The sequence below is a fragment of the Desmodus rotundus genome, chromosome 12 (assembly GCF_022682495.2).
Source record: "Desmodus rotundus isolate HL8 chromosome 12, HLdesRot8A.1, whole genome shotgun sequence".
NCBI lineage: Eukaryota > Metazoa > Chordata > Mammalia > Chiroptera > Phyllostomidae > Desmodus > Desmodus rotundus.
The window spans coordinates 98715899-98858389 of NC_071398.1; the positions used below are offsets into that span (position 1 = coordinate 98715899).

General features: G+C 53.1%; 2 protein-coding genes and 2 long non-coding RNA genes across 4 annotated transcripts; 2 read left to right on the forward strand and 2 right to left on the reverse strand.

The window, feature by feature from the left end:
* Positions 1-28620: 28620 nt before the first annotated feature.
* On the forward strand, positions 28621-44549 carry DPT (dermatopontin). The gene is made up of 4 exons (XM_024551940.3): positions 28621-28949; positions 35934-36059; positions 41575-41682; positions 43691-44549. Exons 1-4 carry the CDS (start codon positions 28645-28647, stop codon positions 43755-43757), a joined length of 606 nt encoding a protein of 201 aa, XP_024407708.1. The 5' UTR covers positions 28621-28644; the 3' UTR covers positions 43758-44549.
* Positions 44550-71975: 27426 nt separating this feature from the next.
* LOC123478404 (uncharacterized) lies at positions 71976-78967 on the forward strand. Its single transcript, XR_006653605.2, has 3 exons — positions 71976-72136; positions 74602-74759; positions 77206-78967. It is a non-coding gene; the product is annotated as an uncharacterized lncRNA (long non-coding RNA).
* Positions 78968-89381: 10414 nt separating this feature from the next.
* LOC112297367 (lymphotactin-like) lies at positions 89382-92795 on the reverse strand. Its single transcript, XM_024552178.3, has 3 exons — positions 92587-92795; positions 90552-90666; positions 89382-89694 (listed from the first exon to the last, which is right to left on the reverse strand). The coding sequence occupies exons 1-3, from the start codon at positions 92645-92647 to the stop codon at positions 89538-89540; spliced, it is 333 nt and encodes a 110-aa protein (XP_024407946.2). The 5' UTR covers positions 92648-92795; the 3' UTR covers positions 89382-89537.
* A 44463-nt stretch (positions 92796-137258) lies between these two features.
* Positions 137259-139910, reverse strand: LOC123478430 (uncharacterized). Its single transcript, XR_006653631.2, has 3 exons — positions 139826-139910; positions 139506-139613; positions 137259-137416 (listed from the first exon to the last, which is right to left on the reverse strand). It is a non-coding gene; the product is annotated as an uncharacterized lncRNA (long non-coding RNA).
* Positions 139911-142491: the final 2581 nt, after the last annotated feature.

Sequence of the window (142491 nt, forward strand, 5' to 3'; positions counted from 1 at the left end):
GGAATCGAACCCCCAATGTTTTGGTGTACAGGACAGTGTGCCAACTAAATGGGCCACCCGGCCAGGGCTCTATTTTCTTTTGTTACATATGTCATCTCGTGCTATAGATTCAGTGCATTCCTGAACTTCACAGCCCCTTAAGCCTCACTGAATTATTTATGAAAACTACAGTTAATATTTCCAGTCTTTCATAGTTGACGTAGTTGATAAAAAGATGCCAGTTCTCTTCGAGTTGATGTACAGATTCCATAGGATACCGGTGACCCCAGGGGCACTTCTACAGAACTTGTCCACTGACTCGGAAACGTACATGAACTCTCAAAGGACCTAGAATGGCCAGTACAACTTCGGAAAAGATGTCTTATACAACTTGATTTGCAGACTTATTTCAAAGCCACAATCATCGAGACAAAGTGGCAAAGACATAAAGACAAAGGGGTCAGTGAAATGAGCCCAGAAATAAACCCAATGCACATGGTTGGGTGGTTTGTGATAAAACTGGACAGGAATTCAATGGAAAAGGGATAGTCTTTTCTATTGTGCCAGAACAATAGCTTATCCAATGTTTAAAAAAGAATTTAGATCTACATATCATAGCATATACAAAAATTAACTCAATGTACTTTATAGGCCTAACTGTAAAATTAATCTGTAACTCTTCCATAAGGAAATAAGAGAAAATCTTTGTGAACTTGAGTTAGGCAAAGATTTCTTAGATAAGGCTACCAAACACACAATTCATAAAAGTTATTATTATAACTTGGACTTCGTAAAAAAGGAAAGACTTTTACTCTGTAAAAGACATCACTAAGACAATAAAAAGACAAACCACAATCTGAGAGAAAATATTTGCAAATAAAATATCGGATAACGGTCTTGCATTCAGAACACATGAAGACATCTCAAAACCCAATAATAAGGAGAATAAAAAGCACAGGGAAAACACTCAAACAAAACTTCACCACAAAAGATATGTGGATGGCAAATAACCCCATGGAAGATGTTCAGTATTGTTAGTCATGTGGGAATTATGAGTTGAAACCGCAGCCAGCTCCCACTGCACATCTGTTAGAATGGTTACAATGTGCAAAACTGCCCACATCATGCATTCACAGGGAGAGGAAGAATGGGAACACAGCTGATGGAAATACAAAACGCTACAGCCACTTGGGAAAAAAATGGCAGCTTCATAAAAAGTTCAGCATATGCCTCCGAACTAGATGTATTGTTTCATATCCCAAGACTTCAATGTGAATATATCCAGAGCAGCTGTGTTTGTAACGGCCTCAGTCTGGAAATAAGCCAGATGCCTTTCCACAGGTGAACAGATAAACAAGCTGTGGTACGTCCATTCAATGGAATACTACGCAGCAACACAAAGCAATGAACTATTGGTATACGAATAAAATGGAGGAATCTCACAATAATTATGCTGAGTTAATGAAGCCAGACCAAAAAGCAGCACGTGTCGTATGATTGTATTTCTATGAAACCCTGGAAAATACAGGGTTTACAGTGACAGGAAGCAGATCCTTGTTTGCATGGGGAGGGTGGGGGGCGGGAGGGACAAAGGGGCACAAGGAAACTCAGGCGATTGACGGTTACATTCACCAACATAACCACCTTGCTTGTGCTGCTGGTTTCAGGGGTGTGTGTGAATCCAAATGTATCCAATTGCACATTTTTAATATGTACAGTTTATTGTAAATCATGTACGCCTCGATAAGGCTCTACGAACAAAACTGAAGAAAGTTTGCGTGGAGGCAGACGTGGGAAGAGCCACAAAGAGGCGCCTGGGTCCCCTGTGTCCCCCTGCTCCCTGCTCTGTGACAGAGCAGTGTCTCCCCTTCTCCCCAACCCCCCGCCCCCACTCTGGGTCCCGTTGGACCTTCGGCAGAACTCGGCTCCCTCTGCCTCCCACCCCCAGCCTTTTGCTGCCCTTCCGTCTTTTCTGCCAGAACACAAATGTGCTCTTGTCTTCCATTTTGGAAACAAAGAAAGAGCCTTTTAAAACTAAATACACCCCTCCAGACACGGTCCCATCACACACACTCATGTGTGTACCACACACCAAACACACACACATGCACGCACACACAGTCTCCCACATCTAACCACAACGCTCTGTCATTCCCGGAGCGTTGTGAATTCGGACGGGCTCTCTCTGCCACACTATTTCTTAGACCCCCGAGCTGCGACGGAGTCGATATGAAAGGGCGTCTCTGTCGACCCACAGTTGCCTTGGACTTGGACATCGAAGACCTGGGCAGGATGCTTACTGTGCTTCGGCCACGTCAGAGGTCACTGCACTCTCCTGAGAGGGGCCACTCCCTGCACAGAGCATCCCTGATACCTGCCCATCCACGGCGGAGCGTGGTGTAGGATTTTGTGAAATTGTGTTTCCACGTGGGCCAGCGTCCTGCTGGGAATAGTTACCCTCAGTGACACCCACTGCTACAGTGCCCCCCACCCTCTGGCTCCAGAGACCTCATTGTCCCCCCGCTTCTCTCCGCTCCTCTGCTTCCAGGTGGGATGAGTGGGCACAGCTCAGCACCTCACGGAGAGTGCACCTCCTTTCTGTAAACCCCTCAGTCCTCACCCAGCCCAGCCAGACTGCCAGTCAGCACAGCCCACCCCCAGGGGGGCCCTGAGACCCCTCATTGGGCACCGGCACCCTGCCGACTCAGAGCTCGTCCGTCCGTGTGCTCCCCTCCAGGCCCCACGCCACGTCTAACGTCTCCCCGCAGCACTGATTTCTACAGAGCAACTGAATCTCCAGGCTCTGTGTTTTAAAGGCTCCCTCTGGCAGCCCATCTGTGGGTCTGTAAAATAAAGTAAAAATAAAAATCAGAGCTCAACTGCGCTAGTACTTGCGTGCACCTCACCGCAGGGCACCTGCGTGGATGTTCTCTTGCATCACCTCCTTTGTTTTGCACTGTTTCCCCTCAAGCGCCATAATCCTGGAGGGCAGGAAGAACTTTCTTTTGAATTCCCCAAAGAAAGGCACTTAATCCCACGCTTGATTTCCACTTAGTCCATCAATTTCGATCGCATCAACCGGAAGGTGACAGACCCCAGACACTTCCTGTCCTCCCACCTCCACGGATCCCCTCACCCAGAGATCTCCTCTCTGTCTGGGAGTCCTTTGCTCTTCACCCCTATTCTGGAAGATGGAGGCTCATCTGAGATCTCCTCCCCCTCCTCCTCCACAAGACCGGCTCTCCCTGCATCTCTGAAAGTCCCCTGCCCCTCCTGTCCTTGGCTGGATGGGACCAGGACCTGAGAGACACATGTATCAGTCACCAGCTGTGGGAACAGGGCGAGACGTGGAACCCCCCCGAGCCCTGGTTATCTGTAGCTCAGTAATAAGAATAACGACGCCAGTCTTCTAAGCCCCTCCGGGGGTTGAATGACGTCACGTGTGTGGAATCCCTCTGGGAGCCGGACCTGTACAAACAGTGGAAGGCACGATGGTCTCCACTGTGGCTTTTATCTCGGTCTGCCCTGCGCGGCAGTTCCCGGGCCCAGGGCCTGTCTCCTGAGCTGGTTGGAGAGGTCCTGGGAGGGCACAGACTGTTCGCGGGTGGTTGTGACCCCCGCTGGGCGGTTGTGACCCCCGCTGGGCGGTGCACACCTTAGAATGTGTGAGACCGAATGGACACTGGAGCCGGCCCTTCCTTCCTCAGAAGCAAATGTCCACCCCAGCCTTTCCAATTCTGCAGACAGCGCCCCACCCAAACAACCCAAATGCATTTGCCTGTTTTTTTAAAAAAAAATTTATTTACTTATATTTTTAGGGAGAGGGGAAGGGACAGAGAAGGAAAGGGAGAGAAACATCAGTGTGTGGTTGTCTCTCGCACGCCCCCAACTGGGGACCTGGCCCACAAACCAGGCCTGTGCCCTGACTGGGAATCAAACTGGCCACCCTTTGGTTCGCAGGCCAGTGCTCAATCCACGGAGCCACACCAGCCAGGGCTGCCTGTTTTTTTAATGCACCAGAAGATGATTTTCCAAGGAGAAAGAGGGAGGCATCTCCCCCCGTGATAAATGACACATGGTCAAAGCCTGCAGAGCCAGTAACTAATATAATTCATCACATGAGATGATAGGAACTCAGGAAACAGCAAGTTCTAATTAAACCAAAACAACAATCCACACCAGCTGCACACTCGCTTTCCAGCGACGATCTTGTACTTCATTATCTCTCGGGGTTCTGGAGGCGGGACTCGCAGCGGAGGGGCTGAGCTGGGAGCCCAGACGGGATGGCAGGCCCGCTCCCAGGGAGGAGTGAGGCTGGAGTGGCCACGGCGGGGACACCTGCCACCCAAGGAGGGGAAGGAGCTCTTAATTAACCACACGACTTCCTGGATGCAGGGTGGAGGACAACGTCGAGAATTCTGTTACAAGCATCCCCCTCTGCTGTGACTTCTTCAGCAAGTGGTGCCTGGCCCTCCTGGAGGAGTTGGGCCCCTTCTCTCGGTGCCCCCATCCGTCCATGCTCCCCTCTGCCTGGCACATAAAACACTGTCTGAGAAGAAGGGTGCTGACCTGGCCCAGGCCGGTCAGACTTTGATTGAGGCTTTGCACACAGCTAGGGAAGCGATTGGATGGCCTTAAGCTTGAAACTCTGGAACCCCCGCTCCCCACCCACAAGAGGAAATGCTGACCAGCCTGCTGCGTGTGACTTCAGAGACCTGAAAAGAGCTGTGGGCTACAAAGGGACATTGTGAGTGGTCACCATAGAGTGGCTGGCCAACTGGATGAAGTCATCTGGGAAAGAGTACAGGGCAGGGAGCGGAGGCTCAAGACACAGGCTCACCGTTTATCTTCTCAGCGACGGGCTTGAGGCAAGGCCTCCGATCTCCTGAGTGACAGTTTCACTTCTTGTAAAAACCCATTCATTTACTCACTTACAGTTGACAAATCAGTTTTCGATGCTTAGTAGAAGCCAGGCACTGGGCAGGTATTAGAGGCTCGGCACTAAGCACCACGCGAACTTTGCCTCAAAATGTGTGTAAAACGCAGAGCGAGACAGAGATACGTGAAGCCTCTGGCAGGACGCGGCCAGGGCGGGGGTCCTGGGGACTCAGGAGCGCTTTCTGGAAGAATGACATCTAAGAGGGGAGCTGAGGGATAAAATGAGCAGGTCTCCAGGCAACGGTCAGGAAGTGGGAGGAAGTGACCTGGACAGAGAGGACAAGGTCAAAGGCCCCCAGACCAGAGGGCCGGGGGGACGGGCGGGACTGTGCGCCTCGCAGTACGATTTGGGGGAAGGGCCTGCCTTGGGGAGCGATGAGAGAGCGGGTAGGGTCCAGATGGTAAAGCATCTTGTGGGCTGGTGGTAGGAAGCTGACTTTCATCTCAAAGACAGCGAAAAGCCATGGAGGAGTTTTAACCATGGGGATGCTTTTAATAGAACTGTGGTTTAGCAATAGAATTCTTGCTTCAATGTGGACACTGGGTTGGGAGCGGGAAGGGCAGTTAGGAGAAGGGTTAAATAATCTAGAGGAGGGCAAGGACGCCTGGAATCACGATGGTGGCTGAAGAGATGACAGAGAGGTCGGGTTCTAGACGCAGTGAGAAGGTAGGGCGCAGACAGACAGACAGCTGCCGGCACTCCGGAGGCGAGCAGAAGCCAGGAGAAACTGGACTTGAGTCGTGGGGTGGCGTTTTGCTGTCAGTGAAGCAATGGGGAGCCAACCCTGCATCACCTTGACCCCTGACCTCTGTGAAGTTGTTAAATATACGGATGAGTGTATATGTGCACGCATTTGCCTTAAGAAACCACCAACCAGAAGATCCTGCATTTTCAACCAGGAAGACTGCCAGCTGACATCAGCCCCCCCGGGCTGGCTCCACTTCCTTCCGCAGAAAGAGGGGCTGTCCATCCGAACGCTGGCGCCTCTCTCGGCACCTCCGACCATCCACGTTATCTTCGACAGTTGCCCCTTCTGTCTCTCGCACACTCAGACTCTCTCTGGGCAGAATAGCGTCCTGTGCCCATTCGTAAGTGGCCCTGGAAAGGTGAATTACCCCATTGCATCACCAGCACATTCACCTGCTGAAGCACGTGATTGCCTGACCCCCGCCGCTGCCCGACCTGCTACAAAGGACTTTCAGCAGGAAGTGCTCTGGGGAGCAAGTGTACCAGGAAGCCTTTCTTTCAAGCCCCCAGTCCCCTCCCCCTCGTGTCTCATGGGGCAGGCGGGGGTGACATGCCTGCTCTGAAATGTGAGACAACCACAATGCCAAAAATAGACGCTGCGATCACCGCTGGATTGAAATCCGTGCTTCTCTCCTTACTGCTGGCCACGGCAATCCGGGTGACTGTCTCACCATCATATGCCTCGGTTTATTCCTCTGCGAAAGAGAAATACCGCGGTAGCATGCAACTTGTCTGGTGCTCTGGAAGGTGGCGGGAAATGAGGCCCAGGACACGCTAGTATCCCATGGAAACGACCTCCTTTCTCATTTCCCCATTCTGCCCGCATTCTCTCACCCCCTGGCCTCCACCCATGGACCTAGAAAAAGAGAGGATCAAACAGCACAAGATATATTCAATCTTCAGGTAGCCAATTTTTAAATTTTTGGACACATTTACTACATGAAATAAATAAGTGTTCATGTGTTCCTTTCGCTCCACGTTTCCATCTTTATAACCCTGGTCTGCCTGGTCCCTGAGCTCACGGACTGGATGCCCCCCTTCGGTCTCCCGAGTCTCTCTCGCTGGGATCACAGGAAAGCGGCTGATGATCTGTTGGTAAACAGATCGAGGTGAGAAGGGTGGGCTAACGGGACCTGTGCAAAGGTCACGGGACTCTCACTTCCGTCCCTTCGCTCTTGCAATTCCCTGTTAGACGGTCCTTTGCAGATGGTTCTTTGGACCAGTGTTCAGGGTGTAACTCTAAGTAGGTATGTTCAGCTAGAGGACAGGGGCTTTGCCAAAGTGTCGTCGGAGTGAAAACTGAGACAGAGGAGGCTTGATGGAAGAGTTGACTTCTGAACCCGATTTTGAGGGATGCCCAGGAGTTTGTTAGGAGGAAAAAGGGCAGGACGACATTTGGGGCAGAGGAAGCTGCAAGAGTAAATCCTCAGAGAGAGAAGAGGACTCTGCAAGTTCATCAAAACACAGCCATTCCAACGCTGGCGAAGCCTGGCAGGAGCTGCGGCTGGAACGGCGGAGCTCAACTCTTAGGAAAAACCTCTCCGGCTCAGACATGTGCCCTTCATCCTGCCGACCGTGGAAAACCACCGGGGCAGGAGGGGGGAGTGTTAATCCGGGCACAGGCCTAATCAGGCTCATGCTTTAGTAAGATGATTCTCATGGCAGGTAAGATGAGGATTTGGGGTGATTATTTTCTATGTTGGCGGACACTTTTCCTAATCTCCTCTAATAACGCCACTTATTTTATTAATGTTTACAATTTAGAACTATCAAAATGGAGCATTTTTTTGATGGAAACTTGCATTAGACTCTGTCTTTTGGTAATTTTTTTTCTTTCAATTTACCATCTAAAAAAAGTTTTGAGTAAGCTCGTTAGCCAAGGTTTTCTTTGGCAGAAGACAGGGTCGCTCTGTCTCGGGAGGTTATGCTTAAGTGTCTAAGTTCCTCATTTATCAGAGATCCTGTATCCTTTTCCCACATGGAAACCAGCCAGCTCTTCGGCCCCTGGGTGGGGAACCTGCTGCAGGGGGGCTGTGGATACGACGTCGGGGGCACGGCCGTCGCTCCCAGTGGTGCCCTCGCTGCCTCCAAATCCCTGGGCGATTTTCATCGACACTCAGTGATTTATTTACATGCCGTTTGACAGTCTGATCTAGGAAATCCTGTTTATTCCCAATCCTTTTAAGTCAAAGAACCAAATGGCACATAGATGATATTTCCTTTTCAGCTTCAGATTAATGAATAGCGCTGGGTGGGTGGAAAGGAGCCGCCGGCATCGTGACTCTGTGCTCTGCGGAGCACGGTGAAGTCGGATACCACCGTGCTCCAACCCCGACTCCACGGCAGTACGTCCCCGGACTCACCGCCGGCAGACACGCAGCTTGGAAACGGAAAGGCCGTCCACCAGCCACCCGGTGCGGGGGCCCAAACAGTCACACTGGGTGACTCGCCTGGTTTTGACCATCGAAACGATGACATTGACCTAATGCTCCAAGGTCGCTTCTCAGTGAAAAGCTTAAAGGATGCCCGAAGCTTGCTAACCTGAAGACTTTTATCACGCTTGATGTGCAGTAGCTAATTTGTGTTAAATTTTAGATTAAGTTAACAAAGGGACATACATGTGATTCATATATGTATGCAAATTTCCTTTCATTCATTTATTCACTCATGGATTCATTTATCTCATTTCCTCAGTCACAAATGTCCGTGTGCACGTCACACATGGAGAATATACACTCAAACATGCCCTGTCTCTGAGAGAACCCTAAATATGTGCCTAGCATTCAGTGCCCCATTGAACCTGATAAAGTTGTGAATGCGAAGAAAGCGCACGGCTAAGGAACAACATCAAAATCAGATTAAGGGATTGGGAAACGTTTCCTAGAGAAAGTAATGATGCATTTATTTTTAAAGTTTGGAGGAGGTCGCGTAATTAAGAGGGTGGTGGAACAGAGAGACGGAGGGGATCACAGCAGAGGAATGTTTTGACAGTGGTCACATTCCTCAAGGACAGAAGAAGAGATGACTCATAGTGACAAATGCAATTGAGGAGATTTACGCCTTGGCTTTGACTTTTCTTAGTAAGGGAAGAGACAAGACAGTTTGCTAGACGTGAGGGGTAATGGGATGTACTTAGGATTTAGGGAGAGGGGAATCATGTTACCAGTGTTGTCAAGGGAGCTGTGGAGGCTGAAGTGTGGATGAGTCACAGGACTCCAGGGCTGCAGGAGGGCTGGCTGTGCAGGTTCTGGGGCTTGTTGGGGAGACAGAGGGGCCCCAGAGCCCTGAATGGACCCCTGAATACACGATGCTAAAGTCAGCTTAGAGTACGCAAGGGGAGGACCAGGAAAGGAAACAGAAATCAGGAAGAGGAAACTAAACCAGATGCTAAAGGAACAGAGCGTGTCCTGGAGGCAGAGAGACAAGTCCAAGAGAAAGGGAAACAGTATTGAAGCGCATTCTGCATTGGTCCAAAAATCAATGCAGGCAAACCACCCAATGCAGGGAATGACAGGGTGGCAGCGTCGGCCCTAGCCCGCCTCCCGGCCCTGGGAGAGGAAGGGACTGAGCAAAGCGCACGCTCGGGGGGAAGAGAGAGGGAAGGTCTGTAGCAGGAGAAAGTCGGACGTGCTTGAAAAGAACCCAGCTGAAGAAAATAATGAAGACGGTCCTCCACGTCCCGCCGTGTGAAGGGAGACAGTGGGGCCAGTGGCCAGGAGAGACGTCAGTGAGTGGAGAGAGACCCAGAAACAGGAGACAGAAGGGAACCGGTGAGTGAGGGCACTGACGCATCTCTATGAATATGTTCTACGCGCTCAGGGACGGAAAGGAAATGCAAGCCCAGCGAGCGGACGAGTAGAAGATGCAAAATAGAGCCACACGGAACTTCTGGGGATGAAAACCGTGGCATCAAAATGGAAACTTTACCAGGTGGGATCAAGAGAGGATTGGACCCTAGTACCCGACAGGACAGACACGGAATCCGCGGAGAGGACGTGGGACGAGAGCTTGTCTGTAGGGTAGGGGGTGGATGTCGTCACGCATTTACTTACTTTTAAAAGGCTCACCAAAGCACGCTGGCGTTCCCTGAGGGCTTTCTACATGCTGCACTTGGTGCTCCTCCCCGGAAATGCAAAGGTGCACACGACCAAGTTCTAGCCTATGCAGTGGGGCAGGCGAGTAGGCAGACAGCGAAGGACGGAATGCTAGAGACCGGGGCTGTGGACACTCAGACAGGCCACTCCTTCTCAGGGTCATGCGAGGGCAGAGCCGGCACTTCCCTGTACCGAGAGTGAGGGCCCCGCGAATTTTGCACCCCAGATGCGTCTCGTGTGTCACCTTCATCTGGGCCCTGGGAAGGACAATTCGTGACAGTGGAAGTGGCCCCGGACTGAGGACTGAGAGAGCTCAGGTGTCACTGCTAGTCCCATGTCACCACCGGCATGGTGGAGCAACCCCAGCCGTTGGCTCCTGGAGAAGGACAGCTCATCTTGGAAGCCTCGCCCCCGGAGGCCTTCCGTCCCCACCCAGCCCCGCGGCCGGGAAACGCCCACCACCGGCACAGAGGAAGAGAAGCGAAATTTCACTCACAGCTTCCCCTTCATACCCACTGTGCTCTCCACAAACCTCTGTCTTCTCAGCTGTGATGCTTCATTGGCCAACAGGAGGAGCAGGACTATCTTATCCTTCTTTTTTTTTTTTTTTAGCATTTTTTTGTAGTAAAATCTATGCCACGTAAACTTGTCCATTTTAACCATTCCCAAGCACCCCCTGCCACTGACCAGCTCAGGGGCATTACTTGCATTCACCAGTATCTACTCCCAAAACGTCTTACTCGGATTGTACCCGCTCACAGAAGTGGGACTGTTAATCACTGATATTGAACGAGTTATTGAACAGTGTACAGATTCATCCAACAGAGCCTGAGTATAAACACGGGGCAATTAAAGACTTCGCAGAAAACGACAGCAGCCGGGGGCTATAACCTTGAGACACGTTGGAGACAGCGGGAGTGGCTACATCAGAGGAGATACCTTCAGAAAGAACCTGTGCTGAGGAGGAATCTGGCTTGCTTTTGACACGGAGGCTGCACGGCAGAACTCAGGACTGCCACAAGCAGGTGACAGACTCCCTTTGTCAGGAAAGAACTTTCAAAGGAGGCGGGCCTGCTGGCCTTTTCCAGGTGGTTTGACCCCTGAAGGAGTTCAGGAAGTACTCAAAAGATTTTTGATGTTTAATAACTGCTTTTTTTCTCTTCTCTCAAGGAGGAGAACATGCTGGTCCTATTACCGTCTCGAGGCCTGAAAAATAAGATAAAAATAATATCTCTTCCCTGTGCTTTATCAACATGTGAGCTCCAGGGCACCTGGCACAGAACATTTCACGGCGATGGGGCAGCCCTGTCTCTAGGTGGAGATGGCGGGGCGGGGGTGGGGGGTAGGGCAGAATGACAAACGGAAATCTTAGGTCATGTGGAAAAATCAACTAAGGTGTGTTCTGTTCTAGTGAAACTTGTCCAAATACATTGACTACACTAAGATGTTAACACCACCCCGCCTTGCACTGTGCTATGAGCAACTACTTATCTGACCATGCTGTCTGCCACCCCCGAGGGCCTGGGGTGGCCCAGCTCAGAGGCCGAAGGGGAACGATGACCCTGGAACATTCCTGCCAAGAGGGACGGTGGGAAGGGTCAGAAGCACAGACATAAGGCTCAGTTCAGCCTCTCATGGCTCCACGGCTCCTTGTCATGTCTGTATATGTGTGTGGCTCTTATGACAATTATTATAACACAAGGGCCAGAAGTTACCGTCTGACTAACTCTCCTCCCCCTTGAAACAGCCGTGCCCCACTCCGAACCACCATACAAATCTAGAAGGAGCTCACGCCCCCTCCTCCGTGGGCGTGAGTGATGCTGTGGGAAAGTCACTGTATGGCCCTAGGAGAGCGGGACACCTCCCGCAGGGTGGCCTTGCAAACAGAGCTCCTGAGGGAGCCTTGCCGGCCCGGGTGGCCCACATGGCCCAGGTGGCCTGGGCTCAGGTCGCCCACTTCCGCCCCACCCCCTGTCACAGCTCTGTTGTGCTTAGAACTGCAAGTCCGTGCTCCAGAACTCCTCAGCCCCGATGACAGGCCTGTCTGCCACTCTCCCGGGCCTGTCACCTGTCCACCCCACTTCTCTGTGAACCTAGACCTAAATAATCAAGTGATGTTGGATCTGTGATGTGAGTGGAAAGAAAGCCCACGAATGAGAATAGATTCTAATTCATATCCTCAAGCGATAGTCCAGGAGTTGGCTTTTTTGTTGTTGTTGCAAAGGGCCACCCAGCAGATGTTTTAGCCGACTGCTCTCTGGTGCAAGAACTCAACTTGGCCCCTGTAGCGGGGACGCGGCCACAGGCTGGGAGCCAGGGAGCCTTCCTCCCAGAAATGGGCGCGGGCTGGGTCAGTTGCTGACCCCTAGTCCACAGGGCTCTTTGGACACCCCCTTTCTTCCATCGGCATGTGTACCTCCACCACTGTCTGAGAGTTGCTCACGCCCCTAAATTTACGTGAATGGCACTCACGTGCTTCCCCGCACTCCACCTGGCCTAACTCTAGGTCTCTCGCCGAACACCTGGACGCACCTGCATGCAGGTGTCATCGGTGCATGTGTTACGTTTTTCTCTTTTGCGATTTACATCCAGCGCTCTTTTCCAGCACCTTGGTTACATATCAGTGTGTTCCGCTCACTTAGTTTTAAAGATTATGCCATAAGCATTTCATTACGTTTACAAAGCTGGCTCACTACAATTTTTCCTATAGTTAAATATTTGGATTTTTTCCCATTTTTTTCCACAAGTTAAATAAGGCTGCTATAAAAATCATCGTGCAAGTGGCATGCAAGAAAGCCCAGGACTGGACAGCTTCATGGGAAATTCTACCAGTCATTCAAAGAACAATTACGCCCATTCTTCTGAAACTATTTCAAGATGTGGAAGAGGAAAGAATGCTCCCAAACTCATTCTATGAAGCAAGCATTACCTTGATATCAAAACCAGACATTACCAATAAAAAAAAATTGATGAATGTAGATGCAGAAATTCTACAAATATTAGCAAACTGGGTTCAACAATACATTTAAAAAATTATATACCGTGACCAACTGGGACTCATCCCAGGGATGCAATAATGGTGCAACACCCACAAATCAATCAACGTGACACACGATATTAACAAAATAAAGGGCAAAAACCACATGATCATCTCAATAGAGGCAGGAAAAGCATTTGACAAAATTCAACGCTCTTTTATAACAAAATCCCTCAACAAAGTGGGTATGGAAGGCATATAAATCAAGATAATAAAGGCTCTATATGACAAAACCACAGCTAACATCATACTCAGTGATGAAAAGCTGAAAGTTCGTGCTCTAAGATCAGGAACAAGACAAGGATGCCCATTATCAGCATGTCTATGCCCTTTAGAATTGGGAGTCCTGGCCACAGCAGTCAGACAAATACATAAATGAAAGAAATGAAAAGCATCGAAATCAGAAAGGAGGAAGTAAAACTCCCATTGTTTGCAGATGACATGATACGGTCACACCTCGGTCCTCGTCGGCTTCAGGGCTCACCAACCCTGCACTCACGGCGTTTGACAAGATAAAAGTGTTTCGGCACTCGGCGCTCTTGCTAGAACTGGACTGAGTCACGATGCCACCCCATGAGAGAAAATGCTTCGTGGTTCGGTACTCCTCGGTTCCGGCACTCGTCAGGAGTTCGGGAATGGATGAATGGTGAGTACGGCAGTGACACTGTACTGCATAAAAAACCCTATGGACTCCACCAAAAACCCATTCAGACTAATCAATGAATTCAGTAAGTTCGCAGGGTACAGAATCAATATAGAGAAATCTATTGCATTTCCATACACCAGACTGAAAGATCAGAAGGAGAAATTTAAAAAACAACCCCATTTACAATTGCATTAACAAAAATAAAATGCCTAGGAAGAAATTTAAGCAAAGAGGTGAAAGACCTGTACTCTTAAAACTATAAAACACTGAAGCGAGAAATTGAAGATACAAATAAATGGAAGGTCATGGATCGGAAGGATTAATACTATTAAAATGACCATACTACCTAAAGCAATATACAGACTCAATGCAATTCCTATTAAAATACCGATGGCGTGCTTCTCAGAACTAGAACAAATAATCCTAAAATTTATATGGAACCACAAAGACTCCAAATAGTCTAAGAAATCTTGAGCAAGAACCACGTGGGAGGAGGTATCACGCTCCCTGATAGCAAATTACGCTACAAAGCTACAATAATCAGAGCAGTATGATGCTGGCACCAAAACAGACATACAAGTCAGCGGAACAGAATACAGAGCCCAGAAATAAATCCTCACGTACACGGTCAGTTAATCTATGACAAAGGAGGCCAAGAGATAAAATGGCATAAAGACGGTCCCTTCAGTAAGCGGTGTTAGGAAAACTAATCAGATACGTGCAGAAAGAGAAACCACTTTCTTGCACCATATTTTAAAAAACCCCTCAAAACTGATTGAAGACTTAAATGTAAGACCTGAAACCATGAAACTCCTAGAAGGAAACATAGGCAGTAAACTCTTTGATGTGGCCCTTAGCGTTATCTTTTTGGAGGTCTCTATGGGTGAGGGGAAAAAAAATAAACAAATAGGACTATATCAAACTAAGAAGGTTTTGCTCAGCAAAGGAAACCACCCACAAAATGAACGGACAACTTACTGAATAGGAGAACACATTTACAAATAATACATCTGATAAGAGGCTAGCATCTAAAATATATACAACTTAATACCCAAAAAACAATCTGATTAAAAAATGGGAGAAGGCCTGAATAAATATTTCTCCCAAGAGGATATACATGTACAAATGGCATATGAAAAGATGACAATCTCACGAATCATCAGTTAAACGCCAATTAAAATCACAATGAGCGATCACCTCACACCTGCCAGAGTGACCGTCATCAATAAATCAGCCAGTGCTGGCCAGGACGTGGAGAAAGGGGAACCCTCGTGCACTGTTGGTGGGATTATAAACTCTTAAAACTAGTATGGAGGTTCTTCAAAAACTTCAAATAGAACTGCCATCCGATCCGGCAGTTCTTCGTCTTGGTATATGCGTACAGCCAAAGAAAACGAAAACACTAGTTCAGAAAGGTACACGCACCCCTGTGTTCACTGCAGCATTAGAGTAACAGCCAAGCCAGGGAGGCGACTGAGGTGCCCGTCGGTAGGTGAGTGGACAAAGAAGATGTTACATATATAATGTGTGTGTGTATGTGCGCGTGTGTGTACACATATACACAATGAACTACTACTCAGCCATAAAAAAGAACGAAATCTCCCCGTTTGCAACACCATGGATGGACCTGGAGGGCATTGCGCCATGCAAAACACGTCAGAGAAAGACAAACACCATATGATTCCACTCACATGTGGAATCTAAATAAAACAAAACAAACGTGGAAACAAAACAGAAACAGATGGTTGCCGAAGGGGAGGCAATGAGGGGATGGGAATTTTCAAAAAATAAGAAAACGGGGGACGGAGGGGGAAACTACGACGCAACAGGAGGGGGACCTCATGGAGTCAAACATAATAGTGGGCCGTAACTCGAGAGAGGTGTTCGATTAAATCAAAGCTCTGCACCTCAGATCCAAAATGTTAAGAGGGATAAGAGCAGCACGCACTAGGCGGCACAGTTACCGAAGGCACGCTAGGGTCGCCATCCCCACGCGCGTGGTAGGTAACTCATGAGCCCCGCGGGATGGAAAATGCAGAAGGAGACTGTTCTGAAATTCATGAACCGTGGCTCTCCCAGGCTGCTCTTCAGTGTCCTGAAGCTCTTTTCCCTGCTGCATCACTTGTGGTGAAGAGCCAGCCGGGGCGGGAAGCCATGGTTTCCCAGCCCCAAGAAGCTGGAGACAGAGCCTCCTCCCAGCCGCGTATCCTGGAAACGGGCGGCTGTGTTCTGGCCTGAGCTGTTTTTTCCCTGTTTCCCATCCACATGCTGGTGTAGCAAATGTCTCTCCCGTGGCTGCCATCCAGGGGATCGGAAGCCAGAGCTTTGCTCTGGGCGATCTTCCAGAAGACTCATTTGGATCCCACGGCTGAGGAGCCCCGCACTTTAAGGAGGCCCGGGAGGCTGCACCGCGGGCCTCTGGAAGCGGGTGTGCACGGAAGGGGGAAAGAGGCTGGGAGCGCTGGCGGCTCTCCGGGCTGCGTGCTGGCCTCACTTCGCCTTTTGTTCTTGTTACAGGATGCCAGATGGGTAGGAGGGTTACAGGAGCGAGCAGTGAAGCCTGGACCAGGACATGTAAATCTTTGTGTGTTAGATCTGGCCCCGCCTCCAAGCCAGATGTGAAGGTCAGTTTGGTGGGATTTTCCTCATGAGCACTGTGTCCAGGAAAAGACTGAAGTGTGTTTACCTTCTCGGAGTGGGAGAGACCCCACTCATGGACAGAGCCGGCGGGTTCCTGCATAAGGAGGGAAGGGACCCTCTAGTCTCACCGAACCGAAGCCCCATCGTTCTTGTTAATGGTTCAAACTACCATGTAAAATATCTACAGTGTTGTAAGGTATTTACGAGTAAAATCTCATCTCATAATTTTTTAACAAAACTGCTAAGTCGCCGTGAGCACTCCTAGTTTACAAGTGAGGAATGGTTTCCCGGAGGCTCCTGCCCCGCCCAAGGTGACAGCGAGGGCCAAGCCGGGTCCACAGGGGCGCACGGTGCAGCCCGCCACCATCGTGGCGTCGGGACTGAAAGCTTCTGTGAAGATGTGGACGTATTTCACGCGAGAGATGGGAAACTAAGTTACCCACCACTTAGGCTGCCTGTCATTAGAATTGGGCACATGCGGCTGCAAACACGGCCCAAGAACGAAGCGCAGAAAAATGTTACGACCCCCACTCTCGGGACCACTCAGTACCCAAGGAGGGCAAAGAGGTGCCCAGCACACAGGAGCGGCCCGATCAGCACAAACTCCCTGCGCTTCCTCCTTGTCTTGCACGGGGTGCACAGTGCAGTGTGGGGAGGGGCGGCCGGGCTCCAGAGACCTGACTCCAGGAGAGGCCGTCGAAGGTGCCCCGCGGGGTGACATGGCAACCTCCAAGGAAACACAGCCGACTTTCCCAAGCACGCCAAAGGGCAGGCCTCTCAAGTCACACAGGGGCTGCTCCGTCCCATTTTCCAGTTGAGGCTGACGGTCCCGAAGCATGACACAGGTTCTGTCATGCTTCCTTGTCATCCCCTCTAAGTCTACCTGAGATTGATTCCACTGAGGGGCTTTTACTTGACCATTGTTATGTGTCAGGCATATTGGTGATGGCAGCGGTGGTGGTGATGAAGGTGATGATGGTGGTGATGAAGGTGATGATGGTGATGGTGGTGGTGATGGTAGTGGTGATGAAGGTGGTGGTGGTGGTGGTGGTGATGGTGGTGATGGTGATGAAGGTGATGATGGTGGTGGTGGTGGTGGTGAAGGTGATGAAGGTGATGATGAAGGTGATGAAGGCGATGATGGTGATGATGGTGGTGATGAAGGTGATGGTGGTGGTGGTGGTGGTGATGAAGGTGATGATGGTGGTGATGAAGGTGATGATGGTGGCGGTGGTGGTGGTAGTGGTAGTGGTGATGGTGGTGGTGGTGATGGTGATGAAGGTGGTGATAGTGATGAAGGTGTGATGATGGTGGTGGTGGTGGTGGTGGTGATGGTGGTACTATTACTTTCTCTTTTGGAGAAGAACCTTCTCTTACACACTCCATGTTCCACAACAGTAAGTATAGTCATTTGTAAACAATAGGTTTCCAAATATAATTTCTTAAATACTGACTGATTAAAAAATTCTATGAGGTAATAAAGAAATAGGAACCACAGTAGAATTTTAAAATTCTATCCATAGATCATGCCTCCCAATTTTTCTGTTCTACAGCAGGGTGAACAGGCCTCGGTTCTTGGGGCTCATCCTGGTTATTTTTCTTCACTTCTGAAGACTGTGGGTGTATCATCTGTAAAACACTTCTTGATTCCACAGCCCATGAAGCTCTTCCGGCTCCATCACCCCACCTGAGCTCCACGGGGATGGAGTCACGTTTCCGACTCTGCGAATCCCCGGGAGTCGGCACAGCGCAGGGTGGGGCAAGGCTCTCGCGGAATGTTTGCTCCTGGCCGCCATTCAGCTACACTACTTTCCAGATGCCTAACCAAGCAACAGAAATCTCTCATGATTCGCTCGTTTAATTCATATATATTGAAACCACCCCACTGTGTGCCCAGGATTTGGGTTTAGAAAAGGAATAACACTATCTGTTCTCTTTGGTGAGTCTTCCCTGAAGGCCCTTGAGTTTTCCTCCGGAGCCAAGATACCTTGCTCCCTAACAACAGTAAGCGTTCTGGAGAAGGCTTCTCAGGAGACAGACTGGCTTGTCACCGCCCTGCAGTGCTCTGAGCTGGAGAGGGGCCCTCCCGGGAGAGGCGGCATGGACACTCGGTCACCTGTGGCAAAGCAGAGAAGGCGGGCGAATGGGGCTTCCTGACTTGTGTGTAAGAGGCAAGTTTTTCAGTTTGATCTGGTTTTCAAACAAATTGATAGAGACCAATGTAGGCTACTGTGAATGGTGGGACTCCCGGGAGCCCCGACACAAGGTGGGTTTCCACCCGCTTAGAGATTCCTCACTGTGGACCCCACCGGGTGCCCCCGGGACAGGAGCATCCCTTGCTGGTCCAGGTCAGCTGCAGGTAGAATGTGAAGCGTCATCCTGACCCTCTGCCCTGAAGGACGAAATCCTGAGGTCACTGGTGGGAGGGCAGCTGACCCTGTCACTCCCAACCCAAAATGAAGGCCCACTGGGCCTGGGGGCAGGTGAAAGGAAAGAAAAGCCAACAAACAAGTGAACAAAACCTCTACCCCTGGGGAAAGGGCCAGGCACACCCCCAGGCCAGGTCTGTAGAAGTGTCCTTCCCGCTGGGGCTGGGGCTGGACGGAAAAGCAAGTCCCATCCCAACCACCTGAGCCCCAGGCCATGCTATGGCCAGAGGAGCAAGTCCCCGGGCACAAGTGAAGGCAGTTTTGGGCCTGGGGCCCATCTGGGCTTTCGTGTCAATCAAGAAGGTTCATGTCAATCAAGATTGGGTTGTCTTTTGTCCGTCTTCCTTCTGCATCTCTGAGTTTTCCTCCGGAGCCAAGATACCTAAGTGAGTCACCTCGTCTCCACTGCCCATACTATTCACGTCTCCCCTCTCGCTGAGTCTCTGGGGCACGTCCTGGCTCGTGCCTGCAAGTCACTCCCGTCACTTCTCCTCTTAGCCATGTTGAATCTGGTGCCAAGCCCACCCAATGTGCTCAGTTTCATCCGTGTGATGGTCACAGGGAAGATGAGGAAGTGAGTCAATGAATGCTTCCCGAGGACCATTCACTCCCGAGAGAAAAAAAACGCAACAACATAATGGCGGCAGGCGGTGGCCTGGGCAGCCAGAGTCTTGCTCCTCGGTCACCGAGGGGACATGACGTTTTACATTTGTCCTCGATGACCAGGTACAATACCTCAGGCAGCTTTTGTAAGAAGGGATGAGTCAGGCAGGGGACCCGGATTCCTCTCATTCTACAGAGAGGGAAACTGAGGCATGGCAAAGGCATAAAATCCCCTCTGAGCCACATACCAGCAGGTGGACATGATCAAAATAGCTACAGGCCATGGCTGGTATGGTTCAGTGGTTGAGTGCCGGCTTGCAAACCAAAGTGTCGCCGGTTCAATTCCTAATTAGGGTACATGCCTGGGTTGCAGGCCAGGTCCCCAGTGGGGGCGTGCAAGAGGCAACCACACACTGATGTTTCTCTCCTGCTCTTCCTCCTTCCCTTCCCCCTCTCTCTAAAAATGAATAAATAAAACCTTTTAAAAAATAGCTACAGGGTATCAAGAATCTACCACTTCCTGTTACTGTCCGGCCTGTTACAAACATCGCTAATTCTGACACTTAGCCTGGGGGGTAAGTCTTAGCAAAATGAGGTTCAGAGGGGTTAAGTGACTTGTCTAAGGTCACACCGTGACAGAATGTGGGACCAGCCTGGCTGACCCCAGAGTCCAAGGCCAGGCATTCTGCTGTGTGCCCGGAGGCCACCCTGGGGGCGGGGAGACAGCACTGGCTTTTGAAAGACCCGTGAGCCAAGTCCCTGGACTTGAGAGCACAGGGCTCAGCACACGGCTGAAGGTGAGCCTGGCCTCAGGGGAGCGCTGCTGCAAAAGCAGAGGGTGCTGACTGAAGGGAGGTGACTGAGGTGCAGCGGGAAGGGGGTGGGTGAGGGAAGGGCTTAGGGGCCAGGGGCCAGCCCTCGGCTGCAGAGAGGGGCTTCTCCAGGGGTGTGGGTGGTGCTGGAGCATTGTGCAGAGGGGACAGGAGGGAGAGGCTCAGAGCCAGTGTGGCCGCAGGGAAAGCCCCAAGGTCACAGTCGGACAGATGGGTTAAAGCCCAGTCAGACATTCTCCAGGGTGTGTGGGGGGTGACATCCTTCCCCTCAGACTGAGTCGCAGCCCCCTGATCAGGACACCAGGGCTACTCTGATCACTTTTACAGCCACGTGATGAAGATGGATCGAGAACATCTGTTTACAGCATCATCGCGGTCCCAGTGTTTGACCTTCTCGCTCTGGAAGTGCTGGGACGCAGAACGCCCAGCTGCTTTCTCGGGGGTTTGAGGTGGGACCCAGGTGGCCCAGGCTGGTTTGAGGCCACCAGCACAAGCCAGACCTTGCCTTGATTGCTTTGCAGGAAGGAACGGGGACACGGTTCTGGCTCACTGGCTGCATGGAGCAAGGCAGTTTCCACCAGGCTGGCTTTCAAGAGTAGCACAGAAACTGCTAGGGGTGAGACCCTCCCGGAGCGCTGCAGCCTGCAGGCTGGGTTCGCAGGGCACACAGATACTGGGAGGGGGTACGAGAGGAAGTGACACTTCTCCAGCTGCCTGCAGGCCTCAGACTCTCTGTAGGTCACCCCACCTTGGAGCAGAGCTTGAAAGCAGCTCCCACCCCTGCCAGACCGCCACCTCGTTCCTGCCCCGTGAGCAGCCGGCTCTCCGGGGCACAGCGTCCAAATAGTGAGAGCCCACAATTCCCGGCTACACAGGGCACACGTGCCAGCAGGGCCTGGGCTTTCCTTATTCCTTGGGAGCCGTGAGCACTCCTGTAATGTGCAGTTGACATCGTCAGCGACCTTGACCCAGTGCCCTCACTGCTGGGCTGGGGAGTCGGACTCTGAGACACACCGCGTGGACCAGGAACCGTGCACCGGCTGACCTCGAGCTCCCTGAGCCCCCACAGCTGCCTGGGGATTGGGAGGAACGTTCCTGTGGCCCCGATGCCTGTGAACCAACGCACACTCTCTCGAGCCTGGCACCTGTCAGATGCCCTGTAACCGCCGGCACATCCGAGGACTGGAATGGTGGCGTTATCAGCGTGGTCACCGTGCAAAGCAGAGGGGATGGGCTGGGATGAAGCCCGCAGACTCCAGGAGCAGACAGAGAAGCATGGGATGCCGCACTTATGCAGAGTGACCTTAAAGGCGTTCCTTCCAGACAGATGGCCGCTCTGTCACAGAGACGAGTCACTCGTTGAGCAGGGGCCTCCGCGTCGGAACCGCATTTCAATGAGAAGGATTTTTAACTTCGCTATCATATGGCTCAGGGGTGTTGGTGATAATTTCATTCATCCCACAAATATTTTTACTGCCTACCATGTGCAAAGTTTTCAAAATAAAGTAACTGCCGCACTGAGACTGGAGTGGCACACAGCAGGTCTCGCTTGCCGACTGGAATTATTCGGGGTGCATCGACAAGAAGGCAGTTTCCCACGGCGCTTTCTGCCTTCCCCTTGTGCCCGCTCCCCCCGACTGTCCTGCGCTGTTGCTTAGGGTCTCCTGTGCTCCTGACGTTGCTCTGAACTTACCTACCCCGGCTCACCCTGCCTTTGGTTTCTTCAACGCCCCAGTGAGCTGTGAGCGACCAAACGGGGAGACCACGGTCCACATTATGTGGATGATTATAATCCCACTAAAGTCTCCCCTGCTCCAGAAGTACCGCAGTAGAAAGAGAGACTGCTTGGGGACTTAATACCCTGGCCCAAGGAGCTAAATCTAGTAAGACTTCAGATGCTGCAACAGGAGAATGAAGTACATCCAGATATTTCTGCTTCCTGTTCTCACATTTTTGCCAAAACACAGAAGGGAAGGAAGAAAGGAATTTGCAGGAAGAACAATGGGCCAGAAGTTGACCTGGGCTTCGGAACTGTGTAAATGAGGGAGGCAGTCTGCACCGGTGCTTCACGCCTCAGCAGGGAAAAGGGCTGCGTGTTGGGAGGTGGAAGATGCCCAATTCTTCTTCCTCCAAACGGAGATTTTAGTCATGTTAGGATGGTGACAGTTTCTGGACACTCAGGGTGATGAGCACATGAGGCGTGCCACGGTTACACACACCGGCGTCCGGGGACACAAACTGCAGGGCCTGGGGGAACCTGACCCACACACGGAAGGACAAAGCGAAGGAATTCCCAGGGTTTCCAGGGTGAGATTTACGTTTGACAACCTGAAGGGAACAGGTCACCGAGGTGGGCCCTTGGACGGGCAATGTGGGAGTTTATGGAGGGAGACAAGTGGGTGGAAGGAGGGCTGGCTTCCTACCGAAGAAGGGACCACATCACTGCTTTTCAACATCACACCTCTGGGGAGAACCTTCTCCCCCAAGCAGCCAGCAACCTGTGCTGGGGGCAGTCACCCTGTTTCAGGATGTTTTATATTGAATCTCGCCCATTATTACTGTGCCCGTGAGGACACAGGTGGATACTCGCGAGGGGTGACTGGAGAGAGTTAACGAAAGGCTACCTGCAAAGGCTCGGACAGGATTAGGGTGAACGGCCTGGGGCCAGTGAGGAAGAGAAACCCCTGAAACTCCACCCCAGGCCTGAAGGGGCAGGTGAGGCGGCCGGCCACGAGGGGCCAGCCAACAGAAGCCACAGCCTCATGGAGAGAAACCCAGCCACTGCCTCCCAGGCCCAGCAGGCAAGGAGCAGGGGAATTACTGTTTAGACCCCTGTCCTCTCCTCCTTAAACATTCCGCTGGTGCCTCCCATGGGGGGAGGGGTGTGGATGCAGCCCAAGCGCAGGAGAGTGAAACAGAGACAATCAGGGCATCGCCTTGGAAACGGGGACTTGGGGGTTTTGCATATTCTTTGTGTTTTGAGCATCAGGCTCCATCAGGCCCTCCCTCCGTGGGGTGTCCTTCACCCTGCGTGACAGACTAAGAGTGAAGCACGTGCGTGTGTGGGCACGCCCACACGGGGCAGAAACGCACAGCCTCCCGCCGGGCTTCTGCGTAGAGGAAGCGGTCCCACCAGCAGTCCCAGCGGACGCACTGGGGAGGTGTCGTTGCCGAGGCACTTTTGACGAGCCAAGCCGGGACAGAAAATAGAAGCGATGCGCATGCAGGCCGCCCTGCAGCCTTTGCTGCCGTCCTCAGCTCTGCTCTGTGACCGCCTGCCTGGGCGGCCTGGGAACAGGAGGCGGGATTATAGTGCAAAGCCCTCCGCCCAGCGCACGTCAGGGGAGCCAGCAGCACCCCAGGGCCCAGCCAGCAGCTGGGGGGGGGCCGAGGAGGCCTGCCTGGTCTACCTTGTTTGTATTCAGGGTAGGAGGCACCGTCAGGAACACTCCTGGGAGGTGATCTTGCACCTCAGCCTACGCTTCTAGACTTTGGGGTGTATAAAACAGGTTCTAGGGCCCCGTCTCCCAGAATTCCGCGTCAGTGGGGCCCCGGGAATCGTCCCTTAACACATTCCTCCACAAGGGTAAGGCGGGTGGTCGCTGGGCCTCACTTTGAGAAACACTGGTTTGCAGAGACAACAGGCCTTCAGGTGACTAAGCCCAGCGTCTGAAGCCCACAGTGGTCAAGTGCCTGAACAAGGCCAAGAGGAAGGGCAGGGGCGTCGCTGTGGGGGAGGGGAGGGGGGAAGGTGAGCTCAGTGAAAGGGCAGACAGGCGTGATTGGGGCGCAGCGACAGAGCCAGCCTGGGGGAGCAGCCGGCAGAAACCCGGCAAACACCGTCTCCTCTGGACTGGCAACTCACGGCCAGGGAGGCCACTTCTCCAGCTAAAACCCAGCCCCTGCCACCTTCAGGACGGTCAAAGGGCAGGGGCCGGTCCCTATGCATGGCCTGGGTCTTCCTGTGTCCTCTCGGATGGGTCACCTTGCTTCCCCACAGGACACATTCGCTGAGTCTCTCAAAGCCGAGCCCTCCGGAGGCTGGGAAACCCCGCCCTTCCCTGGGATGGAGGCCCAGAGCAATGCAGGTGTGCTCTGCATCTGTGGTTCGGACCTGGGAGACGTGGGCTCATCTGTGCAGACCCCGCCCCGAGTATGTCTGTAACTTTGGCCACCGTCTGCCTCCCAAAGGCTCCACCTCTGCGTCAGTGAAGCGGAGCGCTGAAGCCAGCTTCACACCTGCATCAACGCAGAGAGGACCCGAACCACGGAAGGGCCCTGCAAATGGGGGACGACCACTCATGGGGCACCTGCCACCTGCCACCTGCTGGAGCGTGTGGCTTCTCTATGTAGGGGTAACAAGCCTTCATAAAGCCGATTGCAGTTAGGAATCCCCGCCTGGAACGATGTCAGGTAAGTGCTTCCTGACTGAATTGTCCTCTTCCTGCCTCCTTTGTATCCGGATCTTCCCAATGGGACGCTCCGTCAGCGCGTTCCCTAGCTGGTCATCAGCTCCCGACTACAGTATGTGTTCTGATTTCTGTTCTTCACTTACAAGCGCATGAGGGGCACCTAAAGCAATGTTTCCAGCAGCCTGCGCATCCCCGGGCTCCGTTCAGCCTCCCAGATCCCAGAGCACGAGACGGGCGCGCAGACACGACCATCCCCCCGCTGGCCAGGCTTCGCTCCGCAGCACCGCCTTGGAGGCATGGACCAGGAACCCCTCCCCTAAACTTGGGTCCGACTCACAACTAGCAACAGCTGAACCTAAAAATCAAAAACGAAGCAAACACTTAGAACAGGAACAGAATCCCAGAAATGGAGACCACATGGAGGGTTATCAGCAGGGAGAGGGAGGGGGAGAAAGGGGGCAAAGGTACAGGGCATAAGGAGCATACATGGTAGGCACAAAATAGACAGGGGGAGGTTAAGAACGGTATAAGAAATGAAGCCAAAGAACTTATATGCGCAACCCATAGACGTGAACTAGGGGGAGGGGGAATGCTGAAGGGAGGAGGTGCAGGGTGGAAGGGGATAAAGGGGAGGGAAAAAATGGGACAACTATAATAGCATAATCAATAAAATATACTTAAAATAAAATAAAATGGTTGTCCTAGAACTATCGGAAGATTAAGTGGTCTATCACACGGAAAGCACACAGTAGGGTATCCAGCACGCAGTAGGTGCACTTACTTGACCCCTCCCAATCTTCTCTCCTTAACCTGGGCTCTAACTCCTCCCCCTGCTGCCTCTGTAGGGGCGTGTTTAGCCTCACGGTAACCTCTCCGGCACTAACCCCAACAGCATGAAGGTGGGTTCCACTAAAGAGCTCAGGAGCAAAAAGTGGCGAGCCTGAGGAAGAGGAGGGTGGCCCAGGAATGCAGAACTATTCAAGACCTTCCTCAGCTGAACAGCTGGGAAATATGCTTTTTGGAGGGAGAATGTGGATGGTTCAGCAGACCCTTCCATGAAGTGCCGGACAGCTAGTACAGACAGAGCTGCAGCCAGATCCCACTGTACCCAGGAGTGAGATGTCCATCAGCCTGTGAAGGGACAGTGGCATGCGGGAGGTCCACACAGTGTGACACCGTCTGTCAGTAAAAAGGAGGAAGCACCACCCCACGCTACAACCTGGACGAGCCTTGGAAACACCGTGCTGAGCGCGAGACCGGTCTCAAAGAGTACACGCTGAGTGATTCCATCGATATAACATGTCCAAACTAGACAAATCCACAGAGACAGAAAATGGACTAGCAGTCCCCGGGCTGGGAGGGCTGGGGGGGCTGGGGGGAAATGGAGGGGGATGGCTCGTGGGCACAGGGTTTGTTACTGAGCGATAGAAACATCCTAAACTGGATCGCGGTGAGGGTGGTACCACTCTGGGGGTACTAAAAGCCACTGAGTTATGTACCTGAAACGGTGAATTGTGTCATGTGTCAATTACATTTTAATAACGCTGTTAGAAGGAGGAAGAGGAGAATGAAAAAAGCAAAAGGAAGACTCATCCAGGCTTTGGAAAGCCCAGTGGCAGAGTCTCCCCCTGAACATCTCCCATGCTCCCCCACGAGGATGTGAGAGAGCCCCCACCCCCCATGATTCCTGCGTGGGCTCCGGAGTAACAGGGAGGGACTTGGGGTCAGATGCACTGTGGTAGCGTGGCGTTACTCCTTACCAGGGGACTCCAGATGTCGAAGGGCTTCCCGAGAAACCTTCTATGTTGTGGGTCTCACTTCAGCGGGCATCAGATCACCTGGGGGGCTTGTGACAACGCAGATGGCTGGGCCCCTCCTCAGAGGGCCCAGAGAACCCGCACGTCCAAAACAAGCCCCCAGGAGAAGCTAATGCCTCAGGTCTTGTCGCCACACTCTGAAAACTGCTGACCTACTACTTGGTCCTCGAAGGACCCCAGGGTCTACCGCAGGGAACTGGGAAAACAGCCGCAGAAACCCACGGTGCAAATCAGTGGCGTGTGCTGATGCCCATCACCTTATAAACAGTTTATTGGGCCATCCTTCCTCAACGTTGGTTTGTAATTAGTGGCTGCGGTTTCAAGGACGTGACTCAAGGAATTGCAGAATAGAAACCAGAACACTCGGGGCTCTTAACCTTCCAGCTCTAAGAACTTGAGCCCCCAAAGTCCCTGACCTCCATTTCCCCATCTGTGAACAGTGCACCCCAAGAAGGCCTCACTGGGATGGAAGATAATGGGGCGACCTAGCTGAAAACACACACTAACTCGTGGCTGCATAAACTTACGCCGTCAGTGTCTGCTCAGGGCGGCCGGGCTCCGTGAGGCCTCAGCTCCCTGCTGAGCAGTTTCCAGAACCCCTGAGACACTGCATGACCGAGCACACTCTCAGCCCTAGTCACAGGAGCCCACCCCCAAACTGGCTTAAACGACGAAGATGCGAACTTCGGCACAGTTCAGGGCGTCTGGCCACCGGAGCGTGAAGCCAAAAGGTAAGAGGTCTGCAGAGAAGAGGGAGCAGGCCGGGCCTGGGACCTTGGGAAACGAAGGCAGGATAAAGACAGTGATTAGGATAATTTGCGTGTTCTCTCGGAGCTCCTTAAGGGTTCAGATTACTCACGAGTCCTAGCCCACCTGCAGCATGTAACTCGTGAGCATCAGGGGGATGAATTTTAAAACCTGCAGAGCGGTGGCTCTGGACCTGGGCTGCTCAGGAGAACCCTGCAGGGCGGCGCCCTGGGTGGCCTTGTCTGGGCCCTGCTTAAAGCTTCCCGTCTGATGGGCCTGGGATGAGGCTCAGACACTGGGGTTTTGCAAGAGCTCCCAAGGCAGTCCTGTGCGCCAGCGGGGTTGAGGAGGATCGCTCCGACATACAACAATTCACAGTGGTTGGTCACCTCAAGCTTGGAGGATGCCTCCAGCGTATACATAATGGATGTCAAACATGTTTCAGTAAAACTGAAAAAAATGTGTATGAAGTTTAAGTATAGAAAAAAGCACATGCGTGGACATTTCTAGAAGCCTCATCTACTGTAGAATTACCAGAAGCTGATAAAAACCCAAATGTCTCTCAGCTGGTGAAGGTACCAACACCTGCAGTACAGCCACACCTCACAATACGCACGATGCCGCCGACGAGGAAGAGAGAACCGACGGCCGCGACGTGGGTGAATCCCGAAAGCACAGGTCTGCGTAGCGGGAGTCGGACACAGAAGACTGTGTGGTGTGTGAGACCATTTCCCCGGCACTCTGGGAGAGGCCAAACTGCAGTGACGGGACGTGGCCGGGGAGTCGGTCACCCGGGGCCGGGTGTGGGGGGCAACGTGACCCCTGAGGGGCATGAGGGGGTTTGATGAGACTGCTCTCCGCCTTCACTCCAGTGCTGGTTAAATGTTTAAATGCTAAACATTTAAAGAGGTGGACTTTATTCTCTGTAAATCCTACCTCGGTAATAAAAAGTAAAAAAGCTCATCGTGAAGGGGAAAACGAAGACAAAGGGTAAAAAGTGGCTTTCATTCAGGTGAAAGTCAGTGCGTGTCAGAAAGCAGGGCGCAGTTCCTATGGCACCCGGTCCGGTTTCGGCAGCTTGGGAGGGGGCTGTGCCGGGAGGTGATGCTCAGCGGACCTCTCCTCGGCCCCCAGTCCTGCCATCTGAGGCCTGGGAGTTAGCAGAGCAGCACCTGCGAACAGGGACACCACACTGGCACCCGGGGTAAAGATGCTGGGCTGAGAACTTCAGAGAGACCCGGCTTCCAGCCACCCCCCCATTTCCACGGCTCTGCCCCTTCCTCCTATTATCATGGTGTTTGAAATCGCTCTGGACATTTGTGTGGTCCTGGAAGGCCAGTGTGAAGAACAAACACAGGGGTTTGCTCGCGGCCGGTGGGGTGGGGCAGAGCCAGGTGAGGTCCCAGGAGCAGGGGGACGAACAGGCTGGTCTTTCCAGTGAGTGTTTCGAAGCCGCTCAGTTTTACCATCTACCTGCAAAGCTGTTCCTTCTCCAAGGAATCTCTTGCATCCGTGTGTCCCTGACGTTTTCCTAGAATTCCACCTTAAAATGAGCTGGATGCACTCACGGCCAGGGTCTCCATGCAGTTTTGCTTAAACGATGACACGCTGCAGCTGGAGCCTGCGCACCCACATCTGGAAGCCACATGTCGGCGGCCGCAGTATAAAACGGCCCGGCCAGCAAGCCTTGGGCGACACTTCTTGCCAGAAGCCCAGGCAGCATGACCCTCGCTCCTCTGTGGGTGTTTCTGCCGCTGGTCGCCGTGGCCTGGGGCCAGTATGGCGACTACGGCTACCCGTACCAACAGTACCACGACTACGGCGATGATGGGTGGGTGAACCTGAACCGGCAGGGCTTCAGCTTCCAGTGCCCGCAGGGGCAGGTGGTGGTGGCCGTGAGGAGCATCTTCAGCAAGAAGGAAGGCTCGGACCGCCAGTGGAACTACGCGTGCATGCCCACGCCCCAGAACCTGGGGCAGCCCACCGAGTGCTGGTGGGAGGAGATCAACAGGGCTGGCCTGCAGTGGTAAGGGACGCAGGGGACACCGCTGCACTTGGGTAAGGGGACGTCGCTGCCCTTGGCCTGGGACAGTCACCGCATACTCCCCCTTGGGGCTGCCTGGCCCTCAGGAACAGCACCCACGAACCCCTGGGCCAGTCCCACCAGGAACCGGACCACTGGGGCTCTGGGTGGGGCGAGCCAGCTACAGTTTCGGGACCAAATCCCAGGATGGGGGGTATCTGAGGCGGGTGGGCTCCTCTGAGGTCCTGCACCTTCCAAAAGCAGCCCAGCCCGCCGTGCGGTCCGGGGACCAGTGTGGGTCTGCGAAATGTTTACCTGCCCACGAAGGGTAAGCACAGAGATTGAAAATGTTCGAGAAACAGAGCAATTTGACACTGTTGGGTCATCCAAATGGCACTGTAGTTCTGGAGCAATTTATTTTTACTGTTTCACAAAGGCATGGGCTGTGGGGGAAAGAGACAGCCGGGCCCTCGGCACAGACAGGTGGGGAAATGCTGATCTGCAGCAGTGAGTTGGGGGAGGAAGATAAGGCAAGGAGAGGTGGAATGAAGTAGCCCCCTGCTGCCCCGTTCCATGTGCTCTCTCATTACCAGCACGGGGCACCGTCCCTCTGTCCTGGAAAACAGTGTACAAGAGGCTCCCAGGGAGGCATGCTGGTCTCACCTGCCGGGGCTCGGCCACAGTCAATGGCGTGGACTTGGCCCCAGCCTGCGCTGCCCTGTGGGGTGTGACTGCCCAGCCCCGGACATGGTCAGGAGCCCATCCCAGTAGCGACTGACTGTCAGGCTGGGTGTTCACGGCAGCCTGGACAGAGGCAGAACCACCTGGACGGAGACCAATGGGTGTGGAGGCAGACCCCACCCAGGGAGGCGGAAGCCCCGCTGACGTGCTCATGTGGTGTCATGGACTTGGGGGTGGTCAAGCACAGAACCATGGGGGTCACATCGCCAGCAGACAGAACAATCATGTGCCATCCAGGGGAAAGACACTGATGGGTGGAGGGGCCAGGTAGGGGAGGGAACCTCTGCGTCATAAAAACAGCGGCCACTTACTGAGCGCTCACCCTGAGCAGGCACACGCTGAGTGCCCTACGTGGGTTATCTCACTTAATGCTCAGCACAGATCTGTGGGCCACTTACGGGCTAGACAAACAGCGGTCCAGAGATCGGGGGGTTCCCCAGCTGGCAAGTGGGGAAGAGCCAGGATCTGGGCCCAGAGAGTCTTAACTCCAAAGCATTGGGGCTTCACCACAGTGGGGGGCTGCTGAGGGCCTGCTGCCTCTACCTTCTGTGGGCTCTGCCAGCATAGCCCAGGCCACAGGACAAGGTCAGTGCCACAGGACTGGACTCAAAGCCCCAGGACTGGACTCAGGGTAGTGTTCATCCTGGGGAGGGCCGGAGTCTGCAGGGTCACACCCAAGCCCCAGTCTGGGGAGCTGAGGACCAGCTTGGCCACCATGACTGAGGAGGGGTTCAGCCAGCCAGTGGAAGGGTCGGGAGAGGGTCCCACAGGCAGCAGAGGGGGGGCTCTTTACTGGGCCGGCCTTGTCCACTCCCACTGGCCCTGGTGAGCAGGCCACATTACCCAACCCCTTGCTGATGGCTGTCTGATCAGACACCAGCCTGGCCGCAGGGACCAGCCACTCCCTGAAGTGGGGCCCGTGGCCTGGCTTGGAGCCCGGGGATGACCTAAACTGCCTCTCCTATATCCCCATCTAGGGGGTCTGCTATGGGTGGGGTCCTTTTCCCACGGCGCTTTCTGGAGCCACAGTCAAGGAGTGTTCAGAGATGGTTCCTCAACCCCAAAGAGCCCTGGGCTCTGAGTCAGGAGGCCTGGACTGGGATCCTGGTTCACGTGACCTTGGACCTGGGGTTCAGCCCCCTCGGCTCCCGGCTCACTTGGAAAATGAACAGCTGGAAAGAGTCTCGGGGGACGTGCCTCCCGTGCTCTGTGCTCTGCTTGGCCCTGAAAGCCCACTTGGATTTCTCCCGCACCCTGCTGCTCTTTTTTGTTCGTCTTTCTGTTTAGAGAAGGCACAGGATGTTTACTTGTAAACCTGACAACTTGTGACTGGTTTGTCATTAGCTCCCAAACAACTTGAAGAAAAGCTGCGGAGACAGGGAGTGTGAATTACATCATTTTGTTTGGCCAAGGGAGACGCTGACACTGACGGGCAAGATCTCTCTTCCCCTCCTCTTCTTCCACACCTTGGAGTTTGCAGAGTGAAAGGGTCCCCCTCCCCCTTCGTCCCTGGACTGCATCCTCCCCCTTCCCTAATTGCAGAGTACAAAATGCACAACCATGAAAAAGAGCTTCTCCACAGTAGCTCTCGGCGGCCCCAGGACCTATATCAGAGGCTTTTTTTTAAAGGTAATTATTGCTTTGAGTTTAGACTCCAGTCCCAGTGAAAAGTCTGGGAGCAAAGAAACTGCTCATTGGCTAGAAAACAATTATCTTTTCCCATCCAGGCCGGTAATCTGTTGCGGGAAGAGTGGATGGTTTTGTGAGATTTGGCAGCCTTGTAAAACCAAATTAGCCTGCAGGTTTCTGTTAAGAAGCGGGGGAGGAGTGTTGAACTCCTGCAAGAAGCCCGTACAGTTCCAGGGCCAAGCAGAGCACAGAGCATGGGAGGCCAGGAGCCTTCTGGGATCACAGAGTCGGCCACTTTCCAAGATTTGACAGCGGTACGTGGGGTCTGCCACAGACATTTGCTTGGTGGAGCTCAGTCTCTTAAAGGCGTTTCATCACAGCCGGGGGCTGAAACATGGTCGTCTGCCGCGGCAGCTCTGCGGAATTCCAGGTTCTGAAGTGTGCACGCTGGCTTTTAGCACCAAAGGCTGCCGGAAGGCATGACCTGGGTGGGTCCCAGGAGCGGCACTGTGCCACCCCAGGGCGTGCTGCGGGTGCTGATGGGGAATCTGCTCTACCTCGGGGGGCACAGGCCAGGGGGAATCTGGGTCCTGCGTGGAACAGGGTGAGGCTGGAATTTTCTAGAGAGGGCAAGCTCTGGTGTGGTGCCAGCAGCTCTGGCCTCAGAATCAGGAAACTTGCTTCACTGTTCCCGTCTCTGTCGTCATGTGGCGCCATGGCCTTGGGTATTTGGGTCCTTGGTCCAGGGAAAAAAAAAAAAAAGAAAAGAAAAGGTGTGACTCCCACTTCACAAGCTGTTGGGGGCGCTACGGTGATGCTCACAGGAGGAAGAGCAGGAGGCTCTGAGACAAACCTAAGTCTAAGTCAGATGCCCATGAGGGGGTCAAGCCAAAAACAAACCAAAACCCCCATCGACAGCAACGTGGTGATGAGCGGAAGGAAAGGGGGTGGGGGAGGTAGAGGAGGGGAAAGGGAGGAAAATGGTGACGGAAGGGGACTTGACTCGGGGTGGTGAACACTCAGTACAGTGTACCAACAGGGTATTATAGAATCGTAGGCCAGAAACCTGTATAATGTATCATCAACATCACCCCCATAAATTCAATAAAAAGAGATAGTTCGATGTCTCCAGAATTCCAAGGCTAAAACCAGTCACTACGAATGCTGTAGAAGCAACTAACAAGTGTCTGCTACAAAGAAATGGTAAATATTGAAGAAATAAATAAACAAATTAATACATAAATCACGTGGGGGAGCTTTGCAGAACCGGGTCCGAGCCGTGCTCGCGAGGATGGCAGGGTCACTCCTCCCACTGGGAGGCTCTCTCCGTCGGGGTGCTGGTCAGACGCAAGCCTCCCCATCAGTGAGAGATGGCGGCAGAGTCAGGGCACCACCACACATGTGTGTGTGTGCGTGTGCTCGCGTGTTTCTTTGCGGTATCCTGGAATAACAGAGAGACCGTGAACTCGGGAGTCAAACACTGCGATTCACAGACGGCAGCCCCACTACAGCCTTCAGGCAAGTCCTGCCAACTCTCTTAAGCCTCAGTTTCTACCGCCACCAAACCAAGTCCCCAGGACTGTGGCCATGAAATGCGGTGCCCGAGCGCCACTCGCTGACTCATTCTTCCATTCCTTGTGGGCCGGACCCCGGCGTCGGGCACCGTGACGAATGCGAGCTGAAGATGAAATCATCTTCCCCTGCGAGGACTTCACCGTCTCCCGGGGCGATGAGTCAGACGGGAGTGTGACTCACAGGGCAGCTGCGTGTCTGCCCCGAGACAGCCAGTGCCGGGGCTTTATTGCGGGGAGCCGCTCTCAGGAAGCGCATGGGGATGCACGGCTTCCATGGACAGCAGGCAGGGAGCCCAGGGTGGCCTTCGCGGAGCAGGCTCACGATTGCCATGGGATGACATGGAAGTCTGGTGGCAATAACAATAAACAACGTATTAAGCATTAAAAGGCATTGTTGCCTTCTCTGGTCTTCACAAGAACTTCAATACGTACGTGCTGTCATACCCATTTCACAGATGAGAAACTGAGGCCATTGGGGCGTGGATCCTGCCCAGGGTGACCCAGCATCGCAGTCCACGCTCTGCTCCCCACCTGAGCGGGAGACAGACCCCCACAAAGATCCCCTTCTAGAAGGAATGGTTTCATCGAGCCGGCTGCATACACTGCCAGGCTGCCGGGCAGGCTCACCACGCCAACCGGGAGGGTGATGGGCCGGGAGCCAGGGAGGACAGTTCTGCTCGGTTATCTAACTTGCCCCATCTGTTCTCAGGCCTGGGCGTGTGGTGTCCAAATAACCTTCACAGGGCGGCGTTATCTGGGGTGCTGTGTGAGAGAGCAACACCTCCTCCCGCACAGGACCGTGGGGTCAGCTACCGGGCTGACAGCGGCGGGAAATTCCTGGAAGTTCCATCGCCGTTGGCCCGGGTGCCCCAGGCATGAAGCCGGCGTATCTCCCTGTGTTTATTTTTACCTGTGGGAACCTACCCCCATGGGAACGCTGTTCCCTAGGGCGGTCTGAGCACCCAGGACAAACCAAGACAATGGGACAGAGCTCTGGGGAACCACGGCAGGAACCTTCTGGAAGGGCCTCCGCAGAGGACGGCAGACTCTCAGGGAGGGGAGGAGGGAGGCCACGGCGAGCATCTCTTCATGTACACACAGGCTTTGTCTGCGACCCTCAGAGCTTTCCACTGGCATCATCTCATGCTCCCCACTAGAAGTGGGGCAGAACACACCATCACCCCAGGGTCCCAGTCCCTAGGAGTCCGTTCCCATCGGGCGGGGGGGCTTCCTACAACGTGCCAGGTGGTGAAGTTCCCAATGGGATATGGGCCGTGGCAGAGCAAAGGAGGCCAGACCAACAGAGGGCAGAGGTCTCAGTTCACACCTGGATCTGCGGTATCGGCCTCCTGGGGCTGTTAGGGCTTCTTCCAAGTCCTGGGCACAGGGCGTTCAGGCACGTGTGTGTGGGTCACCAAGGATGGAGCCCACTCCTCGGTTCCTCTCTCGACACAGAAGCACGGCGATGGAGAGAGAAGAGTAGCCGAGAGCAAGTTTGTAGAGGGAGGGAGGGATAAAAGATTGAATGTATACCTGAACGTACATATACGGGCACAAATGGGTAAGTGGACAATAAACGAGTGAAAAAGACACAGGCTTTCTGGCCAGAGGCATGAAATGTATTTGACGCCAGTTTCGTTGTATCCACGCGATCACTTCCAGTAACAGACAATGAAATCCAGTCACCGACGGGTCCACAGTTCGCACGTCAGCGAGGCCCCTCTCACCTAGCAGCGGGGCAGGGTTCTTCGTACTTTATCTACGACGTTTTCGGGGAACTTATCTTTACTGGGAAACAGGGCTGCGTTCCAGCAGCTGTCAGGCCGCAACACACAGACAGCTGCCTGCTCTGCTCACCCTCAGAGGGCCCGCCATCCATCACCAGGCAGGCAGGAAGTGCGAAGAACCAGGGGTCGATGCTCGAGACCCTTTCCGTGAGGGCTGGGAGAGATTTCACTCTGTGGGGGCCCACTGTGGACGGCCCTCCTCACAGAGAAGGCAGCAAGCCCCGCAAGGCCCCCCGGGCTTGGGACAGCAGCAGGCGACAGTCGTGTTGGAGACTGAACGGCGGGAGAAAGGATTGTGCTGTTTGAAGCCAATGCTTAGTTAGGAAGGTGCTGTTAAGAAGACTAAAACAGGGCCGATGCCTAAGCCAGCAGTGAGTGGCCCAGATTTGAGGGAAAAAGTGACAATTCATGGGGCCGAAGGGCAGGTCTGTGGCCCAGATAGGAGGGCGTGACCTCTGAAGAATCAGACCTGAGCAGCTAGGACAGGAAAGGGACCCTAGAGGGTGACTGAGGAGCTGGGATGACTCTGAAGGAGTGCCTCCACCCGCCACGACCCACGGTGGGCACGGGGGATAGAATTCCAACAACATCCTTCCTGGCCGCGTAGAGCCCAGAGGCCGGCTGGCCGGGGGCGGCAGGAAGACACCTGGGTAAGCTGGGAAGACCTGGGCTGTGTCCCCGGCTCCCCCGTGGGGTCAGGCTGGACGAAGCGCTGCGTGTGCTGGGCTTTGCCTGCCCTGCTGGGTCCAGTGAGTGAGCCCCCTTGTGCTCAGCGCCCAGGGTCTGCTCCGAACAGAGGACAGGTTCATGTGAAGTTCATCCATTCACGGCGTTTCTCTTTGTCTTCTTTTCATTTTAAATTCAAGTAAAATGAAGTATATTATCTTCTCTTGTAAATGCATGGATAGCAATACAATCTGGCATTTGTAAAATTCTAGCTGCCCCTCTATCCATCCGCCCATTTATGCATTCACCCATCTAACAATGTACTCACTGAGGCCCATCAGGAGCCGTGCGCCCCAAATTTCCTTCAGTTGAAAGATTCTGAGTCCTCTGAATGTGAAAGGTGAGCATATGTGGTTTCCACAAATACAACACAGTCTTTATCATTTGCATAACCATGGAATAAATTGTCAGGAATCCGGGTCAGTGAGAGAGTGGCCTGGCTCAGTCTCGGAGGGAGCTGGGGTCCCAGGGAGGGGCCTGTCGGTGTGTCCCTGTCACCAGTTCACTCAGGGCAGTTCTCTTCTCTGCAGGTACCAGACATGCTCCAACAACGGGCTGGTGGCCGGGTTCCAGAGCCGCTACTTCGAGTCGGTGCTGGACCGGGAGTGGCAGTTTTACTGCTGTCGCTACAGCAAGAGGTGCCCCTATTCCTGCTGGTGAGCCTGGGGCCCAACTCGGCCCCTCCCGACTCCTGCAGGGGGCAGGAGGGGAGGTGGGGGGGAGGGGTGGTGCTTGGGTCTAAGCTTCTGTCTTCAGATAAGCCCGGGATTGTCACAAACACTCTGGAAATGCAACAGCTAGCATGCAGAATGAATGAATCAACCAATCAAATCGAAAAACCAACCAACCAACCGACTGACCAATGAAAAAGCTAGAATAACGTTCACACTGGGAGGGACTCCCAGTCCATCCACCCAATGCTCCTACTCTTTGGCAGAAAAACAAACCAACAGAAGAACAGAGCAAGGAAGTGACCCGCCCAAAGCCACCCAGCTATTCCAGTGGCCCACAAGCTCCCTTCCCTCTATCACGCTAACTTCTCATCATGCCTGAGGCTGCTGGACCTGATTGAGAACTGCCGTTTTCCGCAGACCTTCTGGGAAGAAACCAACCCCATCACAGGTCAGAGCGGCTAATGGAGCGTGCAGACACCGCAAACAGGCTCCTGTTTTCTAGAGCACTCCGGAATCCCAGTCTGTGAATTTCTGTCCCTTCCTTGCTCCCTGGGCAGATGCCAAGTGTCCCCCGCCAGCCGTCACACTGATGGGAGAAGGGGTGTGGATTCATTTTCCCTGATAACTGACCCTGGGTGTTGACAATGCAACCCGTCCCCAGGCCTTCAGCCTGCAAACGAGCCGGCCATCTTTGCCCTGGACGAGGGGATTCGAAAGTGCTGACGTTGGAAGGCTGCCACACTTAAGTGATTTATCTCCAGGGGATGATGCTTGGAAGGGCAGCCTCATGGGTTGTGCTTATCCTCTGGGACCAGAGAGCCCTACTCCAGGACGCCTCAGAGGGGCACAGCATCTCTGGGGACAGGTGACACCAAAAGCTTAGTGTTTTTCTGGTAAACTCTGAGCTGAAAAGCAGCTGATGTCAGTGACTCAGTGACCCCCAGCTCTCCACACTGCTTCCTCAAAGCAGTCTTACCCACGGGCTCACGGAGCAGCATGGCCAGGGTGTGGGCTGGGACTGGGAGTCAGAGACCCAGGGACTTCCCATTGGGGGTACAGTGGAAAGGGGGAAGAGCAGGAGGGGGGCACAGTGGGAAGGGTGCAACAAGAAACTTCCGCCCAAGTCTCTGCCTTGACCCTCCTCTCCCTCCCTCCCCTCCCTCCTCCCTCCTCCCCTTCCCACTGTACCTGGGTCACCTCCAGAGAGTCACTTTCCTCTCCAAGGAGTCTCAAGTCCCTCACCTAAAATGATGACCGCCTTTCCCGGTTGTCAGAATCTGACGAAAGCTACAGACCTCGTCTTCGGGAAAAATAAAAAGCAATTGAGTGCATTCCCACCAGAGGTTCCAGAGAGTACCAGGGCACGCTGGGTCACAAGCTGAAGCTCTCAGGACTAGGAGGCTTTTGAGGCTGCACTGAGCACTCAGGACGTCTTGGCTCCAAAGGTGCTTTGGCAAAGGGCAGTCCAGACTCCCGCCCTGCACGGTTTTCAAAGACAGAGTGAAGGTTTGGAAGACAGGGCCCCTGTGGGAGGAGACGGTAGGCAGGAGCCTGTGACCACAGGGCTTCCGGAACCTTCCCTTCCCCAGGCGCTAACAGGCTGATACTCCCACAGTGAAATTTGCCTCCCTTTGTTACCAGACATTAAAAGCCAGTTAGAATGTACATAAACTACCTAAAAGAGTAAGAAACAAACTGGTACTCGGTGAGCGAGTCCATTGCCACGTTAGGGAGACTTTCCCCTTAGTTGGGCTCCAAAGGGGGACGCCAGGGTTGGGATACATTTGGGTGTCTGGTGACAAAACTGACCCCTAGCTCTGGTCTGAGGTGGTGTGCCCACCCTCCCCCTGCCACTCATCCTTCCTCACGCTAACCCTTGACCCAGACCTGTCGTGGATGGTGAAGGATGGGGGCCGTGAAGAGGAGAGAATTACCCAGAAGGCCAAGGCAAAGCCATTGCTCTGAAGTGCACCCCACCGGGCAAGGCTTCACTCGGCTGCCTCCACTTCTGGTTGCGTGGGGTTGGGGCGGAAAGCTACCGTGGTTACCAAAGACAACGGTACTTTTTCAAAGGGAAACTCGGGGTGGCGGCAGCAGGGCCCAACTGGCAGTGCGCCCCCCGGAACGCAGTGCATGATGTGCCACCCCACTGGTCGTGCCAGCGGCCGGCATCTCTAAACGGCCTGAGTCACGATATTCTATGTCTTGCTACTTTGAAGGAAGCCTCTGGGGCATAAACTGGGTCTTATTTCTTCAGCATCTCAGCACATTGCCTGGCACGACATGGCCCATCAGTACATCTCTGGAATGTGGAACCAGCTGTGGCGGCCCCGAGGGACAATCACTGTGGTTGTCATGGCTACAATGATGCTTTGTCCTTGAAAAGGACTTATTTCACAGCCACGGTTTTCTCTGATCCTCCTAGTGGCCCTGCCCTGGGGAGCTGGGCTTGCAGGAGGGATGGTTTTCTTTTCCCACTTGGGAAGCCCATGCGCAGTGGGCGTGGACACTGTCGGGAACTAGTTAAGTGAGCATCTACCTACCGTCTGCGCTGGGAAGCGTTTGGGGATCCAGAATTAGCCCCATGCTGCTCAGGGGAACAACAGCCACCCAACCAGCTCCCGGACGCGGGGGGATTTGTTTGTTCGCTGGGACCCGAGGGGCTGTTCTCACTTCGGTCCACGCCGCCGTTTCTCTGGATGTTACAGCATCACTGAGCTCTGGCGGGAAAGTGACTCCCTAACGGAAGCGGGCACGTTGGTGGGACACGCAGTTCAGACATAGTGTTTATGTGGGAGAATTTGAATTCTTAGTCCAGTCAGCCGTCAGCAAACCACAAACACGTGTTGCTGAGGAAGCCACAGCCCTTCAGAGACCGTCTGTAAGCACTGCCCCGTCTCCGACGGCCCCGCCGCTGCTGCCCAGGTCGTCCTGGCTGAGACCGTGGGTGCCAGGAGCTGACCGTTCCACACCGCACGTCCATCTTCTTTTCTACGTTCTTCTCAGATCCGTGGCCTTTCGTTAGGTTCACTAGATAACACGTTTTGACCCCAAAGTAATCTCCTTCCTCAGAATCAACACAGATGACTTTCCATTTTTCCTTCCACCCTGTGACTCTCTGACTCCCGAACGCTGCATTCTTCACAGCCGAGGTCCTCTCTCCCTACGCTTACAGCATAAGCCTGAGGACGGGTTTTCCGATTTCTCAGTAGCCCCAGCTAACAAAAACAACAGAATCGGTTCATCAGAACATCCTTCTCCTCTCTCCACCCCAAGCCTGCCATCAAAGCTCATCTTTTAACTCCCCCTCCACCGTTCAGATTCTAATACGAGGCAGGGGGTGTTTGCATGGCCCTTCCCTGCGAGACCCCGGCAGGGACCAGAGTGGCCTGACGGGCCCCTCTGTGGCGGGCTGTGACACACAGCTGAGCTTTCTGCAGTACAAATCTCCAAAATGCCACAAGAGGAAGGAGCACAGCTATTCTCTCTCATACCCCCAGGGTGCGGGCTCTCTCCAAAGAGGAGGGTCCTTTGGTGGCTGCAGAGGCTCGGTCCCTCCTGGCAAATTTCCCAGGCTCTTTGAGGGAAAGCCAAGGGGGCCATCCCTCTAAGGTTGCTTTCCTCCACGCAGAACTGCATTCAGGGTTTATTTGTCTCGTCTTTGCAAAAATTATTCAAACAGGTTCTGATGCAGCACCCGGTGGGGACGCCAGGCCTCTGGGAAGGGGGTCTAACCGGACTCATTCTCACTCCCTGGAGCTTACCTGGAGGGGCAGCAGATAAGGGGGCGGATCGCAACTGTTTTGTTAAGAAACTTCTCAATGATTTGCCTGTCGGGAAGGGACATCCTTGCTTTAGCTGGATGAAGAATGTAGGCCATCCATCAATGTTTCTCTCCCCTTCCCGCAAATCAATAAAAAACATCCTCAGGTGAGGATTAAAATCAATCAGTCAACCAATTAAAAGTTCTGGAAAATATTTTGTGTTCCCAGCAAGTGAGGAAAACATCTCTTACTTCAACCCTTTTAATCCTAATTTGCATATTCACATTCTCGACCAAATCCCGTTTCTCTGGGTGAAGGTCAGTCCGCGCAAGGCCCTGTTAGGTCCAGGTTGGAGTCATTGACCGTTTTCATTAGAAAGAGGGGGTCCTGGTCCTGGGTCTGTTCAGGGGCGCAAAGCAGATTTCTGAACGGGCAGAGCCTTGCTTCCCCGAGCGACCACAGCGAGCAGAGCCTCATGTGACCCACCTGCGTGGGCTCAGCATCCTAATAGGGCATAACTGTGCCTCGAGAAGAAAAGCTCAGAGAACAAGGACCACGGCCCCGCGTGGGGAGAGGAGTGGCCGTGAACCGAGAGAGTGGGGTTGGGCTCTCGCCGTGGGGCTTGCTGCATCTAAGCCCCGAGATCCTCCCAGGAGACCTTTCAGCTTATCGATCATCTTTTCACGGTCCCAGGACCGTCCTTGTGTTCTGAAGTCTTCACAGGGGAAGAACATCCTTCATCAGCACAGTGACCCGGTGAACCAAAATCAGATGAGCTACGGACCTCACTACACTAGCTGCTGTTCCCTGAGCAGCCGTGGGAGGGCAGCGAAGGCTTCGGGGGACCCATTTGGGTCCTGAAGACCCCCAGTGGTGACTCCTCCGTGAGACCTAGATTCATCCCCGGGGCGGACGGGCCACAGCCGACCCTACCCATCAGGAGGCCCGGGGTGGACTTAATGCTGGAGGAGAAAGGAGAAGCCACAGCAAATTGCTCGGACCACGTACCACGTGATACTCTGACCACGTACCAGCACGTGGCACATATCTGAACGAGTCCCAACGGTGGCCCTATAAGGGAGCTTTCTTCCTTCTCCAGACCCGGAAGCGGAGACCAAGGGACTCTCCTGAAGTCACGTATTCATTCGGTGCGTACTTGCCATGTTCCAGGAACCGTCCTGTCGCTGGAGACACCGTGGGGGAAAGGCAAACGTTGGGAGTTCACATTTACTTTAGTATTTTTCCAGCACCTTTTTGACCAGGACTCACAGGAAACAATGCAGATCAAAGGACCGACCACACAACACACACACATCTTACAGAGGCTCGGGTTTGAAACAAAGACTTTACTCACACACCCGGGAACTTATCCTGTATGCGGGGCGAATTCACCGGTGCCCTCCGTCCTGCTTCTTCTTTGTTGAAGCTCATTTGTCAATCACCAATCAAACTGGTTTCACGAGCCGCCAGTGAGTCACTCTCCGGTTTGAAACCACGGTTCTGGCGGACTTGCGTGGGATAAACTGGTATCGATATCAATCAGTATTTCCTGGAGGCCTGGGGAGTTCCCCGTGGCAGGAAGTTGTTCCTCTCTTTCACAGCCTGGGACGGGGCGGGGTGTCAGAGGCCGCCTCCCTGGGTCTGGGTCCCGCATCCCTCCTTTAGACGGTGTCCCCAATCATCCCGGCAACCACAGTTGCTTTTTCCTCTCACCCTCTGCTCCTCCCCCGCAGGATGACAACAGAGTACCCGGGCCACTACGGCGAGGACATGGACATGGTTTCCTACAACTACGATTACTACATGCGGGGAGCAGCCACCACTTTCTCTGCAGTGGAGAGGTGAGCTGCCCCCCACCCTCCCGAGCTGGGGTTCCAGGGGCCGGGGATGAGCTCAGCGCAGGGACCACGTCCCGGTGCAGGAATTCCCATCGGGGGTCTCACCACTGGAGTTTCCCATGTGGTCTGGGGTGAACTGAGACACACACTCACTGGGTGGCGGACGGCGATGGGAACTGAGCGTGCTCGCAAATGCGTTGCACGGAGCAGCTCGCCCTTGCACGTGAGGACGAGTCCAGCCTGCTCCAGAGCGGGAAGTCCTCTACGTGGTCCTCGCCCACGAGGGCCTAAGCTCTTCCCTGCACTCCATTTCAAAAAGCACTTTTTCTTGCCAAACTTCAGGAGGAGAGGGCAAAAACGGTGGAAGCAGTCCTCACGCCAAACTGGCCGCAGGCTGGGCGGTAGGAAGGGAGACAGAGGGGAGGGCGCTGGAGAGCGGGAGCACAGCACCCTGCCCACCCCGTCCAGAGGTGGCGGAGGAAAATGCCCATGAGCTAAAAAATAGCCCTGACTCCTCACCCCCTTCTCTCTCGCAGTCAGCTGCCCAACCCCACCTTACATGACATCAAAAGGGCACACTAGAAAGAGAACAAGAATTCTCCTCCTGCTAATATAGAGAGAGGTGTGGGAAATTCAGCTGTTAAAGGTTAAGGTGACCTGCTTTTAGTCGGGTGAGAATCGCTTTACCCAGCAAATGAATTTCGGAAACATTACCTTTGCAAACAGAACGAAGCTTACACATTAACTCATCGAAGTACGGGCAATGATGAGTTTGAGTATGACTTGTCTTTGGTGAAGATTTGTGTTTCTACATAAAACGACATCTCACCTAACCAAAGGAATTTATTTAGTAGAGCCCACAATTTAAAAACAGAAAACAAAAAAATTAAAAAACAAATACAAACCAAACAACAGACATTAATTAGCTCTAAAAAGGCCTCCGGAACAAACACCTTTAGGCTTATTCACAGGACAACTCCTCAGTCTCACTCATTCCTCATTTTATTTTAGATACATGTTTCACTGGTGTGGTTACCTAGTTTCTAGAAGTAGCAAATTAAAAAAGAACAGGGCAGACAGTACTTAGAATGAAACTGGCTTCCCTAGGGAGGAAAAGTAGCGGAATGAGACACACACATACACATGCATTTAAGAAAAAGAAAGAAAGGAGAGGCCTCAGAACTCAGAGACCACGGAAGCCGGGTGACAGGGAACAGCTGTGCGGCCCCGAAGGGCAACGCAGGGTAACAGCAGAGCCGGGCTCAGTATTCCAGTGATGTCTCCAAGTCACCAAGAAATGAGCTCTGCGTTCCCTGTGTAGGAAGGCAGGAAAATTACAGTGAAGGAAGGATACCATCTAAATTGACTGCAAAATAAACGTAGTCCGGCAGGTAAAACGTGCACTCCCCATTGGCGGGACATTTTCAGTGAGGGGGATTAACCCAGAACCTTGGAAAGCTGAGCTACTTTGTCACGCATTTGTTTAACGGCACGTGCAACTTGGCTACTGCAGCGAACAACCAGCAGCTTAACAACCCACCACCTGAGTCCCCTCAGGTGCGGGGCCATCGCCTGGGAGAAACACCATCAGCACTGGACTCCCCAAGGGTACGGGGGTGGGGGGAGCGGGATCTTTCCCTCCACGTGCAAACGTAGAGGGTGCTCAGCCTGGGCACTACGCCTGCCACCTGGGGCCAGGTAAGTCTTTGTTGCAGGAGCCTGTCCTGGGCATTCCAGGGGCGCAGCAGCACCCTACCCACTATGGGGAGATGGCACAAGCAGCCTCCCCTCCCCCACAGTGCTGACCACTGAGAACCGCAGGTAAGGAAACATCCAGGACTGCCGGCCTCACATGGCATCCCTCACAGGCGTGTCCTCCGAGAGCAAAGCGGGATCAGGTGTCCCATGAGCCCCTCCCCTCCCCAAGGGTGGCTCACCGCTGTTCTCCGGGGGTGCCTCTTCCCACGGTGTCTCTCCACCTGACCTTGCTTTCTGGCTCTCTCCCCCACAGGGACCGCCAGTGGAAGTTCATAATGTGCCGGATGACCGACTACGACTGTGAATTCGCAAATGTTTAGACTCGAGGCAGACCAGACCCGGGAGAAGGGACGGGGCTGGGGGGCGCTACTCAGGATGGCCACCTCTGCTAACATCAGCTGGATCCTGAGAGGCCCCTGCCGCTGTCTGCTCTGCTCTCTAAGCCTTTCTGACTAGCATCACCCCTATAATCAAACCCACAATGAAACCGCGTTTCTCACTTTCAGCATGGTCCACGGCAACCGTTACACAGGACTGAGCACAGCTTTCCCGTGTGTTCGTGCGCCCGCTCACAGCCTGGGCCCGGGCGCCTGGTCTGAGCCATCCCTGGGGGTGGGGGGGTGAGGGGGTGCAAAGGGCAGGCTGTGACAGTGGCTTTACAGACCGCCCCCCAGAGGGAACATGCTGTCTGCTCTTGGGGTGCAGATCCTGGGAGGAGAACCGGGAAGGGGGAGGGTTTGGGGGTGGGACTGAAAGGCAGGCTGGAAGAGTTTCCTGGGAGAAGAGGCTGTCAGAGGGAGGCCAGAGAACTGGACTCAGGTGAATGTCCGGAAAGCAGGAGAGCGCGCAGGTTGCGTTGGGAAATGGGAACAGGTTTGAGTCGCTGGCACCTGGAGGCACCGCCAGGACCTGGGAAGGCTTGGTCCCGATTTTCCGGATGGCAAAGGCTGCCCGAAACTACACACTCCCCTTCTGCGTGTAGGTTGGGGGGGTCCTTGGCAGAGGTGGCACTATCTCCCCCCGCCCCCTTCCATGTGTCTGTCCCCGGCCCTGTGTACTCTCTCCGTTATAAAAGGAATAAAAACACTAACGTTCACTACGCTGCAAACGCAGTTGCAGGTGTTTTGCCCTCTACCCTCCCCTTTCCAATCATTCATCCATCTTTTCAGAAAGCGGCGCTCCGTGTTGTGACGCGTGCGGAGCACTGCACCAGGCGCCAGGCATCCAACGGCGACACTGACAGAGGATGGCCAGGAAACCCACCTGCATTGGTGACTGGACACAGGGTGGACCCGCACTTCCCCGCCTTTGCATCTAGCCTGATTGGTCCTCAGCGCCCTTTAGCCCACCTCCCACCAACACATCACACGCGCTGTTTTAACCGCCAGGAGCCCTTCATTCCCTTTATTCCCAGTTTGCCCTGTGCTCGCAGTGCTGTGCTGGCCTGCCCACCTCTCTCCCGGTGGACCCAGGAGAGCAGGTGCCAGGCAAGACCAGAGGGGCCATCACCATGTCACGCACCCCAACTAGGCAGCCAAGAAGGTGGTCCCAGCCCAGCCCGTGGGGCGGCCTTTCCTGGGGAAAGCCCGGCCCTAGGAAGGGGAAGGCGAGTGAAGGCTGTCCTCCTCTGCCTTCCCTCCGAGGCCCGTCCTCAGATTACAGTTTTGCTGTATTTCCCCCACTTTGCTGTTTCCATTTCTCTCACAATTTCACAAGCTCCGCTGTGTCCTTTTTCACAAAGGGAGCCATTAATATTTTAGCCACTGCAGCCCCAGTTCAGCACAGCTGCCAGGAAATGGCTTCAGCCGGGTGTGCGGAGCAAGCACAGCCGGAAGGGGGACAGCGGTGCAAGTGGCTGACTTGGCAGCCCTGATGTGGACAAGAGGTTGGGGGAGAGATGCACCAGGAGGTGCCATTCAGGAGACCACTGGGAGACCAGAAAGCAACGCAGCAGGTGCCTGTGTTAAGTTGAAGAAATGATGAGGTTCTTCCTAAGAGCAAAGCTATTCTCTGCCTATAGACTAAGGTCAAAGACAGTGCTGACATTGTCAACTTGGTGTGAACCTGCGTAAATTGTACCTTCTATCACATGTCAATGAGCACCGAAGGAGGGCTGAGTCCTGGGGCGTCTGTCCCTCTGTGTGTTGTCCCTCTAGTCCTCCCACAAACTTGCCCCACAGCCTCGGAGAAGCCCCCTCCTCGTTCTACAAGGACATTTGTCTAGGTCATCACTGGTTTCTCGCAAGTCTAGAATCCTGTGAACTCTATCATCGGCCCCAAGTTATTTACAAAGGGCTCTGCTAAGGTATTTTCTCCCAGAGAAGCAGCCTGGGGTGAGATCCGACTCTGACAGTGGGGGACTATGATATCCCACTGATCCCCCAGTCACCTGTCTGGGAGGGACAGGAGTCTACCTCCCAAGAGCTCCCGAGGTGGTGGCCACATCCAGTGGGAAGAGGAGACGTGACTCCCGCCTGACAGGGAGACACGACAAGGTCGACCCTGGAGACACAGGTCCTGCGGAGGCCGCATCTCTGCTTGGCGCTGAAGGACAGTGGGACTCCCTGCACCCCAATACCAGGCCCAGACGTCCTCTCTCCAACCTGGCTCTTCAACCACACACCCAGAATTCGTGACCAATGGCTTTGACCCAGACACAAAAGTCAATGTTGGTTCCCTTAGAAGAATGTATTCTCACAAAACCATTAGTGAATTTGCCAACTCAAAAAAAAAAAAACAAAAAACCCTTAAATCCAGGCATTTCCTACCTGCACGGTTCTTTCCGGCTCGCCATACCATCTCTGTCTCTCCCTGCCATCTCTGTCTCTCCCTGCCCTGTCTCTCGCTGATCCCGCCTCACCCTCCCAGATTCCTGGCCCCTGTCCAGGGCAGCCCCGTACACCCCGGTGGGGCCCAGTCTTCAGTGTAAATGCATGAGACTCTGCAGCAGTGAAAAACGCTGAACAGAAATACCCCGAAATGCTCATTGGGATAGCCTCCGGGTTCCAGCACCCCCCCTTCATGACGTGTTCTTCTTCATCCTCTTCTCCCTTTGCCTCCCGCCTTTTAAAAACAATCACCTTTGGTTGTGTTTGTAATCTACACAGAAAAGTAATTTTAATCTCAAGAACAAAGTCTCTGGCAGCTGAGCGAGCAGTTCTGCCCTGGGGCCGTGTTTCAGCAGGAAGGTGAGCATGTGGTGGCTTCGTGGAGAGGAAGAGATGCTGTGACCAGAGCCTTTGATGTCACTGGCTGCCCAGGCGCATTGGGATTTTACAGGCGGCATTGCCTGCCCTCTCCCCGTCTCTCCCAGTCACTCAGTCACAGGGCCGTTGAGACACGAACGTTTCCAACTTCCTCGTCCACTCACCCAGGTCCTACTTGTCCTTCAGGCTGAGCCCGCAGCCAGCTTCCTCGGGAATCTCTCTGTGTCTCTCCACCTGGGCTGGGTCCTTCCCACGCCCCTCAGGACCTCATACCTGTGCGCTCCCTCTCCCGAGGGCAGGGGCCCTGTCTCTCTCATTCTGGTAGATTCCTAGTGCCCAGCAAGGTGTCAGTGGGCACCCAAGACATATGTTTAAAAACTAATCTGGATTTCTCACTGGTTTTCAGTTTATATTGGGAAGACCTATCAAAACTCTAAGCAATGAATAATTGAAAAAACGTGTAACAGCATGTTGCAAAGTATAAAGTGGTACCTAGAGGCAAGTTATCACCATGGGGCTGTGGTTCTGATGAGGGTTAATGCCATCTGCTCTTATTCTTCAGCATCATTAGCCAGGTAATCACTCACTTCGTCCTATTAGGAGCTACGCACTAATGATGGGTGACCTGGAAAACACACCCATCGAGTCACAATTGCCACTTACATGTTCAGAAAGTGTATGTCACCATACTAGGTATTTGAATGCCCATTTTGGTGTTTCTGTGGCCTCTGAGCTGTAATGAAACCGACATCCGACCAGCCAGCCCAGGACTGGGCACTTGGTGGGCATGGGACGGAGCCCTTTGGCTAAGCCCTGAAGAGACCAGGGGACCGAGGGGCTCAGGTTGGTAAAATAAGTGTGGCCCTGTATGCACGTGGACACTGTTTTGAAGTCTTTCAACAGCACATACACCCCGGGGCACAGGGGTAGAGGGACAGGGATTTTTGCTTGCTGTCTTATCCCCTGCACAACAAATATTCCATGAATAAATCAAAGTGGAGCGCCAAGTGAAATCCTAGCAGACTGTGACCTCACGAATCTAGAATTCATGACCGTTGTTTTCCCTTGTTGCTCCCACTAAGCGTTCACTTGTGGGACCAGCTGGTGACATGCTGAGCGAAGCCATGAGGCCGGCTGTGCAGAGCGAGGCGGCTGCCAGGCGGACATCCACGGGCCACAGCAGAGTCCGCTCTCCCCCCACCCCCGCCCCATGCGGTGGACTCGGCAGGCTGGCTCTGGGCCTCTTCTGTTGGCAGGCTCAAAAGTGAGCTCATTAGCCATTACTCCTCCGAAAAATGTTCTTGGAAATCACACACGCTCTGAGTCACCCTTGCCTGTCCCTTGCGGGGACAGTACAATGTCAATGTCATGCAGATTGGTTCCACCCACAGGCTTCCAGGAGGAAGGAACTAAAATCTGTCGGCATAAAAGAGCACAGCTTGAGTGGGAGGACTGCCCTCCACGGAAATGCAGCGTGAAGACAGGCTCCTGCTTCTCCGCAGGTCTCTGCAGAGGGGAAGGGAAAACGGAAGGGGGGTGGCAACTGGGTTGTGGGGCAGGAGGTAGGAGGGGGGGCTCAGCCCTTCCCAAATGCACCCCAGCTTGTTCTAAACCCAAATCTCACACGTCTGTGCTTCTGCGCACCTACTGTCATTTCAACGAGGTGTCATTAACCCCCTAGTCCGCTCCTGGCACAAACGGAAAGAGGCCAAGAAGCATAAAACACAATTTTTTCCTCGGGGAGGTTTTTGTCCCAGATACAGAGATAAGAACTGAAGTCTGGAACATTTACTACCTCAAGCAAGGCTGCTACGACCCAGGACAGTGAGTGATGCGCAGGGGACCTACTGCGAGGTAGGAGGGTCGCGGTGGGCCGACGAAGGGGAAGTGGAAGACGTTAGGACACACAAGAGGAATTCAAGCCGGGGTGGAGACTGCCCCAGCGCATCCCAAAGGAGCGGAGGAAAACCCTGGGTCATGAGTCCAAGTTACATCCTGCCCTGGGAGGCTGGAGGTAAATGCCTTGCTCAAGCACAGCCCACAGGTGAACTGAGCAGCAGAGTCAGATCCAGAGGTCCGGACTTGGGTTCTTAGCCTGGGATGGCCTCTCCCAGGTCGAGGTCCAGTGGTGTGGTGAGCTGAGAAGGGGGGAGACTCGGGCCCTTGCACTCGGCGCTGTGCCGCGCTTTCCTGTGAAATCCTCGCAGCTTCTCCGCACGCTGTTCCCTGCCGGGTGCAGACAGATCAGAGGTTTCTGAGACGCAAGGAGCCTTGCCTCCCAGGTCACACGGCTGGTGGAAGTGGACCCTGAACCCCAGTCTGACTGTTCTCAAAGCCTATTTTCTCTCTGCATCGTCCACCTAGAGTCGAGGTCTCCACCGAGAGCCAGGAGGAAGCCGGTTTTCCCAGTCCAGTGGGCCACTGCTGTACAAGACAAAGAAGTGACTCTCGAGTGTGCTCTGCGAGGGGCTGGTGGCCCCTGGCAGGAGAGACCGCGCTGTAAGGTGGGCCAGAGGACGCTGTTGGAGGTCAGAAAGCCAGGCGAGTGGTCCGAGAGTCATAATGTTGCTACCCAACTTACTCATGTCCCCTTAGACCTTATCCACCCCCTCAACTCAGAACACATTCAACGCCCCCTGCAGCTGCAATAATTTCCACGTCTGCCTTCTCAAGTGATTCCGCATAACCAACCCGCAGTTCCATCCACTCCATCTAGCCCAAGGAAGCAGAGCCACCTGACAATGGAGGCAGTCATCGCCTCCACTTGGGGCCCAGTCTCCGCCCCCTCGGAGGCACAGCCTGGTTCCTCTGTGCCACAGGGGCCCGGGGGTCTTCTGCCTGGAAAATCAGCTCGCTCCACAAGCCCGTCCCTGGCGGATCAAACCCCACGACGCCCGGTCTGTTGTGCAGCTGACGTCAAAGCTCTAGCCCCCTCGCCTCCCAAGGCTCTTTTCCAACGCAAACCAAACTGACTGCTAGAAATTGGTAGTTGCAACCAATTCAACAGACACATAAATTCTTTTTTTATTAGCTTTAACTCCCGAATCTAAGGAAGTGGAACCACGCGTTCCAGCTCGCTCAGGTGTGGCAAAGTTCTCGCTGGCTAAAAGAAAAGCAAATCTACTGTAGCGGCACCTTGAGGTTCTTCTACATGAAGTCAAGGTCTGGGGCCGTTACGGGGCTGCTTCTGACGTCACTCACAGCTTTGGCCCACCGTGAATTCAGAGCAGGTCGCTGTCTCCTGCGGTGGCCAGGTCTTTGATTTACCTGCGCCTCTAGATACACGCACCAGAGTATGACGATGACGTGTGGTGCACACTGTGTGCACGAGTACGGCATGTGCGTGGAAATATGTGTATATACATCTTATTTTTAAGTTATCTTTAACACAAAGCACACTTGGTTCTGCTTATTTTTTAAACTTCACTAAAAGAGGGTGTCATAACAGTACCTACCTCACCAGATACAGCGAGGATTCCATGTAAAGCACCCGGAACAGCATCAGGTACGCAGGAAGTACTCACCGAACGTGAGCTGCCACCATTCCCGCCCATCCCAGGTCAAGCTCCCAGGGAAGCAGGCCCTGCGGTCTGCAGGCCCCAGAGGCTTATGGGGCAGGGGGGCAAGGGGTGTCCTGGGCATGAACCCAGGGAGGGCTGTAGGAAGCCAGATGGCCAGAGCACGGGGATGCGGGGACAGCAGAGGTCCCAGCCAACCTCCCGGGAGTGCTGCCTGGATGGCCTTTCGGAGCTGCAGGTCAAGGCTGTGCTCTCCACACTCGCTAAACGCTGAGCAGCGAAGCTAGACTTCGGGTTGCGGAGGGCGGCCCCAGGCGATGCTGAGACGTACTCTGATCACAGGTGCCAGGCGAAGCTGGCATTCACCGTGTGACACCAACCCCCAGCCTGAAGGGAGCACTAGGCAAAGAGGAAGGCGTCCTTACAAAGGGGACGGCAAGGACACTTGAGGCCCCTTTAGGACTGTGGGGCTCCTTCGGCAAACCCGCTCAGGGATGGCCACACACTGCCGTGGCTGTGCCGGCCACGTCTCCCACGGCAACGTGGTTCCTCTCCACAGTTTCCCCCCAGATTTTTTTCTCAGTCCCCATCTTCTCTTAAATAGAAAAGAAAAATCAGTCCCTTGGCATTCCAACAAAATACGCCACACGCGGAATGAGCTGAGAAGAGTCCTCCACGCAATAACCTAGAAGACCGTCTTACCTACCTCGTGACATTGTAGCTTCTTCTTGGCCCACCGCCCCAACCCCTGGCCGCTTGTGATAACCCTGGCACTTGGGCTTCCTCTCCTCCTTCCTACGTGGTAGCACACTCAGCCAGCCGGGCATTTTTTTTGCTGCATCACAGAGGACACAGCCAAAGAAAATGCAATCAATACTGTCGTTTCCCCAGTAAAACACCTTTAAAGAGGATTGAGGTAGCTGCTGACTTGTGGTCTGCCAGTACTACAACAGCCAGAACCACACTGCAAGAGTCCTACTGAATTATTTTCTATTTCCCGCTTGTTGCCCACGGGGCCCCCGAGATCCGTGTACGTCCCTTCGACCAGGGCAGGATCTGCCTGGACAAGCCCCCCTTTACAAGGACAGACCATTCAAACCACCTTAAAATAAAACCCACCACAGTTTCAAACTATAGTTACCTGCTCAGGCTCCTCCCACTCGGCTCTGTCTCTGCTCCAGAGAACCTGTCTGCGCGACAACTGGCAGCGACCACCACGTGCCCCAGGAACAAAGTGCCGGTCCTGAGCCTTGCCAAGGTCCACCCTTTACGATTTCACAGTATGAGAACTAAACACCCTCCGCTGAAGTCTCGTGTGCCTGCCCTCCAAGCCTGCCCGGTGGCCCCGCTCAGACGGTGGAGAGGAGCCCACTGCCCCGGTGACCAGTCACCGTTCCACACGCCCCACATCTACAGAGAAACGACGGGTCCTTGGACTTTCTCTCTTGGTAACAAGGGGACGCAAGCACCCCTGACCTGTGTCCCCAAAGCGTGATCCATGATGATCCCTGGTCAGCAGGCACCACGAGGGCTGCTGCCACCCCAGGGCCCGGAACACCACCTGGCTCAAAGCACCCACAGATGCGTCACGTGAGCAAACAAGGGAACGACCGTTACAGGCGTGCACACACGCCTGCCAGTGTTTCTTTGGTGAAGTTTGGGAAAAACCGGGTTAACACTTCCTTGCTGTAGGACCATTCAGAGCCTTGAACGTGGATTATGGTACAACAGCGGGCCTTTTGTAAACATGCCTGGACGTGGGACCGTTCCCCCGCCTCCCCAGCTCCCCAACGGGAGGTACTGTCCCCAGATCATTGCTGGTAGCACGGGGCAGGTGCCAACCCTCGTCCATCCCCAGGTCCCCAGGCCTCTCCCTGCACCCAGTGCTCGCCCAGGCCTGCCAGCTGCTGGGATGCCCTGTTCTTCGGAAGCGAATGAAGCACAGCAGCTACACAACAGCTGGAGCAGGTGCACTGGAACAAAGCATGACGGCCCTGTGAGAACAAGAGTGTTTCAGACAACTACCCAGTTCACAGGACCGGACCGCCTTGGCTCCCTCCAAGAACCTCTATGAACTGCGGCCTCAGACAACGGCACACACACACCGTTACAAAAAGGCACGGTGTTTACAGAAGCAGGAGTTCAGGGTGGGGATACTGGAGATCTTGCTACACTGTAACACTGTAACCCTGCAGTGAGAACGAAACTACACCACAGTGAACCCTTGAACTACACAGGTTTAGACCGCATGGGTCCAATTATACTTGGATGCTTCCCCAAAACACCTGTACTGTGTTTGATCTGCAGTTGGGAGTCCCGGATGCGGGGGGCCAACAGTACACATTGATCTATGCTGCCTTATATAGGGGCCTGAGCATCCTACCCCCCAAATTTGGTTCCCACAGAGGGTCCTGGAGCCAACCCCTCATGGATACCAAGGCACAACTGCAGTTTTGGGGAAGTTGAAAGTTATCCGTGGGTTTTCGGCTGCAGGTGGTCAGTGCCCCCAGCCCATCTGCTGCTCGAAGCTCAACTCTACGTATGACCTTGTATGGCGTGAGCGCACAGAGACTAGGCGTTAACGCAGGCAGATCCCCAGAGCGTAGGTGGAGATTACAAACCGCGTGAAAGGAACAAAAAGGTTCTAAAATCACGCAGACTTGCAGAAAGTCACGTATCACTGTTTATCGAGAGTAGATGCCGTTCCAGCCAAGTCAGGCCCAGGTGAAGATCAAAGGGACGTCACGCAACCACCACCTGCTCAGACATCAACGTGATGGGACAGTTCATTTGTCTTTGTTGAAAGTCAGAGATGGGGCCCTTGATTTATCTTAAACGCTGGTTAGAAAGCCCCAGATAAAAATGGCTGTCCATGACAGCTCTCTGTCTGAATATCTCCGTCCTCCAAAAGAGCTGCGGCTTTGACGCTTTCTCAGTCACGGCACGCTAGTCAGAGGGCCGTGGCGTCTGAGGCCCACATGGCGCCTCCTGCAAAGCTCACTGAGGTTGGCTCTGTGACCCTGCTGGTGTTTAATTCATTCAGCAAATCCTTACTTTGAGCATGAACTCCAGACCAGACAATATGCTAGCGGTCCCGGAGATGCACGGATGAATCCGGCGTGGGTTATTAACTCCCTCGAGGGCCTGATAAAACTAGAAGAACAGGAAAGGCTCGCACAGGCGGATGCTACTTCAGAGCAGAAATCGGCGCTGCAACCAACGTGCTCATAAAAAGTCACTGGAGTTCTGCGCAGTGGAGGTTTCATTGCTTTTCAAGTTTTTCTTTATGTTTCTGACTCGCTTTTCGGGAAGGGTGGGTTTTAGTAGACGGTGTGTCGACAAGGATAGATACGTAACAGACACTCAACCAACGGTGACTGAATGAGTGAATGAAACGGAAACGTCTGCCATGTTTATTTTTCCAAGCAAGGCATAAAATCCTCCTTCGTTTGTATTTTTCACAGGAAATACGTGAGCGTTTCATTTCACCACAAAGCAACACATCTCGAGGGCGGGTGACTGCAAGGTCAGGTGACTTGTCAGCTCAACAACTGCACTAATGATGCCAGTTCTCTCCTCTGTGCGGCCATTTCGGGTGGTTTATTCGTCGGCAGGGTATTCTTCTCGTGGTTACCAGATTCGACGGTGACATCATCCAGACATTAAAACACCCAGAGGAAGAAGGAAGCATTTCCTCGCTCTGTCTTTTCAAAAACACGCTGACGTTTTCCAGCAGCCCCCAGCCAACTTTTGCTCCTGCTTCAGAGGCTGGATCTGCCCTGTGGGGGAAATCTGTCCCAACGAAAGACTCCTGAGTGGACAGAACCACAGTGATTGGCTTAGCACATCAGCATCACCTTCCGTGCCCCCCGTCCCGGGGCTGGCCCCGGGACAGCCTCCCCCGGACACGTGGCTCTCCAGGGGAGGCTGTGCGTCCTCACAGAATCAAGCCCATCGGGACGCGGGAGTGGGAGGAAGGACAGGATGCGAATTAGGCAACCATAGCAACGCTGCCCGGCAAAGGGACCTTCTACGCACTGAAAAATTATTTAGGCCGAGACTGGAATCTCAGGTAGCAAGGAGAAGTCTCCAGAGACTTGAACCCAAGTGATTTTTTTTGACATCCCCCTTAACTCCTCCCTCCAGATGTTGTGCCCTTCCGCCAGCTCCCAGTGCCCAGGACCCCCACCCCCGCCCAGGGGCCTCCGTCACTCCTCCGCTCCTGCTCCTGGACCCAGGCTTCGCCTCCCCCTAGGGCCACTGCTGCTCTCAAACGTCACCTGACGCCCACCTGGTTTTCTGGGTCTTGTCCTCAGCAATCTAATGGCTTATTTGGTTTTACTTCCTTTTCCATTGTTTTCAAGAATCCTGGTCCTACTGTGTAACCAGAAACATGTGCGTTTTTGGCACATTCTTGTGGGATACAAATGGCCATCAGTTCAAGAACAAACCTCCTCTCAAAGGACAAGGACGGTGAGTGTGACCTTGGGGCGGGCTGAAGACAGCCACAGCCTGAAGGCCCTCTGGCACGCCCACTTCCTCTCTGCCATCACTGCCTTCCTCTCTCCTGGCTCTGTGGAGTCTGCTCCTCTGGTATCAGTTGTAGGCCAGGTTTCCATGACACCCATGACAGCTGGAAAGCTGTGGGGCAGGGGTGAAGAAGGAGGGGTTGTGGGAAGCAGAAGGTCCCACTGCCTTAACGGCTGCCCATGACCAGGCTGAGCGGCTGGGCTCCCCCTGCAGGACGCCACATGACACAGCAGCACACCCATGGCCAGTACCATTGGATTCCTGACCTAGCCTGTTGGCTCCACCCTGCCCTGCAGGGTCCTGGAAAAACTCACAGTCGTGGGCACTGTCCCCAGGCTTCCTTCTCCAGAAACGCCTCCCTGGCCTTTCTTAACCTTTGCCAATAGACAGAACTAACTGGGAATAAAATGTGTTCACAATGAAAGACACGAACGGTACCCACTCGCAAGTGCTGAGGCCGATGAAAACCCCCCAGCATCTCCTTCCAGCTCAGAGACGCCATTGTCCTTCCTGCCGGATTTCCAGCTGTTCAGTGGGCTCCTGGCTGCCCTGTAAAAACTTCAGCGCCTCTGTCCTTGGACGGAAAAACAGCCACCGAGGCCGGGATACGGGGGAGATGGCGCGTATGTCACCCAGGAAATCACCAGGCAGCCCAGGACTGGGGACTCCCGGTTGTCCATTCTCAGAAAAATTTCACACACAGCCTCTGACACGTGGGTGTCCCAGGGAGAAAGAGAGAGAGGAGAGAAGGCTCTCTGGTTTGGGTTGTCTTCCACTGAACTTAGAGGAAATGCAAGCAACACAGAGCTGCATTTCAGAGTCCGGAAACCTCGTCCACCCGCCAGCTGCTAGTCCCGGGGCAGCTGGCAGAATCACACCACAGCGCCACCTGGCTGCAGGACCAGAGCCGGGCGTCCCATTTCCAGCCTGGTGGAGGGGGGTAGGGTCAGCCACGGACCCTGACGAAACTCCACTGATGGCCCTTTTATTTATGATGACGAAAGCAGGCAACGTCGCCAAAGCAGGTTGATGTTTAAGAATTCTGTTGTCTACATTCCGAACCACGTTCCCACTAACCCTGCCTAGACTTGGAGCTTCCTCGACGACCACAGGTTAACTGTTGCCGCGGGCTGGCTTTACCATCCGAACTCCGCACTCGGCCTCGGCTACCTCCTGTCTTCTCAGGAAAGCCGCCCGCAGGCCGTGCTACAGGCGGGACATCTACGGCCAACAGACCAGTGGTTCTGCACGTGCCCAGGACACAGGCGCAGGCCTGAGGAGGACAGGAGGTAGAGCTGTATTTCCAGTGGCTCACGTGGCATAGCAGAGCGGCTCACGTAACACGTGTGAGGAGACGGCGCGTGAGGGGTCCCATAAAATACAGCAATGAAGGGGGGTCGTGCCCACAGTGGCCTGGAGATCCTGCCTGTCGGCACAGTCCAGAGGGGCAGCCTATGAACCGAATATCACGATGCTTCCAGATAATACATTCTTTACTAAAATTCACTAAAGCAAGCAGTGGTGGGGAGTTTTTCCTGCTTCCTGTCACTAGTGCGGGGTACTGGGGAGGGGGACACTCAATGTCAAAGAAGAACCCCAGAACTGGATTCCTTCCCTCTAATAAAGCCTTTGGCTTTACAGGCTGGGTAAAAATATTTAAACAGGTTTGGGGAAGTTAAGCAACCTGACAGCCTTTCCCTGTTATTGCACGAAGTAGTAGAGATGATGTCTGTAAGATATCTGAAACTGGTGTTTTGGATAAATAACCTTCATTGTTCCGTGTAAATACTCTGAAAACATCAAAGAGACCAGAACCGTGTGCCAGCCTCTTGGCGGGTGCCACGGACGGTACATGCTTGGGTCCCTGGTAATCAGGTTATGATGTGAGTCAGTGATTTATGAGGAGCAAAAGGTTCCCTCTCATGTTACCTCTCCTCTGCGTCACCTGCTTCCGAAAATAGGGACCGTGCGTTTGAGCAGAAACAGATGTCCGAACGGCTGTTGCACTCGCTGCGGAGGGGCAGGGTTGGGAGCTCTCGGGCAGTCCCCGAGCCACAGCAGCAGAGGCAGGAAGGGGGGCTGGGTGGAGGTGGGGCTCGTGTGTGGGCACCCTGCTGGTGCCCAGGGACAGGTGGACAGGGAGAGAAGCGCAGCCCCCCTCGCCAAGACGCCCAGTCCCCACGCGGGTTTGCGCCTATTGGCTGAGCAGACAGAAACCAATCTACTCTCTCAGAGGCCTCACCACCTCACCTGTGAAACAGGAACTACACTGCCACCACCTCCCAGGCACTGCTGCGCACACAAAGGAGCTGCTGTGTCCGGAAGTTCTCCGCAAGTCACAAAGTTACAGGCAAATGCTGTTGCCCCTCTCAGCGATCAGTCCAAACCCGGGTGGGGGCTCAGGCCACCAGCAGCCTCTCTGCCTCTGACGCATCAGCACGTCCATCCTCCACTCCCTGCACATGTCCGGCACTGCCCACTTCCTTCCGTCTCTGCTGGTACCACGTCCACGCGGAGCACCCACACCTCCCATCCCAGCTACAAGAGCTGCCGGTCCTACGGCCCCTTCACACGGCGACCTCTCCAAAACACCTTCGACACACAGCAGTCGAACGACCCTCCTAACAGGTACATCAGGAGGCAGTCGCGCATTGTGTACCTCTCTGTGGACACATGCAATGACGTTATGAAACATTCATGCCCAACCAATCGAGCCTCAGAGTGAGCGGCGCTGCCCGTTTCTCCGCTGGTCCCCAGTCCCTCCCTCCCCCTGGCCTCCTGGGCTCCAGCCTCCTCGGCCTGACCCACGGTCACTGCGACGGTTTTCTACCTTTTCTTCTGGGCTGGGCTCTTCTTACGTTTCAGTCTATGATGATGTATATGAAGTTTACGTCTGTATCTGGTAGGAGGTAAGGTTTGAGGATTTTTTTGCACAGGGATATGAACTGTTTTTCACACCATTTGTTACAAAGATTACCCTTTCCCCCACTGAATTGCTTTGCCACTTTTATCAAAAATCGACTGACCATATGTACGCGGGCCTGCTCCTGGGCTCTGTCCCGTTCTCACCGATGTGTCTTTTTCGCGTACACTGTGGGCTGAAGCCACGCTGTCCTGATTTCTGCAGCTTCGTGGTGAGTTTTGAAAGCCAGTAACGCGAAGTCCTTCGACTTGATTCTTTTTCAAACACGGCTTCGGTGGTAGGTCCTTTGTATTTCCACTGAAATTAATGTGACAATTTCTACAAAGAAAATCTTACTCTCGTGTCATTTTCTATCCCGCTGACTTATGTCAATTCTCAGCGGAGCACTGAACAATTTTGATGGCTTCCCATCTATCTCTTCCCACTAGAATACAATAGCTTTAGCAGGAAAGGGAAATTACCTTTTTTTTTTTTCTCTGCTGTATCTCCAGCTCCTTGAATAAGGCCTTTCACCTAATAAGTTTTCAACAAATATTTGTTGAATAAGTGAATTCATTAGTCTAAGGGGGGGTTTTCCTCATGAAAACCTCTATAGTGATGGAATTCGGGGGCTAACGACCTTCTCAGGGTGTTTTCTTGAATTAGAGGACTTTTCAAAGATGCTACCAGCTCCTCGGCACCTAGATTGAGAAGAGCCAGATGTAACGGAAGCAGCCTTGGCCTAAAACTTAGCGGATCCAAGTGTCTCATCCTGCCCTGCCACTAACCGGGAGCATGAGCTGGAGAAAGTCACTTAACCCCTCCAGACCGCTGCTTTTTAACCTGACATTGAGCATTAACAATTATATCTAGCACTCACGCACGTTATAAGAATTCAATGAGGCAATAATGTCAAGCATTGGGTACATAGCCTGTCACATAAAAAGTGATTGGGAATTTAAATGATTAACACTTTAAGAAAATTCTTTGGGTTTGCTTCAGCACAGATTGAAAGCTGGGAACAAACGAAGAGGAAAAAAATAAAAATGAACAACAGAAACCTTTCTGGAGGTGGGAAGTAGGAACTGAGTAGCACCTGGGGACCTGGCTGCCCAGGGTGTGACTTCGAACCACTTGCTGGTCTGAAATGAACCGCCTTCACTGCCCCGCTGGGCCACAGCTCCATCCCTCACCCACAAGCCTCCCCTCCCACAAGGAGGAGTCAGCACTTCACCCACAAATGGTTTTCACCCGCAAATGTCTTCTCCATGTCACCCTACTCTTCCCACCGTGACCCCAGCTCCTGGCTCCCCGAGGGTCAGAGGGACAGGTCACACCAACCATTCACTCAGGCAGCTGTGAGCCATGGGTCTGGAAAAGCAGGCTATTGAAGTCGGTGGTCCTCCTCATTCGTGTTGCTCTTTGCTAAACAGGAGGGGTGGGGTGCGCTGAGTGAGGAGGGTACAGCCTGTGAGTGTGTGTGTGTGGGGGGGAAGCCCTCGGACTGGCAGTGGCTGTGAATGGAAAGGACACCTGGACCGCTCTTTCCTGATGGCCACACCGGGGACTCACCGTCCTACGTCCACTCAGAATAGGGCTGCGGCCCGAAGCAGGCACCGGAGGTTGGCGGCAGCCCCGGCCCACAGTCAGGGCGGGGCAGACAGGGTGACTGGAGGCCACAAGAGTCCACTCTGTGGCTGAAGCACTTAACCTCCATCGGGCACACACACAGCACAGGGCGGCTGGCCAGCCGCGAGGCATTTAGGTGACGTGGGGACAGGCTGCCTGTCTCTCCCAGGGTTCAATGACCTGCACTAACCTTCCCTATCTGAAGGGCCCGAAGAGCAGCCGGGACCAGGGCTGTGGAGACGAGAGAGGGGGCAGAGGCCTACTCCAGGGAACTTCAGAACTCTCCAAAGCACTGACAGCCTGCGCAGGGCTGCTGAGCGGACGAACCCGAACCCCGGAGAACAGGCTATGCGTGGGAAGAGGTGGCCCCTGGTCCTTGGCACCTGAGTAGCTGCCACGAGGGGTCAGCATGCCAGGAAGAGCATGCACAGGATCATCATCACTGTTGAGGAGCCCCCAGCTGAGACAGGTAAACAGAGTGTGGCGGTACCGGTACCGTGGGACCGTGTGGTGCCGAATGGTGATGAAAGGCACAGCGGTGGTAAGGGTGAGCCCAACCCCGGAGGGAAGACCCTGCGCAATGCCATTAAAGGGGAGATGGGAGAGGAGGACGCCGCCAGAGGAGCTGGGAAGGAGTTGTGAGCAAGGGCAGAAGACAGGCTGGTGCCAGGGGGCCCGAATAAGAACACTCGTCTGTTCCGTCACCCGCCTCTTCTCTCTGGACTGTATTTTGCCAGCCCAGACCTGCCCCTGAACTTGGAGACCCACCTGCCCATCCCACATCTCCCCGTGGGTATCCGACAGGCATCTCGTCACAACCGCCAGCCGGGATGAGGACGAGCGTCTGGACAAGTACGGGGGAATGGATTTTCACGCCCTCATTCGGAAGCACCAGGACAAAGCCGGGGGTCAGGAAGGCTTCTGGGAGAGGTGCCCCACGAGAGGTGCCTTAGGGCAGCTGCAAAAGACGAAAAGGGACAAGAGGCACCCATTTTGCAAAGAAGAGTGCATCCTTGAACAGGTCTGTCCATTAACCAAAGTTCGACCAGCCAATGACAAAAATAATGGGGGCGGGGGGGCGAGACCCTAAGTGGACAGACATTTGCTGAGTACCCCTGAGCGCTCATCACCAGCCTAAAGGGAAAATCTCCCCTTAAATCAGAGAGATTCACACACAATTGACAGAAGATGTCATTGAGCAGGAAGAGGTCGGCTGTCGGGACCTGTGGTTGGGGACCCTAGGAACCACCGATTCCTCTTCTAGCCACTTACTTGTAAGGATAAAATCTAAAGAAGCCTTCAGATTCCCCGCCTCCCCTGCGTTGTCTCAGGATAACCCGAAAACGGAGAAAAACATCCCTGAGCCAGATGGTTCCTCCCACGGTGGGCTGGAGCCTCAATTTCTTAATTGAGAAAATTGAGGTACAGCAGGTGCCGGTGACATTTCAAGCAGAAGGCGCCCTGCTCTCTGCAAATGCCCTTAATAGGTAGGAAATCCAAAGGGAAGCGGATCTCGACAGAACGTCCTCTCGGCAGATGCCCAGCTCACCGTCTCCAACGTGAGGGGCTCCAGTGTTCACCTTTTAAAGCGGTTTAATTGCTTCTCAGCGGCTCATGTGAAAAATTTTATGTGATGCCAAATGATGGAAGAGTGTCATAGATAAAATTGTATTTCAGACCAACAGTTTCCTGATTTAGTCTGTTTTCTTCTGGAAGAAAAGGTCTACACACTCTACCCAGCTCTACCCCTGCCCCAGGCTCTGTGAAGTCAGAGCCCCCTGACGTGGCCTGAGAAACTGAGCTGAAACAGACTGATTTCCTCTGGAACGCCTGAGAACGTGGGGCTGGAGTATTCCATCTCTCTTTCCTGGGGGTCATTCGGGATGCAACGGCCCCTGGTTTGTGTCAGAAAGCTGGTTTTCCCAATGCGTTTAAGTAGGTCTTGGCCATTGACAATGGACTGACATTTCCACCAAAGGTCAGATTTGCCACCTGCCGCCAACTGCACCACCTCCTCGGAGGTCAGAGGCATCCAAGGACACGTTCCCATCCATCACTGTCTCTGTTCAGGACAACCAAGAACAACGTAGCTGAAGCTCTTCCCAGGATGCGACCACACGCAGCCTCCCCCCACGTTGGGTGCTCCAGCCAACACGGCCTGGCATGCACCACGATGAATGCGGAGTCATGAGGGTGCTTGTTAGACCAGACTTCTTGCTAAAAACACTGGCGAATAAGTTGGGAGGAGTGGGGTGTTTAACCAGGTCCCAGTTAGTGAGTACAGGTAGGTCAGAGCATCCCGAACCCTCCCAGCCATCCCCAGGAAGCTGAACGTCACTGGGATTGAGTAACTTGCAAGAGCCACAGAGCCAGTAAGTGACAAACCCAGGATTTCATGCTCCTTTCCTTCCATTCCACAACATTGTTACAGATTTAGTCCCTGTCTTCCTGGACGTTAACACCATGAGCCCCAATGAGACAGAGAAGAGACCAGCCACAGCTCACGAGTCCGAGAAGTCCCCTTCTGGCCCACCTTCCCCTTCACAGGCACGTCCCCACACCCAATCTGAGACTCTCAGTACCTGGAGATCTAACACTTGTCCTGAGTTTTCACTGTGCATTTTTTAAAACACCCTACTTTATCCCGGACCTAGACGTGGGATCCATTTTTTGCCCACCTTGATGGGGCTCTTACCTGTTCTTATTAATTCTACACCCATTTGTTAGGTGTCTGCTATATCCTAGCAATTCCTGCTAAGTAGTAAGGAGACTCAGAGATGTATTAAATAACCTAAATCTACCTCAAGAGAAAGGAAAGGGAAGGGAAGGGAAGGGAAGGGAAGGGAAGGGAAGGGAAGGGAAGGGAAGGGAAGGGAAGGGAAGGGAAGGGAAGGGAAGGGAAGGGAAGGGAAAGGAAAGGAAAGGAAAGGAAAGGAAAGGAAAGGAAAGGAAAGGAAAGGAAAGGAAAGGAAAGGAAAGGAAAGGAAAGGAAAGGAAAGGAAAGGAAAGGAAAGGAAAAAGACTTCCCAGATGAGCTGGGGAAATGGAAAGAATATGCAACAGAAACACCGACCAAGTCCAGGTGAGCCGAGAACCTGAGAGGATTCTCGCAGAGCTGCCAGCAAGCTGGTCCTGAAAAGGTAAAGATTTCTGTACATGGAGAAGAGGAGGGAGAATTTTCCCACTCGGGGGATGCACCAGAATTCCGAATAACCCCAGCCATCCTCATTGGACCCATACTGCATACCCAACACCACTCACGTTACATTGTATACATCGATTTACTCAGTGTATATAATCTCAATGGTGGGAATTGGTTTCGCTATTTCACAGACCAGAAAAGTAAGGTGCTTGGAAGTTACGCAGCTTGGCTACATGCCCAGCCTGGCCCCGGGGTCTCGGCCTCAGGAGCCCGTGTCTTCCCGCCAACTGGTATCACCTTCCTGTCACATGGGTGACGTGTTTTGTAGACATGGACGTCATTCTGTGTAAGAGCCACACCGACCAATCTATTAACTCTCGTCATTTATATAAATAGAAGTTTTTTCCTGGTCTAGAAAAGCTAGGACATAATGATAAAATGACAATAATAGTGTATCGGTATTACTTTATTTCCTAATACATATTGAGCTCTCCCGTCTGCTGGGCACCATTCTCAGTATGTAGTAGAGATTAAGGGTGAATTTACGCACCACTGACTGTTGCTCTCCTGCTGGCAGAGCTGACGGCACTCACAGCCACCTGTCTAGGTGGTAGGCTGACCTCCTATCCTATTTGTTTGGGGGTGGGATTTTTTATGGGGTGGGGAGGAAACATTTTACCTAGAATCTATTTTATTTAAACTACATCCAAACTCTCATCCTTCCTCAGCATCCTCCTTCCCTGGCACCCCTCGAGCTTTCACAAAAGCCCTAAATCTGCCCGCCTCGGAGTCCCGTCTATTAACATCCCCAGGCAAGTGGATGCTGCTGCAGCTCTAACCAGGCTCCATGGAGGAAGGGTCCCAAGGGTCCCAAGCAGCCCCCCAGTGTAAAGGGCACTGGCAGGGAAAGCATGGAGCGGCTGCCAGGCTGGCCCAGAACACACTCAGATGCTTAAAATGCCAGTGCAGGCAGAGGCTGGCCTGCCAGGTGGGTGCCGACCAGCAGGAAGGACAGACATTCCAGAAAGCACCGTCTCCCCAGTTCCCAGGCCCCATCCAGGATTCAGTCCGAATGTGGAGCATGCAGCCGAGAGCTTCCAGAGCTTTGTGTGAGGCAGGAGAAACGGAGACTTGGAGAGAGCCGATGGGACACCGTTTCCTCCCAAACCTGCAGCCCAGCTGGAGAAGACACCCAGCCACGCTGGCTGGGGCCCCTTTCTGTGGTGACGACCAACCTCCCTGAGGGTGCCCACCCCTCCTGTCCCTCGTTCATTCAATCTTCCTCTCTCCAAAACAGCCCAGGGCCTGGACTGAGCGCCAGGGACAAGCCTTCCTCCCCAGGTACAAGGGCCCCTCCCACACTGGGCACGTATCCATCAGTCTGCAGTCACGGTGGGGCGGGAGGGGTGGTAAATGAAGACTGACCCCATCCTCACTTCCCTACACCCCTCCCATTACACCTCACCCAGGAACTCCAAGCTCAGCCCCTGAGGCAATGGTTGGACTTTTGACCAGCGGGTCAGCCTGGTGCCACCTCTGCCCCCTGCCCCCACCCCATATGTCCCCCCTCCCGCCCTTCCTTGCTGCTCAAACACAGTCTTACCCTGGAGCTTGTTGGAAATGCAGTCTCTGAGGCCCCAGGTGTATGGAATGGCCCCCTGCATGTCACCAAGATCCCAGGTGACATACTTGCCCTTCACAGTCTGGAGGGGAAGCTGCTGCAGAGTGTGGCAGAGGAAACGCTGGGTAAGGTGGGGGGAACCCCCAGGCACATTCCCATCAAGAAGCGACATCTAAACAAGGCCCTAAGATCCACACCGGGCTCCTGCAGTGTCTGTGGGGACAGAGGGTCCTTCTGCCCTGTCCCTCCCCTCCCCAGCCTCGAGCTCAGCAGCCAACCCGATCCCTGGCTCGCGCCTGGCACAGGGGCATCCTCCCACCACACGGGACAGGAGAAGCCCCTTGGGCCCAGTGAGCTCCGCTTTCTCAGAGTGGCTTCCCTGCTGAGGGTGTGCGGGTGGGTCTTTCAGGGGGACTTCCCTCTCTCTGACACCTGGACAGAGAGAAGGCAGACGCTCGATGAACTGCACTCCCAGCCCGACTGCGAGGCACTAAATACAGACAGTGCAAATGCTGGAAGGGCTGAACTTAGCAGCACGGGCGTGGGGGTGGGGACCTGGGGGCTCTCCCCAGGCGGATGGCAAGAGCCCTGAGCGCGTGCCCAGCCGCTGCTGCCGCCCGCAGTTAATTTATGATTCCTGTCAGGGAAGGCGGTGCACCGGGGATCTCATCCTGGGGTGATCTGCCCGGCAGAGGGCTTTGCTGACAGTCAGTTTTCTATTTTAACAAATGCAGCTGTGGGGGGGGGGTGTCTGTGCGCCTGCGTGCTACTGGTCCCCCATCGTTGCGGGGAGAGTGCGGCTCGGCGTGTGGTCCTCCTCGGGCAGAGTCCTGACCTCCTGGTGGTCTGCTTCTAATTCTGTCCCCTGCTGCCCCAGATCTGCTTTGCTTTGTGAGAGGACAAGGCTCTAATTACTCAGACTGAAGGTCACGACGCGAGCGGATCTCCAGAGCGGCCAGATCGCAGTGGCTGGCAGTGCCCTTCCCGGCTGGCAATGCCTGTGGCCTGGTGCTCCTTGGGGAAAGCCACTTAGATGCTCCTCAGATGGGGATGGGGCAGGGGAGGAGTAACAGCATCCCGGGCCCCGCCTCTGGGCCAGTGGGCTGAGGAGGGTGCATTAGCACAGCACTTGGCCGCTCCTGGCAGGAAGCCGGCAGTCAATATGGGGTGGCATCAATTCAGGACTCAGAGTGTGTCTCCAGGTCCTCCACCCGCCACACCGCCTTCCATCCGCCAGAGAAGCCACAAGGCACATCCACCCGCCACGCCCCTTCATCGCCACGAATCCACGGCCCTCCGCTAGAGTAAGACAGACACAGCTCGTCTGCACAGGACTGCTCTCTTTGGGCGATGACACCCGGAAACAGGGTCCGAACTCCCCCACCACCACTCTCCCTCACTAGACCAAACCAGGTGGCCCAGGCAAGGACACCATCTCCTCACGGCCCACAAATAAACCATACTTGACCGATGCTACTGTTTTCCTTCACTTCCCCTGGCTCCCCCAAGTCCGAAGGAGTCAAAGAAGCTCTGTGGTGGACGTCTCCCAGTGTCACCCAGGGTCACAAGCCAAAGACCACTCGGTCACCATTTCTCTCCTGCCCGCCTTCCTCCCAGTGGTGCCTCTGAGCAGCGGGCTGGTCTCCCTGCTAAGAAACAGGGACGAGGAAGAGTTTGGCCCACCGGTATTTAAATGTCCTCATGCTCAGCCCTTTGGGGAAAACACGTAAAGTGCCTGTAGGCTGGGGGACCCCCAGACCCAGCTCTGGGAAACGCAGCTGCCTTCCTGCTAGGAACCAAGGGCCAACGTGGCCTTGAGTTCCCGGGAGAACTCTCCAAGAAGCCGTACTCTAGCTGCTTCTCAGCATTTCTGCTGGCCCATGACTGCATGCAAGGGAGCTGGGGGAAAGCCTCCTACTTCATGGAGACTGAATACGGTAACACGGATGTGACCCCTGAACTCAGGCGCCATGAGGGAGTCAGAGGACAGAGCCATCGTGTCTTGCAGCCCAGTGGCTTAGCGTCCACCACACCACAAGGGCCTCTGTCCTCCGTTCTCCCCTTGCCACCCCACCCCGGGGACCTGCAGCATGATTTCTCTCCCACAGCAGCGGCACCTCTTGCGGAGGCATCCTCAGGCCACGGCAGGGGTGGCGTCACTGTCCTGGAATCGGCTCTCACCTCCGACCCGGAGGAGGCGGTCTTGGTCCCAGGAACCGCAGGGGCCAGGTAGGGTAACGTCACCAACGCAGGTCCACCTCATTTTATGCAGTCAGCTGACAAGTGTGAGCACTTCTCACACATAAATCTCTCCCCTTTCCTACTTAACAGGTATTTCATCTCCTGATTTATCTTTCACGATCAGGGACTTTCCTGGGGGCTGTTTCAGGGGAGGTCAGGGCACTGGCCAGCAGGGGCGCTCTGGCCTCTCTGCAGGAACAGGAGGTAAGTTCTAGAAAACCCATAGCACGGCAAGCGATTCTGTTTGCAGAAATGCAAATGAGTTTCCCCTGGCAGGGATTTGATTGATTTCCATCTTATAAAAGCAGGCACTCCAAATATTACACTTTACGGCACCAGAGATTACCAGCCAGGTCTGTGTGTATTAGCAAATTCATCTCGGCCTTCCTGGTTGTGTGTGTGCGCGTGTGTGCGCGCGCGTGCGTGCTTCAAATTCTCCCCTGAGCAGATTCCAGCGTCTTGCTCATCCCTAATTAATGCAGGGGCTAAACACGACGTCTGAACCTGATTCCCTCTGTCTCCGCCTGTGAGTCATGAGTCTCACCTTTCGGAAAATTGAACTTCAGCATAACGATTTATTTAATGTTCAGAGCTATTATGCTGTTACTAATCATTCTCTGTATCAACGTTTGTTTCCATTTTCTGACGAGGGGAGAGGCTGAAGAAGAACAGCTGCCCGCCTCGCCAGACCGGATGAGGCGGCACGGATGGAAGTCAGTACAGAGGGCTGTCCGAGGGTCCCTCGCTCGCCCCTGTGTTCACACCCACTTCGCAGGCACTTGGACATGTGTCATCTGAATCACACCGCACAGCGAATGTGATGGAACTATCACGGTGACTGTGTCACACACACAGTCCTCATTCTGTGCAGGCCGCCACGTTCGGCTCTATGCGCGTATTAACCCGTTTAGTCACCACAGCAGCGCTGTGAGCTCAGCACGATCGTTGTCCCCGCCTCCCAGGTGCAGAAACGGAGGCACAGGAAGGTGCGGCGCTCCCCTGAGATCACACAGGTAATCGTGGTGGGTTCTGTATCCAAACCCGGACTGTGTAACTTCAGGCCCTGTTCCTGTAACCATGTTGCATTGAAGCCCCATTTCACTGAGGAGAGAACTGACCGTGAGTGACGTCATCTGCCCAGTGACTAACACAGAGCATGCAAATGGCTGCACCGGCACCCATCCCTGGGCCTGCCTGGTGCTGAAGGCCAGCGTGCCCTCCCAGAGGGAGAAGAGGGTGGACCTAGTGAGGCTGGTTAGATGAGCCGGTGGCTGCTGCCCTGTTGAAAACCCAATCAGACCTGCAGAGATCAAGCAAGACAACCCGGCCCCAGCTGCTCCACAGCAGAAAGCCGCGGGAAGGAAGGGGGTGGCAGGGATTTGAACCTGCAGAAGAAAGCCCGCAGCACTCTGCACTGGCCTCAGGGTTTCTGTATATGGGCCCTTGGGCTATTTCTCACCATTGCCCCACAAGATCCAGCAGCCGCACTGTACCCTGAAGGGCCTAGCCCACTTCCTCGTGCAGAGTAACCTCAAATAAGTATCGTGGGATTGCAGCCAGCTGACCGGTGCAAGCTGGAGAGCCTGCTCAGCTGGGATGCCTGCCTGCCTGCCTAGCATCCCCCAGCCAGGCAATGGGGTGGGCAGCTGTGGGCCGGGCTGAGAGCCAGAGATGGGGACGAGATGAAAAGGAAGTAGGAATTTGGGGGAGAAGCCGCAGGAGAAATCACGCCTCCACTCGGTTACAGGGGCCTGGCTGCTTTAATTCCTCCCCAGCCAGGCAGATCCAGGGTCCCAGCCTTTGCCTCTCCCTGGGTCTCCTCTGCTCCCTCCCATGCTGCAGACCCCCACCCATTGTCCCAAACAAGTCCCAATAAGGCAGCTTTCCCACTGTCCCCAGCCCCACCCCTGAGCACTGCCAGATCAGGGCTTTGCGCCCCAGTGCACCGCTGAAGCCTTCAGCTCTGTCCTCCACCCCACTGCCAGCTCTGCCTCCCACGTGGCTTCCTCGCTGGGATCTGCACTGCGGCGCAGCTCTCCCTGCCCCCGTGTGTCTTCCCATCCCCTCCCCCTGCCGCGGCTGCCACACGGCTTACATAAGCCCCCCCACACACGCACAGTGAAGTCATCCTCTCGATTATCCAAGCTCCTGGGGAGACCGTACGATTGGAAATGCTACTGAACTGCTCCCCGTCGCCCCCCCCCCCCCCACACACAGGGGCTGTCAAACAGTCACACCCGAGACAGCAAGCCCAGCAGCAGAGCAGCACAGGCAGAGCTCTCCTTCCTCAGGAACCCGGCACTCTCCTGGTCCGGGCCTCGGAGCGTGGGATGCAGCGCCTCCTCCAACCTGCCGGGCCAACCTGTCACCCGCAGGAGGCCCAGGAAAGCCAGCCAGTCATCAGACACACTTGGCCAGGACACACACACCCGTCTGTGCTGAGTCCATGACCTCCCAGACCAACGGACGCCCCATCCAGCTTCACTGCAATGTGCCACCTGGGCACAGGAAGAGTTTTCCCTGGGAAAACTGAGATAGTCCCCATCTCCTGCTGGCAGGACAGTGGGCCCGACCTGTCCTCCTCTCACCTCTGACCAGCCTTGGCCACTCCCTCCCATTCCTGAGCCTCTCACGGCTCCCACAGGAAGCCCAGGCCCTTCCCCTCCATGGGGCCTCCTTGCAGGACGCAGACAGCCACAGCCTGTCTTCCCGGTGAGGACAAAGCACGTGCAGGGTTGGACTCATGCCCCCCAGAGGCAGGAAGAGGGGGCCCCTTTGGACCCCAGGGTCCCTGAGCCACCAAGCCCCTCCCTCTCTCCTCGGCCACATCACGGGACTGCGACTTTCTATTACGAGTGCCCTGGGGCATCGGGGCCAGCTCAGCAAAAATTAGGCCTAAATAGAGGACGGGAGGCAGCACGGGTTCAGGGAGGGGAGCCAATGCAGAAAGTCGGGGCCAGGGCCCAGCACCAACCCCCCAGTTTGCTCTGGATTAAAGGCAAGGCAGGGGACTTTCAGATGGCAGTGCTCCGGGCAGACTGGGACGGTGTGGTCACCCAAGGCAGGGATAAGGGGATGATGACAAAGCAACTTTTTCTTGGAGGCCTGAGCTCTGGACTGGAAGGAATTTTTCTCCTCTAAGGACAGGAGAGAAGGTGCCTGACAGGAGGCAAGGAAGGCGGCATCTCCAGATGAACATTCAGGAAATTTGATAAGTGGACTTTGGTTACTGGGGATTTACACAGGACGGAATTCTGTGGGCAGGTGTCCAGAACTCTAATGGGCTAGTACTGTTCTGAACATTTAATCTTCAGCTATGCTTTTTTTCTATGCCAGTTGGAAGGGCATAAGCCCTAAAAAAAAAGACTGTACCCAGGACAGCCGGGTGGCACCCCCACATCTGCCCGAATGAAACCTCAAATAGTAACAGCCGTCTTCTATGGGGCATTTCCTGGGCATCGGGCGCGGGTCTCCCAGAAGCAGGCAGCAGGGTGGAAAGAGCCCTGGCCTGGAAGTCAGGGCACCTGAGCTTTGTTTTCACCGTGGTCCCCTCTGATTATGTGACCTGGGGCAAGCACTTCACCTGCCCACCTCTCTGAAATGGAGAAGACAGTCCCTGCCCCCCTGTTCTCCCCTGTGTGACAGTTAAAGGAGGTGACAGGGGCAGACCCCGGTCAGCAGCCCCCAGGATGTCCTTGGTCCGAGTTCCCAGACTAACCCACTTCGGCCCCAGCTTTGGGACTCATCAGGTCCAACCAACTTGATTTTTCGTGCGTTTCCTTGTGCGACTGTCTGTTCTCGGACAGAGCTCCCTGAACTCCGCAGGGAGAAGCGAAATCCCTTTCCAGGCACGCTCCAACTGAAGGCACACACCACAGTCCGAGGGCCAGACACCCGGAGTTGGGGTGGGGTGGGGACCAGCCACACCCTGGGGCTCACGGGCTGCGGCAGCAACGCTGGCTGGGTGCCCCGAGGACACGCTGACCGGGGAAGAATTTCCGGAGTTTGAACCCCTGACCACCTCTGAACCTCGAGCAGGCAGTCCAAGGGCCCAGGGACGAGCACTCCCTTGGCAACTTAATACATCAACGCTCTAAACCCCAAATCCATCATCACACACCAGCTGCACACAAATTGCTTCGTTTAGAAAGTGTCTCTTGAGTAGAGTGCCCACGGCACGTCTGTGCGGTCGGGAGAGGGAGGGGGAGGCTGGACATAAAGATGGACACCAAGCAGAGACATTTGAGCCGACCAGCTGGGCCACAGAAAGACTATTGGCTGGGTGGTTTCGGATGACAGGCGAAGACTCCGACTTCCGGGACCCATGGCTCAAGCCAGGGCCTGTTCTTTGCTTGTTCTCCACTTGCCCCGATGCGTAAAACTTGTATCACAGGCTCTGCTTCTCCGGCTGGCAATTCATGGAATTACACTGTCATAATTCCTGGCTGTTGTACACTCAATGAGTTCGTTGTTCTTCCATTAAAGCCCGTGGCCTGTCCAAAGGAGGTTTCCCAGTGTGGATGATGGAGGCTCAGGTAGTCGCTGCAACCTGAGATGCTTATCACGGCTTTCCTCTCTCTCGGCTTCTTTCTTTGTTTCCTGGTGTTTTAATACATCTTCCTCTTTCTTTTGTCAAGGAAAGGATATGGGGTGAATTTCCAGGCTCACAACTCACCTGCTGCATTTGACTATTTATTCTCAATCAGAGAGTGGCCAGAGAGACAGACAGGCTGGGCAGAGGAAGGAAGCAAAGCAGGAGAAGCCACAGCCACCCGAAAGCAACTTGTAATTAAAAGAAGGAAAAACAATGGGCTATTATCCAAAGTATTGTGTTTTCTATGTAAAGAAAGAACACGGACATTCCAGGAGATACATACACTGCAAGTCACTGAAGAACAAATGTCATATCATACACGCCTGTAACAGGGACTTCTATTTGTCCCCCAGTACCTGGCCTTTACTTAACTCCTCCAATTTTTAGCTGGAAATGGTCACGTGGAAGGAAGATGGGATGGCTCACCCTCCCTCGCCGCTGAGTCTGGCTACATGGCCCCCTTCTGTGCAATGAGCGGTCAGAACAGGTGACACCGGCTACCTCTGCAGTGTCTTCTGGACAGAAGCATGCTGTCGCGCCCCCTTGTCCCCTCCCCCGCTGCCCCCCCCCCACCCCCGGCTGGGTGGGATGTGGATGCAGACGGAGGAGGGAACAGGGGAAGGAACCGGGGTCAGCGGATCCCACACCTGCTGCAGCTGCCTCACATCTGACTCAGGTGCGGTGAGAGAAAACCACCTATCTGGTTTAAACCACTGGTATTTTGGTTTGCCTGCTCCTTGGCGACATACCCCCACACCTCTGGGAGAGCACACTGCATTCGCTCAGCAGTTACCAGTGTCGCAATTACCATCGGCGCAACAAATACATTGGGGAGTTACTTTCCTCACTTTTTTGGAAGGTTTGGTGTTTTGGAATCTCAAGGACATAGTCAGGGAGAGAATTGGGTCCTGATTCACTTTAATATGGGGAGCAAAGCAGGCTGAGGGAAAGATGGATGGATGCGTGGAGGTGTGGATGGATGGGTGGATGGCTGGCTGGATGCATGCGTGTACACACACACACACACACACACACACACACACGGGCAGACAGACAGACATAAAATCCCACCCAGTAGAGGGCGTACTGAGCCAGGGTTCAAGGAGAGACAGTGTTACTGGCTGGTCGAAGTACAAACTGGTACTTTTGGGAAGCAGTTGGCCAATATGTATCACCAATGTTTACTCTCTTTTGTACAGTAAGTCCATTCTTTGCGGAATGAACTCTAAGGAAAGTACGTGGACAAAGAGTGACATCCAGAATTTTCACTGTAGCCCTGGGTACAGGGACGGCATCTGAGCCTGACGCTTCAGGCAGTAAGTACTTGTACTGTGACATGTCGGCAGTTAACTGGAGTCCATTTGCCTGAGCTGACTTCCGCTGAGGAAAGAGCTTCTGGGAGGGAAGTCTGGCTGTGACTCCGGGCGACAGAGACGGGGTGGTGGGGCAGGCGGTGAGGCGTCTGGCTCCAAGCCAGGCTCATGGCTGCCGCACAGGGAGAGAGGAGTCCCCACAGAGGCCGGAGGAGCTGGCTCCATCGGTGGGACGGGGCGGAAAGCTGTGTCCAGTTCTCAGCACAGAAGCGCAGGACTCAGCAGAGGCCTCTGTGCTTGGGGAGAACCCTGTTGGACTCAGCACAGAGGGCCTGCAGACACGCCCTGTCACCCTGCAGGTCTGTGGCTTTGGGAGGAAGAGGAGCCTTGGGTGGGGTGAATGCCCTGGTGGCCCCTCCACTGCAGTGGCAGTGGGGACATGCTGCCCCCCAGTGGCTGTGCAGCCGGTAAGCACATCACGGGGCCTGGAGCAGGGAGGGCCTTTGTGAGCTCACCTGAGCTCCCAGGGCGACAAAACAGGGCGTGGTTAAGATGCACACAGTGGGCACAGGAGCCACCAAGACTGAGTTACCACTGTCTCATTTGCTGCCACAGAGGAGGGCATTGACCTGAATAGAGAAAGGGGGGGTTAGTAAAGTGTGTTTGTCTCATAACCCATGAGCCTCATGTGATGGACGCATCTTGGCCTCTTCCCTGTCCTTGGAAGCTTCCCCTGTGGGCGGATTTCTCTGGCAGCAGGTCTGTTCGGATATCCTTGGGGGCGGGCCCTCTGCGAGGTCTGCCAGGCAGAAGCAAGGGGTGGCAGAAGCTCCGGCATGCGGGTGGGCGCCGGCAGTGGCTGCCCTGGGTTTCGCCAGCGGCTCTCGGGTGCTGCGGCCAGCTGTGCGCAGCGTCCCTGCCATCTCTGCCCCGTTTGTGCTGCTCGTTCTAGGACCTCCCTGCCCGTGGCTCCCTTCCCGTGGGGGTGTGTGCGAGGTTGTGTGCGTCGTGCATTCCCTGTATGAAACCCCTTCATCCTGAAAAAATAAAAACCACACTCACAGAGACTTCTGTTTTCAAAACCAAATCCTGGCCGACACAGCCTGCGGGTTTGCACCTGAGCTCTGGGGGCCCCCAGACCTGGTTCGATCCCGAGGTCTGCTCTTTGTTCTGGGGGAACCTTGAGGAGGTGCCCTAGCCCTTCGCCTCCCAGTGTCTTCACCTGCAAAACGGGTTAATAAAATCACCTGCCTCATCGGACTGTCACATGGTCGCACAGGTAAAATTATATGGCGCGTATTAGCATCCATAAACAGAACGTGCCATCGTTGCTGAACGTGCCAAAACCAAAAAAGTGGCATAACAGCAGGTGAGAAAGGAAAGGAAAATTACATATATAGAGTAATCTCAACCATCTGAAATACCCAAATAGAAGCACACAAAAGTGTTTTCCCTCTAGTGACGGGTTTACAGGTGATTGAATTTTCTCTTGTGTGTCTTCCCTGTATTTTTAAAATTATCTACAATAAGTCTGCATGCACGGCTTTATAAAAATAACAACATGGAATATTATTATTAGACTAGCCTACAGGGAAGTTACTTAAGTATGTGTTCAGTCCTCAACGTCACTCACACATTCAATGTCCCATGAAAAGAAAAACACCAAGTAATACTGTCCTTTTTTTTTTTCCGCACACTAAGTAAACATTTTAACAACTCCAGATCTGGGGACAGTAGAGCTTCCGCTTGGGAAATCTGCAAATGCCAGAATCCGGAGGTGGCAGGAAAGTCCGTGTGTGGCGTTATTCTGGGGACACTACCTCACTCTGACAGCCAACGCGGCGGGGTGGGGGTGGGGATCTACCTCGGGTCCCCTGGGGTTTGGTATCTCATTCAGAAGAGGTTTCGTGCTCTGAGACGCCTTAGCTGATGTTTAAGTTGCCTTTACATCCCTTTCACTCACGCAGATGGCCGGTGGCTTGCTTGGGCAGCCACACTTGCGGGTCTGTGCCTCCTGCTTTCCCGGCCTGATTACAAACAACGCCCCCGCCTGGTGACTTCAAGCGTGTCTCAGTTTAGATCGCAGCGTTGGCGTGCACTCGCCCGAAGAGCAGCCGAGCTGGGGGTCGGCCCAGGTCTGCACGTGGCCATCACACAGAGCTGCCCCTGGTTAACCACCCCAGGCGAGCATCTGACCCGGCTCTGATGGGCTTCCTGGCCTGACAGGGTACCTCTCACTTCCAGCCCCCTGACACCACCATACCTGGCGTTCTTCCTTTCTCCAACTAGGTGCAGGCGGGACTCCTAGGGTGCCGCCTTGGAAAAATGAGTCTTTTATTTAAGAAACTAATATTTCTTGTACGTCTGTGTTCACAGTGCCATCTGTATTAACATGCCCAACCTGCTCAGAAAGCCCAAGCAGTCATATCAAATGCAAGGCTATAATCATGACTTATTTTTCTTTGTAGCACCAGCGCCTGGTACCGCAGCAATTTGTAGAGACGAGGCAAGCCTGGATGGAACGGAAATGAACTTGCTGATACAGAGATGGTATTTGGGCGTCTCTATTCATCATTGCCACGTCTGGTATTTTCCAATCGACATCTTAAGAAGAAATGCTGTTCGGGTGGGAATTTTTATCTACTTTTTCATTTCCTTTTTATTTCCTCCTCACGCTCAGGATAGCGTCGGCAGGGAGCAGGCGTGTCCATCCACTGGGTGCCGGGCAGTGTGCTGGGGGAGATAAAATCCCGAATCCAGAGACGCCGCCTTTAAGCTGCAGGGCAGTGCAGGAGATAACACACACACACACACACTGTGCACTTTCAGTTTGTTGGTGCGTAATCTCATAACTGACCCCATGGATCTGCCTTTTGCCCCATGCCCCGCGCCTCCTTCCTCTATTTCTCTACGCGAGCGTGACCTTCCTGGCTGCACGACGCAGGATGCATTTATGGGAGGAAGACATGTGAAGGCAGATCTGAAGGTAAAGGCGCTGGAACCCACCCCTACCGAGTCCAGCAAACACTCAGGAAAAGCTAACCAAGGCGGCCCCTGCGTGGCCAGTCCAAGGGAAGAGGTGAAACCGGCTTCCTGCAGGCAGGGAGGCAGAAGCGAGGACCCGAGTCCTGGCCTGCGCAGGCGGTGGCTCTCCTGGGCAAGGCCGAACTCTGCGGTCGGAGCTCTGGGCCCTGAGTGGAAATTCCAAGACTCCCAGTGGGGCCCCAGGCTAGCAGCAGAATCCCAGAGCTCAGAAGGTGAGGGGAGAGTCACCTGGGCGTGACTGAGGGAGGACCCCAAGGTGACTCCAAATTGAAAAAACACCGCCTCATCCCCGTGACGTGGAGCTTGACACGAACACGAAGCGGAGGTTGAGGAAACAAGGGGACCCAGCTTTCCCTCACACCTCTGTTTGCAGAGTGGGACAAATACCTGCTAGTTGGGTCTCAGTCCTATAGTGCACGTGACACCACAGAGGTGGCCTTGCAGGGTGGAGGGATGCAGTCACAACCTTTAACACAGGTCCAGACGGCACCCCTCCTGCCAAGTGTCTACTTGCGTCCAGTGACTCACGACAGTGTCCATGAGCCTGGGAAAGGGGTGAAGTCAGAGAGATGGAGAGAAGCGGGGAGAACTTCAAGAGGACCCCCCACACCAGCCCTAAGCTGTGTGTGGATGCTGCTAAAGGGCCCCGTGCCTCGGGACCTGTGGGGAGGAAGCCGTCCCTGGCCTCAGGTGGCAGTGGGCCCTGCAGGAGCATGGGACAGAGTCCAAAATGGGACAAAGGCACCCTGTTGTGATGGCCAGGCTCTCTGAGTGGGTGGGAGCCCCAGTTTCCACATTCTTTGTGAGAACTGATGCTTGGGGCTTGTCTGAATTCAGCCACACTGATGGACGTGCACGGGTCTACGCGAGTTCACTCTCTCTTTAACCTCTCAGGGCCCAGCCAGTCCTCCTGTGGGACCACCCCCCAAGTCCCACCTACGCATAATAAGAGGGCACATTCTTGCGCTTACAACCAAAGAGCATCACGGGCCCAGGAAAGTCGCCTGCACCTCAAGGTGACAGGGGCGGGTGGGAGAGACAGGACTGGGCTCAAGCACACCCCCAGCATGCCAGACTCGCTGAAAGGACAGTTGGGCTCTGGCTTGACAGGACCTTGGGGAGTCCCGGAGGCACTTAGAGGAAAGGGTGCAGGTGCCGCACTAACGGGTATAGGTCGGGTCAGAGGCCAGCACCCGTACGAGCAGGACCACCTCAGGGCTGAAGAGCCAATGACGCCTGCGTACCAGCAACAAGGCATCCAAAAAGGGAGTCTCATTCATGGGTTCTCATCCCTCTGACGTTTGTATAACTCTACACAGGAAAAAAAAAATACAAGTTCATAGTCATAGAAAGAGAACTAACATTTAACCCACCTCCCAAACATGTAGCCCTGAAGGAAAATCATATATATTTTCATTGCTTTGTGAGTGTTCCTGAAGGTCAGTGTGTGTGTGTGTGTGTGTGCATGCACCATGGATGCGTGTGTTCAGACCCCATTGGTCAGTGCTTTCTTCGTCTTGCTCCTCTTCAATTGGAGTCAGTAGCCTTCAGAACTGCTTTCAATTCCTTGAGTTTCTGAGCATCAGCACGGTCTGTGTCGTGTAAAAATAAGGTACAGCTACAAAGTCTTGGCTTCCTGTGTTTGCTTTAGCTTTAAGGAATTCAAACCCCTATTCTACAAGCTGAACTGAACACATTTCAGAAAAATTAAAAACTCCCAGCATTTGCATACATCCAACTGAATGTCAAGATTAGGAGGGCAGGGATGTGGAAGACGGATGATGCCGATGCATCACTGTCTCTCTCATCCTCCAGAATGTGACATATCCCGCCTTCATACCAAGCAGGTGACTTATGAGTGTAATCCGAGGAGAACTATGCCCTTTAAAATTGGGTTTTTGCTCAAAAGTTGTACAGGCAAAGCAATCAAGGAAAGAAGGAACTACGTATTCATATCTAGGCTCATCTCAATGTCAAGAGGCGGTTTTTACAATTTCCTTTCTTTTATCTCTTCCTTTCTATCTTAGAAACATTCCCGATTTGCAGAAACGCTTGTGGATGCAGTGATGAATCCAGGATGCTCTGAGCATATTAATTAGCGCCAGGGAGACAGCAAAGGAACCAAAAGAAGAGGTGGTACTCCTTGGATAACCAGAGCATTCTGGAAACCACTGCCAGCCCCAGGTGCGTCTCTCCCTTGGCAAGTTCTGAATGTAGAGATGGTGCCAGAAAGACAGCGCCGCCCCAGGAATCACACCCAAGGCGCAGAAAGATGAGCGACAGTATCCTCCCTGGTCTTCTCTCCTGAGTTCCAGAAGGTGGAGAAGACAGGAGGAAGCCATGAACCCCAGGCTGAGGGTTGTCACCATGGTCACCACTGGAGGGGAGAGGAAGTACCTGCAGCACCAGCTGGGGACTCAGTCCTGGCCCAAGAAGAAGGCTGACCCTGTGTTGCAGGCTCACTGTTGCACGCTGGCCTGGGAGGTGGGGTGGGGTGGGGCTCAGCAGAAAGGAGATGAGCCCTTCTGTCCTTGGCCTGCAGCCATCTTAACAAAACAGTTTTCAGTCCCAGGCAGGAAATTCCTAGGGAACCTCCAAGGCTCCTCCTCCAAGACCTGCTGTGAATCCCATTGGCCACTGTCAACTTCAGGGGACCGAGCACAAACTCTGAAGTCACTCATGCATCCTTTTCAACAAGAAGATAAAAACGCTGCCTATTCACGCACAAAACGCCACATCCGTGTACTGGTAATAGCTGGAGTTAGAAACTGTGATATCTGCTCACGGGCCTGGGGGGCCGCCCCAGCTACCGGCAAACCCTTGGTTTCGCTGTGTTAACTGAGGACAATTTCTCTACCGTCATTACACTTGCACTTCGGGACCACATTCCAGTCACCAGGGCCTCAAACGCACAGTGCTCACCGGCGTGTTGACAGGGGACGTCTATGCAAGGGTCACTGCAGCGAGGCTTGCAGGTTGGAAACACCCGCCCCAGACAGTTGCCGAGAAGGCAAAGGACCGGCTGGAGGAGCAGATGTGAATTGACAAGAGAGGACTCGCTGTCTCCGGGTCCCGGTGCACCCGCCACTCTGCCGTGGAGGAAATGAACTCTCAGTCAAGGGTCGTGGGCCTGTTGTGTTGGAAAGCCCTTCTTCACATCTATTCATTGCAAAAATAACAAATATTCAACGCACACTACTTGAAGGACACAGAAGACCAGAATCAGGAGTCCTGGCTGAGTTCCTACCTTGAGTTCTAAGCTGCTTCTCTCTCTGTCTCATTGGAAAACGCTACTGCAGTTCCGGCCTTCCTGCCTCGCCTCCCTCACCTGCCTTTTGCTGCAAAGCTTCAGTGAATCAAAGCAAGTAAAAAATGTTCTAAAAGGGACATTTGTAAACAGAGGTATCTGGCTTTGTTCCTTATTTTCAAGGCTTCCAGACGATGTGCCCAGGGGGTACTGGGATCTCTATTTGTATGCACTTTTCCTCTGCGGGTTGGTCTTGCGTTTGACAAGATCGATGGACAAAGACTTCACTGGCTAGTAGGAAAAAGATTTCCAAACCTTTCATCTTTCATCTTCCATCTTCAGCCATGATGTTATGCACTGTTGGAATAACACCAGTGATTATGATGAATAGTGTATCAACCTCATGAAATTAATTTTTCAAGGTGACTGTGATGAGAAATAAGCTATCTTCTTTCGTGTCTAGCCACCCTAAATCTTTTCACCTTCAAAACTGTCTGCAACCTCTAACTTTTGTCAAATTTACCTCTGTGTCTTAATAAAATTCAGCCTGAAACATAATTAAAAAGAGTGAACAATGCAATGACTTATTTCAAATCTCTACTGAAATATAACCCACACATCCAAAAAATACACATTACCACTAAGAGAACTTTCGCGAACTGAACACACCGATATGACCACTCTCCACAACGAGGAGCAATTTCAACGGCACCAAGCAGCCCACTTTGCAATTTAATGCCCCTCTCCAGCGCGGCCGGTACTGGGGACCACGCCTCTGGTACACGGAATGTAGACTTTGTGGTAGAGTCACATTCATTATGCAGATACCAGTTTTCATCCAAACGTACAACGAGTACTTCCTCCGACAAGTATCAGGGGACGGCTGGCCTCAATGAGCTGCAGCCGATCTCACCACTGGACTCCTCTGCTGTCGTTGGTCAAAATATTTAAGTAACCCTGATCTTTGAGACCCAAGGCAACTCCTTGCAAACATGCCCTCAAGTTTAAAAGCAGTAGTGAAGTCACACGTCAGGGAATTCGAACTGAGGGAGAAAAGACGTCCCAAATATGATTAAACAATCACGGCCCCAAATAATGCGCGCTGTGCCTGTTCTGCTGACCACAGCGAGCAGCCACAAGGGCCCCTTGGCAGCCTGGGCAGGACGTTCCTGGCTGGGGCACATGCCTGCCCACCCTTCCCTCAACCCACTGTGATGCGGACACCCCTCACAGCTTCGCAGCGCTCCCTCGGGAGGATGCTGTCCTGAGGGAGGGAGTGAAGCTTCTTCCCAAACTGGGCAGCCATTGGTGGCCCCTTGAGGGCGGAGAATCCAGAGGGTCCATGCTCCAGGTTCCCTGCCCATGGCTGCATGTCCAGGGTCGGCAGCCCACTCACACCCACTCCGCTTGTCTGTGGCAGAGACAGACATCCGTCCTCGGAAGCCCTGAGGCACCCGGACGTTCGACGTCAGCGGAACAGCCCCAGGATCTATCGGGATGTCCAGCAGCAGGTGAGATTAGTGATTCCCCACAGGTGTGGGTGCAGGGTGGGTACAGGTGCAGGATGCTGTGCAGAGGCCAGGCTGGAAATGGCCCTAAGCGAACGATGGGGATTTGGCTGTGACATACACCACTCCCACAGCACTGGCATCCCGCTGGGACTCATGTCATCCCCTGCAGGGTGTCAGCTCTTCAAAATGACAACAGGACGGAGTGAATGCTTCAGCCTCACAACCCTCCCTGGGCCACGTGTCCATCGTCCTTTGCTGCGCCTCCTTCCTGTGCCCCCGCCTTGCTGTCATCGGAACCGCCCGCCACACGCCCGATGCACGTGTGTGGTCCACGCCTCCTTTGGACGCTGCGCCAGGCGCTGCCAGATGCTGGGCACAGACGTGGGTGGAGCTGAGTGGGCCTTGACTTTACGGTCTGGAGGAGAAGCGGGTCAATTAGAGAATCCACAACAATACCCTGGTCTCTTACACTGCCATGCCTCTTTCGGTGTATGTCTCCCCGCTGGCTTTCAACCCTCACCCGAGGATACTTTTTCTTCCTTTCTTTAACTGATTTTAGAGAGAAAGGAAGGGGAGAGAGAAACATCGATCGGTTGCCTCCGGCACGTGCCCCAACCACTTCCTGGAGTAGGGGAAGATGCTCCAATCCACGGAGCCTCCTTGGCCAACTGAAATCTCCTTCTCCAAAGTGCAAGCTTTCCTTGAGCCCTGCAGTCACCCCACATTCACAGTGAACACGCCAGCATCACCAAACCATCTAAGTGCACGGCACCCGCGAGCTTAACACAAGGCGGACGTCCAACACCGATCCCAGCGCCTGTCCCACGGAGCCGGGAAGTAGCCTCACCCCGCACGGAAGTGTGGGCAGCCACTAGCGTTCCGGTGGGGCTGATCCTCTGAAACAAACACACTGTCACCCTCCTCGGTCCGTTCCACTGACTGGGCAATGACCAGTCACCTCTGCTTCATTAGGCTGTCATTCCATCCCCACGTGCAGACACTACCTCCACCATGACACTTTGAATGACTGAAGTCATTCCTTTTAACAGTTCTGATTCAGCAACTATGCCGCGGGCACAGACTCTGCAGAAGCCCTGGGTCACGGCACAGGAAATACAGACACGAGTAAGACCTGGCCCCCGACGGCGAGAACTTCCCACCTCTTTTGAGGAATAAGAACTTCACAAATATCTGCAACTTGGGACAGAGTAAAATGAATGTCATAAAAAGAAGACCCAGGGGTTAAGAACCCCCCAGTCGGATCCAGCTGGAAGAACAGGGGCAGTCTCTTGGGGAGTGTGGCACCTGAGATGACAGTGACGATCGGAAAAGGCGGTCCGAGGAGGCAGAGTGTCCCTTTCCGATGGGTGGACACTTATTTGGCCCTGGCCAAAACGTCCACAGGGACCAGGTACCGAGGACCTTTAGGCGTGGATCGAATGTCCCTGCGGGTGTTTGGACGAGGTTACATGTCCCGCAGAGCACTCCCCAGCATCATGGAGAACAGAAGCAAAGCTGCAGGAAGAGGAGAGTTTAGAGACCTTCAAGCAAGCACTCAGTCCCAGAGTCCCTAGCGTGACACCTCATGCGTAGCAGGTGCCCAGCGAGCGCTGGCAAGTACCTGGCGGATCAACCACACAAAGGAACCAGAGTCTGCAAGCACCTCGGATGCACGCGCACACGTGTGTGCGCACACACACACACTGCAGAGTATCGGACACTTCCAGAGTGGGGCCCCACGCTGCCACAGGCCACAGAGACAAGAAGCCAGAGGGCCGAGCCTCTCTGACTGCGTCGGGCTGTGAGTGGGTCACAGTTTTGCTCTTCCGAGATTACAGATCCGAGTAGATCGTGGTCTCCGGTGTCTTAAAGAATGCACGTCCACTGGTGCTCCTGGCATGTAATAAACGGTACCTGGAAAGGAGTCTTGTGCTCAGGTGACCTCAAGGGAACCCTGAGATACGTGAGGTCTTTTCCGCGGTGCTTCTCAGAGACGTTGATGTGCCCTGTGACCGTCATTCTCCGAGGGGATGGGAGACGGTCTGGTCATTCCCTAAGTATAGCTGACTGTAGCATCGTTGTTTCAAAATGCAGGCCCTCGTGGTACAAGGGTCCATAGAACCTCCATAAGCTGATGAGTCATATGCAATTATTAAGAAAATATAGAAAATAAAACCGTGCTTTGCCTAAATGATGAAGACCAAGGTCTCACCCAGGAAATGTCAGCGTCCAGGAAATTCTGGACACGCTTCACGTCCCTGCCCCGTTTCCATCCGCATGCTCTCCTTCCCACCCACTAGGGACCCGAAAAGCCAGCACTCGTGCAGCTGCGGAGCCTTCGCCGTGCGCCAGGCTCAGGTTTCCGTCCTAGGAGGTCAGTCCTATTGCCCCAAGTTCACAGAGAGGCAACCTGAGACACAGAGAAATCGAGCGTCGCCTACAGTGAGCAGGGGAAGCCAGCATGCAAATCCAGGCGCAGCTGAGCCTGCCAACCACCCCACCTGTATCCGAGAGAGAGAGAGAGAGAGAGAGAGAGAGAGAGAGAGAGAGAGAGAGACAGACAGACAGAGAGACAGACAGAGAGAGAGACAGAGAGACAGAAAGAGAGAGACAGAGAGAGAGAGACAGAGAGAGAGAGAGGTAGCAGTGACCACCCCTCACTCATCCACCTCTCTACCCCCGCCCCCGAACCCAGTCTTCAGAGAAATGGAAATCCAATCTTCCCTACAACATCCATGGGTTCTAAGATCCCCTCAGCCTGGCCACCCTGGCTCTAGAATATAAAACTTTTTACAATTATCTCATTCAGCAGTTCCACCTTGATGAGAGAAACCACATTTTCGGGAAGAAGCCCTTGCAATTACTCCGGGCGACACAGTGTGACGGGAAATCAGCCTGTGTCCCCTGTATCTGACTGACATTTCTTCTGGAAGTGAGGGGGCGGAGGAAGCTTTCTGTCAGCTGCGATCCCCTGTGCGTCCTTTCTGGCCTCCGAAATAACGGCGTCAGGTCACTGCGCCGGCCTTCGGCCTCAGCGATCTGTCCCAGTTTTTACTAGTTCCTCCCAAAGACAGAAAAAACGTCCCTTCGGCTTCCTCCCCCAACTCCCTCACCAACCCCCACCCTGCTGTCACGCTTGGACACTCTCCATTCCCACTCAGAACCTTTTCTGTCACCTCGTTCCTCTTTTTCTGTCATTAGGGATTCATCTCTCTGCTCCTCTCTGCCTCCCACAGCCCAGTGACGAATCCCGCCGAAAATAGCCCCAGTGACTCACCCAGTGGATACTGTATCCATATGTGCGTTACTTTTTTTTCCCCGGGGGGTGGGGTAGGGTGCAGAGAGAGTTTCACAGATAGTCTTATTTTTACCTCATCTCTGCAGAAGAGATGGTCTGTCAAAAGGGAATTCAAATGGAGTTTGGGCTTTTGTCTGGATTACTCCATCATCAGCTTTTTACTTTCCCAGGTCTCTTCTTTCTCCTCGCTGCTGCTTTCTTGGGGCTCTATTAGCAAGCACCCCAGAAACTAGACTAAAATCATACCAGTCAGGTATGCTGTTTCTTAACCGGGCACCCAAGCTGGCAACCTCAGGGTGGCCTCAATCCGATAACGGGCCCATTCCCCACGTCCGGCTGATGGGTGTGTCATTCCAGTCTTGTCTCAGCACTCACTGCCGTTCCCACGGCCACCTCCTTCAGGCCACCGCCACCTCCAGCCTGGACTGACACCACAGTCCCCTCAGTTAGGACTCTACCCCTCGGACCTCACCACATTGCCCCCTGGGGCCCTCTGCGTCCCCACCTTTGTCCCAGCCCCCGGGGTGGGCTCAGTCTGGCCTCCTGCCCTCTCCTCGGTGACCCTGAGCTCGGCTCCCGGGCCATCCCCGAATCGAGCCGGTTCCCTAAACAAGCCTTGGCTTTCCTGCCTCTGCACATGCATCCCTGGGGCTCCCCTGCCCCAGCGTCTCTGCCTGGCGGGCTCTCCGCGGGTCCCAAGGTACAATTCTCATGTCACCTCTTCCGATGCCGCCAGGCCAGGTTTGGTTGGTCTCCATCTGCGTTCCTCTGTCTTTTTATGATAACAGCCAGCGTTCGGATGTAGATAATGTAATACCTACCCCACAAAAAGTATTAGAAGCCTGAGATGCCCTGGGCGTCGTGCCCGGTCCCAGATACATGGAGATCTGATTTGCAGTCCCCACTCCAACTACTAAGTAAGCGAGACGATGAAGAAAAACAAGCTGGTATTTCAGGGTGATGCGAGCCATCACACAGGTAAGCCCCGGGCTGGTGGGCACACAAGAGGGGCGTCACCCAGGCCGGGGACCTCAGAAAGGTCTTTGAGAAAAGGCGCCCTGAGGGGAGCCATTTGGAACAGCCACATGGGCGCGGCCATGGCGATAGCACTTTCTCCCCACAGTGACGGGCTTCGTGACAGCAGACCAGGCCCCACACTCCTTGTCCTCTGCGGGCTCTCCGCAAAGACTCAGGGGACTGAGTAGGTCAGCAGAGGCTGGTCTGCGAGCTTCCAACACCCACCGATGCCCAGTCCGCTCAGTCTCACCTGCCTCCTCCTTCCTCCTGGTGGCCAGCTCCAGCTTGGCCCCACAGATTGAACCTTGGCTTTGCCCATTAATGACGCAAATAATACGGTGCTTCCCACAAGGCAGTGCTCTCCCATCCCAGCCCTGGCTCCCCACAGCTGAGGCACCAGTGAGCGGGATCACCGCCTGAGGTCCCTGGACTGCACCCCAAGCCGGGCCGCCACATGCACTAACAGGAGCCCTGACTAAGCAGAAAAGGCTCAGGAGGAAAGGAGAATCATGCCGCGTCAGGCCAGGCCAAGTTCAAAAGTCCCCAGGTCCAGAGCCACCAGGAACGGGCCTCCCAGCCCCCCTCTCAATCTCTGAGCCTCACAGCCAACTGGTCTCGTTCCACACAGCCTTTCCCTCGAGGCGCACACACCCTAGCCTGGCGGATGGAGGCCCAGTGATGTCCCCTCCCTCACCCTCCCCTCCCTCCTTTGTCCCACCTTCAGTCTGTCCCTCAGCCACATGAAACCACAGCTGACCCTTGAAAAACACAAGTTTGAACATCACAGGTCCACTTACACATGCATTTTTACCAATAATACTGTAAATGGGGTTTCCTTACAATTTTCTCAACATTTTCTTTTCTCCAGCTTACTTTCTTGTAAGAATACAGTGTAGAGTATATATGACATACTAAATATGTGTTAGTCAACTGTTTATGTTGCTGCCAAGGCTTCCAAGGTCAAGAGGAGGCTGTGGGCAGTTGGGTGTGGGGGGAGCCCAAAGTTACCCGTGGATTTCGACTGCCTGGCGGTCAGTGCCCCCGACCCCTGCGTTGTTCAAGGGCCAACTGTACTCGCATTCCCTTCCGCATCCAAACTCTCCTGCCTGCAGGCCTTTCCGTCCGCCCAATTCCCTTTGCCCGGAATGCACCGGAACCCCCTGAATGGCTCCAACACGCCCTGCGGGTCTCAGGGTAACGGCCGCTCCCAAGGGGCGGCCTCTCCTGACCCCGTGCGCACACTCAGACCAGCATGGGCGGTGCTGTGCGCCCACACCCCTCACGCTCCGCTTCATGATCATCGCACACATGACACTTTGTGGCAACTGTCTACTTACAGGTGTGAGCTCCCTGAAGGTAAGGACGGCATCCAGTTTCCCATCGCACCCCGGGGTCCACAAAGGCGTCTGGAACGGCTGCTTCGGGCTCCCAACACGCCCCTCTTGGCTGAGGGATAAGTGAAGGAATCCTGGGGAAAGAGAGAGGGCGCATTTTACCAGAACGGAAGCTCCGTGGAGGCAGGGACTTTGTTCGGCTCACAGCTGCACGTGAAGATAACATGTAGGCCTGAGTACTGTCTTCGCAGGTCTTCAGGGATCTGGGTTCCGTCCCTGCAGGCAGTAGCATGCACGCAGGCCACACCGCCCCGGGGCTCAGATGTGAGCTGCACCCCTCCCAAGCCAGGGCCTCGTTATCCTGAGTCGTTTTGTCTGTCACTGGGGCCTGTTAGGTGATTAAACATCTCGACCTTCGCAAAGCAAGGAAACAGTTCTGATTGCGTAGTCCAGACTACCGGAGCACTTGCTGGGGAACACAGAGCAGTCCCACAAGATGGGAAGCTGGGAAACCCTGTGGGCAGCTGATGGAAGAAGAAATAAATGATAGAACGTTACAGAAAGCTACACGCACAGCCGCCTGAAAACAGCCGCATAATTACACGGACAGGAGAGAGCTGGCTGGGGCGAGCGTGTCACAGAGGCAGCCGCAGGTAACGTCCAAAACTGACAACCCAGGACATACGGGCTTTCCCACAGGTATTGGTGAGTGACAGGGGCTTCCAGGAGAACCGGCATCTCCGAGAGTGAGGGCAGCTGTGTGTGAGCAGGAGCAGTAGAAGGAGAAGAGGGCGGGGCTCTTGGTACTCACAGGAACCCTCTTGTACTATTTACACTTCTGACCGTGCTCACACATTCCTTTGATAAAACAAAAACATGTTTAAAAAATTGCACAGAAAAAGTCAAATGGGAAGTACCCATATGGTCTTCAAACACTTTTAAGTTTACCTAAAACTTGTGAGACTCCTGATATAATGCACCTGGGCTCAGGGAAGTCCCAGGTATGACGCCCTGGGAAGACAGACCCTTACCCTGTCACTCGGCCTCGTGAGGCCGGGACATCGGGGGACGTCCATGCCTGAGACCAGGCTGGTTTCTCAGCGACCACGTGTTCTTCACCCAGACAGCCCATCTTGCTCCTGCTCAGGTTTCTCAACGAGTTAATTACTGTGATAGTGTTGTTCTATCGAGCACCCAGAGAAGGATAAAATACGAAACCAATAAAATCACAGTGGGGGGGGATTTCCTAGTCACGACAGAAAATAGGGGGCAATATCCTTCTAAGAGGGTATCTTCCAGGCATTTCTTATTAATTACAGTAATTCAGAATTACGTAGGAACTCAGAAGTCCTTGGAGGGAACATTCTCGAGACAGTCACTCATCTCTGCCTTGTCTGTCGCTTGCACGTGTCTGCATTCTCCCCTGTGCTGCCAGCTGGTTTACACCCCAGGCTCGGCTCGGAGCTCCTCCTGCAGGGCAGACACGGCGTTCGCTTATCTCGGTTTATCCTGAGCTCGACACAGAACCTGTCCCATATAAAGTACAGAAAAATGTTTGCTGAATCGAACCTGCTTTTCATACAGTTTATGTTGTGTTATATATAACTTGAGGAATGAAGAGAGAGAGTAGAGAGAGAGCAGAATAAAGGAAATCATGTGAAGTATTCTTTCTCCCATTTATCCAACAAATATGAACTGCCTGCCCCCCCCAGTCTATACTGGGCACTGGGGAGCTGACATAAATAATACACGTAAGCCCCCCAAATTTGAAAACACATATGCATAAAGATACATGTACTCCTATGTTCATCGCAGCGTTATCCACAATACCCGAGACATACGGACAACCTAAGCGTCTTTCAACAGACGACTGCATGAAGATGTGGTGCATGTATGCGGTGGAACACTATTCAGCTATAAACCAGATGAAATACTGTCATTTGCAACAACATGGATGGACCTTGAGACCATCATGCTAACTGAAATAAGTCGAGAATCACCTGATTGCACTCATGTGGGATATAAAACAAAAAGCAACAAACTGAAAAAACAAACAAACAAAAACCAAGCTCACGGATACAGGAAACAGCATGCCGGGTGCCAGGCGGAGGACGAAGAAGGTAAAGGGGCCAAACACTCGGAGACAGAAGGGGACCAGACTCTGGGTGGTGGGCACGCCACGGAGTCCACAAATGTCATATGATAAAGACGTATGCCTGAAAGTCATGTAACGTGATTAACCACGGTTACCCCAATACATTTAATAAAAAAGGACGGCTAAGGAAAAATGAAGGAATACGGTCTGACTGCAGGGGGCCGTGAGGAGCCCAGACAGGCAAAGGAGCGATTTCAACGCAAATTAGTATGTCTCAGGTAAAAGGTAAGTATAAGATACCCCAGGTGCACAGGGGAGGGGTCGCAGCCCCTACGACAAATATATATACAATCTCAGATTGTTTCTTTGAGTTGAACTGAAACCCAATAAACCTCATGGGTACGATTAGTAGACTCAGGTCCTACCTAAACGAATTCGGAACCTCCAGTCAATTAGTTCAAAGTCACATTCGCTACGTGGTTGAAAGCCCCAGGGGTCATATACACCACCTTTGATATCAGGTAAGTTCACAAGACGCGCACACCTGTACTCTTCCACATCCCCCATCATATTATCTCATGAAAACCGCCAAGGTCCGGGAGATGCTTGGGAAACACGAATGCACGTTCAATCAGGAAACCACAGCCCTTGTCTCCTATGACTTTGCTATGTCCCGCCCCCGATAAAGCAAGTTCTTTACTCTCAGCATTTGTTCTAAGACCAGCTGTGAAAATTATGGTGGGCAAATGGCACCATAAGAAAAGACGGAAGGCCGCCCTTTGGCCAGGAGGCAGGTTTGCATGGTTTCCGCTCTGGTCACTGGCTGGATAACTGGAAGTGAGCTGCCCTCAGTTACGCTACGGAAGACCTTGACATTGCTGAGGACTGCACATCAGCCAGGACCTTGTCTTCCCCTGAGACTGTCAAGGCCTGGCCAGGTCTTACTATTACGAGTCAGATGGAACTGGACGTACGCACATCGCCAGTTCCTCGGAGAGCAGAGCCATGAACATGAGTCAAATCGGCAGTTTACTGACAACGCAAGAGAGCGTGAGTCTGGGTGTTACGTGGCCAGAAGAACATCCGGCTAAAACTTCACTGCGACTCACAATCGCATTCAAGAAACGTTCCAGGTGACGGGGTGAGGGCACTAAAAGCAGAAAAGCGTGACTTGGGTGACAACTAGAGCAGGTGACAGTTACCGAAACCACAGAAAGGCAGCAAGACCACCGCCCAGTCGGACAGCATTGGGGTTTTTATTTGAATAAAGTATCTTTTCACCAAACGTCTAACCTAAGCTACCCTGACAAATAAAAGAACTGACAAGCCTGCCTTTTTTTTCCCCTTCCCCTTCCGTAGGAGAGCAAATGAAACAGAGAGAAGAGAATCTTCTCCAGGTCCCACGAGAGTGAAGCCACTTTTCAAGCAGTGGACCCTCAGAAGGGGAACCCCATGACAGCTGGATTTTTCCCCTTATTCCACGAAGAGAACCCCATTATGAAGATGGGGGCCACTTGTGGCTGGTGGACAGAGAACTACAGGTTGCACCTCTCACAAGAACTGCCCCCGACGCCTCCCCACCACGGACACCACCGCGGGGAGACACAGTTGGGACAGAAAAAGAACATGCATGACATACTACCCGTCCCAATGCGCAATGAATAGACTTGGGGACGATTCCTAGTAATAAATATTTATTAATCAGAGCAGCTAAATGAATATCAAAGACATGAAAAATAAAAATACAAGGAAATAATTTGACACAGGCAGCATTTTCAGAAAAGGCGAGCATAATTTAATGAGTCCGTGCGCTCGTAAACAGAAATCAGCCGGCTGGCGCGGGAGGGGACAAACCCACTACCGAGCCTGGGTCGCCGCTGAGTTGGTGGGCTGCTGGGCACCCGTGGGCTTGCTCTGGTTGGTGTTTTTTCTGTTGGCCACGGTTTCAACTGCTTTCTTCACCCACTCGACTTGGGGGTCGGCACACACTTTAAGGCCACGTTTGGTGATAAATCTGCAATGCAAGGAAAAGATAGACCACGTCAGTCCCGTCCTCAAAGCCTTGGGGCCGGGAGCTCAGATCTGAGCAGCCATAAACGGTCCTGCAGGAATCGCTGAACCCTGAGGCCATATGTGGAACCCCCTCTTCTGCCACCTGTTTCAACACGGAGGAGAAACGCCTCCAGGTCGCACCCAGCTCCCCGGCTGGCCGTGATGCCCAGGCCCCTTCTCTCGGCAGGGCTACCCAACTCTGTCACTCGACTGGACAGCAGGCATCACCTGGTCCAATTGTGACATATCGCCTGCTCCTTCCAATCTGAATACACTCATCTCATTGCCTGAACAAAGGGTGGTGACTGTAATTTCTCTGGGTAAAGTTGTAGATGCGTGTTGGGAAGAGCTGCTACTCTGAAAACGGGATCCTGGAGAAGGAATCGTGCCGCGTAGGCTAGTTTCTGACACATTCCCTTGAGATATGGCAACTGATAAAACGTGGCGCCCACACTCCAACACACCCTCTGAAAGGGGGGTGGGGGGGATTTTCACACGAGTGTGGCTACAGGGTCCAGTCCTGACCTGAACCAGCCCTCCCTAACCCTAACCCCCCGAACTGGGCACAGTATTCCTCCTGTTTCCATCAGAGTTTCTTGCTAAAATCAGAAAGGAGGACATTCTTCATTCGGCTGTCCCGTGTTTGCCGCAGCCCTTACGTGGTGCTGGGTAAAGGCACGGTGAATACGGAAAACAAGGGGTAAAGCTGCAGGTGAGTGCAGGGCTCACTGCCCCCTTGTGGACCTGCCTTCCCTGCGCAGGGCGGGCGGTGGCCAGTGTGCACGGGCCCCGGGCCCAGCTCTGGGGCCAGAGACTCACATGACTGCGCGCACGGGCCCCTCCCGGATGGTGTAGGTCTTGATGGTTTTCACTGGCAGGCGCCGGGACGTCAGACTCACGCAGATTCTCTGCTCCAGGACTTCGCTCCCCACACCTGGCAAGGCAAACCCGGCAGATAAGTCAGTAAAACATCATTCCGAACAGCACAAACCTGATAGTGTTACAAGTAAGATAGTGAGGGGTAAGGTGATGAGGAGGGACCTGACGGAATAAAGCGAAGTATTCATAAAGAATTCATCCTCAACAGAACGGCCCAAGGGGAATCGAACGCTCCCATTTAGAGAGCCATCGTGCGTGGGTGAAGAGAAAAGAGCGTGAGAGAGTTAATGACCCCTATGGGTTTGGTAAAATCTACGTGCGGGTTTTCTGCTCAGCTGAAGGGCATTTGCTTCCCAGGGAAATATTCGGCTAAAAGGCATCTAAGTAGCGCCGGGGGGGCGCAAGTTGGATCTGCGGTGCTGCTGGTGCCAGGCGGCTCTTTTGAAAACGTGGAACCAAACCAAAGGTGTCTGCCAACCTTGCCCCTCTTCGCTCTCCCCCTTTCCATCACTTCCACTTCCCATAGGCCCATTCTTTATCCTGTCTTTATCCTCTGCCAATTTACTTTTCACTGCTGAACTGTCTCTGAACCCAGTTTGTCTACTTGAGAAACATTTCCTCTGGGAAATAGCCTACGAGGACCCCCAAGACCCAGAGAACCCGACTGGTGTCTAAATCCCTAAACCTCCTGACTCTCAGCCACGTGTGCGTGTCTGTGTGACCGGGGAAGACGTCACCTTGTCACCTCTGGCAGAGCTGACTCAAAGCACAGATTGCCTTGCCCCTGGTTGTGCATAAGCAGCTCAGCCCAGTGGGATTTGAGGTGGTCACTGAAGCAGAAAACTTGGGAATTGGAGCCCCGAGTCTGTGGTGCTCCTCATTTTCTAACGGGGCGCTGTCTCCCTGCCTAACCCCAAGGTGCCAGCCAGTGGCCCATCTATGAGGTCAGCCAAATGCCAGCTGTGCTGCCAGACTGGGCCTCGTTTACTTGTCTTAAACTTCATGTGTCTCATCAGTAGTTTTCATTTTGCTCACGGCTTCAGGGAGGTCCTGACGTTGTCACCTCTAGTCACAGACACCCTTGGGGACCTGTGACCAGAGAATCTACAGTCCAAATAATAAGTCTGCCGATGAGGAGGCTGAGAATTCACCACAACAGGAATTACACCCAAAGGATATAGTCTCTCTTATTCCAGAGCCACAGTGGAGAGAAAAAAAATCCTTCAGGAGACATGGCTAGAACACGCAGGTAAAGCCCAGGAGACCTCCGTCTCAGAGGGGTGCCTCCTGCGGGTTTGTTGACTGAGTATCAGGCATCGATCTATTTGTTAGCACTTATCCTATGGTCTCTTACAAGCTGAAGAAATTTATCATAAATGGGAGCAGCATTCAGAACAGTAATCATAGATTCTCCCACATACTTGAAGGTAATGTTGATTTCCTCACAGGGAGGTGCGAGCTTCCAGTCTTTCTGTCCAACAGCAAACACCGATTTGCTTCAGAACACACCCGCCCTGCCTCACCCCCACATTGTGACTGAAGTCTCAAAAACTCGGAGACTTTACCAAGATCGGTATTACACAGGCGTGACAATTGTCCCACTGTCTCACAGCTAACATCAATCAAGAAATCACTGCTTGTGAGGAAATCTGATAAGCAATCCCCAGATTGATTTCCTTCTGATCCCAGGGGAGAGTATCTGTCATCGGAGTCGATATATAGGTGACTGAGGCCCAGAGAGATGAAGAGATGTACCCAAATCACCCGATTAGGGAAAGCAGGAGGCCAAGTTCTGTCTCTGGAAGCCACAAGGTCCCCTAGAGTCAAAATGATCATTCCCATTTTGCACATGGGAAGTTCGAGGCTTGCCTTGGGGAAAGCACTCCACTCCAGCCTGACCCTGAGTCAAAGCCAAGCCGTGTGCCCACCTGCCTGCCTATCTGCTCCTCATCCCAGGAACAGCCTTTCGACTTACCTTCCACGACATAGGTGGCGAGGCAGCAGATGCCAAGGAGGGCCAGGACGAGAGCTCGCATGGCTGCGGTCCTGCTGGGCTGAGCTGGGCTGAACTGGGCTGAGCAGGGCTGAGCAGGGCTGAGCAGGGCTGAGCTGAGAGAGGATGAGCTCCAGCTGCTCCTGAGCCTCTTTTATCCCCCCGATGGTCAGCGCACTTCCTGTGGTATGAGGGGGCTTCCGAGGTGGGTGTGCAATCGTGGAAAGTCTTTGCAACACTGATGCTTTTTCTTTTTTGAAAAAAAAATTCCCCTACTCACATGAACCCCGCCCCCTGCGGCCTTTTCCTCTTCACCTGTGGTTAACGCATCAGTGAAAGCAACCTTATGGGTACAACAGGTGCGGTTGTCTCCTCTCCTGCCACCAGCCTCAATTCAAATCTTCCACTGCGCCTGCGGGCATGCCCCGGAGCCATGTCACTGTCCCCAGCGTGCAGACGGTGTAAAGGAAAGGTGGTCACCATGGTCCCAGGTTCCCACCTGTGACACGTGACAGGCTGTGCCATGAGGCTTCCACTACCAGGGATCACGGGCCCCTGAGACCATGCACGGGGACTCCCTTCCGGAGGGGAAGGGACGTGGCTGCCACTCCGCACTGCTCCTGCCTTTGCCTTCTTTTCCGTCTCTCCTCCCTCCATGGCCCTAGTTCAGGTCACGGCCACTTCTCTGCACCACCCTCCCCAGGGGCTCAAGAGACATTTAAATCACAGTGTTTGGAGCTCGTCTGGAGGCACGCTTCCTGTATGGCAACGTTAGACATGGATACCTTCTAAAAAGCTTCTGGAAAGTTGTCCTGACATGAACGTTACTTTGAAAAGAAAGAGGGAGAGAGAATTTTCTATAACTAACCATTCTGACAGTCTTCATTTTTAATGTTTTTCCCGTGAGTCTCTATGGGTGCACCTATGTTTGCATCATTGTGACAATTATAAATACTCTTTTTACACCAAGGTAACTATCCTTCTGTGAGTAGGAACTCACACAGACCCTTTAAACCATGTCCTTTGAACTCGTTGTACCAATCCCATCTACTAGGCAAATTTTCCTTAACAGACACCAAACCGTTTCCCTTTGATAACCAAGACTGGGGCTGCTGAGCCAAAGGGTGTGCTTGTCTTCATAGCTCTTGCTCCACACTGGCGTGGAGTCTCCCCAAATGTACAGCAGCGTAAAGGTGCGATGCCTCCTGCAGGGTTTGCGTGTCGGTTACTGCACAAACTCTCAGGCCCTCCACTTGTCTTTTTTCTTTTGTCTTGGTTTGTTCTACACAGATATCTATAAAATGTATTTCTTTTTAAGATTTTATTTTTACTTATTTTTAGAGAGATGGGAAAGTAGAGAGAAAGAGAGGGAGAGAAACATCAATATGTGGTTGCCTCTCACGCGCCCCCTACTGGGGACCTGGCCTGCAACCCAGGCATGTGTCCTGACTGGGAATCCAACCCGTGATCCTTTGTTTCACAGGCCGGCACTCAATCCACTGAGCCACACCAGCCAGGGCTAAAATGTATTTCTTAATTATGTGTGTATCTAAAGAGATTTTGCCAACATTATCATGGATATGAAAATACATTCTTATTCAATATAAGTACAGCTAAAAGTTTTTGCCTTTGCTATAAGGAATAGGAAAACAAATTCCTATATTTCTGTAAAAATGACAGATTAACATCTAAGAGATTTTCCATGATTGGAATTCCATTTTCCCAGCCAGACTCCCTTCTGGACTTCACCGCGGCTTTCAGTCATCTCTGCCTGGGACGACTCTCCTTCACGCGGAGTGATGTGCCACCCTCGCCCCAATTTCCAAACACAGGTCCCTAGGTTCATCTTAGGCTCGCTGCTAGTACACCCATCCACCATTCTCGACCAACCTGTGCTAAGTAGACCCCTGACATAGCTCTTCCAGGTGTCTCCTCCTCTCTCTCCACACCACGCAAGGCAGGCCCTCACCATCCCTTGCGAGGACCAGTGCCATGGACCAACTGGTTTCCCTGTTCCGGGTCACCTCCCTGTCCAACCCATTCTCCACTGCGTTGCCAGGGAACCACCCTGAAGCCTTGATCGCATCATCCTGTTCCCCGCTTCAAGAGTGTCTCATTGTCCACAGGCTTTATTTCAACTCTCCCCCTGTTACATACAAGACTGTTCAAGATCCGACACTGCTTTGCCTTTGAGACTCCCGTCCACCGCCCACCACATGCTCCCAGACCTCGAGCCCGAACAAAGTGTATGCAGCCAACCAAACATGCATCTTCCTTCACAGCCCCTGCCCCACTATACCGCCTCCTGGACCTCGGACCCCATCCCCGCTCTCGACACATTAATCGTACACTGCTCCACTCCTATCAGCTCTCCTGAATCCTCTAGATAAAATTAGGCTGTGCCATCCTCTGTTCCCAAGGACCTCTGTCCCCACCACTCTTCCATCAGGAATCGGATTTGATTCCCCAACCGGATTAAGCCTCTGCACCTCCCACCAGAGGGCAGCTCTGTGAGAGGAGGACATGCCTTGTGCCCTCTGGTCCCCAGCACTAACCGAATGTCTGCTTGGCAGTAGTCACTCACCTAACGGTCTCTGAATGAATGAATTCTTCCTAAAACACCGATGTTGTGGGGACTGTACATGAAGTGAAGGGCGACCATCTACAAACGGGAAACCGGGAACCGAGCCTGTGGCTTTCCTTATTTTTTCAATCAAATCAGTGATCTGACTAGCAGCTGGATTTCGATTTCCTAAACTCTCGGAATGAATGACTCACTCTCAGTTTTTCAAAGCCTGACTCGAGTCTCTGGTGGGAACCATTCAGTAACAGGCAAGAAAGTAGGAACCCAGGACAAGCAGGCATAACCCACTCATGTGTGGACACGGATGACAATGACACTGGTCGGAACAACTCCTTTCACCCTTGACTCCTCTCTTCCTCTTACACACGGGCCACATCTGATTGATTGGCAAATACGGTTGGCGTCCTGTCTTAAAACGAGAATGTGGACTCTTCCCGCCACTCGACAGCCCCGGCTCCACGTGGATCCCTGCGACAGCCTCTTACCCGGTTTTCCTGCTTCCGTCCTCACTCTCTCGGCCAATTTACGAACCCAACAAGGTGACCATGTAAACGAGTAAGTCATTTCATGTCACTTCCCTGATCGAAATCTTTCAACAGCTCCCCATTCAAATGAAATCCAAAGTCTCCCCCTACCCCGCTGCCAGCTTATTACGCTATAGCTGACGTACAACGTTGGGTAAGTTCAAGGAGCACGGTATCATCATTCCACACACGTCATACCAAAAAACCATTAACACAGTAAGGTTAGTCCACACCTCCATCACCTCACATCATTACCTTTTTGTGCATGGGACGAGAACATTTAAGATCTACTCGCTTAGTAACTTCCAAGGCTAAACACAGTATTTATTGTTAGTCTCGTTAACGTTAGTCGCCTTGTTGCACATTAGGTCCCCAGAAATCGTTCATCTGATAACTGTAGGTTTGTGTCCTTTGACCAGCATCGCCCCTGTCCCCCGCCAACAGCGACCACTCTGCTCTCTGGAGAATGGCTTTGCTAGCTAGTTCAGGCTCCGCATCACACAGTGTCTGCCTTCCTCTGCTCCGTCTTAATTCACTCAGCCTAACGCCCTCAGGGTCCACCCGTCTCGTCGTAGATGGCAGTCTCTCCTTATTTTTGTATGACTGAGTAATATTCCATTGTACATACACGCCGTGTTTTTTTCTACCCACTCATCGCTCAGCGGACGCGTAGGTTGTCTGCGTGTTTTGGCTATTGTGGATAATGCTCCACTGAACGTGAAAATCAGATAACTCTTCAAGACGGGGACTTCCTTTCCCTAGGACGTGTACCAGCGGGACAATTGCTGGGCCATTCGGTAGTTAAATTTTTAACTCAGGGGGGAGCTTCCATGCTGTTTTCCACAGTGGCTGTACCAATTTGCCATCCCACCAGCAGACCCCAGTGCACAGGGGTCTCCTGGTCCCCACAAGTGCCAACTTATCTCTTATCTGTTTGATAGCAGCCTCTCTAATAGGTGTGAAGGGATTTCTCAGGGTGGCTTTGATTCCCATTTTCCTGATTAGTGATGCCGAATGCCTTTTCATTTACTGCTGGCCATCGGTATGTCTTTGGGGAAATAGCAGTTCAGAGCCCGTGGCCATGTTTACTGCACTATTGTCGTTTTGCTGTTAAGTTGAGTGAGCTCCTTATGCATATGTATATTAACCCCTTATCAGATAGATGGCTACCAATATTTCCTCCCACTCTGTGGGTTGTCTTTCCATTCTGTTGACGGCTCCCTTTACTGTGCAGAAAGTCTGGTAGAGTCCCGTTTATTTATTTTTCATTTTTTGCCTGTGCGCTTGTTGTTATACACAAAAAATCTCTGCCAGGACCAACGTCAAGGAGCTTTTTCTCTCTGTTTCCTTCAGGGAGGTTTATGGTTTCGGATCTTACATTTAAGTCTTTAATCCGTTTTGAGCTAGTTTTCGTGAGTGGTGTAAGATAGGGGTGCGTGCTGAACACAGCGGTGTCCAAACTGGGGTCTGCCTTGGAGCAAGAAGGTGTGGAGACCTTTCGATGGTCAGCTCCACGCAGGTGGAGACAGAAAACTCGATGCTGGGGGGACGTTCCGTCGGATTATCTGCTTCTGAGTTGAGATCCCCGGCCTAGGGACAATCTTGGTTCTGTGGCACTTTTCTCCACAATCACTGCCCTGTTTCTGCTTGTTTTCCTACAATAAAACATATAATTTCACATCTTGCTTTTCTCACAATTTAAAAAAATGTCCAGTCTGATGCTGTTTAGTTCCAGAAACGCCTAACAATGAATGGCCTAGCTTTTACATGAGATACAGTGCAAAGACAATTATTTTTTCTCAAAAAAAAAAAAGGAAAGAAAAGAATTACCTGTGGGGAAAAACCCTATTTCACTGTCAAGGACTTTGAGCAATGACAGTCAAACTTATAAAATTATATTAAATAATCTGAATCACTGGGTTTTTTAAATTAGTGAATTCTAATGAACTATGCTAGACAGACAGCATCTATAACTATAACTATAGTGTCTGTAACTAATACTTATGGTATTAATAAGTCAATATTAATAGTATAGCCTAGGGTCAGCATAATACATCTGTCTCACTTTGTCAATAAAGTTTTATCGACACACGTCAATGCCCACTTGTTTACATATCTCTGATGGCTCTTTGCCCACGACAACAGCAGAGCTCATGAGCTGCATAGTGTTCGAAGACTAAAACATTTGCCACTTGGCCCTTGACAGAAAGTCTGCTGACCCCTGGGTCCATCCCTGATTAGCCTGCAAAATTAAAACTATCATGTTCAGTAGGAGATCAACTACATAAAGCATGCAGAGAGAGAGAAAAGACTGAAGCAGCACAGCAAAACCACTACAAGAATTCCCCCCGGAAACTATCAAGTTCATGATCAGGCCAGCTGAGTGAGCAGGAAATCCAGTACGTGGTAGCTTCTGACACTGCAAGCTCCTGAGGCACTTCGAGCTGATTTATTTACTTACTCGTTGCTAGGGAAAGTGCGTGGCATTAACAGGCAGGCACTGTCTCATTAGGTGCATTCACACTCACCTCTGCTCCTTGACAAAAGATACATAGCCACCAAAAAAAAAAAAAGAGAGACAGAGAGAGAGAATTCAAAGAAATTTCTTAAAAAGGTCTGTGGTTATCAGAAGGCTCCCCGTCGCTCTGCACCACACAGGCGCACATCACGCCGGGCCAGCAGTCCACCAGCCCAGGCAGAGGAAATGCTGCAGGCTGGCCACTGGCAGCTGCCTCAGAGCAGCCTTGGTTACATTGTTCCCCCTTCACAGATCAGTGGGGACTCTGAACAGAAACCCACAGAGAGAACGTCACCACCTCTCCAGGGAACGTGAGGGTGGGAAGAAGAAAGATGCCCCATCTTTATGGGGCCAAGTTCATCACTTGGCCAAAAAATTTAAAATCGTAGGCAGAGGAGCATTTGGGGGGTTTTGGTCACAAAGTCTGCCATGAACTTGAAATCGCCTGTGGTGCAGAACTCAAAGCGTGTATGGATTTTGCTAAAGCTGGACATCAGTCCGACTCGGTCTGCCCGGAAGGAGACGGACACTGGCTGGCAGCTGAGGCTGACGCCAGGGGCCAGCGCCACCGAGGAGCCCTTCCTGGAGGAGCCACGTAACTGTCCTGGGGACCCCGAGCTGTAGAGTCAGACCCGCCCAGCCAAGCCTCATCCTGGCCCAGCCACCCAAGAGAGGACCGAAGTCATCCCCCCTCGCAGAACCACAGCGTGTCGGGATCACGGGAGAGAATCGGTACATAGCAGGCGTTATAATCAACAGAAACGAAAACCATCACAGAAACTCTGAAATTGGGACTGCTGTCTGCCAGAGAAGTTAGTGACAAAGGAGCAACATGTGGTTTCCATCAGAAGTTATTGTTTTACTTTTATGAATAATTATGATTGATTATTTATTTTGGGGGAGCCAGCCAAACCAATGAGTCTCTGCTTTCCCCCACCTGGCCGCCTCCCCGTGTCCGAAATACCAGGAGGAAGGTGTGCACACGTCACCAGACACCTCTGACCCAAATCGAAGATACTCTCGTCTTCACGGCTAAAAGATCGGTCACAAATTCAAGACCTCTTCATTGTGGAATAATTAGTACATGAGAGTTATAGATCACCTAAGTCTCTGATTGGCCAACATGATTTCTTACCTTATTCTTTACTGAAAGTTTTTCCAATGTGTTTTTTTTCCCTGATAGAGAAGAAGGAAAAGTAACTGAATCCTTGATGACAGAGTCTCAGTCGGTGTATTTCATATCAGGGCCACAGGCCAGTCACCCACATGCAGAACCTAAGGATGAGAGTGAATGCATCACCTTAACAGGCATGGGGCGGGTCCTGGGCCGAATCCGAACGAGCCCCAGAGGTGACTGTATGAGCAAACTGGTCCCAGGCTGTCTTGCCAGTGGCCTGTCCTGGCCACTCGTACATCCTGGTCCCCAGCTCTATGCGAACTCATAGCTCTTACCACCATTTGACATACTTTTATGTAATCTGAATGCTGTCCTCTCTCTGCTAGAATAATGTAGGAGCTCAGCAAATATTCACTGATCACATAAATGAAAATAAACTCATTTCTTCTGTCCTCGAAGAACTAAAAACAGAAGAGCTGTTTGATTTAACTTGGCGCTGACGACTTCACACTGAGGTTGTCCTAAAATAACAAACATTATAAGGGAAAGAGAGGACAAAGGATACGGGGACTAAAACAGACCTTAGAAACGATCTAGCCCATCCGCCATCCTTTTAACAAATTACATTATGAGCAGCAGTAGGCAACCGATGCCTATACTGTTTCCTAGTCTCAGCGGGGCTCAGAAGAAAGACCACCACCCACCAAAAAAAAAAAAGCGTGATACACGCAGGGGATACACCGATGTGTTACACATTTGTTGGTTTGCTCTTCCAACTGTACAAACTCCTGTGGGACAAGTGCCGTGAAAGGCACAGGTGGCAGACACCTGCCTGCACTCTGGTCTCCGCCCCATTGCCTGCCGGGGCTCCTATCTGCTGATTCTAGCCGTAGCTCAGAGCATGCGGCCAAGACAGACCTTGAAGTAAAATTAATTATAAACTACAGTGTGACCTGGGACACCCACCCGACTCTCCTCGTCTACTTCCTGCTATTCTTAAATGACATTAGTGGAGTAACTTTTTAAAAATCCAAAGTGTTGGCCAGCATCTTCTTTTTAAGAGTTGCATTTAATGCCCACAATTTTATCTTACGTGTCCTTCCTTCTGGCATTTCAATCTTTCATAATGAGCCACAAAGGTAAAGCTGTTCTTGCAAACTTCTTTGTAATACCTATAAAAGTCTTCTGTTCCCTTTGCCGCTTAGCTGGGTTTATGACTTCCTGTCCTGTCTCTGTGACCACGACCTTTGGGACTCAACCCGACCTTTAGTCTGAATCACACCAGTCACCACATCCCCAGCCTCCTGGCTCCCAGAGCCAGCCCTGCTCCCTGTCTTGGTCCTTCTCCCTTTCTTCTGCTCCTGTATCATTCCTGCCACCGAATTTCTCTGTATTTTTGATTCCTGTTGGAATGGCCAAGTGCATTCATTTCTGAGCCTACTGTCCAAACCAAGACAGAATCCTACTGTCAGAGTCGGTTAATGATCCTAACATTTAAAAAGAAATATCTTCGAATATTTCTCCAGCATCACTAGCTGCACCACTCTGCATTCCTACCAGCTAAGAGACTTCCTGCTGCTCCGCATCTCCGGCAGCACTGGTTGTCGTCAGCGTTCCGAATTTTTGCCGTCCTCATCGGTGGGCAGTGGTAACTCGTTGTTACTTTAATTTGCGTCCCCTTAAGAGAATGACGTGGAGCATCTTTTCATATGCCTGTGGGTCATCTGTACCTCTTCTTTGATGAGGTGTCTGTTCGTACCTTTTGCCCAGGTTATTTAATCACGTTGTTTGTTTTCTCGTTGCCGAGTTTAAGAGTTCTACGCACGCTTTGGACAACAGTCTCTTGCCAGGTAAGTCTTCTGCAAATATTATCTCCCAGTCTGTGGCTTATTTTCCCGTTCTCTGTACAGTGCCTTTCAGGACACGGAAGTTGTTGATTGTAATGAAGGTCAACATAATTTTCTTTAAGGAGCATGCTTTTGGTGTCCTATCGAAAAAGTCATCTCCAGACCCAAGATCGTCTAGATTTTCTCCAGTGTCATCTTCGAGGAGTTGAATGATTTTGTGCTTTGCATTTAGGTCTATGATACATTGTCGAGGTCATTTTTGTGAAACGTGTAAGGTCTGTGTGTAGATTCTTTTTTTTTTTTTTTTTTTGCATATGCATGCCCAGTTGCTCCAGGCCTGTTGTTGAAAAGATCACCCTTTCCCCAATGAAGGGCCTAACTCCTCTGTCGAAGGGCACTTGCCTAGACTTGTGCGAATCTATCTCTGGGCTCTCTTTCATGGCCCACTGATATAATTGCCTGTTCCTCTGCCCGAACCACACTGCCTTTGTTAGTGCGGTCATGGAGTCTTCAGAAGAAACCTCAGCTTCTAAAATCCTCGGGCATGACTGTGCCACATCCCAGCTTCGAGCTTGTGCCCCTGACGAGTGCTGGGAGGACCCACCTGCAGGCAGCCCCACGGTGGAACGGGGATTATTCCTGATGAACGCAGGCTCTAATGCTTGCAACAAGGAGCTCCCATGGAAGGAGCGGTCTCCACGGACAGTCTACAGTGAGCTCTCAATGGGAAGCTGTCAAACGTAGGTAGTTCTTTGCTAGACTTCTTAGGGCATTGTGGTATATGGGGAAGAAATGGGCCTAAGCCTTGCCTTTGCCAATAGCTAACTACCCAATTCTAGGAATCGTCAAACTTTCACAAAGCCATGTTTATTCTTCTGAAAACGGGCATCACTTCTGGACTGGGTGATTTTGGGGGAGTTAAGTGGTATTTACCAAAAGCATTTAACAGACATCAGTAAGCCCTCAATGAATGCTGGGTACGTTTACTCTCAGCCAAACTTGGGCTGATGTTCTTATGGCAAAGCAAGGCTCTCCTTTTGATGGAATATGGCAGCTTAGGAAAATAACCACATAGAAAATAATTAAACATTTTAAGGAAACACAGGCCTTTTAGAATGAGTATGCTGAATTTTTCTAGTAGTAGCCGCTTTATGATGTAAAAATATTCGACATTAGTATGACCTTAAACAGAAGAAGAGCTCACTCTGTCTTGTGATGTAAAGTGGAGCCTTGGAAGACACGTGTTTACGTGAGGTGCTGTGGGAAGAACTCTGTTCTAGTTAATTAGGGAAGGCTTCACTGCACAAGCGGTATTTCTAAACTAACCTGGAAACAAAGGTTAAGTTACAGCATCTATTTGTGTTGAAAAATAATTTTACATTTTTATTATATGATCAGTTCAGTGAACGTTAATCACAGAAAATTATTTGAAAAACAGAAAAGCAAAAATGAAACTAAAATAAGCTATCCTTCTACTATCCAGAAATAACCACTCCCAATGTCATGGGGTCTATCTTTCCAGACTATTCCCTATGCACAAACAGATGACAAAAATGGTAATATGCTGTATTACACTGAGCATATATACTAATGTATTCCCTAGCCTAACAATATGCTTGGAAAGATTCTAGGCCTACAAATATAGAACCGTATCATTTTTAATGCGCACAGAGGATCTCTTAAATGCGTGTAATAAATTAGATAATTTTAATGGGGAAGAGGAGGGGATCCCCAAGACTGCAGGAAGAGCCTCTCCCATACATCCTTGCAGAGTTGTCCAATCATTTTTTTTAAAGATTGTATTTATTTATTTCTAGAAAGGGGGAAGGGAGGCAGAAAGAGAGGGAGAGAAACATCAGTTGGCTGCCTCTTGCACGCCCCACACCAGGGACCTGGCCTGCAACCCAGACATGTGCCCTGACTGGGAATCGAACCAGTGAACTTTCGGTTTGCAGGCCGATGCTCAACCCACCGAGCCACACCGGTCAGGGCTATCCAATCATTTCTTCAGGCAAATCCCCAGGAGCACGGCCATGGGGTCTATTTGAGTAAATGACACTAACTGGTTTCTTAGCGTCGCCCACTGAGAGAGAGCCAGCATCTTCCCAGAAGCCGCCTCAGGGAAGAGAAACAGAAGCGAGTCTGGGGAGGTTTCCCATGAAGCAGCACAAAATGACGGTCCAAGGGGCCGACCTGGCAGCACTACTGCCGAAGCCTGGTCCTCATCCCAGGAGAGACAGAGCACGCGGAAACAACGCGGGCCACATGGTTTCCCCCAGCACACACGCGCGCCTCTCCCTCCTGCAGTCTAGTCCACACTGGGTCTGTGGTTTACTGAGAGAAACCAAAGCTGCGGTGAAATTTCGTCACCGGGGGTCATGAGCACTTTCAAAACCCTCAGTGCTGAGACTCAGCCCCCCCCCCCATCAGGCGCTGCTGGGGGCTACACAGACTCACAAGAAACACACTTTCTCCGCTCTCCATCGCCTGCCCTCTCTAACGTCAGTGAGTCAGATAACTTTCCCCCGACGATCGGCTCCCTCCCTCCTGTTTCCGAGCGTCCTGTCTCTGGACGCAGCCAGGCTATGCAACTGCAAGCTGAAACTACCTGTTCAGCGCCAAGGCTGGCTCTGGAAAGGGGGACCCGGAAAGGCGAAGTGGCACAGACGGAAGGATGTCCCCTCCCCCGGCCTGGGAATACACACAAGTCAGGGTTTAATGGTTTGCTTCCGCTGCGAAAGCCCTACATTTAAACCCTCAGGCGTGAGGCTGATCTTTTCCTCTCCACGGCCACACACTGGTGAGGCCAGGGCCCACGAGCGCCCTGGGCCGTTACAAGGGCAGGAGCCCATCATGGTTGGGAGATCTCTACAGGCGGGGTGGTGCCCGGGAAGGGAATATCGGGGCTCAGTCTCAGGACTTGAGCAGGGCTCAAAAGGCAGGGCCGTCAAGGCAGAAAGGACCTCAGGACGCAAGGCTTGCTTGTCATGTCTGCGCTCGGCCTGATCAGTCTGAGGTGACTGGGAGGAAGAGACCACAGGACAGCACCTAGCAAACCGACCTGTCAGCGCTAGAGCATCTCACCCAGAGGTGTGAGGCGGAGGGTGGCAGGGCCAACAGGGTGTGCCCTAACGTGGGGGCCACGGACCCAGCAGGCAGGCCCAGGAAGTCGCCTCCAGCTGGAAAGTTCCAGGCCTCAGTCTGTACTATTGTTAAGGTACTACATTTTGTTTATTTGAACTGCTGGGTCCCTCAGCGTCTGTGAGACCTTCTGCAAGTGAGGCAACGCCCTTGACCCCTCTGTGCTTCAGTTTCCCTATTCCCGTGAAATGAAAGTAACAGTTCTGATCACCGCATGGGCTGTCGCAAGAACTGAATGAGTTAGCGCATGCTACGCCCTTAGGGTTGCTCCTGGCATACGTTGAGCGCTGAATGTCTGCTGTAGTTGGGGCTATTAATACAGTGCTCATGTTATGCAAAATCATACCTGCTGGAGAGTGAAAGTCCTTAAAAGAGTGTTTTCAAGTCACGCTATACGCGGATAACCGCCTACTTAATGCAGTTGTGGGAGAAAACACACTTCTGCTTAAATGATCGATCGGCTCCCAATGACTGACGGGAGTTTTTTTCCCTGGCTTACCTAGATTCTTAAGCTTCCTTTTTTTCTTTTTTCATATTTTACATTTGAACACAAAACACTGAGCAGACATACTGTGTTCCTACATGATTTGTTGCTTTAAAAAAAAAAAGCCCACTTCACCCAAAGATATGTTTACTGATTTTAGAGAGAGAGGAAAATAGGGACCCAACGCGCCCTGACCGGGGATCAAACCCTCAACCTTTGTGGTATAGAGGAGGACGTTCCATCCAACCACCTGGGCCACCCGGCCGGGGTGACTGTTGCTTTTTGAACAGGGACATGAAGTGCAGTCTGGGGCAGGAACCGGGCCTGCTGCTCTGCAGGGAATAGTTCTGTATCAAAACTGATCGAATTCCTTTCCGGTCCCCTCCAACCGGGGCTTCCAGATACAACACAGGATTCCCAGCGACCTCTAAATTGTGAATCAACCACAAACAGTTTTCAGCAGAAGTATATCCCAAATATTGTTTGAAACATACTTATGCTAAAAATGTGTTGTACTTATGCTGAAATGTAACTGGCATCCTGTATTTTTATCTGCTAAGTCTGCCAGCTACTTCCAGCTCTGCAACCGTGAAGCTGTGCGTTCCGGGGACATAGTTCTCAGCTGCTAGTGACAAGGGGGTATCATTTTCCTGTTAGATTTCTGTCCCCATCCAAAACCCACTCTGGTTTCCTTTCCACAGCTTCCTATCAGAGTTGATGTTGAAGCTAGGCAGTAAATCACAAGAGGGCCTGGACCACAAGCTAGACATTTTAGGAAGGTCAAGTCCCTGGCCAAGGTGAATCATGTCAGCCTGTTCTCACAGGCCTGGAGCCTCCCCTCCCCAGGCCACCAAGCTGGGGTCATTAACTCTCCCCTTTGTAGACAAAGTCCCTCACTGGGTCGCTAACAGTTCTGGATGTAGAGCCTGCCTATCCAGCTGGGCCAAAACCCAAGATAAAGGGGGGCGGGAGGGACAATCACCTGGACACAGGCCAATTTAACAGATGTGATTCACGGGAGCTGCGGCAGGACCAGGGTTGGGCAGCAAGGTCGCTGCCACACAGTGGAGGGACAGTGGCACCCAGCACTGGGCTGGCAGGTGCCCGGGGGCAGTGGTACCAGCAGTGGCATCCCGAGGAGTCAGTCCCGTGGCCCATCTGGATTAGCCCTCGCCTGCCCGCCGTGTCCCAGGTTCCCCAGAATTCCCACAACTCGGGGAGCCACCCCAAAGTTTCCTTTTCTTCCATTTTCTAGAGTTTCTATCTTTGCGTCCTGGGATCCTGACCAGAAATAGCCTCAAGCTGCCGCTGCCCTACATCAGGCATGCGCCGGAGGTTCCCCTTCTCAAGCCTCCCTGGATAAATCTCCAGCCCAGCAACCCTCCCCATTCCCTGCCGCCGTTTGGGCCTCGAGAGGAGTGAAGGTGCTTTTTTCCAGACCTTTCTCATCCGCTCCATCCCCTCTTCATGCTGACCAGCCAAACATCAAAGATGGCTTTTGTTTTGGGGGTGAGGTGGGCTGACTCTCCTCCCCCTCCACCCCACCTGACAGGAAGGTTGGTGGCTTCTCTCTGCTGTCGATGCGAGACACTTGTGGTAGACCACCTGGGAGCCGAGCTGGGGCGGGGGGCGGCAGAAAGGAAGCAGCTTCTATTTGAAAGCTTCGAGGGGGGGAAACGAAGAGGAAAACTGACCTGCCCCGCACCCTCAAGTTTCTCAGCCTCTGCTGTTCACCAGCCTAAAATCTTACTCATGCGACTTTCCATGGGAGAGGTTCTCAGGCCCCTGGGTGAGCTGCACATTTCCCCAGGGTGCGGGACCACCAGGGTGGCCCCCTAACCCTCCGGCTGGGGGAGGCAGTGGTCTGGGCAGGCTGCTGCCGGAGTGGAAACACTGACTGTTGTTCCATTTGCCGCCACCACCTAAGTGTGACACTGTGACTCTCTCCACATGGCTTCCCCTTGTGGCTCTGGCTGCAGTGTTCTGATTCCGCGTGCTTTCTGTGGGGTGCACGCTACGGCCTCTGACTCCCACACGCTCTCGTGGCCCTGCCGCCTTTGGTGGCCTTCCCCTGGCCCCTCTGGGGAGGCACTAGCTCTGGCCCATGCGGGAAGATCTGTGGCACCACACCCCCACCCCCCAGTGTGGGGCTAGGCAGGTGCTCTGTGAGCCCCTGAAGGCATCCTGTCAATCACATAAGTCATGGGGGGCAGGCAGGCCCACAGGGCCATTGAGGTCGTGCCTCCCAATACTCCCTGGAGGTGGACTCCACAGTCACGTCCCAGGCTGCCCGGACAGTTACAATCACTCCTCGGCAGCAATGCTTCGCTGCTGTTTCACTCTTTCCTGCTGCCACTGTTCTATTAAGCGCCCAGCAGTGCCAAGCCCAGGGACAGCCCTGGGGACAGTGGGTCACTGAAGGAGACAGCAGCAACTGAAAACTGTCCAGGGCTGTCTGGGATCACAGAGCAGGGCATGTCCCCTGGTGGGTGAGGGGGCGGGGCGGGAAGAAAGGGACCGCAGAGGCCTGGCCACTCAGGGAAGTCTCAGAGTCTGCACAGGCGACCACGAGGGCAGAGGTTTCAGCGGATCGGAAGGAACAGGTCCAAGGAGTCCCGGGCGCAGACCGGGAGGCAGCCGATATGCAGGGTGGGGCAGACATGGGGTAGACTTGTCCGGTGGACAGCGACACAGTAATTCGTAAGTGACAATACAGGAAGGCACTCTGTGTTTCAAGCACTCACCACGGCAAACCTACGTCTGCCCACCCTGCACACAACTCTCCGAGGAGAACAGCTGTTTTCCAGCTGCAGTGGCCTCCAATAGGGCGTGAAGAAAAAAGGACAGTAGCCTCAGGAGGAAGCGAAGCCGAGCGAGGGTGTTGTGTTTGGATTTTCAGAGGAAGAACTGGCATCAGGTTTGTATCCCGGTGGGAGCGATCCCGTGGGAAGTTTAACCATCAGTGAAACAGCCGGCACGTCCGCTACATGTTTGTGCTCCTCCGAACTGACAAACACGTGCCCTCCCCCCGCCCCCAAATCTGGGTGTGTGTGCCCGGCTCTGTACACACTCAACCTCATTGCTTACACCAGGAACCAATCACAGTGGCAATCTGACCTATGATTAAACTATTTCCAGGCACTTTCCAGAATCGATAGTGATTATTCTTTTTCAATAAAAATATGATTTCATAAAAAGAGCTTGATAAATAGACATTCAACATAAATTGTCTCATTGCTAAGACATTAGCAATAAGACAAATGACTACTGATACTAAAATTAAAAGGAAACTCCTGTCCAGGGAGAGGCCGAGACCTCTGTCCCCAACTTCAGCCACTACTGAGTAGTATCTCATTTAACCTGCATTTTCACTCTAAGCTCCCGTGGTGGCACAGCCAACTGGATTCGGGACACCTGCAGGCCACGGTCCCCCTAGGCGGTGGGACATTCACTCCCGGGGAGATCCCACAGGAAGTAGCTCCCTGCCTGTCGATCACTCTCCCACTGCAGCATTCCCAGGAGCTCAGGCTGTTCCCTTCACCCATTCCTTCAGGGCACCCACCCTTCAAAGCTGCAGTTTCCTCCCAAAGTGCACCTGAATGTTTAATACAGCGGCCTTCAGTCTGTCCCTCCTGCGGCGTCAGCCCGTCTGCCGGTGCCCCAGACAGGAGCTGGGGAAACTCTGCTAAGTATTAGCTCCCGAGCTTGTCTTTGGCCTCGTGCTCCCTGCTTTTGTACGCAATGTCGTAACTCAGGCCACGAAAACGTTTTTAGCCCTGGCTGGGTAGCTCAGCTGGTGAGAGCATCTTCCCCTAACACCGAGGTTGAGGGTTCGATCCCCGGTCAGGGCACAAACAAGAATCAACCAATGAGTGCATCAGTAAGTGCGACAAAAAATTGATGCTTCTCTCTCACTCCTTACCTCTCTAAAATCAATTACAAATATATAAATATATTTTTTATTTTTTAAAGATTTTATTCATTTATTTTTGAAGAGAGGAAAGGAGGGAGAAAGAGAGGGAGAAAAACATCAATGTGTGGTTGCCTCTCATGCACCTCCTACTGGGGACCTGGCCTGCAACCCAGGCATGTGCCCTGACTGGGAATCGAACCTGCGACCCTTGGGTTCGCAGGCCAGCACTCAATCCACTGAGCCACACCAGCTAGGGCTAAAAATATATAAATACATTTTTAAAAAAGATTCTTAACTCTCACTACAGAGCTCTTTATCTCATTTCTACTTAAAATATACTAGTACATCCGCTTCTTGCTGCCTCAATTTTATTCCTTTATAGCCTATTTCAGATCTTTATTTATTGAGACTCTCCACTTTCCCGCATTTAACTGTTTAGTGGCTACGCATTTTGAACAGAACAAAGAATAGTTTTAGAAGGCAGCTGCCTTAAAAGGGTTGCTGTTCATGGGTACGTACACACACACACTCATACACACACACACACACACACACACACTTCCACCTGTCAGATTACAGCAACCGCAGCTTACACCTGCGCAGCACGGCAGCTAACACTTAGCAAGCAGGAGCCCAGATCTGGCTCTCGGCTGCACATTCAGTGTGCGGGATCTTGTTTGAGTCCCCATCTTACTGCCGGCAAGACCACACATTTGGTGACCTGCCCAGGGTTACGCGGCTCGTGAGTGACGGGTCAGGGACGTGAACACGAGTGATCTGGCTCTGGGACCCACACGCTTGGCCTCCCGGGCAGGGGGGGAGCCGTCCCTCGGGCACGTGGGAGGCCAGCGCTCCTGGAACCCGTCCATGGAGGCTGAGGGTGGAGGCCGGAGCGCCCTCCCAGAGGCGAGGCGGTCGTGGTGAGAAGGGAGTTACGCTGCAGGGCAAGGGCGAGGGCTCCCAGAAGTCCCCTGACTTGTCTTCAACCTTCACGACAATTCTGCATTCTGCCGCAGAGCACAGCCACATCGCTTTAACGTAACAGGGAGACGGGACTGTTAATGAACACAAAAGGCCTGTATAAGTACTTACGAGGTAGGTGACAAATACTGTAAAGATGACCATTTCCCCCAAATTAACACAGTACATATTCAATGTAATTCCAGTAAAAAAACCCTGCAAATAATTTTGGAAAGAAACTTTCTCACCTCATTTTTAAGTTTGTTGGGTAAAAAGGTATTCACAGATAGCAGAATCAAGTTTGGAAAATATAAACCAAGAGAATATTTTTTGCCCTATAAATATTAAGGTATAAGAAGCAGCTGTGGTGATTAAAAAAAGAAAAAAGAAAACATTTTAGTACTAATTTAGGGAAGAACCAACAACACCAGAAGAACCAACACATATATATGAACTAGGCCCAGTAAAGGGGAGGACATAACACTCAGGATGTGCTGTTAGAAAATTTGTTTTCTTTCACAGAGAAAAACAGAATAAATTTTCTACCTTACACCACGTACAGAAATAGATGCCTAATGAGTTAAATGCCTAGATTTGAAAAACAAGTACGTAAATCCAAAAATAAAAAAATACAGGAGACTATCTTTACTACCTCCAGGAGGAGGAAAGACCCCATAGCCATATTCCCGAAGAATAACTTAGAAGAAAAACCCGGTCTATTTTGCTATTTCGAAACTCCATTTAAATCGAGAGTCACTGCTTGTCTCGTTTCCCTGTCTGCTTCCTTCGCAGCACCTCCCACTTTCTGAAACTGTCCTGCTTCCAATGTGACTTTTGGCCACACGCCCCCTCAAAGGCATGCATGGGTCGGAGGTCAGGTACTCGGCCTACTGGGTTCACACCGCAGACCCAGCACCGAGAACTCTGCCCAGCTTCATCGACGTGCGATACAGGGGTCTTCCGTACACTATTTTAAGGATGTTAAACATGTTCCTGTGTCTTGCAGATCCCACTGCTGTCTGTCTGTCCATCGGGGACTGTCCTTCCGCACCAAGCAGGCTCCACTGAACCGTTCCCCAGCGGAGAAGAGATCCACAAGACTGCCTACGAGAGGAAGTGCCTGGATCCTGCCACGCCTGAAGCCCTGCTTTCACCCCTGCGGGCAGCAGCGGAGCCACCGAGACAGTGTCTCCTGAACGCACCACGCAGGGCAGGTCTGCTGAAATGCAGAGGTGACATCTTTAGGACCCCCTAGACCGGGGTATCAAAAATACCAGGAAGCACATTTCAGCCTCCACTGCTCTGCGTCACCTCCCAGGTGCGGCTGTTCAGGAAGGGAGTGGGCCCCCTGAGATGCAGCGAGCGGCGCACCCCTGAAGGCGTCTGCGGGGAGTCTGGACGGCCACTTAACCCCCTGCGAGAGACAAGAGGAGGCGTGCCACCTGCTCCTTCCTACCTCCACCCCACCCCCTCACGGGACCCTCCCTCTCGTCCTGCCGGGAGAGCCCGGCAGCACCGTGACGCCGAGAGAGGCCGTGAGCCCAGAAATATGACCACTCTCAACACCCGATGAGGATGCGTGCACGGTAGGCAAGCACTCGGCGGGGCACTGACTTGGGGCTCTGGAGAACAAAGATACATTGTCAGAGACAAACGCTCGCCCTCCATCCTTAGCCCCCCACGCCCATCCCGCTGAGAGAGGGGCTCAGGCAAACACCATGAGAATGTCTCATGACCCGGGATGCTGTGTGCAGAAGAAGGTCATCACAGAAGCATTTGTGCGGCCCCGTCTCTTGAACCCCGTGGAGAGGCTTGGCCGGGCACAACTGGACACACCAAAAGTTCCGGTCTGCCCACGAGAGAGGCTCCTCGCCTGCTGCCCCCTTTTATTTATTTATTTATTTTTTTTGACATAGCGATTCCATGAGAGTCGCCTGAGAAATGGGGCAGGGGGAGTGGGTTCTGAGCATGGTCACATGCCCGGGACCTGCATTCCCACACTGACAGCCCCCGGAGCCCAGGTGGGAAGTGGGGGCTGCACGCGGCTCCTCCACCAGGCAGGAGGGCTCCTATCCCCCAGCCCCAGTGTCCATCCGCCCAGGATCCCCACGGCGACCTCAGGTCCACTCAGCAGATGGTCCAAGTGCTTGCACTTCCCTGACCTGGTCTGGTCCCCCAGGAGCCATGTAAGGGAGATAAGGCAGCTAGGGTTACGCCCCTCCGAGTCATCCTGCTATGGGGCAAAGCCAGGCCTCGATGAAGTCCCTCCAAATGGCCCGGCCCGTCAGGCTGCCCTGGCAGGGACGCTGCCCACGGCTTGGCAGGAGAGGATGGTGACCTGGGCCCCAGGGGCTCCGGAAGAAGGGCAGAGACGACACCCCCGAGGTGGGGTGCAATTCCCTCCACAGCAGTGCCCTCCTGGAGACATACCATCTCCACAGGCAAGCACAGCCCAGGACCCGTCGTTGGCCACCCGGGAAGACAACGCAGGACAGTCTCGGAAGAGGGTGACTGAGATGTTTGCCTCACCCCCACCCCTCGCCCTAGATCGAGCCTGGAGGTTCTCGCCGAAGAGAAAGTGATTTCTCTCGACATCTGTGTTGGATTGCTTGTGAAAGTTCAATCACACCAACCACAGTTCCTGCGCGGCACTCAGAAGTGGGTCAGCGTGCGGGGAGACCTGAGACGGGAGAGTGGCTGCGTGCAGGGCACTCCGCAGAGGCGGCGTACGCAGACTGGCACGTGCCCCCGCTGGCTGTCCAGAGCGGCTTCGCGGGAAGAAGACAGGTCCAGAGATGGGGTGCTGGTGGCAGGGCCCAGGCCTCCTGTGCCCGCGATGAACACAGAAAACTGAAAGGACACTGGACTAGAAGTCAGGAGACCTGGGACTGTGACCCCTGCCCACCCCACCTGTCTGGACACTGATTTCTTCATCAAGATCTCCAAGTGCCCACGAGGTGCTGAAGGTCAAAGTGATTTTCTACACACAGAAAATTAGTTTAAACACCGTGTTTTCTAAAATCCTGTCTAGTGCTAACATTTAAAGGTTCGTAAGTGTAATTTTCTTTCCTAGCATAAACACAGGGTCCCCAGAGTTCCAAGCAACACATCTGCGTTAAACACGGGTACGTTCCGTGGGTTGCAGTGAATTAGGGAAATGTCATGGTCAGCAGGACCCCTGTGGCCCATGTGCCACCTTTCCGCCAATCACAGCAAGACACCCCCCCCCCCGACAAACTGGGAAAGGACGCCCTTCAGTGAGGAGCATCGGGGCTGAACTCCAGCCGCCCCCCTCTCCATGCCTGCTCACACAGCATGAGAGAGGCTCAACCAGACACGCGGCGCTGGTTCTGAACTTGTACTTTCCATGGGAAAGGGGACAGCTGGCAGCCTATGCCCTCCAGGCTCTCTGAGCTGAGCAAAGAGCACACGAAGGAGTGAAGGTTGAAGGTTTCACGGTTGCGATACAGGTTTAACTATCAACCACCACCACCCCACCCCACCAAAGGATACACACAGCAGCTCTGTCTCAGGAACCAGGGCACAATCTCCAACGGCCCAGGACTGGAACAGGAATCTGTTAACGAACCGAGGGAGGGAACAGGCAACCCCTATGCTCTAAGCTCTTTCAAATAGACTGTGAGCTCCGCAGGACAATCGGGTTTGTTATTTTTATTCCTCCAGCGCTGACTACAACATCTAGCAGAAAATAGTTGCTCAATAAACCATTACCCAGTGAACTCCCTCTCTGAAGCTCATCTGGCTCAAACAGCCCCAGACTGGGCGTCATGGACGTGAGATGCGATGAAGTTCAAGGACTGGAAGAAGTCCGCCCAGGGCAGCGGTTCTTGGCCTCGTGTGCCATTGTTAAACGCGCCTGGTGATTCTGACACACCTCTCCCCGCTCTGCCCCTGCCCGGCCTTGGGAACCCCACAGGGCTGAGATTTCCCAGACACCAACTCTGGAGGCCCCGCTGCAGCTCACACGAGGCCAAGCAGGGTGCGGAGCCACGGTTCTCGACCTTGACGGTCAAGGGCACTGACCAACAGGACTGTGATGGCAGCTGGCATAGAACCAGGTCCCTGGGGTTCTACGCCGACTCCGCACTGGGTGCCTTCTGCTGAAGGAAACGTAAATTTCAGGATCACGTCCTTCCTCACGTATTTTTTTTAATCTAAAAGTACGGCAAAGTACGGAGAATAAAATGATAGAAAGCTTCAAGTTCCCAGAGACGCTTGTTTCCTCGTGGCATTTTCTGCCTCCAGCAGTGGCCTCTACATAGAGGGTTTCTCTGCCAGCGCTGCCCCGGTGTCGACAAAACACTCAACTCCTCGGATCCCAGCAAGAACTCTCCTCACACCAGCACTGGGGTGGGGGGGTGGGGGGGGGAACAGATGGAGGGATGGTGCTGGGTCACAGTCTCCCAGCAAGCCCTCCTCCCCACCTTCTCTCCTAGCCCCCTCCCAGGTCAGCAACAGACTTCGACCCCAGCAATTCATCAAAGTACTTCTTCCAAAGAAACGCAGTACTTTCCCCAACAGGACGGACCCTCAGTGAGTCAAACACTTCTGCTCACCCCGAAGCCCCCTCGTTGGGACCAGTGTGCAGACCCACTCGGAATGCACACGGGCTGGGCAAGGCCTGCGCGGAGGACGGTGAACGCAGCCTGCTCACCCAGCTCCCCGCACGCGGGCCATCACCTCCACCTCCTTCCCCTTTCCAGGTATTAACGTAACAGAGAGAACAAAAATAAAGGCCTTCGTCATATTTTATGATGCAGCGCATTTCTCTGAGGCAAGTGCGCTGGACTTGAGCAAGCTGGCCCTCGGCCCTCGTGAGCTGGGAGGGGTGAGGTGACCCTGCGTCCCCCATCCGGCCCCTTCAATGAAAGCCCACCCACTGGATGCCCTAAAAGGTCACAGAAGGGAACGAGGGGGAGGCACAGGGAACATGGTGACATTTGCAAGGGACCCAAGGGCTGGGGCCACGTCGATTAAAATAGAAGAGGTTGGGTGGAGTGAGAGGGAAACCCACCAGTTATGGCGAAGCGTTACTGTTCCTTTCCCTCCCCGCCCCCCAGATGACAAGCTCTCACACAAGTCTCCATCCACCCCATTGCGCCCACAGCTGCGGGCAGCAGGGCCCTGCAGTGAGGAAGCAGTGGGAGGCGCTGAAGCCTGGGCTCCCCCCACCCCACCCCCCCGCACCCCAGTGAGCCTGCGTGGACTCTGCCTGCCAGCAGAGCTGCACAGGGGGCCAGGGAAGAGGGCAGAGTGGGGGCCCCTGAAGGTCTCTTGGAAGTGAGATTTACTGCTCCACCTCCAGGGGCTCCTCCTGCCCCTTCCTCCGGGACTGGCACTTCTCCCAGCCCTCCTGTGTGACTGCCCCGCCCTCTTGGTCCAAGAAGCAGGAAGCAAAGGGAGCAGCCACAGGAAGTCACACCTTTACGGGTGTGTCCCCGTGCCAACGCCATTCTCAGCCTGAGGGCTGGGAGTCCACGTCACAGGTCACAGACCACCAGCTCAGGTGGCTCCTGTACCGAGAATGAACAGATGAGAAGGAGAGAGCCTGCAGAGCAAGCAGAAGGGTCACAGATAAAGAACCAAGGGCCCTGATCCTAGAAATGACTAAATGATGCTTAGTTCTCTTTCCTCTACCACCGGGTCTGTGTGCAGCCAGTTTTCACAACACGAAGCAACAGAGAGTAACTGAGAAGGGAGGGAGAAGGGACAGTCACCTTCGGCGGCATGGGGCCTCTAATCGGAAAGGAAGTGTTAGGAGCAGACAAGACTTCGGAGTTAGATGGAGAAGCACGGGGAGGAGGGGAGGGTGGATGTGCACCGGCACCAGCGATGAAGGCAGGTGATGAAGACGGAGGGCTGGCGGGGAAGGGAGAGATGAAGGGATGCACAGAGCCCGAGAAGGAGCTGAGACATCGAGGCACTGAAATTGTGCCTAGCGGGGCCTTGCCTGTCCATGGGAAAGCGGGGGCAATTTAATAAATGATCCTGGAACTACTGCTTAGCCACCTAGGGGGAAATGGATAAGACCCCTATTTCACAAGAATAAAAATTCTGGGTGAATGAAAGACTTAAATGTGGGGGAAAGAACTGAAAAAAAAAAACTTCTAAAAGAAAATACAGAAGATCTTTATGACTAAAACAAAATGAAAGCTAAAACTCCAAAGAATTAATACATTTAATTACATTAAAATTAACTTTTGTTCATGGAAAGATATACAGAAGACAAAAGCACAAACCACCATTCGGGAGAAATATTTGCTCTACGTGTAACAAACAAAGTTTAGTATCCAGAAAAACACCTGTCCTGCAATCACGAAGGAAAAGATCCCATCCACCCACCCCCAAAAAACAGAAAAATGGGCAAAAACTACAAACAAGTATTTAATAGAAGAAAATATGCAAGAGCCCATACATGAATGAAGGCGTGCTTAACAAGCACTTCCTTAGTAAGCAGGAAGATGCAGAGTCACACGAAAGAGATATGGAGTCTCTCCTTACAAACTGGTAGACATAAAAAGGTGAGCAATACCAAGCGTTGGCGAATATACGGAGGAAAGCAGAACTCGCATTCGCTGCCTCCACGTGGCGTGACCTAGTAAAACTAGGTATGCACGCATCCAATGCCTGAGACTTTCACTCCCAAACTATACCTGGAGGAACTTTCGAACGTGTGTTCTAGGAGTCATATCCAAGAATATCCATAGCAGTCTTGTTTATAACAACAAACCGGACATAACCCGAGTGTCCATCAAGAGTACCAGGGGTCTCCAACCCCCAGGCGCACACTGGTACCAGGCCGTGGCCTGTTAGGAGCCAGGCCACACAGGAGTAGGTGAGCAGTGGGGGAGTCAATAAAGCTTCGCTCGCATCATTGCCTGAGCTCCGCCTCCTGTCCCCACGTCACCCCCTACCACCATCCATGGAGAAATTGCCTTCCATGAAATGGGTCCCTGGTGCCAGAAAGGTTGGGCACCCCTGGTCTAGAGGAATAAATAGCAGTATGTCCATAGAGTGGAGTACTATACAGCAGTGAAAAATAATGGCCTCTTGCAATACAGATCAAAATGAAAAAATCTCAGTAAAAACTGGGAGAAAGCAGCACATCATAAAATGCATCCAGCATGACTCCACTCAGACGAAGTTCAAAACTACGCACGCACTAGAGAGCGTACCGAGTAGGAGCACACTGGTAAATGATAGGCCTACAAATAAAGCAAAGATTGAGAACTGGGCAGGCCAGGTCGTCATTTCCACTGGCCTCTCTGACTCCTTTGGGACAAGTGCTCAAGTCACCCCACGATGCCCCGTGAATCTGTGGCCTGTCGTGTGGGTGAAAGAGCATCCTCCTCCATCCGGGGCCCCGAGGGGGCAGCGGAGGGCGCTGGGGTACTGGCTACAGAAAAGGACAAACTTTGTGGGACCGAGATCATTTACCTGATGAAAAAAGAGAAGAAACAGGGAGTGACATCCTTGATTAGGCAAGAGGGGGAGGGGACACCACGCTTCTCAGGAAAGCCCCTGCATTTGAGACAGTTCTGAGCGCCCCATGCGAGGCCCTGGAAACTGAGGGAGGGTCACAGCCCCGCCTCCAGGAGGCCCCCCGTCTAGGGAGGAAGATGGAGAAAGCAAGCACTCAGCTGCATGATCTTTAAATTTTTTTGTTTTTAACAAATTGGTAGGATTTTGCTGAATGACATATTGAGAGAAGGACTTTACAAGCAAAGACGCAGCTTTGGGCAAAGGTCAGGATGCAGGGGTGGGCGAGCCTCTGCCCACAGCGCATCAGGGACCCGCCTCAGACGCCCTCTGCTCTCCCTGTGCAGAGCTGACCTCACGTCGGCCTCCACACCGAGCGCTGTGGTCAGCGCCTCGCTACCCTTTCCAGGGCACGACAGGAAACGGCAGCTTCCCACAAGCGCGCTCCATTCTTGTGGGTCTCCGAAGTTCCTTCGTGTGCTAGCACCTCTATTTTTAACAGAAGAGTAGGGCCAGCTGCTTGCTGTCACAGATAGCACAAAATCCATCTACTCTTTTTCCTCTGTAATCTTCACACGAGGATATTGTTGATTTTAGAGGCAGAGGAAGAGGGTGCAGAGAGAGAGAGATTGATTAAGAGAGACTGAGAAACAGCAAAGTGGGAAAAACATCTATCCATCGCCTCCCAGCTGGGGATTGAGCCCACAACCTAGGCATGTGCCCCGCCTGGGAATTGAACCTGCAACTTTCTGGCGTATGGGACAACATTCCAACCAACTGAGCCACCAGGCCAGGGATAAAACCCACTTACTCTTGACTGAGGCCAGACCCGCCTCAGCAATCTACCTGTTGAAGACAGCACGCCACCACCTCAGGTCACCTGGGCACTGCTGACATCCAAGTGTCTTGGACCTTGTAGGGTGCCACAGATCCCAAGCAGCAGATGGACTTTTGGGCACAGCGGGGGCCCTGACCCAAGTGCTTTAACCTCAGCTGGGCGATCTCCTGTAGTCTGTTCCCATGTTGACATTTTGAACTTGTCAAGGCAATTTCCTTCCCTCCCTCCCTCCATTTTCTCTTGCCTGCCTTCCAGATAATTAGGTCCCTTGCAACCTTTAGGACTTAGGTGACTGCTAAATGATGCTAAGCACTGATAGGCTCGTGCTCATGTTAGCAAGGTCATAATTCATCGAGTGACACTGAGTGACACCCACAATCAAACCCTCAGGGACACCACTGGGAGCCGCATCCCAGATCCATGACGGCCAGCGGAGAACACGACAGGAGGCAATTTTTCCCCAAAAGAGATGGCCAGGGGCCAGGTTTGAATCTGAGGGCGAGAGGACTGAGATTACACGAGTGTCTTAGCCATACTGACCGGTTTCTCACATATTTCTGAACTTCACACGCCAGACCAGAATAGCCTTGATAATACGCGATGCCCCAGTTTCCCACAGCAGGGGCAGAGCAGTATCAAAAACATCCCGACCAAACAGGCTGTTTCCACTGCCTCTTGGTACCGCCTCTGATTACCTACCCCACTGAAACTTTCCACAGCCTGTCCTGAGCTCTGGACCCACGCAGTGAAGGGGGTGGACACCCCGCCTGGGTCCATGGCTTGCCGCCACCACTCACTGGCTTTGTAACTCCAGACGAATGTGCTTGGCTCTCCATGCCTCCGTTTCCTCCTCTTCACAGCGGAGGGAAAGCCGAACATACTCCATAAAGGGCTCCACGCATTACGCACGGCGACCTGTGTGCACGCCGGGCCGACCCTGGGGTCCCAGCCTACGGACTAGCGATGTTACTACCACTCACCTGTCCTGAAGTTCCTTCAGCACCTCCACCTCGGACTCGACAAGCAGCCTGCGTGTCTAATCAGAGCTGGCAGATTCGCCAGTTAGTGAGTGGCCTTGTTCAGAATGAGGTTTAAGGGTTCTCTTGCAAAGTATAAAACTTTTGTTCAAGTGAACAGAATCCCTGATGCCGGCTAACGTCAGATGGGGCAGAGTCCTCATTCAGAAGGGGAGCCTTCTCCAAGTCCTCATAATTACACTGGCTCTTTCTGTAAGAGACAAGAGCTGCCCCCTCCAACTCTGAGCCACAGGCGCCAGCTCCGCTCTGCCGCGGGCTTCAGTCCTGTGGGGCTTCCCGTGTTTCCCGACAGCTTCTAAACCATTTTTTAAAGACTGGGGGAGACCTTTGCCTGCAGTTAAGAGCACAGCCCCAGAAGGGATCCCAGCTCCTGAGTCACTGGGGTGTGAACCCAGATAAGCTGCTTACCTGCCCCCGAGCCTCAGTTTCTCCAACTAGACCTAGCAATGGGGCCCACTTCCCTGGATGGGGTAGATACGAAGTTCCGAAAGGCCAACAGCCTGTTCTAGCTGGTCCCTCTCACACGAAGCAGCCCTGAGCCCGTGGGATGGGCCGCTTCATCTCTCTGGGCCTCAGTTTCTTCATCCATATAGTAAAGAAGCTGAGCCCGATGACCTCCATCCCCTCCACACACGTTCGCTGAAGTTCTCCGTGCTGTGCCGCCCGCATCCTGGAACCCTCCACAGCTGCGACGTCACTCACGTCCCCTCCTCCTTGGACGGCGCTCGTTCCACGCCTTCCACCAATTTCTGACTGTCAGTCCATATCCTCTCCTCCCTCAAGATCCGCCCCCAAAAGAATGAGGCGTCGGCGTCCGGGTGGACAGACGCATTGCTGCCCCCACCTCAGACGGTCGGTGTCCCTGCTATAAAATGGAAATAATAAGGTCGACCGCTCAGCCCTCAGAGCCTTGTTGTAAAGATGGACGAACTAACCCATCTTTAGTCCCTGACCTTCGTAACTGATGGCCGTGAACAAGACATGCTGACCGCCTCTCCTGTGGCCCTCCTCCCTCCCCTCCTGGCTCGTCAGCCTGGTGCCTGTGTCATTTCTGCCTCACACCACCAGCAGCCTGCGAGCGGCTCATCACGCCACCTCCTCACAGCAGTGACCTCGGCCCCTAGCACACAGTAGGTGCTCGGGGAACATTCATTTAATGGGTGCATTCATTCAACAAACAATTAGGAAACGGTGCCAGGCTTTGAGATAGGGCAGTGATGGGGCAGACAGAACCCCTGCTCTCACGGGCTTACCTGTCGGGGTAAGTGACGGATGTTCAGCAGATGAACACAGAATTGATGAGCCGTAGTAATGAGTGCGAGGAAGGGGAATCACAGCTGTTAGTAGTGTGGCCGTGTCCCGGACTCTGGCGTTAACGCGCCGGCTCGGGGAGGGCTCCTTGCTGAAGCGGCACGAAGCCGTGACCCTCAGAGCTAAGACCGGAGTCCGAGCGTTTGGGACCCCTGACATGACGGGGCCCTCACGTCAGCCGAGCACATTCAGTTTGTCACTGAGGTCTGAGGCTCGAGTTCCACGTGTATGGTCTGAGGGTGACACTCCTATTCCTCTGAGACCTTGCCCTGCATGGGACCCCTTCCACGGGCGCCAGGTCACCCAGCCTCACCTCAATCACACCGTCCAGTGTCCTCCTCCGCCCCCACCACAAGGAGCCCGCCACAGAGACAGGAAAAGTCAGCTTCCTCCCAGAAAGCCATCCCGAACACCCAGAGAACACTCCTCCCTCTGTCTCCCCAGCCCACCTTTCCCTCACTCCCATGTCCTCGGCCACCAGCCCCAACACTTGGCACATGACCCCACCCTCCTTCGGCAGTGAACTTGGACGTTTGCGTATCTGCTCCTTCTTGGCACCCCCACCCTCACTAGCCCCATTCTCAACCCGGGCGAGTGCACTTTCATTCACGGCAGTGGTTTCTTTGGGCTGTTTGAAGAGGTGGGTGCTTCCTGCACACGCCCGCCCCAGTCCTCTCTCATTACTGACTTTGGAAATCTGTCCCTGTCCCCCTCGGCGGGATGGAAGGCAGGACTGGGGACCAGGACAACAGGCTACGCGAGGGCCACGCAACCGGCCCCGAGGGCGAGCCCAGCCCTCTTGCAAGCCCTGCTCAGCCAAGGCTTCTGGAGCCCAGCAGCTGCTTCGAGGTGACGAAGATGTGGCATTTGCCCCTCTCCGACCATAACAGCGCTTGCGATGTGGACTTCCCCCAGTGGTGACTCAGCTCTACTCTGAGTGGCTTGGGGGTGGACACTGGGCTTTTTAAGGGTTTAAATAAGCGTATTGACTGAATTCTTAACAATGTGAAAACCAATAAGACTGTCCCCCTCAGGCCCCAAATTAGAGTTTGTGGCCAAGTTTCCAGAAACTCGGTGTATACATCATGTAGAGGAAAGAAACATATAAATTATACTCCCCCAAAGCAGCAAGCCCCGACTAGATCAGAAGAATAAAAACACCATGGAGATTTCCCACGTTAGGTAGAATATGATAATTTACAGCAACTAACAGGCAGTTACTAGAACTTAGTGGGTTCTCAACAAGTTCCTGCTGATGGATGAGCTGAAGACAAAAGGAAGTTCCCATGAAAAAGCACCCCCTGCAGGTGCACTTCTCTGAGAAAGGGGGGCCCAGGAAAATGGCAGCTGGCTGGCCTGAGTGTCCTCAGACATCTGTCCATCCACCTGAGGCCACAGACACGCACCACCTGTTTTAAATGCCTCTGCAAGGTGTGGGGCCAGAGGAGGGAGGGATTGAGGGAGGGGCTTCCCCTAAGTGGAGGCGGGAGGAACCTAAAGGGGAGGTGACTGCTGGTCCCGCCCCTCAGGATTCCAGAAGGACCGTGGGCGCTGACCAAGAATCAGTGAGATTCCAGGGTTACCCCACTCCAGCTGTGAATGGGCGAGGTAGTGGGCTCCCTGAAGGGACGTCAGGAAATGGCCTGGCGGTGAAATGGACTGAAGCTGGTACAGGTTTACCGCCCACTGTCTTAGGGCCCAGAAACCAAGACTTATGGGCTGAGACTGTTCTCAATGGTCTGGTTGTGGTGGCTGCTCGTAGGTGTAGGTGTGGCCGAACCCCTGGGATTGGAATTCCCTCAGACGTGGAAGCATCTCTGGGGAACCGTCACTGGGGAGGAAGGCAAACCCTGAGTGTGTGAGGAGCTGGAGTGAATGCACCGAGAAAGGAAGCAGGAAGCCAGGAGAGAGGGAGTCCGAGGCCAACTGCCCAAAGAACCTTTAATAACAACGGCATCTCCTAGTGAAGCCGAAGTTGCTCGAAGTCAAGAACACACTCCTTTGTCTTTTTTCTTGGCCTTCGGGCTTTCCATGACGTCTGCTAGACCCACAAGGATGGGGCATGTGTGTGCATCTGCATGCGTGTGTGGGTGTTCAGAGACCACAGCTTAGTTCCCTTAGCCACGCTGGACACAGCAGCTGGACCCTAAGGATGATCTAGAAACTGAACTAATTCAGTGACGAAGTTCAGAGCTAGAGAAAACTACAAAACAGCCCCTTGAGAAGCCGCAGAAATCTTAGCAAAGGCGCTGGGCGGCCACGAAAATGCCCGGAGGGGCATCATTTTGAAGTCACAGCCAGCATCTGGCTCTGTCCGCAGGGAGAGTGCGCTGAGAAGCCGGGAAGCCATGCATCCCCATCCTCCGCGGGCGGCTGCTGCCCCGAAGCATCTCTTCTTTGCACAGCCTCCCGGAAGCTCCTCTGTGCCTCTCCAGGGTTAAGGAGTCAGCAAGAACTATGCCATCTCCCAGGGAGCGTTTTCTCAGCCAGGCTGACGACAACGTCCACCTGCTTAGCCCCTCGGACTCCCAGGGCACCCAAGACAGTGTGTACAGTGCTGTCTGACCCTGCGGGGCGGGGGGGCTGTAAGAGCCCCTGGAAGAGTGACAAGGGGTCCCCCATAGTCCTAACAGTCCACTCTGCCCACTCTGGGGCCGCCACCCACAGTGGCACCACGGCAGCCTAACTGTCCCACCTGCTTTTTGCACCCCTGTACGAACATGACCTCCATTAGCCTTCCTGCCATCCCTGAGAACGGCGAGCAGGAAGGCTGGGACCCAGCCACACTCAGCCTGCCACACCGGGGGCCACAGGCCTCGGGGGCTCCGTTTCCCAGGTCACACAATATCGGCAGCGCTGGACATCATGAGACTCAGAGACAGGGAGGCACTTGCCCGGGGTCACAATCCTAGTAAATGGCAGTGTCATATTCAAGTACAAGGCTGTCCACTGCCAACCTCACTTCCGTTCCCCCGGGCTAGGCGGTCTCAGCATTCAGGTGGTAGGAATGGGGAGGGGGTGGGGAAGGGGACCAAGGAAACGCCTTAGGATCAATGGACTGAAGGCCTTCAATGTAAGTGCCTAACAAGGAACCTCTGAGGCAGACAGCAGAAAGTTCTGGAAGAATACTAATCCATAAAAAGGCACGAAATCACATAGGCAGTAGAAGCATTCATTTCAACACTCATGGATTAGACAGCAGCCAAGTGCCACTCAAGAAAGAGCAACAAGGCCATGCCCGCCCTTAAGGGCTCCCCCTCAGTCCTTCGTCCAGTGACACAGAGAAGGCGGGTCAGAGGACAGCGGGGCTCACCAGACCCTGGCAACTGGTTGTATTTGCATTCACTGGGACAAGGACCCCCTCAGAGTCAGGGTGGAACTTGAGCTTGGCCTTCAGGGGTAAGAGAAGCCTCGGCGGAGGGCAGATCCTAAAGAGGGGAAGCAGCCTCAGGCTCTGTCTGCCAGTCACCTCGCCGAGCGGCCCGTGAAAGCCGGGCTGGAAATGACCGTGGCCTGCCTTGGTCTCCACTGGGCTTTCCAGACAGAAGAGCCCATGGCACCGGCTGCTGCCCACAGTCTCTCTGCCACAGAGACCCAGAGGGTCACGGGAGATACAGGAAGGAAAGTGGCCCCTGGTGGGGGGGGTGGAGGGAACTGCCTTGACCGACCTGGCTTCTGGGCACCTTGGCTTACCTGTCATTACAAGAAACAAGCTGGCTCCATCTCTAAAGTGACCCGGGGCACCGCAGGGGTGGTGTGACAGGGAGCCCAAGCCAGCTCCTGGCTGGGTCAGTTTCAGAGGGTCCTGGGGGAGGAAGGAGGTGGACAGGAGGGAGAGCACGCTTCCCATACGCAGGCGCTCTGTCCTGGTTCCGTCTCTGGGCCACCATGTCGAGGACTTGCTTGGCCGGGTGAACAGACACGACGGTGAATGTCGAGGGGAAGCCTCTGTCACAGCCCACAGGTACCCTTCGACCTGGCAATGTTACCTACGTGTGTTTGCTTCTCTCCCTTCAGGGCCCTCTGGTTGAGAAGATTAAGGAGCACTGACCACCCCCTCATTTCGGAGATGAGCAAACGAGGACCTGAGGTGAGGGGACGTGCCTGATCTCCCACGGGTAACAGCCGAACCAGAGACGGGGCAGGATTACAAGCATCTGCCCAGTGCTCTTCCTGCAAGTACGTCGTCTCTCTCTCAAAGCAGCAATTTCCAACCCTGACCAGCAAAAGTTCACCGACCTTCCCTTAAAGGGCAGAAGGGACATCCCTAGCTCCTCTTAGGGAAACATTTCCCCCAACCTGTTCCCCTTGGGAGACGCAGCCCCAGACACAGGAAGACCCTGAGCAGGCTGGAGGGTCTTGCCCATCCAGGAAGGTCAAGTCCTTCACGCACAGCCCACGACTCAGAGCTGAGTGCAGAACACTGGCCTCACACACCAGCAGCTGCCTGCAAGGAGAGGCGGGCCTGCACAGTATCAGCCAGAAATAGCAACAGGGCTGTACACGGAAATCAGCGGTGACATTTTCCTGAAATGGCTGGACCGTGTGACAGGTGACACCAGACACCACATCCTCTGGACGCGAGGAGAAGCCCAAGAGGAGCTGTCCATCAATCCCGCAGCGCTGGAAGGTTCCATGAGAGCCTCGGGTTGGAACAGAACAGACGGACGTGGTGCAGGTGCAATGCCAAGGTGCTCTCATCAATCATGGGGCTGCAAACATGAGCAAGGTTAGCTGAAGACCGTGGACGCACACTCTCGGACGGCCAGTGGACATGAGGAAGGAAGGGACCATACTGGGAACCGCTCTTGCAGCCCGTCAAAACTGAACGTAAATCAATCAGGTTGACAAACAGACAGAGAGCTCGAGAAAGCGGCAGCGTGTCCACGCGTGTGCGGCCGGGGAGCGGACGCAACGGTTCACAGTCACTAACCCCACGTCAATGCAGTGACCTTGCTCCGGCAAAGACTGCCGTTTCTGGAAGAACTGCGACTTGGAAAAAGAAATGCCTACAAGCAGGGGATGCCGGTGCGCCAAGGCCACAACAGCGGGGTGTGGATCCTGTGGCTGTCGGCAGCACTGCAGGCCCAGCACAGCCTTTCGCTCCAGAAGGAAGCCTGTCCTTGGGGCCCTGCGAGATGGCCCTCCAGCCCCTGCCCGGTGTCCACAGGGGGCAGTCACAGCCCCGCTGACTAACTTTAGAAAGCGAAGCTGAGCAATTTTCTCAATTGAATACAAAGGCAAACACCGAGGTGAAAAGAGATTCTTTAATAGTAGAGATTTTAATAGAAAGTATTTATACTCAACGCATGGCCAAGAAAATCGTAATTGAAGATGTATCAGCTGGAAATGTTAAATAAATGATCCATCCCGATGTGTTCTTTCTCCGCTGTCTCTAAAACTACCTTTCTCAGAAACATCGAGAACTCAAAATGTGGGTTTCTACAACTCGGCCGTAGCCGAGACGCTACACATGGGTTCTGCTGTGCACGAAGATATGCCGTAAAGAGTAAGGATGGATGTGGACGTTCAGACTCAAGCGTTACTTTCCATGCTTCTCAGCCAATCGCTCCAAGCTGGGGACTTGGAGCGGCAAGGCACAGAGAGGGAGGAAGACCGCCACCAAACATACGGCATTTGATGCAAACTTAAGCAGAAGCACAGAGGGAGGTGAATCACATTTCCCAAGCCAATGAAAACGCTACAAGAACATTGGCACAATCGAGGATGTTGACTTTTTTCTCCCTGTAAATGTTTAATGTTTTCTGGGAACCACAAAAAAAACGAAATGATTTAAAAGTGTGGCTTTCACGAACAAGGACATTTACCAGAACTAATCTCTAAAATGCACGAAACCAGGACAAGACCCACCTGGTTGGTAAAAAGTCTGAGCAACAAAACATGTTTTGAAGAAATACGACTTCATTATTTTTGCACACACATAAAAGGATAGATGTGGCTGATAAAGTATGATCTACTAATCGTCCTCAGAAAAATCGCTTTAAGGCATAAAGACAGACAATCTGCCCTCAGCCAATCCCGCCCGCCGGCCGGGAACGAGCTTGAGAATATAGTTTTCTCTTAAAGTCACCCTCGTCCCAAATCTTGTTTTCTCTACTAATTTACTTAAACTATGTGACAAGTAAAAAATGTACATGATTCTTGTTCCAAAGACCTCAGAGTGATAATCACCAGCCTTTAAAATGTCATCTTCTGATTGTTCCACACACGTGCGCTGAGAAGAGAAAACACAGGCACATCCAGCTTAATTAATATCATTCCTCCAAGACAGGTGGTCACGTGGAGAACTCCCTAACCCACTAATCAGGTCAAGGACAGACAATAATTTGCATGTAAAATATCTGAAATCATTCACTCTAGTGTGGCCATGAAACTAGGTGGTAACAGTTAGTTTCCCCCAATTTTTCAGAACATTCTTGACCTCCCATGAAATAACTGGAATTTCAACATTCGTGGTCCAAACCTAAATTTTCCACAATCATCAGCCAAAGGATTTCTGTGACTTTTCAACACTAAATATAGAAATGCAATTGATGTTCCCACATGGCTTATTTTTTTTTTTGAATCTGTCATTTGCAACAAACTTTAAAACCACTCTAAGTTCCTCTTAATTTTTTATGAGTCGCATTTGGTGTCTGAGGACTGTTCTAGGCCCTTCGAGGGCTGGCCTGACGTATCCGTAGGAACGTTCTATGGCGGCTTGCTGAGAGCGCTCTCTCCACCAGCCACTCGGAGTGTTCAGACTTTTCCCCTTCTGTTGGTAATACAGACAGCTGACTTTCAGGATAATTTTGTTACCATGGGAATGGTGGGATATTTAAGGGGGGGAAAAAACCCTCATCTCTCAAAAGTCACTTTTTCCTTCCTGTTCACAAAGCTCTTCATCGGTAAACACGTAGTAAAGATAACTGAGAAGCTGAGAGGTGAACAGGGGTAATGATGGAAAGTGTGTCTGGAGGGCTGATCTGGGATTCACACCCTCAAGAGTCCACATATATGTATCGAACGAAATATTACTCAGCCGTAAAAAAGATGAAACCCGCCCATTTGCGACACCATGGGTGGGACTGAGAGGGAGCTACGCTAAAGGGAAGGGAGTCAGGTGGAAAAAGACAAAGTACCATAGGATTTCACTCATATGTGAAGCATAAAAAAAACTGAACAAATAAACATTTAAAAAAAACCTCATAGAGGCAGAAAACAGAGCAGTGGCTACCGGGAGGAAGGGAGGCGGGGGAGAGAGAAACAGCGAAAGGGGTCACCTGTGCGGTGATGGATGGAAACGAGACCCCTGGGGGCGAGTACACGGTAGTGCATACAGATGCCACGTTGTGACGTCGCACCCCTGAAACTTCTGGGATGTTATGAAGCAATAACACCTCCATGATAAAAATAATACTCAAGCATTCACATAAATTGTGCCACTTTCATAGTGCACGGTTATCATTGATCTCGTTAAATCAAAACCTTTCTTTTACAAATGAAATTAGATGCAAATAGATTGGGGAGAATATAAGAAAGAAAATCAAACCGGTTTATGTCTCATCTTCCCAGAGAGAGAGTGACTTGACAAGTAACACAAAGCCTGTCACTCATCCTGCTCCCCAAATATCGCATCACATCACTGCCACGGTGCAGAACTGTAGGCAGAGTTATGCAAAAAAAATGTAAATAGTGTATGATATGCGACATATGCCACATGTACATCAAACACACAAGGCAACTTACAAGTAACACAGACAACAAACTCACTAAAAGAGCAGGCAAAGATGTGTCACCTTGTAACCATTCAGAACTAAATGTAGTTTCAAGAAAAAAGACAGATGTGCCACCTGGCTGCCCAGGGAGTGATTTGTAATTTTGATGTTGGTGAAATCTCAAGAAAAGAGTTCCGCGACATTCTCTAGGACTCCAGTTTCCACCAAAAATGGACCATTTTTATATTCACAGGTTCAGCCTGCATTTATTGGCTGCTGGAGCATGTCCTTAAATATGTATTTTCTCTAAAATCTTATAACTTCTGAGCTATTTCTTGTGCCAGGCACATCAGATTGATTGGGACGAAATAGCAAATAATTATTCATTACACTGTATCTCCAAATGATTTCATTTCTGGTTAATAATCAAATTCCCCTAAATTACATTAATTATTGCTTCAATACTCTACTTCTGTGATGAGAAAAAGCTGCTGGCTTATTACTGTTGGGACACTTATTCTAACCATGGATTGGAACTACAGTAAACCATTAGTTGAATCATTTGAGACTATGATCTCTTAGCTAATGGAACTTTCTGGTGAGCTGAGAGACGTCCAAAATACTTTTCAGGGCTTCCTAAAGAGTGTCCTGTAGAAAATGAGACGTAAAAATTGCTCTGCCAGGAAAAGAAGAGAAAGAAGAGGAGGAGGAGGAGGAAGGAGAGGAAGGGAGAAGGGGAGGAGGAGGAGGAGGAAGGAGAGGAAGGGAGAAGGGGAGGAGGAGGAAGGAGCTTAAGAAGAGGAGGAGGAAGAAAAGGAGGAGGAGGAAGGGGAGAAGGAGGAAGGGGAGGAGGAGGGAGAGGAGGAGGAAAAATAAAGATGGAAGACAGCTGGGTTGACGTATACTTCCCACACTCAAATCAATTTGAGAAGCACTTTTTTAACTGCAGAACTTTTATGCATTGTGAATGTCCAAGAAAAAAAATACACGACATGCCCTAACATATATAACCAAGAATTTTTTCCTCAAGACCCCTATTATTATAGATCATTGTACTTTATGGACTAAGTTCAAGAAATGCTGCTCTGGCATTCCCTGTGCCGGAAAGAGCGAGGTGCTCCATTTTCCACGGCTCTGTGCACAGGCTTTACTGCACCTGAACTCTGCCCACGTGACGTCTCTCCTACGAATCCATGCTCGGTTTGAGAGCTGGCCTCCCTCCCCAGTGCCTTTTGGAGCACCTGGCAAAAAGGAGGCAATCAAAATATGTTTGCTTGGCACACAGCAAGTATTCTGTAAATATCTGTTGGACTAACAAATAAGCAGACACTCTGTATATGGCACATTAAACATATTCTAACGAGGTCCCTGTGACCTTCAGCTTTCCTGCCCTGAGGAGGAGACAGGTTCCTCTAGTCGCCTCTGAGGGTCCCTGTGGCCCTGACCTTGATTCTGTGACTTTCGATGACTCAGGACCATCAAGCTAAGGAGCATCATCCTACAGAACTACAAGGAGACCACTGAAGAGGCTGGTAATTAGTGTTAATCATCCAGTGGTAAAGAACTTGCCCCAGAAATGCCTCCCCCAAATAATTATCGGGTATCGACTTGTTCTTCTGCCTCTTCTGCTCAGAAAGCAAGTGCGGCAGTGTGCTGGGTTACTGGGGTTGGGTTTGGTTCACGCTGAGTCATCAGCTTTTGCTGCGACGTGCACCCATTTTGGTAATCAACGTCGGGAGTTTTCTCCATCGTAACATCGTGTCTTCATCCTGACAGTGAGCTGCGGAACTCGTTGGGAAGGGTGCTGGATGTTTAGTGAGCCACCGTGATTTTTCTGCTAGGAATGGCCAACTGAATAGCTTTTCCGATCTCTTTTCTAATAAAGATTTTCTCTCCAACCCGCTGAATTACTTCATATATTTGGTCAATCTTACTTATCATATTATGTCACTGGTTGAGGATTTATTTTCTATTCTTAAAACAAAAGCATGGTTTCTGAGGATGAAAAGAAAAGGCTCTCATCTGATTTAATCCCAATTGTGCTAGCAAGATCTAATTTGCAAAATATAAAACAGTGACATGAATATTTTCTACCCAGACCACAGAGCCCTCCGAGGCCTCCTGATTTATCAGATGTCCCATTATTGCCTTGACGAAGAGTCCCCTCCAAAGCAGCACAGGACTTGGTAAACCGGCTTCCTCTTATGAATCATCTCCGCCGAGGAAAGGACCGGGTTGAACCCGTCACTGCTCTTGACTCCACAAAGGCAGAGGGAGAAACCGCCAAAGCAAACTGATTTTTCAAGGTGAGCCCAGGTCCCACTGTGTTAGAGGTTTGGAAAGAAAGAGGCCTGGCTTCCAGCCCGTGGGGTAGTTTGTTCTCTCCACTTCACAGTTTCATTCCAAGCACAGAGAGCAAGTGATTTAACATCTGGAGTCTCCCATACATCATGCGAGGGATGGAGGCAGCATTAGTATGCAAATCGCTGAATATTAAGTGCCTTTTCCTACTAAGCAAGAAAGTGCTCCCGACTTTTCAAAGTAATTTATTATCTATGTGCAAAGAGATTAGAATTGCAAGGGATAGCACGTTGCTCATTAATTTATTTTCATTAAAACGTGAAGGGGAAAATGTCGCTCTGTGGCACTTGCAGGAAAAACCGCCCGGGTTTGCACAGAAGGAAGCGGAGAATGTCGTAACGTGCCAGTCCACTGTCCCCCGAGCACTGTCTCCCCAAAGCATTTGAGGCCCTGAGAAAAATGCCAGATAGCAGCGGAAAGGGGATCCCGCAAAACCGCAGTACTTAAGGCCGTCCATTTCCTTCTCCCTGCTAGGTCAGAAGCGTGAATTCTCAGAGTCAGGTGTGGAGGGCTCTCCCGAAGCTGGTGAGCCTGTGCACAGAAATGAGTAACGGGAGGCGCCCTCCTTGGCTGACCATCCACAGACCACGCCCACCCACAGAGAGGAAGGGGCCCCAGCCCCCCTTTGCTGCAATGCTCTTGTGGGATCAGAAACCGGGCTCGAGCCCCTGGAGGAGGCGGTCTCATCTCCCAGGTGAGGGGGGAAGGAAGGAGACCCCAAGAACACCGTCCGGGCAAGAGCGGAGAGCTGGGTGGACTTCGCAGGGTTCCTGAGGCCACCACTGTCGTTGTAGGAGACTCCGTGCCTCCATTCCCTGACTTGGCCCTCAGACCAGTCCTGGAAGATATGACAGACTGGTGTTTTTCTAACTTTTAATTATGGGAAATTTCAAACGTACAGAGAATACGTTAATAACCCGAATATCCATCTCCGGGATTTCACAATACGAACATGTTGCTATATGAACACGTCCACACCATTTTTAGTGGACATTTTAGTAAAGTACGCACGCCACGGCATCTACCCTTACCGCAGCTCATCGGATTCCCCATCGCCCCGCGCCCAATTCGTGATTGAACAGCCTAACACGAGTGTTATTTCCTTGTTTTCCGGATGGGCCTTTTCAACATAACGAAGTGAACCCACCAGCTCCGGGACACATCGATGGTAAAAAATGAATCTAAGAACTCTGAAACCTTTGGATCTCCTGGTCCCAATTCTTCTTGCTTCGAAGCCAAGTTCCGCAGAAATACTCTCCCCGTGAAGGAGATGGAAACACCACGCAGCCCTGGGTGTGATACGTGAGCCGGGCAGTCGTGATAAAATGTAAAAGGAATGCGGGAAATTTATCTCCGACAACCTACTACATTACTGTCGTGGCCTCTCTACGTCCTCAGCCCGCCCTCCACTGTTGACCCCCGAACCCGGGTCACTGTCGCTCTCTCGTATGTGTGTACACTCACACACACACACCCACACACACGGAGATGTATATACGTATGTTACAGTGGGGGTGGGACATAATGGCGCGTCGGTGTGGCGGTGACATTTTCATCACAGCGCAAGTGCTAAGTAATGGGCAACCAATACCCTCACCTGCATCGCCCGTCACTGTCAGGATGTGCGAGTCCCAAACACAGGGCCATCGGGGCTGCCTGCTCTGCTGGGCTTCCCTCCGGCCACAGAGCTCTGTTCAAAAGACAGGGAGCTCACCCAGGAGGTATGCCGGGCGGGAGGAGAAATAAACTCTGGCGACAGCGACTGCTTCCTGGAAGGGAAGTACGCTAGGGAAGGACATGGGGTCGTCTGGCTAAGCGAAGGTGTGGGGTTTGCTCATGGGCGCTCGATGGCTGCGCCGCCCTTGGTTCCCGGGACACAAGTAATCCCAAACCGCCCGCCCTCCGGGAAAGCAGCTGTCGGACCAGTTTCTCAGACCAGGGGCTCGGAAGACTGGCCAGAAGGTAGAAGCCCATTTGGTAACAAGATCAAATGCTCACTGACCGCTGTCAAAAGTGAGGCCGGCACTGGGATCCCTCCCCCTCCCATGTTACATACAGACGGGGAAGCTGGGGGCAGAGCAGTGAGCAGCTTGCCCGGGCAGTGTGGCTGCAGCGCCCGTAATCCGAATGAGTGTTACACAATCGCACACCTCCACCAGCCAGGCACCACGAGGAGGGTCGGCACTGGCCCATGCTCGCTCCACCTGTCACCGCAGATCAAGTCGAGAAAGGCCACCACTTCCTCCTCACCCTTACCAGCCAAGAGTAACATCTCAGGGGTGGCTTCCTGCGGGGTCTGGAGATGCCTTGGAGGTGCATGTGCCTGGGGGTGCTCTCAGCTCAAGCCCCCTTGACTCAGTGTGTTACGAAGAGCCTGGGAGGAAGCTCCGTGGCTCAGCGACAGACATCTGCTAAGTCCCTCACCGTGTAGTTGCCCAGAAAGTTTGTTCCCACTCCCAGGGCCAAAGTTTGCAGGGGGTTTTCTTTCTTGTCAACATAACTAGGCTTTCCAGTGACAGCTTGTTCCAGGAGAAATCCCTGACCCCGAACTCACACACTAACGGTGCACGAGGGGGAACATAAACATGGGCCAGCTGCCTGTGCAAAAGGGAAACAGTGACCCTCTCTTCTCCAGCTTCTTCAACTTGCCCAAGGCAAGCCCAACAAAAAGGAGGAGCCAAAGGCCCCGAGTCTGGCTTCGCTTGCACACATGCCTCCAGCAGGGTGCCTCTGTCCTGACGAGGAGCTCTCGCGTCTTCCCCGAAAGAGGACCAACAGCTAACAGGCGAGGCTCAGTTACTGCGAGTGGGGCCCTTCACACCTAAACCTGTGCTCCCCAACTGTCCCGCTGTAATGCGCTGGTCAGTAACCGAGGCCAACCAGGCCATCTCTTACTCCAGAGCCCCCAGCACGGCCCCCAGCTGGTCCCCTCGGCTCTGAGCGCTGCTGACGGGCCGGGGCCCCTGACACTATGGAGTCACGGCGTCATCTTCCCCCACCCACCCCTCCTCACACATTTCGGGTTACACACCCGCCCTTCTTAGTCACTTCTGTTCGTGAGAAGAATGAAGTAAAATGACCGCTTGGGAAGTTCCTGACCTGGAAGCTAAGAGGATGAGGAGGGCCCTGACCAACGCCGAGGAGGAGGTGACACCTGGCCCTCTGCCCTACGTTCTACCCCGTCGGCAGGAGCACCAAGTATGGAGCGGACAGTCCCAGGTCCACCTCAACCTGTGGCTCCTGCAGTTACTCTCAAAATAAGCTTTAGGTATCTGCCCCTCCACGGCAGGTGCTATGCGAGGTGCTACTGAGTTCGTGGCGAGAGAATGTGGTCCCTGTCCCCACTGAACTAATAGCTGGGTCGTTTCTGACCCCATCTCAGCATCTCACCCCGCCCCAGCCTTGCCTGAAAGATACCACTGTTATTGTCTTGTCCGAAATAGGGGCCAAGGTCACACGTCCCCAGAGGTCCTTTCCGCTGTGAGAATCTGTTCTCTCGGACCTGAAACCAGACAGGAAGCGGTACAGGCAAGTGCACGGGCAGAGTTCTAGGGCACGACTCTGATTAATGGCTTAAGTCAGTGAGTCTGGCATTTGTAGACTCTGCCTGCTCTGGAAAAACGCCCTCCGGGCTTCTCTTAGTAGTCTGATGCTCAGCCAGTGGGCAATGTCCGCTTAATCCCCCATGTGTTCTCTTTTCGGGACACACTGTTCTTTCAAACTCAGACAATACGGAGGCTCTCACTCTGGCCAGCCTTCCCCAGATTGGGCACCCAACTGGAAGGCTGCGGGGCTTGTGTCTTCTCGCACTTCGCCTCTGTGGATCGAAACTACAAACAAGTCTGACCGACTGGATTATGCTTTCTGCAGATGGCTTTAAGAGAGCTGGAAACCTGAATCTTTGACCTTCTCAAAGGCTCAAGATTGGACTGAATGACCTCCACGGAGGTAGCTTGGATGAAGTTAGACCAGAAGGCACAGCCCCTCCCCTCGCTGCTTGGAAATCACACGGCATGAACGTGGTACGTTCTCTGGACAGAGCTGGTCCCAAGCAGACGCCTAACACAGGAAGAGCTGGCTACTTTGCATCTAATCCTCACAATCCTTTTTTCTAAAATTGCTCCTGCTTCCATGAACTCCGCCACTGTCCAGATTTCACGCAGCCAGACTGTGGTGTACCGCACGACGGAATACTACGCAGCCGTTAAGTCCCATCGTGGAAAACCATCCATCACTGCAGAAAGATGTCCAGGTAGTTCTCCCAGGTCCCCAGCTCTCAACCAGAATATTAAACTTGCCAAGTATCTGATTCCGGTCACTGTTTCCGGAGCATGCCAACCACCCCGCTTCCTGTCTAAGTCAGGCATACGGTCGTGGTTCCAAGAACTGGTTGACAGGTGAGGAACCAGACTGCTTCCTGTTAGACCAAAAAGAAAGAAATAGACTCTTAACTGTTCATTTCCTGAGAAGCAGGGAAATGCGTGTTTGCCTGGTCTGGCATTCTCAAAGGTGCAAACTTTCCACTGGGGTTCAGAAGGCATTTTGGGGGAGATGCATGTGAGTTAAAACTATAGTTTTAGAGCAAGAGGTAAACCCTGGCCCGTCCCTTTACAGCTGGGATATCTCGAACACGTAACTTAACCTCTCTGAGGCCCAGCGTCTGCACTGAGAAAATGGGGCTGTGGGAATACTTGCTCCAAAGTGTCAGTGGGAAAAGTAAACGGGATAAAGAACTTGGTACCCTGCTTGGTCCTAGTGAGTCCTCAATAAAGTCAGCTACTAGTACGTCAGGAGTGACAGGCCAGCCTTGCAGGACCTGTTTCTGCCCCAGTGAGAGGGGTTGTCATTTCTCTGCAAGAGGTAGTAAGGAGGGGACACCAGGGGGAGAGCTACTTGCTCTAGGCCCAGGTGGAGGGGACTTTTAAGTATAAAGAATACCCATGGGTGACGTGAGAGGGAATGGCCTCAAAGAAGAGAGACAAGCCAGCTGAGCCTACTGGGCCTCAGCCACGGCAGAAAGACTGGTGGGGGGAGCGGGGGCTGGAGAGGCAAAGGCGAGCCTGAGAGGCGGTCTTGGGAGGAAACCCATCACACACTGACTTCTCCCAGTCCTCCCCGCACTCGCCAGCGCCCTGGAATGGCAGGGCTCAGCAGACGTCTGCGGCTGATGGAAAAGCTTTGGTTGTGGCAGGTGACGGGCTGCCAGAGTGAACGCAGACAACACAGCTGCGTCCTTACCTGCGAAGCCAGCCTCGCACGTGTGCAGCCATCAGCAGGAGGCTGACGTCGAAGCCACGACAAAGCAGCCAGCTGCTCCAAAGGCAGCTTGGGTCCATCTGGGTCGGCTCGCCTTCCGCACTGACAGGGCCCTGAACGCCCCAGACAGACAGGAGGGGACAGAGGAATGAGCGGCCATGAAACCAGGGCTGCACCTCCCCAATCTTCCATGCAATGGCATCCTGGGGACCTTGCAGGGACAGAGAGGCCGCCAGCAAGTGCCACGTCTCACAGACTGTGCCTGTGCAGCAAACAAGCCTCGTGCCGATGGGCAAGGGATGGAATTTGGAAAAGGAGCTGATTCTCATGTATTGTAAAGTCTCCGCAGTAGCTGGAAAGAAAAGTGTCAAGCAGAGATAAAGAGGAAGGTCTAGAAAGTTAATAGAGTGCAGGAACGTAGGCATCGTTCCCTGGATCCCAACACTGGCTGGCTCACCCCTGCCCGCTGGAATGTCCTTGGGTATGAAGACACCCATGAGGGGCACATGGCCAGGGGCCGCCACTGGCCTTGGCCTTGACCCTGGCCCCGACCCACCACCCTCCTTCTCCAGCTGCTGTCCTTCGACCTGCCATTTCCCTTAGCTGCCATGCCAGAAGCCCACCCAGCCGTTTCCTGCTCTAATTCCTCCAAAGGACAGAAGAGAGAGGGACACAGAGCTGGACAGGTGAGCCTGAGTCACCAGAGCCAACACTGGAGGACGGAGGACACGCCGACAGGCCTGGCGAGCAGTCCTCACGCCTCAAGATTCTCAACCAAGGTTCACCTTCCGCACTTGGGAAACGCGGTTTGAAACAGTCGGTGAGATTCTTTGGTCTGAACGGTGCCCAGCGGATGAAACTGCAACCCTTCCCCAGCCCAGGGTCAGGAGCGCGTCTCCTCTCAGGCGACATCCAACAAGCAGACGCCAGATGCACCTTCCGGTGTCTGGAGTGAGAGCCGGACAAAGGTGGACCAGAGAAGGGTAGGGACCAAGGCAGGCACCCAGCTCTTGTGTGGCCGACTCCTGACTGGCTGTTGCTGGAGTCCCTGCTGGTGACCGCCAGGGGACCCTCTGGTACCGCACCCGAGACTGAGACCCCTCTCGTGCACCATTTCACTACACTCTGCCCAGAGCTCTTCAAGGTCATACGCAGAGCTTCAAGGTCATACGCAGTAATATATCTGGGACTGGAAGCCCTGAGCTGCGACTTACATTTTGGTCACAGAACAATTACTTAAATAAATACATCTTTCTTGTTGGGAACCCGGTACAATTCACAGACTTCCAACGTGCTGGGAGAATCCGCCCCAAGGAACCGTTCACATTGCCGTGTCCTCGCCGAACCTCTGTGGACCACCCACCCCATGAGTCAAAAATGTTGAGCCCGTGTCTCCAAAATGTATTTATATTGACTTATAAATTTTATTCATAAATCACTGCCAACCCCTTTAGTATATATTACTAGAGCTCAATTTCTTCTTTATGTTAGATACAAGTAAATGGAAATAGAAATGCCACCCTATTCCTCCTGCCCCAAAGCAGTTCCTCCCACAGAGGGAATGCTGACAGGAGCCACGCCCATCTCGGGGACAGGGATTTTCCTCCCACCTCTGGGGGGCCACTGAGTCACACAGTGGGGTCCTGTTCTCAGCGGCACGGGAACACCATTCTCTGAGTTAATGAAGAAATGGCATCTTCATCCTAACTGGAGGGGAAGTGCATGCAGCACATAAATATTGTCACACAGTCGTCCCAGCTGTTTGTCCCCCCACTCCCCCTTCTAGGACACGCTTTTTGGAACCTCAGAATTGCAGCAAAATCAACACGTTTGCTTCCCACTCCCCCCACCCCCCGGTCAATCCCTTTACAGAAATGTTACTGGGCGGGGAACTGGTCAAGGTGCAGGGGGGACAAAGGAGGGGCCCGCGAGTGGGCAGCGATGTTCCAATCGCCACAAGGGGACGTCGGTCACTGTCACCCCGGACCACACAGGGGGTGGACTCTGTCACCACCACGCAGCCACGTCACCTGCGGGTGTGTCTGCTCATAAAAAGGGAGAGCAGAGGAGCAGGCCCATCCAGATCAGAGAAGGAGATGCAGAGAAAAACGACAGGTGTCCAGGACAGCTATGAATGTGGTCCAAAACAAAACTGTAAATTTACTTAAAACGTTAATAGCCCTGGCAGGTGTGGCTCGGTGGATTGAGCACCAGCCTGTGAACCAAAGGGTCGCCAGTTCAATTCCCAGTCAGGGCACATGCCTGGGTTGCAGGCCAGGCCCCCAATAGGGGGCGCACAAGAGGCAACCACACACTGATGTTTCCCTCTCTTTCTCCTTCCCTTCCTTTCTGTCTAAAAATAAATAAATAAAATCTTTAATTTAAAAAAAATCCTGAATAACAATAAAAATTGGAAAAAAAAATCCTCTGGCACTTAAAAAAAACATTAGGAGATTTTGTTTGGGTGTGTTTAATGTGTTTGTGTATTTAATGTGTGGCCCAAGACAACTCTTCCTCTTCTAGGGTGGCCCAGAGATGCCAAAAGGTTGAACCCCCCCTGACAGAATCTCACACACACAGAAAAAAATCGCACTTAGAAAAATCCCCCAAGTCCTCCCCTGGCCACCCTAGCTCCCTGCCCTCATGTTCTCTGCTGTCCTCCCGCTGCCCCCAGTCCACTCACCCTGGGTCTCAAATGTTCCCCGAGGTCCCCCGCACACCCTGGCCTCAGGCCCTTTGCACTGGACTCTCCCTGGCCTGGAGTGTCCTCCCCCACCTCCCATGTGTCTCCACGGACTCTCCCCTTCATTGCTTCTGGGAGGAATTCTCTACGTTAGCAGCCCCGTTAATGACACGTCCCCTCACCCTTGTGCCGAAACTCTAACCCAGGCCTTTTCTTCAAAGCACTGACTACTACTTGACACTTTATGTTACACATACAAATATCCCCCAGCCCCAACATAGATACCCGCCCTCCCTTAGTTTGCTGTCTGAGTACCCCCCTGAGAAAGGAAATTTCTCAAAGGCAGAAACTTTGTTTCGCCTCCCGATGCATCTCAAGGACATGGGTCAGGGCCTGGCACAGGAGAGAGATCCCCCCATCCCCCTCCCCCACCCACCGATACTGTAAAATCTATCATCGCAACCAACACACATGGTTGATGCCGGCACCAGCAAAAGCGAGAGAATGTGTCGACTTTCAAATGAAAGTCAGATTCACAAGGGCCAGAAAAGCCCTGAAAATTGCAGAGAAATCCTCGGGAGGGTCTTCATGTAGCTCTTCTTACCCCTTTTAAATTAAGTGCGCCCTCCCTCTGACGCTAGCATTCAAAATGAACACAGTTTAACTTCTTTTTCCCCATAATGTTTGCTCGCGGGCGTGCCACCATTACGGTCTCTCTCTCTCAAACACACTGCGTTTCGCTTACGTTTGGAGGCATAGGAACCTCGTCACCAGTAAGCACACTATTTCTAAATGACACCAGTACCTTCCGAGTTCCAGGCAATCAGCTTACGAATGACGTTTGAATCATAACCCGATGCAAACTGGAGACACCGTAAGGATGCCCGCCCAGTGTTCAGGGCCCCGGGTTAACTCTGACTGGGCCTTTCCTCTCCGTGGCAAAGGAGAAATAAAACACCAGGAGCAAAAGCAGCCAAGGGAGTGTGTGTGGCCCAGAGGAGCAGCTGGTTCTATCGGCAGTGGGGTTGAGAAGGGAACTTGCTCAGCATGCCCCCTGTGGACAGGTGTGCCCATGGACAGGTGTGCCTGTGGACTCCAGCCGTCCTTACCTTCTGGGGCTACGCAGAAAGACAGCCAGATGCCTTGGGTTCGTAGCACAAGGGACCCAGTCACCTGGTATCAGATGTCACACGCAGCACACCCCTAGTCTGGCAGCACTGTCAAAAATGCGTGTGTAGCAAGAAAATAATTAAACTCTCTCTCCAGTTAGTGATTTGCCCACCGCTTTGGTGTAAAACAGCCCCCTTTCCCTTGTGAAGGCTTCAGGCACACCCATGCTTGGTCCCTCTGAGCTCCTCCCCCACCTATGTTTCCCACCCACGAAGAGTGTCCATGCATGTGGCGGAGACCGCAGTGCTGGTGGACAGACCTCGGACCTGCGTGTGGTCCCAGAGTCTCCTGTCACGTCCTCACAGGCCTCCTGCCACAACGGGGCTCTCATCCACTTGGCCAGGGCTCTTCCCGCGCATGCGCATCACCACCAAAGTCAGCAGCCACACAGCCTCGGTCCACCTCCCCCTCGGTCAGCTGGTGAGCCTCACACCCCACCCCCAGCCCCGCTGCTTGGTCTCGCCCACATCACCTGGCTGGGATGACCCTTTGACCCCTGATCCGGGGGTATGCCAATCAGCTCCCACAACAGGGCCAACAGCACTACCGGTCAACAGGGCCGGGAGAGTTATAATTAACCCCTCGGTCTCCTCTGCAGCCTGGGACCAGCTCCCGGGGACATCGGTCACCCCTGGCTGTCCCTGCCTCCACTCAGATTAGTTCTGATTCCTTCCTCCTCACCTGTTCCCCTCCCCCCACCCCCTGAACTCTATCCCCATGGCACAGGGCCACAGCTATCTCTATGTAGTACGAGGCGGTGCGTGCCTCTCCACTTGGCGGTTACAGGAAGTCTTGCTGGGCTTGTTCCTTTCCTGGCATTCCATTGAAGCAGTTTCGTCCAAGGTAGACACCTTGGCCTGGCCTGCTCTGTCTCTTTCCTCCCCCACAATTTTCAAGCTCCTAAAAACCACTACTATATCTCAGCAGCTATGCAAGGGGGTGGAGTCCAAGACAGGGTTCACAAAAAGTTAATCCCATGGGCAAAGCAGGAGCAGAAACGGGTAGATTGGCTCAACTGCTCCGGAGCTAAGCACTAGGGAAAAGGGACACTGGAATCTAAACCATGGGTCGGAATGAGCGCTGAAAAGTCAGTCCGGTCAGAGGGCTGGACACGTGAGCCTGGAAGCGTCCACCTGCCAGCTGGGAGGCAACGGCGTGCATCGCTTTCAAAAGAGAAGTCGATGGGCAGCTGCCTAAGAGGACTGACCATCTTCGAGGTCAGAGGGGCCACTTCACCCTGGTCAGCCCCACCCCAAACGGGTGACCAGCACCTCCGGGGGACTGCCTCCCAAAGGAAAGAGCTCTGAGTCTTTTCTCAATGGCACCTGTCAAAAAGGCCCACGAGTCCTCCTCAGTGCAAACGCTGACCCCTAAGGGCTGAGCCGGGCAGTCCTGGGCCCCCTGGTCCCTTATACTTTCTCTCCTTCCCCTCCTATTGCTAGTAGCTCCTAAATGGGTTACTTGGTTTTGGGAACTCCAACTAGAGTAAGTTCCGAAAAGGCAAAAATGAGTTCTGATTGTCTTTTGTGTTTCCCCCAGCAACGAGGGCCATCCAGGGCACACCCTGGCCTGAGACCCACAGCTCCCCCTCCTCTGTTGTCTCCAGAGTTACGCACGTACGTCACACTCTCCTTTCTTTTTTTTTTTTTAATTTTTATTGTTATTCAATTACAGTTGTATGCCTTTTCTCCCCTTCCCTCCCCCCCACCCCAGCTGAACCCACCTCCCTCCCCCACCCCCACCATCCCCCCTGATTTTGTCCATGTGTCCTTTATGATCTCACCTTTAACTATAACATAATCAACAAAAGAAAAAAGCAAACAAAATACGTCACACTCTCCTTTCAATTCAGAAAGAATTGCCAGAGCTGTTCCCACCACTAAAGCAACATGGCTACAGGAGGGAGTCAGCAGGGAGTCACCAGGCAACGGGAGCCTGGTCCAGCCCGATGTGCCTCAGACACTGCAGCATCCCACCCACGTGCCGCCGCTGTCTCGGCATCGTGGTACCCCACTGCAGCTGCCTGTGAGCCCTTGGGCCTCAAGTTACAGAATCACAGTGAGTTCCCACCAAAGAAAATCCTCAACCAGGCAGCCTGGCGACCATCTGGGTCGTCTGGTCTGAAAAGCATCCTTTTCACTACCGACCACGTCCAGCCTTCAGTTGGGGGGCGGGGTGGGTGTCTTGAGTGGGGCCAGGCGCTCTCTGTGAGCCTCCTAGGGCCTCAATTTCTGTGTTGGAGCTGAAGGGGAAACACAGGCTCTACTTTCTCTGGAGGGTCAGGGAGCTCCTTGAGCACAAAGGCTGTGGAGGCCCCCCAGAGGCACCCCCAGCACCTAGCCCACACGCAGCAGGCTCTCAGCTACTGTTTGACGGCTGATGAACCACCTAGTCACTTAAGCAGGGGTGTCCCATGGCACCCCACCCCACAGGTAACCTGCCATGTCCCCTCTCCTCACCTCTCCCAAATGTTTCCAGTGCCAGGAGCAAAAGCAGACTTCAGTCTGTCCCATGGGAACGGGTTTGTTGAAGGCGCCCCCCACCCCCAGAAGCTAGATGTGGCTTTCATGGGAGGCAGGCGGCTGTCTGGGCCACTAAAGGAAGACCACAGCCGCACGGGCGTTGGTTCTGGCACTTCTGGGGGAACCACCTCGGTTCCCAGAGGCTAAAGGCGGCAAGGCTCTGTGCCCTGGGTGTGTTCACTACGTGCTTTTAACGACCAAAGTGGAAATCGAAGTAAAGGGGTCTCCTCGGTCCCCAAGAATGCATATTTCTATCCTGCCTTGCATGCCAGCCTGCCTCCCTCTCCTCTCTTTTGTCCTCCTCCTCCTCCTTCTCTCTCCCTCCCTCTCTCTCACACACACATAGATATATACATGCTGTTGAACGTGGGCTGAAAGAAACATTAGCAATTAATTCCTGCTG

Excerpts from the sequence above, each read along its gene's own strand:
- DPT (XM_024551940.3), top strand. The coding sequence starts at position 28,645 with ATGACCCTCGCTCCTCTGTGGGTGTTTCTGCCGCTGGTCGCCGTGGCC. Across the intron at positions 28,950-35,933 it reads AACAGGGCTGGCCTGCAGTG|GTACCAGACATGCTCCAACA; the intron begins GTAAGGGACGCA and ends TCTTCTCTGCAG. Across the intron at positions 41,683-43,690 it reads ACTTTCTCTGCAGTGGAGAG|GGACCGCCAGTGGAAGTTCA; the intron begins GTGAGCTGCCCC and ends TCTCCCCCACAG.
- LOC112297367 (XM_024552178.3), bottom strand. The coding sequence starts at position 92,647 with ATGCGAGCTCTCGTCCTGGCCCTCCTTGGCATCTGCTGCCTCGCCACC. Across the intron at positions 90,667-92,586 it reads CGCCACCTATGTCGTGGAAG|GTGTGGGGAGCGAAGTCCTG; the intron begins GTAAGTCGAAAG and ends TTGCCTTGCCAG. Across the intron at positions 89,695-90,551 it reads GGGCCCGTGCGCGCAGTCAT|ATTTATCACCAAACGTGGCC; the intron begins GTGAGTCTCTGG and ends CTTGCATTGCAG.